This window comes from Colius striatus, chromosome 7, assembly GCF_028858725.1.
Source record: "Colius striatus isolate bColStr4 chromosome 7, bColStr4.1.hap1, whole genome shotgun sequence".
NCBI classification, from domain to species: domain Eukaryota; kingdom Metazoa; phylum Chordata; class Aves; order Coliiformes; family Coliidae; genus Colius; species Colius striatus.
Genome location: NC_084765.1, coordinates 30247143 through 30380435, shown reverse-complemented (window position 1 = coordinate 30380435; position 133293 = coordinate 30247143). Strand labels below are relative to the sequence as shown.

General features: G+C 52.7%; 10 protein-coding genes across 14 annotated transcripts; 5 read left to right on the top strand and 5 right to left on the bottom strand.

Annotated features, from left to right (window-relative positions):
• Positions 1-25219: 25219 nt before the first annotated feature.
• Positions 25220-41547, bottom strand: PPCDC (phosphopantothenoylcysteine decarboxylase). Its single transcript, XM_010202685.2, has 5 exons — positions 41395-41547; positions 36150-36245; positions 33150-33278; positions 30562-30730; positions 25220-25826 (listed from the first exon to the last, which is right to left on the bottom strand). Exons 1-5 carry the CDS (start codon positions 41545-41547, stop codon positions 25741-25743), a joined length of 633 nt encoding a protein of 210 aa, XP_010200987.1. The 3' UTR covers positions 25220-25740.
• SCAMP5 (secretory carrier membrane protein 5) lies at positions 41478-52885 on the bottom strand. Its single transcript, XM_061999026.1, has 8 exons — positions 52796-52885; positions 51061-51137; positions 50629-50757; positions 48179-48335; positions 47300-47401; positions 46958-47075; positions 46655-46845; positions 41478-41561 (listed from the first exon to the last, which is right to left on the bottom strand). Exons 2-8 carry the CDS (start codon positions 51065-51067, stop codon positions 41555-41557), a joined length of 711 nt encoding a protein of 236 aa, XP_061855010.1. The 5' UTR covers positions 51068-51137; positions 52796-52885; the 3' UTR covers positions 41478-41554.
• A 6906-nt stretch (positions 52886-59791) lies between these two features.
• RPP25 (ribonuclease P and MRP subunit p25) lies at positions 59792-60442 on the top strand. The gene has a single exon (XM_010195915.2). The coding sequence runs from the start codon at positions 59792-59794 to the stop codon at positions 60440-60442; it is 651 nt and encodes a 216-aa protein (XP_010194217.2).
• Positions 60443-64161: 3719 nt separating this feature from the next.
• Positions 64162-72349, top strand: LOC104552839 (cytochrome c oxidase subunit 5A, mitochondrial). Its single transcript, XM_010195248.2, is given in 6 exon segments — positions 64162-64375; positions 64377-64486; positions 68127-68243; positions 69880-70001; positions 70804-70926; positions 72182-72349. Coding segments are annotated over 5 exon segments (675 nt in total). The 5' UTR covers positions 64162-64163; the 3' UTR covers positions 70918-70926; positions 72182-72349.
• A 675-nt stretch (positions 72350-73024) lies between these two features.
• On the top strand, positions 73025-79341 carry FAM219B (family with sequence similarity 219 member B). Its single transcript, XM_061999028.1, has 6 exons — positions 73025-73093; positions 76226-76328; positions 76608-76698; positions 77064-77141; positions 77421-77469; positions 78043-79341. Exons 1-6 carry the CDS (start codon positions 73025-73027, stop codon positions 78196-78198), a joined length of 546 nt encoding a protein of 181 aa, XP_061855012.1. The 3' UTR covers positions 78199-79341.
• A 261-nt stretch (positions 79342-79602) lies between these two features.
• On the bottom strand, positions 79603-83119 carry MPI (mannose phosphate isomerase). The gene is made up of 8 exons (XM_061999014.1): positions 83021-83119; positions 82529-82656; positions 82024-82224; positions 81799-81940; positions 81455-81637; positions 81161-81334; positions 80814-81022; positions 79603-80379 (listed from the first exon to the last, which is right to left on the bottom strand). Exons 1-8 carry the CDS (start codon positions 83034-83036, stop codon positions 80161-80163), a joined length of 1272 nt encoding a protein of 423 aa, XP_061854998.1. The 5' UTR covers positions 83037-83119; the 3' UTR covers positions 79603-80160.
• Positions 83120-83213: 94 nt separating this feature from the next.
• Positions 83214-96915, top strand: SCAMP2 (secretory carrier membrane protein 2). Its single transcript, XM_061999015.1, has 9 exons — positions 83214-83582; positions 88656-88736; positions 90145-90234; positions 91221-91338; positions 92088-92216; positions 92745-92904; positions 93405-93506; positions 95155-95272; positions 96507-96915. Exons 1-9 carry the CDS (start codon positions 83310-83312, stop codon positions 96651-96653), a joined length of 1218 nt encoding a protein of 405 aa, XP_061854999.1. The 5' UTR covers positions 83214-83309; the 3' UTR covers positions 96654-96915.
• Positions 96916-98363: 1448 nt separating this feature from the next.
• Positions 98364-102520, top strand: ULK3 (unc-51 like kinase 3). Of its 5 annotated transcripts, XM_061999006.1 has the most exons (16): positions 98364-98482; positions 98663-98803; positions 98959-99079; positions 99201-99305; positions 99395-99538; positions 99639-99721; positions 99822-99977; positions 100055-100160; positions 100250-100290; positions 100414-100516; positions 100597-100661; positions 100765-100843; positions 100934-100974; positions 101052-101099; positions 101178-101232; positions 101485-102520. In XM_061999006.1, the coding sequence occupies exons 1-16, from the start codon at positions 98381-98383 to the stop codon at positions 101499-101501; spliced, it is 1407 nt and encodes a 468-aa protein (XP_061854990.1). In that variant the 5' UTR covers positions 98364-98380; the 3' UTR covers positions 101502-102520. The 5 variants fall into 5 exon arrangements, 4 of the variants coding, with proteins under 4 accessions (XP_061854990.1, XP_061854991.1, XP_061854992.1 ...); XM_061999007.1 differs by lacking the exon at positions 99201-99305; XM_061999008.1 differs by lacking the exon at positions 99822-99977.
• A 4444-nt stretch (positions 102521-106964) lies between these two features.
• CPLX3 (complexin 3) lies at positions 106965-109126 on the bottom strand. The gene is made up of 3 exons (XM_061999029.1): positions 108966-109126; positions 108544-108631; positions 106965-107189 (listed from the first exon to the last, which is right to left on the bottom strand). Exons 1-3 carry the CDS (start codon positions 109124-109126, stop codon positions 106965-106967), a joined length of 474 nt encoding a protein of 157 aa, XP_061855013.1.
• An 8597-nt stretch (positions 109127-117723) lies between these two features.
• On the bottom strand, positions 117724-128782 carry CSK (C-terminal Src kinase). The gene is made up of 13 exons (XM_061999012.1): positions 128423-128782; positions 122709-122784; positions 122341-122454; positions 121656-121768; positions 120956-121175; positions 120425-120518; positions 120280-120345; positions 120040-120139; positions 119798-119888; positions 119433-119506; positions 119126-119321; positions 118815-118901; positions 117724-118724 (listed from the first exon to the last, which is right to left on the bottom strand). Exons 2-13 carry the CDS (start codon positions 122721-122723, stop codon positions 118542-118544), a joined length of 1353 nt encoding a protein of 450 aa, XP_061854996.1. The 5' UTR covers positions 122724-122784; positions 128423-128782; the 3' UTR covers positions 117724-118541.
• Between the last annotated feature and the right edge of the window lie 4511 nt (positions 128783-133293).

Below are 133293 nucleotides of genomic sequence, written 5' to 3'. Positions count from 1 at the left end.
TGCAAGGAGAAGAGATGAGAGATCCACTGCTGGGCTGGGGATGGGGTTGGGGGTGGTTTCTTAGCCCCCCCCTCACAGTCACCCCCCACCCCAAAGACAAGACTCTCCTGCTGGATTTATCCCCTCACTGCAGTACAAAGGGTTGAGTCCCGCATCTATTTGCTATCATTAACATTTAACATTTATCCGAGGAGTTACGTCTGAAAAGACCCACGCAAACATTCCCCAACTAATAATTAACCCTCATAAAAGGCCCGTAAATATTATTAACCCAGTGACATAGATCCTGCAAGATTAAGTGTGTTGCCCAAGGCCACAGAGTACAGCGTTAGCAAAGGCTCAGCTTCCACGGGGAGAGAGAACTAAAAATCTCAAAGTGAGAAATAAAGATTTCTGCTTTCTGAATATCTTTCTCTTCCGATAGAGTCCAAGCTGGTCCTTATGCAGTACGGAGGTGCCTCAAAACACCATCATTTGAGCACAGTTTTATTGGAAACTGAAACCTCTAAGCATCTTCAGATGGCAGGTGGCAGGAGGAAGGGGAGAAAAATGGTTCCCGTGGAGGTTTCCCAAGAGAATGAGCTTTACATTTACTAAACATAAAGGCGATGCAATGATTATTGATAAGGAGCGGGCTCTATGGATTATCTCAGGAAGAGGCCTCCACCAGCCCCAGCTCACCCCGATGCTGAAGGTGCTCAAAGCGGTTTTGGCCCCAATTCAGCAGGAGGCTTAGGAATGTGCCTTATAATGCAGGTAATTAAGAACCTTACTGAACAAAGCCTTGGAAGTTGGTGTTGGAATTCTCCTCTCCTTGGCCTCCCAACCATTATTTTTGCCTTATGGCTTTATTTAATGTAGAGCAGTTCTGTGGCAGCAGCATTTGACTCCTGCAAAGAAAATAAGTAACTTACAGTCCCTTAGCTCTGATGTTTACATGTGATCACTCCGTCTGGAGTTCATCCATCGTGTGCTGCCGTAATATTCTCTTTGGTCAGATTGTAATGCAATTATGTAACAATCATATTCAATTATTACACACTGTATATTAGTATGCAATACCGAATAGTTATTATATATTAAAATGAGCAGATGGGAGCATAGTAAAGATTATTATTGGGGTTACAGACGTAAAAAGAAACCAGTGTTAAGTTTTACCTGTCTGGACAGAATTGCAGTTCACTCGAGGTGGCAGGTAATGACTGCCTTTAAGCTTGAACACCCTTCCTCATCTGCATTTGGACCCCTCTCTGCTGCCAGTCATTCATCTGGACTCTTAAATCTCACCAAAATCCTCTCCCTGGTTTTTGGTCTGATGGGGTGGTTTTGGCTTGTTGAGGTTTTTTTTTAATCTGTAATATCTTCTTCCTCCTAAGCAGACATTTAAACACTGTGATGCGTGGCACGAGGCTTTCGTGGCAGTCTCCTGATTTCTAGAGGATGTTTTGATTTTGTGATGACTTGCTAAAACACACCTTCCCTGTATCATCTCGCTCTTGAAATAACAGAGTTATTCTAGAGCAGATTGGGGGGGAGGTTCTACCTGTCCTCTGAGCAAACACCTGTTCTGTTTTCTTCCTTTTGCTGTGAATTTCCTTTTCTCCTCACTTCCTGCGTGATTCATCTCTTCATTAGCAACTGAAATCGGCTGAGTGGCAACAAACCTGCTCCTTGCTGAGGCATCAAACCTGCCAGCACCACCAGCAATTAATGTTTCTATTTTTTTAATTGTAATTAAAAAAACCCCAAAGAACATTTTTTTTAAGACATGGAAAATGGCTTTTGGGGAAAAGTGGAAGTGATTCCCAGCTCTGATGTGCCCAGGGCATGGCTGGAGCTGCCCTTTAGCCACCAGCCTCCTCTATGGGGACTTGGGGAGGAGCACAGGCAGCCCTGTGGGGCTGATGTGAGCCCAGGGAGGTGCGGCTTTGACTGAATTAGTCACATTTTGGCTGTGTGGTTTTCAGTTTTCTTTTTGAGGCTTCTCAGCCTCGGCAGCAATGGCATCTATCTTCAGGTTCATCGCTTGGGCGATTTGAACTGTGGTTTGTCATGCTGGGGCTCAGGAAACCTGCAGGCCTCAGATTGCCACTGCCTCCCGTGAGCCAGGGCCCCGAACGCTGCACCCACTCCCAGGGCTCACACCTTGCAGGCACAGGAACACAGGGCTCAGGGTAGGCGCTTGGGAATCCTCTGGGCAGCATTTTGACTCCCAAGTCATCACTGCTCCTCAGCTCTGTCATACATCTTCTCCTATAACCTGAAAAGGGCCAGTTCATGTCCCACTCTGCACTTCCCACTTTGTCCTGGTGCTAATAACGTCCCTCAGAGTTAAAGCTCTCTAGGAGGGCAGTACCCAGAGTGATGCAGGCCAGGGGTCCAAGAGATGGGGATGGGGAGATGGCTCTGGGTTACCCAGCTCCCAGACACAGCAAAGAGCTGGCCAAGGGACAGATCCCTCCTCACTTACTCTTTCAGTGGCCCATCAGTCCAGGCGCATCTTGCCTTTATCCTTTTCTCTTTGATTTGCTTCACTGTGAAGTTGTGCTCCAGCTTCTGGAGAGCTGGTAAGCTTTAGCTGATCTCTTGGCGACAAGAAGAGGTGAGATTAAAGGTCATCCACTGCCCTCAAACACCACAGCTACCAGGTTTGTTAGTAATGGATTATTCCAAAAAGGCCTCAGGTTTACTCCTAGTACCTGGACAGGCTTTGGAGTAGACTCAGCTGCTTACATAGTGATGAAAAAAATCCCCCTTGCCTCCTCAAATCATCTAGCAACCCCCAAATTATCCAAACAAAGCTGAAATAGAGAATAAGAGATGCCTGCTGGACTGCTGTCCCTGTGAATGCTGTCATGGGGGACAGCAGGACGCAGCTGTGGGTTCTGCAGAGGAGCTCACCACCATCTAAGGGTCTCCTAAAAGCATCAGTTGTCCCTGGTTTCCTCAAGAGCCTGCAGAGGTTTCCTGGAAATGTCTTTGATTTCTACTCAGTGTCAACCAAAGCGAGTGTGGAAGGCAGCAGGTGCTTCGCCGCCAGCCAGGGTCCTCCCACCAGCAGTTCCCCACCAGCCGCCCCGGCCCGGGAGCAGGGCCATTGTGGCTTGGGAGGCTGCAGCAGCTCAGGGGGCCGCAGCAGCTCAGGGGGCTGCAGCAGTTCAGGAGGCTGCAGCAGCTCGGCAGGCTGCAGGCTGCCACTGCATTTGGTGCAGCTGCATGGCCTCCCCCACCGCAGGACACGATGGCTTTTGTGGCTCCTGAGCCGTTTTGAAGGGGAGTGGATGATGGGTGCATCTGCAGCACATCCCACATGGACTGAAGGCAAACCCCTTGGGTACTGTGGGAAATTTGGGACACCAACACCCATCACTTTGTCCAAGAGGATAAACCATGTCTTTAACTGCATCTAACCATCCCCAGGGCTCCCACTGGGGACTTCCCAGCCCTGTTAGCAGCTCTTGCCTTGAAGATGTCCTTGGAAGCTGCAACTTCCTTGATGCAGCTTTAATTATTGAGCTAATTGGAGTAAAAGAACTACACAGATGGTTTTAATTTCCACTTTGCCCGTTCCCCACGCTCAGCCTGGCTGGAGGAGAGGGGCCAAGTCTTGCATCACTGTTGCAAGCAAAGGAAAACAGGGATGGAAGTCAAGGGGAGGAGAATGAAGGCTTGTAAGGGAGGGTTCCAAGAGCTTCCAGGACACTCAGTTTAAAATGCGCCTACCAAGGTCAGAGTTTCCTCCTCCAGTACATTTCTTTCCGTGCCAAGATGGGATTGAAAGCCTGGGAGCTGTGGGCTCCCTCCCTGAGGGAGCACTGGCGGTGCAGTGAGGAGACCCAAGCATCCTCTGAGACACCGGGTCCCACATCTCTCAGCCCTGGAAGTCAGACCATGTGCTCTGAGGGCAGAGATTTCTTTGCAAATGCCCTAGGAAGGTTGTTTGGTGTCACAGAACAGCTTCACGGGCTTCTCCCATCCCTCCTTGCTCTGGAGCACCTTCTTCCCAGGATGAGGTAATCTTTTGCGGTGAATTAGGAGAAAATAAGGCAGAGGCAAGTCTGGTTGGTTGTTCAACATTGCACCAGCTTTGTGTCTTTCAAAATGGATTTACATCACATTGGGGCCTTTATTTGTAAATACATAAAACCCCAACCTGAGCAACTCATTGCCCCAGGAAAGCAATAAAGACAAGAATCAGCAAACCATAGATGCAGGTATCTCATTATCTCTAGATAATTAGCTGCAGATAATGAGACAACCAACCCCTAGCAACAGTATAAATTCCAGAGGGACACAAAACCTCATCTTCACACGCAGAAGATGGGCACCTCTGCCACGGCAGCGCAAGTGCCATTGCTTCTCTGACCCAGACAGGGTGGGAGCAAACCCAAACAGCCAAGAGTGTTTTTCTCTGCTAAACCATATCCTCAGCAAGCTGCTCTCAATGGGACATTGAAAACAAAACGAATCCTGTTCTCCCGGGGAGGAGAGGAAGAGGAAAGCAAAAATAACCCTACGGTTGAGTGAGCACCACAAAGCAAACTGCTGAGTCTTGGGTAGAGTTTGAGAGCTGAAAGCTCTCCAGCTCCATGTTCCTACTTGAATTACTGCTTCTGCATTCATATGCCCTTCTCTACTGTTTTTGTTTGTTTATTGCTTTTCTTTTCAGTTTCCCAGCAAGGAAGCTCCTGACAGAGGTTTTGCCCTTTAAACCCCTTGGAGACGACATGGAAAGGGAGAAGCCGAGCAGCCCCTGGTCCTGCCACTTCCACCTTTCCCTGGGTACTGCGGCTTGCCATGGGATTATTTTATAGTCCTGCAAAACACAGCCTCTCCCTTCCTTTATTTTCTTTCTCAAGTGCAAAAACAAAGCCACCATTTGGCAGTTGGGGAGGCGATGAATTAGAGCTCTTGACAGCTCCCCGCACCCTCAGCAGAGGGGAGGCTTCCTGGGGCAGGGCTGGCAAGAGCCCAGCTGCATCTGTGATGGGGTGAGGCTGCCAAGCGCCAAGATCCAAGATCATGCCCAAAATCCTCCTGCTGGGTTGTTCCCAGGCGAGTCCCAGGAAGTGGCCGGAGCAGCTGAGCCAGCACTCACCCCTTGGGGAGGCTCAGGGGCTGATGAAATCCATCCAAAGCTGAGGAAAATCACTCTTGCATCATGATGTGGGCTGGAAAGCCCGTGGCTGTGGTGCTGAAGCCTGGCAGCCAGATCCTCTCAGCCTCAGCGGGTTTAGTCCTGGGGCTGGGGCAGCCTATAGGATGCTCCAGACACACTCTCTGCTCTTTTGGTGGGCAGCACACCGGCAACAGGACCACCCACTCCCTGCACACAGGAAGAAAACAACCCCAAGACCAGTGATCCATTAAATATCCAAAGCAGCCCCATGGCACAGCTTCTCCCCACACCAAGGCGTGTATGGGAGCAGAGGAATGCCCCTAGGTCACAAGAAAGGGGCTCTGGGAGGAATCCCATTCCTAGGAGCAGAGATACCTGGGCCAGGGTTTCCCTGTGAGCTTCCCCTCCTTTTGCTATCTCCATGTCTTGCCCTTCTAGCCCAGAGGTATGAGCCCTCAGCCTGGGGTTTGTTCCCTGGGCATGTGCTCCTCTCACCTCCAGAGGCACCCCCAGCATTCCCCAGAGCCTGTTTTGGAGGAAGAGGATAGCAGGCAGGGCACGGAAACTTTTTCAGTGCATTGCAATGGGGAATAGACCTGTGGTCTTGAAAAAGTCATGGATGAGGCAACATGTAAGCCCAGGAAGCAGGCAAGCTGCCCTCTGCTCTGGCACCACTCACCACTCATCATACCCGAGCACCCCTCACTAGCCTGGACTGTAAAATCAAGCCAGGTCACTCTGTGGGACCCACTCCCACTAGCATGGTGTCTCTCCAAGGATGGCACCAGAGCTTGTCCCTCAAAAGCTCCCAGAGAGCATGAAACCTCTCTTCCCATCGTGCAGGAGTGAGCAGCCTGGCCAGCACAGCCCACCAGAGCCCCAGGGCCCCTTCACAGCTCAGTCCATGCCCCTGGCCCTCCTCTGCTGCATGCTGCAAATCAATGGAGCTGCCTCCATGCTACACCAGTACCCTCCAGTCTTCTCACCCTCGTTTGGCCTCAGTTCCTAACATCAGGAAAGTGGCACAGTGCAGGGCTCCTCAGCAGTCCTTCATTAGCTGACATGGTGGCTGGCTGCTCCTGTGCTCAAGCCAGGCTGCTTTGGGCAGCCTGGGGCCAGGAAGGGGCAAGAAGTTCCAGGCTTGCCAGCTTTTTGGGTAGCTGCCCCCACTGGCGTGGCTGCAATGGCTGTTTGCTTGCAGGAGCCTGCTGAGATTGGGGTACCATCCCCTCCCAGCCTGGCTGCTGGCCAGGGGGGCCCCACAGCCTGGAGCTGGCAGGGAGGCTGGAAGCGAGCTAAGAAACTCTCTCATTTGAAGGCTTTTCCAGCCACCACTCCTTACCCCACAGCGGTCTCCAGGTCAGTGTTTTAGGGTGACACTGCTTGACTGCAGCCCCCCAGGTAGGGGAAGCACCTGGGAGGCTAGGAGGTCATGGGAGGGTGCTGCCGGAGCCAGCTGGGCTGCAGGCTCCCACTGCCAGCACCTAATGAGCACCATGATGTAACTCCTGGTAAGCCTTGCAAGAGATCAGCCTGAGGAAGTCGCAGTTTCATTGTCAGCTTTGTTTACCTTTTTTTTTTCCACTCTGGTTGAGGTCACTCGGGTTGAACTTCAGCAACACACTGACCTTCCTCCACGTCTCCCTCCCGTCAGCTCGCTCCCAAAGAGAAACCTTCGACCTCTGGCGTTTTGTGCACTCTCAAGAGCAACTGGGGGTTGCATTTCTTGCTAAGCTTGTGGTTTGGCTGCCTCGGAAATGCCACCTATAGCCACAAATTGAACTTGCCGCGATGACTAAGGAGGCAGCTCTGGCTTGCACAGCCCCTGGGCTTTGTTGGCTGTCAAAGGAGCTGAGAGAGGACAGGTAGACCAAAGTGGCCAGCCTCTCAGTGGAGCTGAACATCCTCCCTGTACCTGGAGCAGACCTGAGGCAGTAGCACAAGGCAGCACAAAGCACCCTCATGGGGAAGGAAAGCTCTGCCACCCCGGGCAGGACCACTGCTTGGCATGGGGGGAAGGGGCTCGCAGGGGCACCGGGACCCTCCGACTGGGACTCATGCAATGGGTCTGGTTCAGGAGTGCTTTCCAGCATGCTGAGGACATCGAGTTGTGCCTGAGCCACAGCAGTTGTTAGGAATTAAAAAGAACCTGATTGTGAAATATTATAATGAATTGTGTAAAATTGAGATAAACCGAGCCTTGCTGAGGCTGAACAACTGTGTGAATGCTGAGGCCTCAGGCCACAGACTTCGGAGGACAAAGCACTGGGACTTGTCATGCAAAATAAAGAGATAAACTAGACCTATACTGAAATTCAATTCAAATTCAAGGGGATTCTCATAAGAAGGGGGAGGAAATAACTCTGCCTGAGGTTAACATGGGACTGGCAACACTGAGGACACCCAAGTGCAGATAAGAAGACTATAAATCTGCAGGAGTAAAAGCTGCAGCTTCCATGATAAGAACAGGAACCACCTGGAGACATCTGGAGAGAGGAATAAGACCACCTCAGACTCAAATATTACTGCTGGACTGAGCTGTCACAAGAAGGGGGGAGAACTTAGACTGTCCCTGGGTATGATAACCCAGGGATTTCTTGGTTTGAACCACTCTCGTAATAGGGGGTCCAGCTTGAGCTGCAGTAAAGCAAATCTGTGCCAGAACAGAACCTGGAGACTGAACTCTTCACAGTCAGGGGGTGTGAATGGATCCAGCCGCTCCCAGACTCCTCTCAGGAGTAGTTTAGGATGCAAGGGGGTCCAGTCAGAGCCTCATGACTTGGTGGGAGAAGCCTGACTGGAAACTGCTGCAGCAGAGGTAGCACAAGTGGTGCTGCACGTACCAAATGCTCAGAAAGGATTAATTTATTTCTGTGTGATTCTCAATGTGAGAATGACTGAGACTGTAACCTCTGGGCTTTGTTTTTCACCAGTTCTATCTGATATCTATGTGCTCTGGTGCTCATTCAGGCCAGCCTGCAGCTATTGACCTGTGAGCTGCCTCCCACCCATCCATCCAGCCTGCACAGGCATCCCCATCACTGCACCCACTGAGATGCTCCCAAAGCCTTAAAACCCATTTCATGTTGTCTCCTGGCTGGGGTCAGAGGTGGGTTCACCTTGCTGGGGTGTTGCATAGCATTGCTGCCCTGCCTCCAGTCCTCCTTTACCCAGTGTGGGAGGAGAGGCAGTTGCATGGCTCTGCGGGCAGTTTGGTCATTTTATCCTCCTGCCTGCAGATCAGCTGTCTCAGGAGAGCTGGAAACCCTTCAAAGTCTACTGCAAGGCTCTGGGCTGGCTGCAGCCCCACATCAGAGCTTGCCTTCTTCCCTCTAGGATGGTCCAGGATGGTTTCTTTGACAGGGAAGAGGACATCAAGAAGGATGAAGGTCTTCCCTAGAAGAGCCAAGCTCAGCTGCTACCAGCAGAACTGAGCCACAGAGCTGGAAGCGTCCCGTGATCTCCTGTGGGAACCCGAAGGAGCAGGGTGGAAGGTCTCAGGGCACAACATCCCATGGGACTGGTCACAAAGCCCCCAGAGCTCAATAGGTTTTTGCAGTGCTAGCAAGGAGATCCCACTCTTGCAGAGATCATCTCTTCCTCCTCCTGGCTGGTGCTGGGTCTCTCCAACAGAGCAAGTAACGGGCATCGCCATTGCTGGGCCAGCAAAACTGAGTGTGATACAGGCAACATACAGCATCAGAAAGGGCTGCCCTCCTCCCAGTGACACATCATCAAGGAGCTCCACGCAGCAGCAGGTGTCACAGGAGACTAACTGGAGCTGTGTGTTTCCCCTCTCCTGGGTGGTTTGACTCGAGGTGTCACCAGAGAGAGCAAAAGCATCCCCTTCATCTGCCAGGGTGGATTAAGGCTCATCTCCTCCATCCTGCAGAAATGCAGCTTAATTGCCAAGGTGGGACCAAGAAGAGGAAGGAGACTTCTCTGTTTACTCACATAGTTTCAAGGTGAATAACGCACATATAGCCTGGCTCTGGCTTGACTTTGGTAGGGCTATCGGAGAACAAGATCTCCATCGCTCATCTCACCCAGCCCTTGGGATGTCAGAATGAGCAGCTCTGAAGTGAGAGGACATGGGGCTTTCAACCCCCTTCTGCATCATCCCAGCTGGGGCCTGGTGGCCACAAAATCCTCCTCACATGGCACAGCAGTTCTTTGTCCTCTTTTCCTCCCCCCTCCTTCCCGCTTCATTTTGGCATACGAGGAGCTGCTTTGATGCCCTCACAGCATAGATTTTCCACTGATAACTGATCCTTGTGGTTGCTCCTATGATTCCTCCAACTGAGTCATTTCTTCTGTGGCGTGAAATCCCAGTGGCTCCATCTCCCTCTGGCTACTTTGGGAATGGGGTTGTCTTCTTTCCCTCACCTCCACCAGCAGTATATAACCCTCCCCTGCTCCCAACACCACTCAGAGCTGCAGGCCTGACTCAGGATCACCTGAGTCACCTTGCCCTTGGCCGACCTGCCCGCAGGGAGTAACTGCTGCTCTGTCATGGGCCATGGGATCAGCATGGGTGAGCAGATATCACACACCTCTACGGTGGGTTTTTTTTGCTCCCCAGCCATCAGCCAGAGCAGGTAACCAAGGGAAAACATAAGACCTCAGGGAACAGAACTTACTTTTACACCCTTTGTAGCATCCAGCAGAGTGAGCTGGCAATGGTCCTCATGTCCTGGGTGGTTTTCTCTTCCAGGAATTGCTTTTTTTGAAGCCACTCTCAGCCTTCTGCATCATGGTGCCCCATGGCAGAGGGCTCCACAGCTTAATCATATAATGATCTCCTTTGGGTTGCCTTGAACCTGCCAGCTGCTGGATGGCCCTAGTTTTTACACAACAAAAGGCAGTGAGTAATCACCTCCTCATTTATCTCCTCTGGACTAGTGGTGATGCAACAGGTCTCAGTCACGCCTGCCCCAGTGGCTCTTTCACCGCCCATTTCATTGCCCTTTGCCCAGAAGCCCCAGTTTTCATGGCAGCAGGTAGGGGACAGTGGCTCTCTGAGGGCATTTGCCACAGGGAGCTGCCAGGGGAAGGATGCTGGTGGGATTTGGGAAGGCTCCCTTGTTTGCCAGGGCCATGGAGGGTGTGGGGAGGCTCATCTGAGAACATTTTGTGCTCTCCAGCTGCTGTCAACAGGAGGAGGTGGGGATGGCTCCTGCTGGTTACACGGTACTGGTGAGGTAAGCCGGATTAGTGCAGGGAGGTTAGGAAACAGTCTGGACGCCTTTGCCTGGGCTGTATTGCAGCAGGAGCATGAGCAGCTCCTTGCAGAGCCCCAGGCCCACAGGCAGGCAATTACCACCCCAGGGCACTGGAACATCTTACTGCCCTCATAAAAACCTCATTTCACTCATCAAGCTCAGGCATTTTTTGGCTGGGGCAGGCCCAGTCTCATAAAGCAATCACTCGCCTCCTCCCTCCCACTGCCATGGCCTTGCTGCCCCAAGCTTTCTGCACGCTCTGCCCTCGCCACAGCAGCCCCTTTGGAGGGCCCTTTGCCTCTTTGGAGCCCCTTTGCCTCTCCTTCCCGAGGCAGTCTTCAAGCTCATTTGCTCTGCAGCAAAAGTGACGGTAAAAAACTCAAACCCACCAAAAGGGCATTTTATACCCTTTTTTGCCCTGCACTGAAACCACAGGCACAGGGAGCTGTTTGAGCAGGGGTGCCTGGGGTTTGGGCACTGCCCACCCCATACAGAGAGCATGGCGGGTGTTGCAGGATGCGGCCCCAGGGCACTGCGGCCCACACAGAGCCAAGGCAGCCCGGCCCACCAAGCTGCCAGCAAGCTGCACATCAACCTGAAGCCATTCCTTGGCTTGGGAGTCAGCCAGGCTGTATTGGCCAAGTGTCTTCTTTATTCCCTCCCAGGTCTTTTCCAGGCCTGGGTGTATTTCCAGAGTGTGGAGTGGGGTGGAAAATTACTGACAATGCTCCGGTGCCAGGTCCCTGCTGTGGCAGACATGAGCTGAGGCTGCTCGCTGCTCATCCAGCTGGGGAACTCCTCACGAGGGGATGCTGCTGGGGTTGAAATGCCTTGAAGAAGCAGCTGGATCATTTAAGTCACGAAACAAAAAGCTATTAAAACCAAATATATCTTTTTCCTTTTTTTTCTTTTTTCTTCAAAATGCTTCTTTGGAGAAATCTGTACATCATAGGCCATGGGAGAGGGGTTTTCTTGCAGCCCCACAGCTGCCTGGGGTTTGTTCCTCAGTAGTACCACAAGAAATTACAAATACATCCCAAATGGCACCAAGAAGCAGATAAATGGAGATAAATGATGTACACCAACTTCAACAGTCCAAAACCCCAACAGATAGCCTTGCAAACAGCTACAGTAAAGGAACGCTTCAAAGCAAACAAGTCATCAAGTTCTGACCTATGACCTCAGGTTTTGCAGGAGGCTTTCCAAGCAAGCACATGACTGGTGGTGCTGCAGGGAAGGGGGGATTAGGCTGGGAAATAAATACCCCATCCAGAGAAAGGAAGGCAACATGGGCTTAGAGCTTGAGGTGACAGTGACCACCCAGGTTTGGTGTAGTGACTTGAGGGGAGGAAGGTGTGTGTGGGGGTGGATGGAGGGATGAGTGGATTGATGGTTATGGGAGCAGCAAGCAAGCCCTGAAATCTCCTTTTTAGACCATAAGGCCAGCCAGCCAAGACACTGCTCTTCCAAGGATGCAGAACAGAATATTGCAATCTTCCTGTTGTGGGAAACTCCACAATATACAAACTGAAGAGCTGAGACCTGGGTGCTGCTCTCAGCTCAGGGGCAGTATCTCTATGAGCTATGAGGATCCATCCCCGTGCAGTTCCCCATGGGACTTGCCCACACATCCCTTGATGCCTCCCAATGCCTCTCTGTGGGCATTCTCCTCAGCAGAAGGTGCATCATGGAAGGTGTGGGACCTGCCTTGGGTTCTTTGCAAAGGCTGAGTGGATGCCTCCAGGCTCAGGGATGCTCACCCAACCCAGTTCCCATGCCACAGGGCTCCAGGGCAGCTGAGCTAGGACCAACAAGAGGGATGGAGCTTGCCCTGCTTCTATCCAGGTCACTGGAAAATCCCCTTGGCCAGGAGAGAAGCAGCACACTGACATCACATACCTCAGAGGCTGGAGCCTGGCCTCTCCCCTCTTGCTTCCATGGCTCTGCACCTCCAGCCTTCCTAAACTACTTCCTTGTAAAACTACCAGTTTTGCTAGTATTTGTGAACAGGCTTTGAGAAGTTCACTGTTTCAGCCAGGAAGGGCAAACCCAGGTGTCTGGTGCCCACAAAAAGAAAACATTTGTTTGGCAAACACAGCAAAGCCATTCATCACCTCCAAATCCCCTTCCTCCCACGCAGCAATTTTCAGTGCCTGTAAAAGGAAAAAAATTACAATAAATGAGTGAAGCTCTTGGCTGTGCCTGCCACAGCGTTTCTGGATGCAGGCCTGAAGCTGGGGCTGCAGGACCTTCTCCAGGCAGGTACAGGAGAGAAGGTCCCACCAGCAAACTGCTTTGAAGTTCAAGCTCTCTTTTTCCGTCCCTCCGTCACGGGGTTGGTGACTTGTTGTTCCCCAGCTTCCCTCAGCAGAGGTTTTATTGCCAAAACCCTCAGTGAAAATGGTTGGAAATTAGATGGTAGTGGGATGGCTGTGCTCCTGGTGTCAGGATGGTTTTTCCACCCCAGGCAGTGGAGAGGGATGGCTGCTCAGGGCTGAAATAACCCTCTGTCCTGCATCTCCTCCTCCCAGTACCCATGTCCTCATCATCTTACAGGTCATGGAAACCTGTAGCAAGGAGGCTTACACCTGGCTGAGCCCTCTCTCATGAATAACCACTGCCATCCAATCTCCAGCTGCTGGATCAGCCTTTCCATCTGATACCTTCAGAGAATCATAGCTCTCCCCGCAGGCTGGGGGACTTCCCAGCCCCAGCTGGCCTCAGTGCCACCACAGGCTTCAGGGACTTCCCAGTGATGGCCCAGCTCACATTGCATCAGCTTGGAAAATCTCCTCCTCCTTCTCTTGCTTCCTTATGAGCTTTTTGTGCTTTGCCTGTTCTCCTTTAGTCCCATTCAACTGGCAAAACCAAAAGAGAGACCATCCCAAAGCTGTGTCCTCTGGAGTGCAGCAGGGCAAAGGACATAAGTACACCTGTAAAACCTGGAATGGCCTGAGATGTTCCCACCAGCAAGGTGAGATCCACATGTTAAAAACACCCAGTAACCCCTGCTCTTTAATTACCTCCCTTCTGTAGTTACTCTCTTTGCCATTGCACATCACATGCAGTGACACTTTCCTTTTGATTTTTTCTGCAATAAAACTAACTTATCGGGTATTTTCTTGGTGAAATACTTTGATTGTCCCACCCCAATGACTATTGGGATTGAAAAGCTGCTGGAAAAATGTACTGGAGAGGATAAGATTTGACCAGCCCTGCTTCACTGTCCATTTCTGCCATTATATGCCTGACACACTTAGTGTCCCCATGGATGCACCCATGTGCTGATTAGCAAAAATCCCCATAGCCTTTGGTCCTCCCATCCTGCCTCAGGGCAGCACTACCTGGGAGGCTTCCTGGGTGGTTGGTCTGACCTCCTCACTGATCCCAACATCTCCTCCATATGTGCCAAGCCAAGTGGGTCAATGAGTGGCCTGAGGCTGGGTCAACGTGCCCTGCTTGGAGACTTTGCCTCCAAGGGTCTGGGACCAGGCTGGGGAGGCAACACAGGACACCTTGTAGCCAATCTCATGGCCATTTGGACCAAAGCTTGGACACATCATCATGGCCTACATGCTTGGCACAGTACAGTCATAAGATGGTGCCATCCCCAATATCCCCATCATCTTCCTCCCCCCTAAAGAATGTGGGCAGCACCCAGGGTGATCCTCCTCCATGTCACCTGGAAACAAATCTTGGTACCACCTGTGAGAAGCAGTACAGACATCCAGGAGAAAAAAGAAATCCCAGGGGATATATCAATAAACTGCTCCCAAACACGGTTTCAGTGATCATTACTAATGCAGACTCTGATGGGAGGAAGGAGGAAAAGGGAGCTGGCCACATGTGGTGGGTGAGGTCACAGGAGCAGAGGTAGCTCCAAGTTACCCACCTCTGTCTGCAGTGGATTAACCATGCAAAAGACATGTGAACACATTTGTAACCCTGAAAACATGAAGGAAAAGAAAAAACAAACCAAACCCCCACATTCCTACAGTGACACCCATCAGCTCCTCCCATACACAAGTGGCCACAGTTGACATGGGTTCAGTGAGCACAGGCAGATGCTGCAGAGGAGCGGGCAAGCTGCCCTGCTGGGAAATGGCCATCAGCCACTGAAGCTGGGAGGTTTCCTGAAGCAAGCCTGCCCTCCATGGCAATGCTCACCTTGGCCTTCTGAATTGCAAGAGGATCTTGTCGATGCCAGTTCATCTTGGGTGTGATCCCCTCCTTATCTTTGGCTTCCCCATCACCCCCAAGGCTGCTCCTTCCAAGCTCACCCCAGCTGGTGGTGATTTGGCTGGGCAACAGCTCCTTATCATCACGGCCAGGGAGCACTTCTTCCCTTCTCCCCTCCAGGGACGCATTCTGAGCCAGATAAGGGTCCACTGTCTCCAATGCTGGGGTGGAGAGGGAAAGAGGCTCCCCAAACCCTGCCAGTGCCCCCCAAGGATGAGGTGGGGGGGATCATCTGCCAGCAGCCACTCGCTGTGCCAAAGAGCCCGAGGGCAGCTCGCAGTGCAGCCATCCATCTGCCTCCATGGCTGCCAGGCGCCTGAGCACGCCTGCGAAGGCAGCCCCTGAGCAACAGCTGAAGGAACAGAACGTGAGACCAAACCGAGAGGAGGCACGAGAGAAGTGTTGCACTTGGCTGGTTGTTTCCAAAACCCTCTCCTCCAGAGATGAAGAAAACTGACTTTTCTCCAAGGCTCTGTGCAGATCTAGACCAACAGAGAACGGAGACTTTACCACGAGCTTGGCAAGAAACACACCCATAACCATGGTGTTTCGGATCTCTGCTGGGCCTGGCAGGATGCTCATGAGAGGGGGAATCCCAAGGCCAAGTTGAGGGGTCCACTTTCACCAGTCCACAGCCAGGAAGGACCTTGCTCCTGTTTTCCATCAGCCTGCCCACAGGGGAAGGGAAGGCTAGATGTTGGAGTGGTGGATCCCCAGCTGGAGCATCCCACTGAGCTCCAGGGGGATTTGGGAAGGGCTCAGCAGGCAAAGCTGAGGAGGCAGACCCAAAAGGCAGCCTTCCCCCTGCACGCCAGCCGGGCTGAGAAGCGGCCAGCCGGCATTTTCAGCAGCTGAGTGAGCCAGCAAAGCAAACATTAGCAAAGAGCTCCCGAGTCGTGTAAACAACCAACCAATTAAAAGATGAAATAAATCTCCCAGGTACATAACCTTTCTATTTGAACACTGGCTGGGCCTGGAAAAGCTCCAGAGCATCTGACCCAGCAATGCCTGTGATCTATCTGCCGAGCTCCCACAGGATGAACGCGGTTGAGTTTCAGGGAGTGGCTTTAACTTTTCTGCCATCTTCTCCTCCCCTTATTATATTTTTCTTTCTTTCTTGTGTGGTTTAATTTAGGGAAAGCCCCCAGCCCCTTTCCTTCTGTAGCCCCTTGTCCACGTACAGCAGGACCGGGCAAGTCACTGCCTCCTTCTGTGCCCCAGTTCTTCTGCCTCTGGAATAGGACTGACTGCATTGACAGGCCAATTATGGAACATAAGGCTGGTGTATAGGAAATGTAGGGGCTAAATTAACCCAGCAGCTTTAATGGAGTGGGAAGAGAAAAGCAAGTCTTTAGATGGAGGGCAAACAGCCCTGGGGAGAGCTCAGCATGAGGTTTGGCAGGGACGGGGATGTTCCTTCTGTGGCAGGACAGGCCCTGGGTGTTTTAAAGTAAGAAACCCTGAAGTATGCTAAAACCAACAAATGTATGTGGAAAGGATGTCAAGTTTTTCTTCCTGAGCCCCGTGTTGCCTGACTCAGGGCAGTTTGGCCTTCACGCCTTATACTCACAGGAAGGAGCAAGCAAGGAGCCATTGCACAAAATGGGAGCCAGAAGGACCAAGGAAAAGCATTTTGCAAAACTCAGCTCCAGGCAGGACAAGGTGGGAGCCCAGCTGTGCCATCTCAGAGCACCCTCACCATGTCTGGGCTGGTGGGAGCAGCCTGCAAACAGCTCTTGTCACAGCAGGGCCAAATAAGCACCATCCACTTAGTTGGTAGCCACTGGCAATGCTCACTAGCCATGTGCTGAGAGGTGAGGGTTAGAGTCCAGGCTCAAGGCTCCTGACCCATTTCAAGGCATTTATCCTGATGATTAAGAGGGTTTTAATAATAAATACCCAATCATTCCCCAGCACCAGGGGAGAAAACAAACCCACCTGCCTGGAGGGCTGCATCCTTCATCACCAAGGTCTCACTCCAGTCCCCTGCCAATGGTGACACCATCCTAAACATTTACCCTAAAGATTCTACGGTGGTTTCTGTTCCCTACAGCTCCACTGACAGATGCAGGAGACCAGCTCCCTCTTTTCAGCACCCAACCCACAAGCTGCCAGACCTCTGTCCCAGTCTCGGCTTTCCCCAGCGAGTGGCTGCTGTGCTGATTCAGGCCAGCGGGGCTGGCCCCAGCCCCTGTCAGCACAGCCTCTCATCCCAGGCTTAACTTTAAGCCCCATTTTGGGTCCTGTAGAGGACAGCCAGCTTCATCCCAGGCGAAGAGCAGTCAACTCCCCCAGCTGAGGTCATGGCCGAGTCACACTGACCCTTTCCAAGGCTGATAGAGGGGATAATGTGCTGTTTCGATTAAGGTTGCTAAAGGGGCTTAAATCCATGCACCTGCAGGCTTTTGCTGCCCAAAACTGAGGGTGGAGACTGCAACAATAAGGACTGCTAAGAGGGAGCATTACTTCTTTCCATAGCTGAACACTTATTTTCCACAGCAGCGTGATGCCAGAGCCTCTTCACTCTGCCAGCACGTCGGGTCTTGGCCATCCTTCGCCTCTTTTTTTGGAGAAAGAAAACACTTGCTGGACACCAGCTCTCCAAACCCTCAGTGATGGTGTTCCATCTTTAACAAAAATGGCTTTTACTGAAGTTCCTGATGTATTGAAGCATTCTGCCTGGCTGTTACCAAGCCTCCAGTCCTGTGCAAAACATCTGGGGGCAGGGACCAAGGGGAAATGCAGTCTGCCTCAAACACTAAAAAACCTTCGTATATGGGGGCAAAATATGCAGATGCAGCCTGTGGGGACTGTTGGTGTGGGTGTCCCCCTCTGCAGAGAGGTGGAGGTGGGTGATGTAGTTTGGATGTGCCTGGAGCAGGAGTGGGTTATCCCCACACCCCCTGCAGCAGGGATGCTCGGTGCTACCCTAAAATCCCAGTGCAGCAGGGATGCTCCGTGGTACCCCACAGCCCACTGCAGCAGGGATGACTGGTGGTACCTCACAGTCCACTGCAGCAGGGATGGCCGGTGGTACGCCAAACTCCACTGCAGCAGGGATGCTCAGTGATACCCTAAACTCCACTGCAGCAGGGATGCTCAGTGATACCCTAAACTCCACTGCAGCAGGGATGCTCAGTGATACCCTAAACTCCACTGCAGCAGGGATGCTCGGCGCTCCTTGGCATCAGCCCTGAGTCCCCGCAGCAGATGGGGCACCCACCTCCAGCACCACCAACACCACCCGCCCCAGGGACGAATTTATGAGCAGAGACAAGGGAGGGGTAAAACAGACCGAAGCCAAGAAAACCTGCCCAGACAGGGAAGTGAAAGCCCCAAAGATAGTGCTCCCATTCTGTCATATCAGGGCTTTCAGTAATCACAGCTGCTTTCACTTCTCCTTAGCCTCTCTGCCTGTTCCTACGCCGGTGGGTTTTGGTTCCTCTTCACTCCCCCACCACCTTCCTCCTTTCAAGGCTGAGCCTTCAAACCGCTTCAGCTTTTCTTTCCAGTTTCTAAACCACGGGGTGGCTGCCGGTTCCCATGTCCCGTGCTGGTCTCTGCCCAGCTCCTGAGCCACAGTCCCCTCTGAGGGGCTGAGGGCGAAGCTGCAGCCCAGCCAGGTAGTCCACCCCGCATGGATGCTCTGGGGAAAGATGTATGCTGAGTGAGGGGTGGAAGAGAAGGCTGAGAAATAATAAGCAGAGCAGAAGGTACAGCTCTCTGTCTCATGGCTTCTCCCAGATCTTTGACTTCCAATAAAGCCCCAATAAACACAACTTCTTTTTTCAAATCCTCATTGGCCCGCAGCAGCGCTGGAGGGACGCACGGGGCTTTGTTCTGCTCTGGGTAATTGCAGTGCCGACATGCACATGCTAGCCAAGGGTCAATATTGACTTTTTGCTGAAGCAACCAGTGACTAGAGGCATACAGGCACTCCAGCTGCACCAGCCTCTTGCCAGGCCACTCCCTGCCTTCTCCCTGCCCACATCCTACCCGCTCCATGTCCACATGGCTGGGGCTTTTCCCCTCACTGCAAACACCCTTCCAGCTAAGAGCAATTTTGGATCAATGCAAAAATACTGCTGTGAACAATACCCACCCAAGGTGGCCCTGGGGGCGTGCAGGATGCAAGGGTTCTCCAAGGATGCTGCAGAGCTCCTTCCCTCAGGCAGAGCCTGGAGTTATCCCAGAGCAGAGCAAGAGGCAGAGGGTCTGCCAGTGCCTCAGCACCCCCAGCCTGGGGCTGGAGGTCTCTCTGGTACACAAACCCACTTGGCAAGCCTGTGGCTTTATCAGTGCTGTTGCCCCTTGCAGTGCTGGGTTTGCACAGGGGCTGATATGGGTGAGGGCAACAGGAACATCTCCACAGGTAGCCACTGGGTTTGGGCTTTCCCCACCATCATCACTGGAGGAAGCCTTAGCAGAGTCTCAGCTTCCCTGTTCACACATCCACCAGGCGGGAGCTTCCCTCACAGGCATCAGGGGCTGCTTCCCCACAAGGTGGGGTGACTCCCAATCCCACACCAGCTCCCCATCCTCAGGGATGGCTACTGACTCCACTCCAGCTCTTTGTCCTCAGGGATGGCTCCTGATCCCATGCCAGCTCCTCATCCTCAGGGATAGCACCCCATCCTACATCAGCTCCTCATTCCCAGAGAAGCTGTGTGGTGGGCGGGAGCGTGGCTGCAGCCCCAGGAGGGTCTGTGGAGCACAGACTGCACCATGCAAACACAACAGCTCGGGGCAGAAATTATTTCTAGTTGCAAAGCTTAGCTGACCAGTGCCTGTGGAGTCAGCCATCCTCCTCAGAGCTGCAGCAGATCTGGGAGACAAGGGCCCTGTGCTTTCCTGCAGCAGGGATGGGCAGTTGCCAGCTATTTTTTCTGGGCATATATTACTGTTTTGTGCCTTTTCATGCCTGATCCCCCCTCCCAGGTTTTCTGCCAGCTGCAGGCTGGGCTCTCTACTGGCTGCATTCCTTCGAGTTGACGTGGCTTTTCTTTCTTCTCTCATCCTCATCATGCTGGAGTTTGTGAATTGCATTTCTCCAAAGCTATAAACCACCCATGTGACCTGTGTAAATCAAGTGAGACAGAAAGCAGAGCCAGGCATGGGAGTTCGGGCCGCTCTGGGGGCACAATGTTCCTGGGGAAAAGCTCTTCCAGCCATGCAAAAATAAATCCCTTTTATAAAGCTTTCATCACTGTGCTTGGTCCCCCCAGGGCCACAAATTCAGCTTTCCCTCCTCTCAGCAGCGGGAAGACGCACGGCACGCTGCCTGTCCTGGCACGCTTGCCCGCCGTGCCAGTGGCACCAGAGGGAGGATGTGGGGAGATTTTCTGTCTGCCTCTGCTGTGGGCAGGGCTGGTGTGGGGGGGGGCTGGGTGAATTCTTGGGCTGCTTCCCCTCAGCTCCATGCAGCCTGGAGCTGGCACCAGCCCTCAATAACTTGCTGGAGGCTGCACGCCATCAGTGCAGGGAGCACATTGGGTTCTCCTGCCCTGCAGACTGAGGTGTCTTCACAAGCACACTTGATGGAGCATGACTGTGTGAGTCCCCACAGCACAGTCCATCCATTTGTACTGCCTCCAGAGAGCCCAGCAGCTTGTGCTCAGGAGCAGATTGAATTATCTTAACTGTGATGACTGCAAAGTCACCTTTAGTCTTCATCTCCCTGGCCAGCAGCTCCAAAACCAGGATTCTCAGAGAAACAAATCCCGGTCTCCATCCAAAGGACAATGCATCTCATGAACAAAAACCCAAACAGAGCGAGACTGAGCAGGGAACTTCCTCAGTTGGATTGTTCCACACATCTCTGAGAACCTTCAGCCCCTGCATGACTCCCAACAAGCACAGAAAGCCTAAGCAGCACAGACCTGGGGAATTCGAGCTTCTAATTAAGCTCAATTACTCCTGGAAACAATTTTTTAAACTATCCATCAAGGCTGCTGGCCAGGACAAGAACACTGCACCTGCAAGTTTTAATTGCAAGGCTGTCACCACCAAAGCCAGCTATCAGTGTAGCTGGTGCCAAAGAGTCTGTGCTGAGTGGTGCTGGGTCCTTCAGCACTGGTTTTATCTCCAGCCAGGGCAGCTGGGCTGTTTTCTAATGTCTCTTGAGCCAGGAGGGCTGGCGAGGCAGGAAAACTGATGCAGACAGAAAGCGAAACCTCAAGGGCAGAGACTGGGACCACCACAATCCCTTTGGATCTCTTCCTCCAGCTCTGCTTGCAGCAGAAACACCCAATGCCCATGGGGAAACAGAGCTGGAGCCTCAATCAGACAGCCAAAAAGAGACCAAAGCCAAATATCCCAAACCATCTCCCTGGCAGAGCTACCACAGAACCCCTCAGAGAGCCCAGGAGATTCTCAGGGCTGACAATGGCACCCTCTGGGCCATGGAACCTGCTGAACATGACCAGAGGCTTGCAGTGAGCAGGATTTGCAGCTGTCCCAGGTTTAGTCCAGGAAGAGATCTGTCAGGGAGATGGGACTCTCCTCTCCTGTTCCATACGAGCAGCTGTCCACACACCACCACCCTGTCGGTATTCAGACACCCACTGCCATATGTCTGAAGCAAAGGAGGGTTACAGTGGGGAAGCAAGACACTGTGAAAGGCTCTGCAAAGGCACCTGCTCACCAGTGCAAGGGTTACAATCAAACGTATATGATTTTAGAGTGACCTCTCCCACACTCAGTACTCACCCTGCATCTCCTTCAGACACAGGCATAAAGAGGTGACTTTGAAAGGACATGCTGTGAGCTTGGGGTGGACAGGAGAAAACCCCAAGCCAGCTTTCTACAGCACGATGCGTTACAAACACGTGCAGCAGCAGTTCCTTTGCTACCAGCAGCACTCTGGAGCCCAAGACATAGCAACCACCTTCCCTTTCCACTAAAGAAAAGTACTTGCTCATCATTCTGAGGTTACAAGTCGCTGGGCTGGGGATGGGGAGTTGGGCAGGACGGGGGGGCTGCAGCAGCGGCAAGCCCCGTGGCTGGCTGAGCTAACCAGGGTTCAGCTTTACAAGCTATCCTGATCTGCCACTCTTGCAACCTCTGCAGAATCAATAACTAGGCTTGCAATTACCATACAGAAGCAAGAGTCACTTCTCAGGGCCTTATTTGGGTATTTTTCATTCTGCCAGAGCAGGGAAGCCCACCTATACGACCACCTCCACCTTCTCACTTGTCCCTAGCCTTCATCCTCTCCCAGCAGCCGGCCCAGCGGCGGGTGGGGAGAGCAAACGCGCTTCCTGCAGCGCTGTGCTTTCGAAGACATGCAGCGGGCTGCGAACCGGCTGGGGGCAGGGAGAGGCAGGCGGCGGACAGGCCGGGGCGGGGCGGAGGGGAAGCGGGCGGCGGACTGGCCGGGGAGGCGGAGGCGGGCGGCGGCCCGGGCTGCAGCGGCTCTCGAAGCCGGAGCCTCGGCGTGCGAAGCGCTGCCGGCAGCCTCCCCAAAGCAGGCGTGCCAACAGCCTGAGGTTTTATCACCTTTTTTTTTTTCTATTTAAGGGTTTTTTTCCTATTCATGTGCGCGTGCTGCAGGCTCCCAGGGCACAGGCAGGGGATGATGCACCTCCTGTCCCAGGGACTTGACAGCTGGGGAGCCAGCTCCCGACTGAAGTACCTCCAGATGCACCACAGCGTCTCCATCCTCCTCCAGCGCCCCACAAATCCAAGTGGCATGGGGATCACACTGAGTTTGGGATGGCGGGAGGCAGCTGCTCAGGAGCAATGGATGCTCACAGGCACGGCTGAGCCCAGATGAGGCTGGGTCTAAGTGCAGGAAAGGAGCGGCGATGCTGCCATAGCTCAGCTTTTGTCCTAGCTGTTCATCACTCCCAAGCCAGTGCTGAGAGAAAGAGTTTTAAGCAGCATGAATGGAATTGCAACACAGCAAGTTTCACAGGGGTGCTGCCTCAGTCATCAGAGTGTCACAGGAAAGCAAAACAAAAAGAATATAGTCAGCCTGAGGCTTAAAAAGAAGAGCTGAAGAAAGAGCATTTAGGCAGCATCTCAGGCCTCCCTGCAAACCTGAAACACACAAAACTGCAAGGGATGGAGCTGTCAACTGCCTGCCTCGAGGAATTCAATCCGAGGACACATCTTGGCCACCTCGGTGGCTCCGCAGAGCCCAGCCCAGTACCAGTGATGCTGGCAGTGCCTAGTTACAAAGCCCTGGTTTTGAATCGGGTCTTTTGCTCACTGCCCCAAGCCTTGTCCTAGAAAGGCACTGTCCCAAAGTCTCCCCTTTAAGCCAAACTCCCCTTTAAGCCCATCAGGTGGGCTTCCCCGGGCTCCTCCTGCCCGCAGGCTGCCGGCACCTGCCTGCCAGTGCCTGCACCCAGGCTGGAAGCTGCTCTTGCTTCAGCACTCTGCCTCCCAAGAGGAACATAACTGTTTCTTCTTTTTGCCCTGAAGGAGAGGCGGTTTGGTTTTATCCCAACCCTTAACACTATCATGACCCGCCTCCAATTAGAAATCACAGCAGTTATGCAGAGGATCGTTTAATGGCCTTGGAACTCGTCCTAGTGTCAACCAGTTGTGAAACAAAAGGAGTGATTGTCTCAAGCACCTATCCTGAAAGCCACCAGTTAAAAGAACAAAGGCAGCAGATGGACCTGTGCCCTCCCCACTCCTGTGGTGGTGGTTGTCAGACTGATATACTTTACAAGGAGCCAAGTATCTTCAGAAACAAAGCTCTGGCCATCAGGAGGGTTTAACACTAAAGCTTTAGGATGGCCATTGATCAGCAGCTTAAAGAATTAAGAGAATGAGAATGGGACTGGCAACATTGTCTCAAACACTGGGCTTATCTAGGGAGGATGGGGGCCTCTCTGTTCCTATGATTGAAACCTTTGTCTCGGGTCCAGCTAAACTTGCTAGGTGAGTTGCAACTGTCATTCCCTTATCTGGGCAAGGCTTTACAACAGTAGGTCTTGCCATAAGATTTTCCACTCCCTCTCCCCTCTAATGCAAATATGGTGATGAGACTGGAACAAACCTTGCCCAGACACCAGCAGACTCTCACTTGCAGACTCCCACCACCCAGAAACAAGGCACAAGGCAACAAAGGACGAATGGAGGCTGCTGGATCCACGGGCGGTGAAACTTTTGCTTCTATCACTCCCTCTTTCTCCTCTTCCTGTGAATGGGGCCATGACATTACAGTGGCTTGGGGGACAGAGTATTATCCTGCTGACTACACCATCGTCTCATTACAAGTGGCACAATTTCTGTTTCTGCTGCTGATGTGAGTCCTCTACAGAGAAGTTTTCTCTGTGGGTTTTTGGCCACTGTGAAGTGTTCCCTCATTTCCCCAGGCTCTGCTCACCTATATGTTTCTATTACTGCCCTATATATTTGCAGGACAAAGAAATAGCTCCCTTTCTTTGAAGATCTCTAAGCACTTTGCAAACCTGAATTTAAGCCTGAGAGGCGACTCTGTAGTCTTAGCAGTTTCTTTCTGCCTAACAGATCAGCCTAAGCCTGGTGTCAGCTCTGTGTGTGACCCAGCACAGGTTCTGGATCTAAAAATGCCCCATTACCCCCTTTCTGTGGAATACCCAGAGCTCATGATCTACATGTACATCATACACCACCTTGCCTGCTCTCTGGCACCAGAAGAAGCCAGATGATACTTGACAACATTTCTAGAGCAGCTTAAGCCAGCAAACCAGACTTGTGACAGATGAACACTCTTCCCAAGGACATGGTGTTTTGACCTGGCATGAGGAACCTGACTGTTAGATTTTCTGCGTTGCCAAGTCACAGACTAGGAGCAGGAAGGATAAGCAACTCCAACCACATAAGATATCCACAAGAGCCAGAGCAGACCCCCAAGGTCGAGTTGCAGTTGCAACTGCCAGAACACATATTTCTCTGTAAGTAGGAGAAACAATTCATGGAAACCAACCACCACCTTGTCTATTGCCTTTGATAAGCTTAAGACTCGCCGTGCTAAGGCAGCAAGCACATGATGCAGGCAACACCACAAAGCTCTGCTCGCATCAGGATCCAGCTGACTGGATCTCCAGAAGCTCTGAATCCCTGGATGTCTGCCAGTGGAAGAGCCAAAACTGGGAAAGTTCAGAGGTTTTCATTTCAGTGGAATAGATAAGGAAAGCAAACATAGTCCGATAACCTCTTCCCTCATGCACAGCAGTCTGAAGGTTGCCTCCATTGGCAAGATGCACATTCTGTACTGAAAACCTTACATTTGACTGGGTCTAGTTAAAAATAAACTCTCTGGGTCAGCAGTGCTCTTGCCACAGCAATGTGTTTAACAGTTTGCTCCCCTTCTCCTCAGGAGGGGGATCATGTTTCCAAGGAAAGGCTGGACTCGGGGAGCCCTGGCTGGTGTAGCCCACAGGGTCACAGGATTTCCCAATTTTGTCATGACAATCAGTTAATTTTCAAGCTGAAAAGGAATCCCACAGGTGAAGTTTGAATTCACTCTCTTGGGAAACACTCACCCTGGTTTTCCGTGAGGGCCCAGCCTGTTTATTTCCTGACTGGAGCATCCAGAGGGACAGACATCATTTTGGTTCACAGTTAACATCTGCAACCCTATCCAGTCAACAGACTCAAAAGGGGCAAAGGAGACTAGAGAACTCTAGATAACTTTGGGGACTAGATGGCTTCTTCTGGTCAGGTTTTTTTTCCTCACCTCTGATCAAAACTTCATGCAGACACGATAATTTAGTAATGATGTTAGGTGCAAACCTCCCCTAGAGCAGCTACAAGAGGCATTTTTTTCAGAGGCAGTGTTGAAAACTCTCTTTTATTAAGTTCCCACGGGCAAAATGCTCTTGGGGAAACCACTGCACTCAAAATGCATTTGCAATTCCCTCTGCAGCCTCCCAGAAAGGGGCACACGTGCAATATGAGGGGGCAAGCAGCCTCGTGGAACGTTACTTCCTCTCTGTGAGATATCGCAGTTTTCCCACACTGAAGAAACACGTTCTTGGCTTTGGTTTCTGAAAGCCTGCAGTGACGTACCACATTTCAGTTTCGCACCAGCTGGAAGACAACTGTTTCCCTCCTTTGGTTGAAGAGCCTGCTACAGGTATACATGCCATCTTGACTCAGCTTCCTGTTGGTTTTATCTCCAGATCACTAGGGAGGCACAAATACAGTTTTCACGCCAAACCGTCATCTCCGTGGTGGCAATTCCTGTTCTTCCAAGATCCTTTTCACACTCTCCACAATGGTCAACACTTCTGCCATGGCACCTTGACCTGCAAAACCACACTGTGAAACACAGCACGAGGCAGGTGCTTCCTCTGTCCCTCCACCTCTCTTCTCCACAAGCCACACTGCTGAGAAAATCAGATGCACAATGGTGGCACAGCACAGCAAGGCTCACCAAGAATCTCCACGTGTTTCCTCATGACTCGCCCAACACAAAGCAACTGTGGAGGCCAGAGGACCTGTTCAGTCTATGTGGTTCAGCAGGGTTTTTATGGCACAGTTGAATGCCATCAGGGAAAAGAGTAGGAGTTATGTTCACAGTAATGTAGTTTGGCTCATAACTCAGAGCCTAAGCAGGAGCACAAGCTCCTCAGTGGAGAGGCAGGAAGCCTCAAAGGCAACTCATATGACATTAAAAAGTACCTCACATTCTGGATCATCTCCAGAGGTGTCTGCAGTTAATCCTTGACTGCACAGGGAGTTACTATCTTAGCTCACGCTGCCTTGAGGGCAAGGAGGCAAAAGCACCTCCAAAAACTGTGTGAGTAGCAAAACACCTTTCTCACAGAATCACAGAATCTCAAGGGCTGGAAGGGACCTTGAAAGATCATCTCGACCAACCTCCAGTGTCTAAGTTGTGTGTGTTCAGTGTCTTTGAAATGGCCTTTGCCTACAGAAGAGACTTGTTGAATTCATACCATCCCCATGACTCTGCAGTTAGACCCACATAAGAGAAAACTGTCCTGGATTTGCACCAGCTTGAATCTTGTGAGTAATGCTTAGAGAAGACCGAGTGCTGGACAGAACTAAATGTAAAAGCTTTTCCTTTCAGACTGGCCAGTCACCAGATGAACATCTAATCTGCACTGTGCTGTTGTTTCCCTTTGAAATACTTTTTAAACTTAGGTTCAGAATTTTAAGGCCAGAGATCATTAAATCATCTTGTCCAACCTCATCTACTGAAGCCAGCACTCAGAACTCCATTCCCTCCTGTAATTTGCTTGGGGCTGAGGAAAGATACTTCTCTATCAGCATTTGTCTCCATTGGAAGATTGAAAAGATAGAGTTCTTTATTGATCTTTTGGCTTGCTGGCTAATTGCTCTAATAATTGGAAACACCTGCCTTATCTGTCATTGGAAATCCGTTCTGGGAGGTTTTTGTTTTCCTCTTATCTTTCTGGTCTGCTGCCAGGCAGGTTAGGAGCACAAAGATGAACTGTGAAACCAGCAGCCTCCAAAGAACAGTAACAACTTGAGGGCAGTCAAGAGACAGAGGGGAAGGGGACAGAGGTGCTCTCTGAGGGTAGATCACAGCCCTGAATCTGCCCAGACCCTCAGTTTTCCAGTACATAAGCCTTGCCTGGGACAGGGGTGTCATTGGATAGAACTGAGGATTTGCAATGAAGAATTACAGTTTTGTAAGGTCAAGGAAAATGGGTTTCCCTGCAAAGTAAGACCAGTTCTCCACTACACCTTTTTCAGGCCTATAAATCTCAGGAGATCTGACACATCCCTGTGGACAAGCTGCAGGCCCTTCTCATCTCCTCACCTCAAGAACAGCTGCAGCTGATACGTCCTGCTAAATAAAAGAAATTCCCTGCCTCCTCTGCATGGTTTGGCAAAGCTACACCCTTGCAGAACATTTCCAAAGCCTGCTTTTGTCCTTTCACCACCCACTTTCTCAACATCATTGGCAGTTCACAGCTGGATTTTTAGATTTAGCGGAGCAAAATCTCGCTAAGCACCTTGTCCTACAGCACACCTCATGCCTACAGGTAGACAGTGTGCCAGGCTCTAGAAATCCAGCCAAGGATGATGAATATCCTAGCAGTTTGGAAATGTTTTTGGAAAGGCAAATTGCTGCAGGCCCACATGTGGTACAGCACCTCTCAAAGCTCCCTTTATATCACGACACATGGATATCAAGGCCAATAGCTGGTATCTTGAATTCAACTATCCAATCAAGGAGATATTTCAATTGTCAGATCCATTTAATACATTATTTTAACCCTCTTTTAGCTGGACTCTAAAAACACTTGTTTCCTAAGGAAGAAAAATTAATATGGTAAAGCTTGTAATGCAGAAACTTGGTGGCAGACAGGATCTGGCCCATTTCAGGTGAGCCCAGCCACAGGAGCTGAGGAAGATAAGCCTCTCTTACAGCAAGACAAACCACAATGTCAACAGACAAAACTGGTGCAAACTGAATCTCTTTTCTTCTGCACCAGATGTGTGAGCTCCTGCTGCAAGGGTGGGAGTTGGGCTTCATCCCTTTGTGGATGAAACCCACAAAACTGAACTTAGCGTGGAAGGAGAGGCCTCGGGGTGAGAGGCCTGAAAAAAGAGGGAGAAAGAGGAGAAAGTTCTTTGTGGAGATAGTCTTTGAACAACAGAATTGTTAGAGTTGGAAAAGACCTTTAAGATCGTAAACAGGCTGCCCAGGGAGGTTGCAGAGTCTACTCCAGAGATTTTCAAGATCCACCTGGACATGTTCCTATGCAATCTGATCTAGGTGAACCTGCTTCTGAGGGGGGTTGGACTAGATGATCTCTAAAGGTCCCTTCCACCCCCTACCATTCTGTGACTCTGCGATCATGAAGTCCAACCACTCACCTCACACTGCCAAGCCCATCACTAAACCAAACCACATACCTCAGCGTTTAATCTATTCTATACTTGTAGAAACTTTTCTTATTGGTTTCTTATTTGGTTTTCATTTGCTTTACTTATCTATCTTGGGTTTTATTTCTCTCTGTTATTTTCATTTTCATTACAAATTATTATTATTTTATTTAAATTACTCTTTTTTTTTTATCTCAAGCCATGAGCTTTCTCACTTTTACCCTTTTGATTCTCTGCCCCCACCGCACTGAGGGGGAGCAAGTGAGGACTGCATGGTGCTTAGCTGCTGGCCAGGATTAATCCACAACAACTGCTTTGCCATAATTTTCCCACATACTACCAGGAAATTCCTGGTGTTTGCCAACAGGAAAATCCTGTTGTGAATTGGCTCACAAAGACAACTGGAGTCCAGTCAGATGTGGCTACTACTGCCCCAGCTGTCCATGCTGTCCCTCTCCTGCAGGAACAAGCTCCTTCAGCAGTTTGTTCTCCCAGCAGAGACAAACCAAATCGGAAGCAGCTCCCAAATGGCTGCTGGTGGAATGAGGTAACTCCTGGGCAGCGCCCATTCACTTGGCTGTTCTAGAGCTAAAAACCACAGCAGTTCACATGCTGTGGCTCACTTGTCCCTGTTCCAAGGAGGGCAGCGACCCTCAGGAAAGGTGCAGGGCAGAGCAGCGGAAGATGGAAATCACCTTCACCATCCAACTCTAATCCACTTCTGCCGGTGAGTCAACTCACATGCCCCCTTTGCACCTCAAGAGCCCTGTCTAGGAAACTGGGATGACAACAACATAGCTGTGCCCCAGGTGCATGAACCTGCCAGAAGTAGTGTGTGACCCATTTCAGGAGGCACTTGGCTGCCGACTCGAGGAGTAGAGATTCTATTATAGGTACTAAAAAGATGAAGGGGAAAAAAGAAAGGACAAAGAAGCAATGCCAGACGGCCTTTCCACTTCTGCCAAAATGTCTGTGCAGAATGATCTCTTTTGGGCGTTTTCACTTAACATCATTACAAAATTTGATGTAATTTGGTTTAAAATCCCAGTGGAAGTGTAAGTGTTCAGGATATTTCAACTGATGCCTGAGTTACTTGACTACACTTACCTAACTGTAAATATTTCTTAGTCTTCAGCTCCAAAAAAACATTCTCCAGAAGCATTGCACCTACCTAAGAATTCAAAAACTGAGCCAGGCCTAGAATTTAACCACGAAGAACATTTTAATATCCTGTCTTTTCTACAGACTGTTTACTGAATTGACAGAGCAGTTAAAATCCTGTTACTGTTGGGGTTGTTAAACAATAGTATGAGTGTACTACTGTGCAGGTAAGAGCACATTTGCTATTATGGCCAGAACCAAGCGGCATTTTACAGTTTATTTGTCCAATGAAATTTTGATTAAGAAAACCTAAGCCATTCATTCAAGTTGCTTGTATAAAAATCCTTCTCAAAACCTCCTAAAAGACAAAATATTTCCATTTAAAGCAGCTCCTAAAATACAACTGAGAGCCTTTTACTAGTATTTCTTAGAACTGCAAGTTAATTCTTTTGAAACTGAGCACGACAACTGTCCCTGCTCCCCCTTTCACTTCACAGATAAGCCTGATGTCAAAACACCAAATCAAAACTCGATTGGGAAGCTGAAAAGTAACCCAGGCAACAAACAATAACAAATGTTAAATGTACATCCAGCTACACCCTCAGCCACGTCTGCAAAGTGCTTATTCTGACTGGCTGCTCTTGGGGATAAGATATTATCCCTGTGTCAGAGATGAGGAATTGAAGCATGATGAAAACAGCCCACAGTCGAGGTAGAGGGCAAAGTCAGGACATCCAAATCCCAGGCTGATAATGCTCACCACAAAGCTTTCCTTCTCTTTGATCTTCTTTCTTGAATGAGTATTTCTTTTAAACATCAGCCTATCTAAAGGCTCATTTGAAAGTCTGCCTTGGATAGTCTCTTAAGACTACTTAAAAATGAATGAACAAGAATAACAGGTATCAGCTAGCACAGAGCAAAGCTTCAGTTTGTATAAACCCTGCGGTGAGCACCTGCTCCCCACACCTTGAAGGCTACATGGTAAAAGAATGCACACTGCTTTGGGATAAGAGCAGCACTCGTGAAGGAAAGAGTCAGAAGACATGCAAAAGGACTGACCTTTATCACCACACACCAGCTTCTTCACTACACAGGGGATCTCTCTGTAGCCAAAGCCTTTCAGCTGCTCCACCTGCCGAGCTGTGATGGGATGTTCCCACATGGCTGTATTCATAGCTGGGCAGAAGAGCAGAGGTTTGCTCAGATCCCATGCACGGATGACACAAGTCTGCAAAAGAAGCCAAGAGGTTCAGCTCTGAGATGGGTTGTCTTTCCTCATTCCTTCCCATCATGTTGCTGCACAGAAGTGCTTTCCCAGCCTGGGTGGTGTTAGACGGCCAAAAGCCTCAATTTTTCAGTGCAGTTGGACTAACCCACCGGCAGATCCACAGAGCTGCTACTAGTTTGTACTGCATTCCAGTGAAGCTCATCTCTGACAGGCAAGAAAGATGAGGGAGGCTACAAAGAGGATATATTCCATCCTACTCAGCTCTGGGCCAAGCAAGCAGCCCAATTGCTGGAGCAAATCAAGCTGGAAGACGATGCATGCAGACTGCCAGCCCATGTGGGAGACAGACGGAAGCTGAGGGGTGGCCACAGATCCTGTCAGCTACAGAAAGATCCCTAGGCAGTGCTTCAGATAAGCCAACTTGTCCTGGTTTGGGCTAGGACAGGGTTAACTTCATGAGGCAGTAGCAAGAGGTACAGCATGGGCAGCTGACCCAGGCTGGCCAACAGGTATTTGATACCATACTGACTGTCATGCCCAGTACATTTAGGCAGGGAGCTGGTCAGGAGGGTCGCTGCAGAACTGTGGGTTCAGCTGCCGGTTGGGAGCGGTTGTGTCGGGTCCCGGGTGGTGAGCAACTGCAGCACACACCATTTCTTTTGTATATCCCCTCATTCACTGTTATAACTGTTTTTTCCTGAACTTGCTGCTGCTTCTTGTTGTTCTATTAAACTGTTCTTATTTCAACCTAAGTGGATTTTTCCCCTTTTTTCTCTGGTTCCCCTCCCCATTCCATCGGGAGGGGGAGAAGCGAGCGAGCACCCTCGTGGCTCTTTGTCCCCAGCTGGACAAAATCACGACACAGCTGTAGAGCTAAACACAAAAAGTTGGCAAGGGAGTCTTTCTTAAAGGATATGCCAAGTGGATCTGTAACTCCTCAGAAGGGAAACACTACTGCTTCCAGGGTACAAATAGGATAACATGAATACAATTGGGCTGCTGCAGAAGACGCTGGCAGATTACAAACCATCCAGCATGTCCTGCGTGCTACAGGGAATCCTATCTGACTCCTCAGTAACACAGAACTTTCAGATAACCCAGGATCACCCCATCTCCTTCAAAAGATGGTTGCTCTTAAAATGTCCATCAGTCTCCCTAGGCCTAGTAGCATTTTAGCCAGGTAGCAGTAGTCCCTGGTGAAAGGTCTCTGCTCAGATTCACAGTGTTTAGGAGAACCCTGCCCTTCGTTTTTTATGTTCTGTGATTTGAACCCTTCCCAGCACAGGAAAGTCTGATAGAATCTGTTTTAACTTGCCAACCAGCACCTCCAGTACTTGTCTTCCTTTGCTAAAGCTACTTCTTCCCTCCACACAGTTCTTCAAAAAGACTGACAGGAGTTTGTGAAGCCATGCTTTCCCAATACCTTTCCTGAGCTCTTCTCTCAGGTACAACATCTGCAGTACTACGTGGACACTGAGGACAAGACATTGCAGAAGCCACAGAGAGCTAGGGGAGAAACAAGCAATCTCCAGCGTCCTGCTCATACAACTAAGGGCTGTTACTCAGATATATTTTATTCATTCATCTGCACTTCTTACTTGAACAGCTAAGTTGGTCATGAAGGGCTCTCAGCCAGAGCTGATGTGCTGCCCTCCATTCCTAGCTCTAGCCTCCTTCCATTACTGAAGGGTGATGTACCACAGCAATATTTGCAGATCTGCACCTTTCTGATAGATAGGTGGTTAATGCTTATGACTCCTAATGCCTGGACACAAAGCATTCATCCCTGCTTATGGTCCCCATCACCTAATAGAAGCACAGTCTCTTTTAATACACTTTCTGATCAGCATTTGAGTCGGAGAAAAACGCGCCTGAACAAGTAAAATCCCCTTTAGCTGAAACTTGAAGGTATGTAAGTTCAGAGCCTGTCTGAATTTCTGTGCTATGCAGTTAGGTAAGAGGAGATGAGGTAGCAGGAAGTAAACAATTTTATCTGATCTCACAGGTGTCTTTCCAGATCCCATCTAAAAATGCAGAGAGGAACTCAAAAGTGATCACAAGCACGTGTTACACGCAGGTGTGTGTACATGAGTGACAGAGAGAGAGTGGGGGCAGAAAGGGAGAAATACCACCCGTCAGAAAAAGCAGGAAGGGCACAAAGCAGGGACTGGGAAATGACAGAAGACACTGACAAAGCTGAGGAGTGGAAAGAGATATAGGTCTGGGAAGGAACTTCTGTTTGAGAAGCAATGGGGGAACCATGCTGGAGGAAGAGAGACAAAAGGGTATGAAGTAGGAGCAGAACATGAAAATCTTACTGTTCTCAAGGCTGCAGAAGCACAAGAGTTTCCACAAAATAAAGGTCAGACAGTCTAACACCAGGAGGTGAGAACTCTCAGGCAGAGCTCTGGTTACTCACCAGCAGGTTGTCACAGATGCCGTTGGCAAGCTTTGCCAGCGTGTTTGCATCCAGAGGTGCCACCACCATGAGGTCAGCCCAGCGCCGGAGCTCAATGTGCAGGACTGGGTCTGAACGACCCTTCCACATCTGCAGAGGAGACAGGACATAGGTCACCAAACCCTTGCAATGAATGCAGGGAGTGACAGGCACTGTGGCAATCCCACATCAGTAACCACCATCTAAACTTAAGATCAAGCAAGATCTGACAGTGTGGGGAACGAGGGACTGCAGACTGAGTGCTCATTTTTATGATTCTCCCCCCTCCTCCAGTAAAGGCCACATTGCAGTCTAGGAAGAATGGATTGCACTGATCCTCTCCAAATGAGTATCCTTTTCCCACAAAGACAATTTAGACATTGAAGTACTGAGGCCTGAACAGTAGGTCCTGAACCAAAGTTGACCTCTAGGTGAAGCTCCCAACCAAACATTATTTAATATTAGTATCTGATCATTAATGAAACATGTAAGATGTAGCTCAGATAAAGTATAATCATTAGTGAAGATAAAATGTCATGAGAATGTATTTATCTTTCCTTGTTCAGAGGCACAGTCAAGTCCATGAAACCAGGTGTCTGTCCTTGTTTGGAAACATGTGGTCAAAGCCAAATAGATAAAGAAACTCCTTTGGTTCCTCCTTGAGCCTTGGCCAGGCTTTGGGTGGAATCTCAAAGGAGAGTGAAACCAGATGTTCCTGCATTTGAGGTTACGTAAGCTTGTTTATTCAACAATATAAAAGCTGGACCCTCTTGCAGTGACTTTGGAGACCTCCCCTAGGAGTGGGTGCACTGTGCAGGAGCTCCCAATGGCCAGGACAGGCTCTCCAAAACCTTGCTGCAACTGGGGCTCCCCAGTCACTGCACATCTGGAAGATTGCAATTGGTGATGTATCTCTCAATCACTATGAATTCTTCTGTATAGTAACGATTAAGTGCATTACCTTATTCTCTCTGCTGCTTTAAATTAAAGTAAAATAAGCCCATTTCCTTTTAACTTGGTATCTATGTCCTTTGTGCTGACCCCACACACTGGCAAAACACACATCCAACAAGCACACATTCTAACTCACGGGAAACAGTGAGTTCTCATTCACATCATCCCTCTGCCTCTAAATTGTTCACAAGAGCTCCCTTGACACAGAGCATATCTGAGCAAAGTGCTCCATCCTATCAGGTAACTGAAGTCAGACAGGACCAAGCCAGGGGCCACATTTCCTGAGGAACCCATGGGATTTATAAGCTTCACATTTCTTTGAAGCTGTCCACTGGCCTTTAATGAGGCATAGAGCCCTAACTGCACAAGTCACTTTCAATTAGGATGCATATCCCTCTGCATACTCACAGCAGCAAACTAAACCCTCCTAAGTGCAGTAGAGAACAGTCCTGGTAGCATTCTCTAGGGTAGACAAGGTCAGACAGCTGGGAAAGTGTCAAGAGATGCAGCAAAAAGCATCAGGTGCTTAATTCCCAGAGGATACATACAACCACAGGCCAGCAAGAAGTGCATCAGAGCCCCAAACTGCTGCTTCTTTGAGTCACTGGAAACCACAACAGAAAAACAGAATCCAGAAAGCTGGTGCTTCCCAACACCCTTCCCAGCTCCTCTATTTCCAGCTTTTCTAGAAGCACTGAAAACTACATAGTCTTATCTTCAGAATAAACACAACAAAGAGAGGCTGAAAATGTTTATTTCTCACCCTTCTGTCAGAAAGGCTTACAAAGGCTTCATGCCTCCTTTCTAGTGTGCCAGCAGACTTCAAAGACTGACCTGCACATCTTGTATCTCCACACCAAGGGTTCCTCAGAAATAATTTCCTAGAGCTGCAGCACCCTGGGACCCAGCAGATCCACACCAAGCTCCTAGACCAGTCAGAAAGCTTTCTGTCCATTGCCATTAGTACACCTCTCTCCATGTAAAAGCCAAGGCACTCATACGTGAGCATTGCAAGGGCAATGGTAAAGAGTAGATCACCTTGTACTCAGATTGGTACTGCAAAGCAGAAGTAAAATGTAGAGAAAATTAAATATTGATATCTATATAATGAAACTTTTCATACCCAGGGACTCTCAAAACATATCAGCAAAACTGTAGTCAAGAGAAATGCCATTACAGGGTCTAGAGTTGTTTGCAGCCCTGACAAATGGGCTATACCTTACTGGAATGGCTATTCTATGTATGCATATCAGCACAGATGCTGACTCCTCCGACATAAATACTACTTCCACCAGGAGGACTTCTTTAACTTCCAGCCACCTATCATACTGGTGCACATCATCTCCAGATACCAGCTTTCTTCTGCATCATGACCAGCACAGACACCAAGCTGAGCTTTAAAGAAGCGTGGGTAATTTTGTGAATGTCAGCGATGTCCATAGATGCAAAATATGTAGCGTTAAAGAGAATTAAGGTACTGCCTTCGTGACAAGTATGACTCACGACAAGCACCAACACCCTCACCACCACTCTGCAGTGGCTTTCTTGACATTTCCTGATACTCCTCTCAGAGCTGCAGAGAGAGGCTCAGCGCAGGATTGCAGGAGAGCACTTCTACCCTCATTGTCTGCTGCAGGTTTGCTAGGGTGGTACAAAATCCTTCAGTACAGTCAGGGCAGCCTTTCTTTTCTTCCTCATTTACAGCGTGCTTGGCACCATGCTCTTTGAAAGTCCTATTCCAAAGCACACACTACTAGAACAAAGAGATGAGTCCTGACTCAGGATTTAAAAATAAACAATTGTGGTCTTTTGCAAAGAAGCTTTGAGGAACACTTCTGTTTGCTGTTCAGCACTTGAACAAACAGTGAATCCTCACAGAGCATCTGCTTTTTTTCTGAATGGTGAACCACTGGCCTTCTGGAAGTGGAAGGCACGAGTGCATGACAAAACTATTTGAATCATAAAACAGTTGGCTTGTGTGGACAGGACAGAAGCCCTTGCAGTCACCAAAGGAAGAAAACAGCTTACCTGCCATTCATCTTCATCGCTGTAGAGGGTGACTGGAATATCCTGGGCATTGTAGAAATGCTTTGCTCGCTCAGTAGTGACCACTTGCACTTCGACCTAATCAGAAAAGAAAGACAGACCAATGGTTAGATTTGAAGGCAACCCAGTAAAGCTGTGTAGAGGAGGAGGAGGGCTTGAGCCGCAAAGATTTTGAAAGCTATGATGACCTTCCCCTATTCACAGTTCAAAGGCCAGGCCACCACAGGTATTCACAGGAGCCAAAGATTCCTTTCATGTCACCCTCAAATGGGTAGGTGATTAGTCATCACTTGCCATACATCTTCGCATGGCCAGTTCACAGCAGGGAAAGCAGAGAGGACAGAGCAGGTCAGAATGAGATGCAGTTCTGCACACAACTTCAAAGAGACAGTAAGAAGCAGCAAACGAAAGCTCTGTGAAAGACATCCTTCAATTTCAAAATATGCCTGGCCAAAGGGAGCAGGAGAGTATCTTTCCTCAGTGGATTCTCTTAACCACAGCACAGAGGACTGCTGAGGGGTGGCATGCCTACACTGCACCTGCAGGATCACTCTTCCCACGCCCAGAGCCAAAAGGAAGCTCTGTGCCAACAGAAAGCACGATGCTGAGCAACAAAAAGGACTGCAGAGGGACAAGTTGCTTATCTGGGACTCAGTACCACCAGCACACAGCAAGTCCACTTCTGCTGCACAAGGCTTCACAAGAAAGAGTGGCTTTAGAAGAGATAGTATGATTTCTTGGTCAAATGGACCACATTTCTTTAAGCCTCTTTCTCCCTCTCTCAATGACCTCTTGGTGACAAAGGTGGGAATACAGCTAGAGACTACTGATTATCAGTTTTTAAAATCATGTTAATCAGACTTGCTCCAGCTAGGGGTAAAAATACCACAACAAGGAGCTGTGACTTCCTTTCTTTTAAGGTAAGATGCTGGAAAGAGGAAAACCTCTGTGTAGGTATGTTGATAGCACAGGGTTTCTCTGCAGCCAAAACACCAAATCAGCAACTTACATGAAGCAAAGAGCGACTGGGTGAAAGCATACAAAGGTGCTCTCTGATACCTTTGATAAATCTCCCCACATTGCTGAAAGCCAGAGGAACTTTCAGTTATAAAGGGGAAACCCTATCATGGTCTTTGGATATTTATTTGATATGCACTCTTACAAAGAGCTAAGGTGCCCTTGAACACAAGATCCTTTCATTTCCTCCTGCAGAAATCCTCACAAGTGGAAAAAGTTTCTTCATGTTGCATGACCTGCTCAAAACTAGAACTCTGACCAATGCTGCCAACAGCTGCCCGCAGCAAACCAGAGGTGCTCAGCACAGCCCAGGTCAGCCGCAACACGGAGCCACTGCTAGAGAGGCCCTGCACGTGCCATCACCTGTGCAGGACATGCAGCTCCATTTCCATCTACAACTCCTCCCAAGGATGTGCCTTCAAAACAGTCAGGCAGGCCAAAACGTGGAGGAAATACTCTGAGAAGAGTGATAATGTATAAGATGCACCTGATTAGAGTGGAAAAAAACCCAAACCTTTTACTTGATCTCTGCCACTTTCAATCCGCATCTGCTCCTGGCAATTCAGTGCAACCCTCTGCATGGTTCTGTTAGCCCAAGAGGGAGACAGGGAAAAAACAGTCTCACCAACAACTCCTTCCCACTAGAAAATTGTGGCCTGAGGTACAAAACTGACAAAGCACTCGGTCTGCACACTCTTAGCAAAACAGACTGCTCAAAACCCCCAACTCCCAAGCAGCCAATTTAAACAGCAGTGATTGAAATGACAAAACATCTTAACCTATCTTCCTAACACTATCTCCTTCTACTGGGAATGGAGCTGTGTCGATTATCTGCACCCTACACGACTAGAATATCAGCTAAGAGCAGTGGAAAAACCCAGACTTAGCATATTGTGGGCTCTGGGATTTTTTCCTGTTTCCTGAAGAAAAAGTAATTGGAAAATCAGCTGCACATAACACCATCATTTTGTTCTTTGCCTCTTCAAAGTGTCTGCACTTTTTCAAGTGACCTTACTTTGGAATCACTGCTGCACTTTTAGTGCTTTTGAGCATGAAAATCATGTTCACAGTAACCAACCGTATTGCCTCCAGATGAACCTCACCTTACAGGAAGCTCCTTGGAGCCGAGCAGTGACATGCAGAAAGGTGTGAACACTGCTTTCTGCTCTGCCATGGGTTTCAGGGAGGTGTTAACCTCCTGCTCTGCATGATATGATTTATCTGGTGATTTTAAAGAGCAATGCATAGTTTCAAGAGGCAAGTCTGTTCTCTGAAATGACACCAGTAGGTCAGGTCAGCACTTAAGTTTTCAGCTAGTGGCATTCTATTTTACAGGAAGCTCTAACAGTATACAGATTTTTAGGTGATACAACTCAAGCTACCACATAATATCTTTTATCACTTTCTGCTTCAGTTGCATCATTATTCAAAATTTTCAAATCCAGACCAGAAATATCCCTCAAAGGCTAGGACATGGAAAAACACCCAAAAGATACATTGCTTTTTCTTTTTTTATTTTTTTTAAGACAATTTCGTAAGTATCTCTGGTCTTAAAAAAATACATATTTCCTCAAAGCATAAGCCCAGGAATAGGGAATAGCTGGCTATCAAGTACTGCATCAAACCCACTACAAGCTAGAGCATACCAGAAGGATGTTCAAGGCCTCTTTGGTGACTCCACCACTCCCCCAAGAAAGCTGGGCTATTAGTTAAATATTCTCCCTAATTGAGGTTTTCTGCTGAGGTGGGGTCCTGGTTCCCTTGTTCTGAACAAGTCGTTCAAGTCCCTCCACTTGGAAGGAGATTAGTGCTCTCAAAATCGCTTTAGTCTACATAGTTTTTCCTTTCTATTTACCTGGCACGCCCTTTGTTTGCCTGTGGACATATCTCTGCTTAAACAGTAAAGGTAGTTTAGCGACACTCAGAAACTCCTTTACGGGAGATAGTTTAGTTAGAGTCCTTTTACTTGGAGCACTTGAGTCAATTCTCCAGAATAAACTTCACTGCAAAATTGCTCTCGTGTGTCCACGCCATACTGTTGGTCTCTGTTAGACACTTGTCTGGTCACAGCTGTTTCTCCATGGGGTAACAAGGTGTGTAGGTTCTTTTTTTTTCATAACTTTAGTTTTGACAGCAAAATCTTTACAGACAGACTGAGCTTTGGTACCAGCTGCTGGAGAAGAGAAGGAGTAGCTCCTCTGTTAAAAGGCACCTAAAACTGATGCGGAAGCTACCTGGTAGGAGAGCAATGAAATGACATGACGTAATTTAAACCTCCAAGTTCAGATGGCATCCATTCAAAAATTCTAGGAATCTACTTGAGACAATGTGTGTGAGCGTGGCACAGCCATGAGAGTCACCCACAGTGTACCCACACCCCACAACACCAGCTGCAAGGGTAATAACCGAAAAAGTGTAAGCTGATGCTGATCTTCAAAGTGGTTAAAGAAAAGGCAGTATGATGTACTCACATCCATTATTACCCTTAAGGACATATCAAAGTTTAATGAGTGCAAAATCACACTGCCAAGTTGTTCATCATGGGTCATTTTAGACAAAACATCAATTTAAACTAACCGCTCAGGTTTCAAGTCTCTGACCACGTGTCCTTTGGTATCAATCCCTTCCTCTGCTCCTGCCTTGCTTCCAGTGATTGCTTTTTAAAGTTCTGCTCCTTCAGTTCAGAAACTGATTCAACAGGCTTGTACTGGATTTAAACTCAATGAAGAAGTTACACTTACTCAAGAGGCTTTAGACTGGGCCTTGAAATCACACCAGAAATCAGCAAATAAAGGATTTTCACTAATAAACTGAGTACCAGAAGCTCCTGAACTGGATGCACTTCCATTTCTTACGCCACCAAAGCCTAAAACCAGTGGCAACAAAGCCTGCAAGGAGTGTGATAGAACCTAAGGGCCTTCACAGACAGTTTAGGCCCTGCTGTCTCCAGTTTTTAATTACGAATCACAGAGGAGGAAGGCATTTGACCTTGACTCCTACAGTAGATCATTTGCAGTCTTCCTGTCACCTGCAGAGATGGATGTTCCAGGCACCAAGGCCAAAGGAAAAGAGACAAGAGCAAAGTGAATCCAAGAGACAGAGGATCAGAAGTTCCCTGGCTCTGGTACAGTCACTCCCCTTCCTGGGTATCATTATTTTTTGACCCTCTTACTTCAGGCTGGGACCTTTGGCCTCACTAATAATTTCAGGTCACGCAATAAATTTACTGAGGCCCCTCTGCAATCCACAACACCAACCCAATGGCAGAAGCAATGTCCCACACCTCACACATTTTCAGAACCCTTTCCAGCTTGGATATCAACAGCAACCAGACACCTCAGAGTTACCTGGGGATTGCAGCTCTTCTGACTCTACACAGCTACCAGGTGAAGCCTTCCAAATCATCCAAAAGAATATTCGATTAAGCAATATAACCAACATATCTGTATATTTAAGGGTACCCTCTTGCTCCTGCCATGCTTTCATTTTACTACTTCAAAAAGTTTGTTCCATTTCTTAAAAGCTAAAGGTTTTCTGTTTTCCCCTAACGTCACAGCAGAAGTTAGCATGGTTCCCTCCCTGATCCTAGTCTCTAGTGGCCTCTGCTGGCACCTTTGTTACTCCAGACAAACTAGTGAAAAACAAAATGCACAGGCACATGTAGCAGCTTTTATTTTCTGTTTCTGTTTGTACAAGATCTGTATTCCCTCTGTTGGATGGACAGAAGTCCCTGCCTTGGCAAACTCCTCTTCTCACCTATGGAAAACTGCAATATCCTAATCAGAGAGCTTGAGTTCCAGAAAGCATCACCTGTGTCTGTAGAGCTGACAATTTAACTGACAAGGACAGATACCAGAAAAACCACCACAAAGCAAGGACCTCTTTGATCAATTTTTGAGATAATTAAGCAAGCAGAGATGAACTTTCATATCGCAAAATCTAAATATCTGTCCATGAAAACAGCCAGGAAGAGTTCTTCCTCTTTAAGGCTGATGTAAAGTTAACTCTGTGTAGAGAAGTACCAAAGAATAGGAAATGGTATTAAGTGATTTTCTGAAAGTAAGGGGAATCCTCCCCCAGCAGACCTCCAAACTAAAGGGCTTCAAGCCAGAAGGAACTTTTCATTTCCACAGAAGCCATGTCATCTCTCCTCCAAAAGAGAAATGAGGTAACACCAACTTTACTAGACTCTACTCCCAGATTTACTCACCGTAGTAATTTTCAGCAACTCAGTGATGAGAAGAGGTAGTTTCAGGGCAGCGACACTTCCTGTCACACCCACCAGCACATGGTGTTTTTTCTGCAGCCCAGATGAGCTCTCCTCTGCAGGAGCCCCTGGCTCTGGTGAGGAGAAGGGTTCCATGCTCCCATCAAACTCTGCAAGCACAGGAAAACAGACACTTGAGTGAATACTGGTGCTTCTGAGCCAGACTGGCACTGCAAGGCGTCAACGCTGGCCTGTTCCTGAAGGCACAGATCTATGCCTGGACTATGTAGGATCCAGAGTCAGTCAGGCTGAGGACAAACAACCCAGACATCAATCCACAAAGTTTTCAAGCATCAGCAGACCTCTGAACATAGCAGTAGCCTTCTCTTCCCATCTAATTACCAAATTCTCTCAGGTACTAGTAAATAGAATGCTAAAACCTGCCCAGGCAGGTCACAGGGATCAGTCATCTGGTAAAGCCCACAGCCCCCAAACCAAAGATACACCCTCATACATTAAATATGGTCTACAACGACTGTACCTCTGACACCAAGTGCTGGGCAGACACAACTTCCAGATGAGTTGGTTTCCCTTCATGCTCTCCGGTGAGTAATACATGCAAGGAGGAGGTCATTTAAAAATTAAAACTTCAGGGGCCCTAAAGCAAGCATTATCATTTTACTTCCTATTGTATCACCACGTATTTACAGCAACACGAGAAATTACTCCCTAATAGACAGCAAAAAGATCAAAGCAGTGAAGAAGAGGTAAAATACAAGAGCCCACCAAGTGAACACAGCTTCTTAGAGAGGCGAAGCACTGCTTACTCCCTCATCATCACCAAGCAAAGCAAGTCAGATGGCAAGCTGAGCAAGCAGCTGGAACCCAGGTCTCCTGCCTCCTCACAGCTTCCCCACATCACTGCTATGCCAAGAGACTATTCTGGTGGGGAATTTCCTGAAAAATATGCTCCTATTGCTAGCAAAGACATTACACTGGGACTCAGTAAAGTTTGCTCCCTTTTAGTGAGATCCTTGTCATTAAGTTACTTGGGAGTGTTTCAGGTAGGACGAAAAGGAGAAAGAGACAGCACCACTTCAGATGTGGGAGCGGGGGGACTGGAGTCGCCCCTTCACTCACTCCCTGGGATGATTCAAGCAGGTTTAACCCAGAATCTTTTACAGGGTGACAGTGCAGGAGTTACATGGAAAACTGACCTCCACACCCACCGAGATGCACAAGCACAAACACCCTTTCTAACCTCCACAAACATCCTTCCTAGCCTCCTCACACCCATCTGCTGCACAACAGCAGCAAGACATTCCTTTTCTACACTCTTGCTTGGAATTGGTTGTTAACGTTGGCCTTTGAGGTTTCTCACTGTGTTTATAAAACAAAACAGCAGGGATAAAGGCACAATTTCAGCTTGAGCTGCCAGGCACTGACTAGTATGACTGCATTAGGGCAAGGAAACGCAACATGGCTATCAGCTGGGACATTCCAACACTACAGCAGCACTTCACGTGTTTGTATCTAAGTGAACGCTGTCACAGCATGGAAAACATACCCTTCCCTTATGATTACTAAGTGACAATTAACTCACCACAGCATTTGCAACTCAAAGCCTAGGGAATAAGATATCATTTTTTAATAGGCAGCTTTCAAAAGGGCTATTAGCAATAAAACAAAAGCCCTCTGCGTTGGGCCGCGCTTCTCCTCTTACCCGAGGACAGCTCTGGGGAAGCAGCTAAGAAGCCACGACAAGCCAAGCGGCCTTCGGGACGGCATCGACATTTATCAGCTTTTTAATGGTGCTTTAACTGAAAGTAGCTTCGCTGGGACAAGAAACAGAACCGAGAAACGCTGGGGATTGCCCAGAGGGCGCCAGACACCGTTCCTGTACCGACAGAGGAGCGGAGGCCACCCGAGGCCAGGCCCCGGCGCCGCACGGCCCAGGCAGCACTCACCCGCCCGCCCGGCTCCGGAGCGACGGCCCAGCGCGCCCAGGGCATGCTGGGAAATGCTGCCGCCCCGCGCCCTCATTGGCGACGGGCGGGAGGCGGGACGGGGCCGGGCCACGGCGGAGCCTCGCTCCAGCCCAGCACGGCACGGCACGGCACAGCCTCCCTCGCAGCGCCGTCTTCGGCCCGGTCCGGCACGGCACGGCACTGCACGGCACAGCCTCCCTCGCAGCGCCGTCTTCGGCCCAGCGCGGCACGGCACGGCACGGCACGGCCCGGCACAGCCGCCCTCGCAGCGCCGTCTTCGGCACGGCACGGCACGGCACGGCACGGCACGGCACGGCACGGCACGGCCGCCCTCGCAGCGCCAGCTTCAGCAGCCCCGGCGGCTCAGGCACTTTCAAGCAGCCCGAGAGCAGCTTTCCGGCCTTCCTTCCCTCGCCCCCACCACTGACACCCACTCCCAGCGACGGGGCTCGAGAGCTCAGGCCAGGGATGGCAGCAAGTGGTTTCAGGCTCATCAGGAGGCTGTTTGAAGGAGGGCTTGAGCTCAAACTTGTGGCTAGGGGATATCAAGCAAGGGGGTTGAAGAAACAGGGTTGAGGAGTGTCTGAAGGGTGCATGGCCATCAGCTACTCCTGAATCCTCATCATGAATGCCCAGGGCAGGCTGCTCCCTGTGACAGACAGGCAAAACCTTCCCTGCAGGAGCCCAGGCAGCTGCAGAGAGATGGCTGGGCACACAGAGGGGCTGGCAGAGGACTGCTCACTTACTGTCTGAAGCAGAGGCACAGCAGATCTAGTTCATGGTGGGTAGTCCCCAGCCTTTCCCAGGATGCTCTCTGGGCATCCTCCCAGTAGTGTTGGCTACAAATAAGCAGCAAGAAAGGCAACAGGCAGAGGATCACTGACTCTAGGACGTGAAAAGCAATAACAGGACCTTACTGAAGCAGCAAAGGCCAGTGGTAAAAACCTCACGCATGCCCTAGCCCAGAGCTGCCTCCTCACCCAGCCATGGAAACGCCCAGCATCAGCTCTTACCCAAGGCAGTCCTCACCTACAGCGGTCAGAGATTACAAATAAGCATGGGGAGAGCAGGAATACGGTATCCTGCTTTCACTGGCTGAGCAGAAGTAAGAGCAGGGATGTGGTACCCTGCCCAGCTTCCACTGGCAGGGCGGGAAGGCTGGAGCCACAGCATGTTTCATCAGTCAGCACTCAGACACACACACACGCGCGTTCAGGAGACACACCGGCGAGGAGGGTTAGATGCTGAAGCAATGTCTGTTAGTTATAGCTTGTTACAGTTATTTATGCATCTCATTGTAAATGCAAAAGGTCAAGTCACTTAATCCATCATTTCTTGGACATGGATGACAGAGCACGTGATTTGGCATACTAAGTTTTAGGCTAGCTAGAAATCAATTACACAATATTTAAACCTGATTAAGTACATAACAGGCTCAGCAAAGGATTACTTTTCTTCTTACATTTTATATATATATATACACACACACAGAGATAGGCATTTTATCATTAGCTGTGTTTTAGTCTTGTAAAGAGACAACTGCCTACTGCAAAACAATTGAAGTGATACCCTTCAGAAGAAAACTATTCATGGTTCACATTGCTGGGAAAGAGAAATTCTGGTTTGGGGTGACTCTTGGGGGTAGGAGTCACATACAAGCATCACCAGAGAGCTGGAGGGGACGAGGGGTGAGGGGCTGGGGACTGGCACAGCCCTGGCTGGCTGCGGGCACAAGCAGTGGCACATGCCCGATCACGTTCTGGTTGGGCTGCTTTTCTAGGGCTTGGAGAAAATATTGGCTTATTTAAAGTGCATTTAGAGTATTTTGAAAAGCATCTCTGAACAGCAGCTTTCTCTACTCCTGCCCTGCAGCATCCATCAGCTCTCATTTACCATCTTTTCCAGGGTGTGCCAGTTACCTCCCCTGGCTGCCACAGCCCGTGAGGTGCTGGCCTGAGCTCTGCTGCCTCCTGCTGAGGCAAAAGAGCATTATTTAAAGCCCAAGCTCCCCAAACTGGGCAGGGATACAGTGCTGACAGGTTTGGGGATTTCTGCACCAGGAAAATACATGGCTGCATTGCACTGTACTTTTTAGAAGCGTAAGGGAGTAGGAACCTTTCACCAGCAGCCTGAAGGTTTCCTTACATCACTACACGCCTCAAAAGCCACAAGGGACAAATCTTGGCCTAGCTATTTACATAGTGAGAGTGGTTATATGTGCTTGCATACAGGGCAGCAAGATTTGACCCAGAACCTTACCCAAGAATAGGTCCTCTGAGAAATGCTCTGCCAATTTTATGGCCACTTTTCAAAATAGAAGCCTTTAAAAAACAACAGACTCAGGATGCAGAATCTGGAGCAGGGCAGTTGTATCCCACAGGGAAAGCCTGTTCTCTCTCCCCAACACACGCACACGCGCACACACACACACACACACACACAGAGTGTGCCTGGGCTCCTGCCCACAGGCATGAACAAATACTGGTCTTTCACGTCCAAATGTAAACTACTCATATATACCACCACACACTGAGAGAAGGTGTAGATCCTGAGCCAGGGTGTAGGTTAGGAATCTCTTGGCTTCCAGCATATCAACTGCAGGATTGAGGGTTTCTCTTTGTTTTCTTTTTTCCCCTCCTTATATATATATTTTTATCTTCTTTTTTTTTTTTGAATGCTAAATCAGCCAGCCACCTCCCAGTTAAAAATCAAAAGAATAGGGAAAACTCCCAGGATTGCTTGCCCTTGCTGAGACAGTGGAAAGTGGCTGGAAATTACCAACTGAAAGGGAAAACACACACGTCGGAAACCTGTAGTTCAGGGCTTATTCCTAGAGGGAAGATGGGTGCTGGTTGCTTTCCCTTTTGGGGATGCTGGGGGAGCTTTTGGCCAATGTAGTTCTAACATACACCTATCACCACAGTAATTAAAAAAACACCACCATACACTGTTTTCACAGGGAAAAAGAAGACACGTGAATGTACAGTTACTACCACGCACAACAAGAGCCCTGCAGGTCAACTCACGGCCTCTTCAAAATTAAAAATAAAGGAGAAAAGAAGAGCTGAAGACAGTAAGTAATGGGAGGAGGGACAGGAAAAAAGAAAAATCCAAACCAATCTCGTTAGAAAGAATGGGAAAAGAAGAACCATTATGGTACACTCTGACTTTTTGAAATAGCTGCAGAAACCCGTCTCAGCCTTCCTTCTCCTCCTCCTCCTCCTCCTCCCTTCCCCCCTCGATCTTTCGCCTGAGGACAGAGTCCCGCTGCTCACATCTCGTTGGAGTAGGTGTAGTTCGGGGTGGCTGAGTACTGCGTGTCATGCTGCATCATGGCCCCCTGTGCCGCCCCCATGGCTGCGCTCTGTGCTGCCTGCTGCACGTGAGGGTTCTTCCATGCCCCTGTGGTCCACTCCTCCTGCGCTTTGCTGAAGCTCCCGCCACTCCCTCGGTAAAACTTATGCACCTGTAGAAGGTTGAAAAGAGAAAATCAAGAGGCACTGAGAGGCTGTAGCTCACGCTGAGCTGCCAGGGCAGTGGCAGCAGCTCCCTGGAACACCCACTCTCTCTTCCCATACCATAGTGAGAGCGATGAATGAAAACACTGCCATTCCCGTGAACAAGATGGTGGGGATCAGCATCACCACGGCCGACCCCACGTTGGTCCCGAAGAAGGAAATTGCTGCAATCCAGCCACTGTGAGGAGATCAAACACAAGCCATCTGTTCAGCAGCCTGGAGCCTTCCTGGCTCTGCACACCCCAGCCTGTCTGCATCTCCTCCCATACAGCTCTCCCAGCTCCTCAAACCATCCTCCCCAAGGAAGGAAGCTACCAAAGCCCTGAGGATGTTAAAACACTAAGAGCACCAGCGCAATGGTGACTGTCTGCACACCCAACACAAGAGCAGCATCCTCCTTACCAGACACCCCAGCCAGGGATTCCCACCGCCTGGATGATGCTGATCACCAGCTGGGCCATGAAAGTGAAGAAGAAGGCCATGAAGCTGAAGGAACTGTCTGTCCTGCAAGAGAAGGCTCAGTCACTCCCTATGCCTCCATGCCAGCTGCACTGCAAGGGAAGGGAGATGTTCCCATGTCTCAGACCCTTTCGGGGCAGACGCAGCTGTGGTTTAGCAAGAGGGTGGTGAGAAGCAGAGCTGCCTGCAGACAGCAGGTGCTGGAGCAAAGCTATAGGCGAGGGAGAAATTGCCAAGAGGATGAAGGTGGTGAAGGGGCATGGCGAAGAGCCCTGGGGCATAAGCTCCCCCTCACCATGGCTTGGCCAGCTCAGCACATCAGGCCAGAGGGCATCCATGTTCAGATGTGGCTCTTGGCTCACACCACCCCACCAAACTCAACTTTCCCTCACAGGCAAGAAATGCAGCCCAAATTTTCTAGATTTAGTGATACTGCATGGGAGAGTGACCTCAGCAGCAAGGATAATCGATACAAGCACCTCGAGGATTCATAAAAAATATAAAAGGAGCCTCAAGGATGGGCAAGAGGGGAGGGAAAGCTGGCACCCAACTGCATCCTCACTGCCCTCTCTTACACTGCACAGAGCCACAAGCAGGGTGTCTATATATTGCATGATTGGGGTTTGGCTCTCAGGAAATTCCAAAAACCTTTGTTTTGAAGGTTAGAAAGTAAAGCTAAAAAAAAAGCAGAACATCCCCCCCCCCCCCCCCCCCCCCAGATAGTCAGACAGTGCCCCAAGCTAAGCACTAACCATTTCAAGGAAGGAACACAAACCAACAAAAAGAGACCACGAGAAGCCAGACTTGAGTGTAACCACTTACTTGAAAGCTTTGTAAATAGGTCTAAACCAGCAGACATAGGAGCAGGGTGTAAAGAGAATGAGCCAGAGAATTGCCAGTCCAAAATTAACAGCTCCACCGCCTCCAATCAGCCATGCGAGGCAGCCAACGAGATTCACCGCCAAGGTGATGCTGTTCACTGCAAACACACACACACACACACACACAGAAGGAGCACAGTAGCAAGTATGCAAGGACCTCAGTGTGACGTGAGAGACCTCAACCCCAGGGACACCTGTTTGGGGCTGGCCCTCGGCGGGTTTGGCCAGCACTGTGTCACCCCAGCTGGATTTCTCTTAATTTAAATGACGTTAATGGCCTCAAGTTGTGACAGGGGAGGTTTAGATTGGAGAACAGGAAGAACTTTTTCCCTGAGAGGGTTGTTAGACAATGGCACCACCTGCTCAGGGTGGTGGTAGAGTCATTATCCCTGGGGATATCTAAAGGACTCATGGCTTAGGTGCTGAGGGATGTGGTTTGGTGGTGGGCTTGGCAGTGTGAGGTGAGTGGTTGGACTTAATGATCTTAAAGATCTTTTCCAAATGAAATGATTCTATGATTAAATTGTCTGAGTCTGGGGAGCATCCCCAGGCTGGCTCAGACAAAAAAAAGTCTAACCTCATCTGAAAAGCAGGAGGGAAAAAACAAATACACTGCCCCGAACTGTAATATCTTCAGCAGGTCCAGACCTCAGGGGGCTCTGGGGACCCTGAAGAGCTGTATCTTCCTGCTGCTGGCAAGCTGGGGCACATTGCCACCAACAGAAGGAAACTGGAGGGATGGACATAAAGCGTTTTTGCTTCCCTCTAGCTATAGTTCTGCTGAAGGAGCTTGTGTGGGAGTTCCCCGAGCTAACAGCCAAATTCTTGAACTCCCGGCCTTGGCCTCACCAATTACGAGGGTGGCACGCTTGCTTCTGCCACCCCTGCTCGGGGTTAAGCAATACAAGAGCTCTTACTACAAAGCCCAGCTTAGCAGACACAGGACAAAGCAGAGAAGTCTCATCTGCATTCTGACGTCTGCAATTTTTGAGAATGATTCATTATTTCACCGAGAATTAAAGCCCTCCCACCACCACCCGCAAGAGAGCTGCAGCTGGTGAGAAAGGGAGCTCAGTGGGCTGGGCTGAGCGGGCGCTCAGTGCTTCCCAAAGCCCCCAAGGACACTGAGGGCACCCTTCAGCCTCTCTGTGCTTGCACCTGGCTGGGTGTATGCGGGGGAGTTGTGGAGAAAATGATCCACAGAGGAGCTCCCAAGACAGAAGGCAACAGACAGGCAACCGGCTCAGAAAGCTGGTGCTCATGCTCTGAGAGAGGCTGGGGCAAGAACCAAGCTTTGTTAAATGAAGCAGAGTAAGAAAGACCAGATTGAGATGGGGAGGGTACTCAACATCCCCAAGGCAGCTTCTCCAGGAAAGCACAACTTTTTCCTTCCTCTTCATAGAAAAGGGATGCTAACCCTGGGATGCTGTGGCCCCAAATGCTGGAGTGAAGCAGTGCCCCAGGGGTGCCAGCTGGGCACTGTGCCAAAAGCAGGAGCGCCCAACCTCTCCAGTGACAGCTCAGCTCCTTATAACCTGCCTCCAAAGCACAAGGCACTCCCTGGGCATGGTTATGATTCCAAAGTTCAGAGAAAACGACTGATTAAAAACTTTTCCTCTAAAAAGACAAAACAAATCCCCCCAATGGTGGCAGCTTGCTCCAAGGCACACACAGCAACTGGCATCGTCTTCAGGAACGCTGCTATGTGTGTCAGGGTGCAATCTGTCCCTCCAGCTCTTCTCCATACCCAGGGGTGGTAAGGAAGAGAGATCCAGGTGAGTTCAAAGAGCTAGAAGATGGTGACAGCTCTGTTAGAACAGCACAGCACACAGAGGCATGCAAGAGGTATGGGCAAGACCCAGCTTTGGCCCAGCCTCGGGCTCCCCTGTTTTGGGGATCAGGCACTCTGGCCCTCCAGTCCAACCAGCATCTCAGGCTCAGGCCTTTGCCAAAGGGATCATAAGGAGCTCAGGGTGCCAAAGAAAGCCCTTCCCCTGCCTGGCTGCCAAAGAAAGAAGGCTTGGCAGCTCTCAGGTGGGTTGAGGCTGGCAGCTGAGCAAGACAAACGGGAGTAAATCCTTCAGTAGGAGGACATATACAAGTCCTGAGCAGTTTCCTCCTTGGAGCAGGCTCCATCAAGGTCACCAATGGCCCTCAGGTGCCAAGCCAGCGCCACACCTCCATCCTTGAGGCTGGAAGGGCTGAAGCCCATGGGATGCTGCAGCCCCCATCCCACCCTCAACAAGTTTTACTGGAGACACCAAGGCCTGGAGGGGCAGAAAGATTTCTCCTGACCTTTTTCTGTTCTTTCAACCAATAACTACCAGAGGAGCAGCCTCTGTAGAAGGCAAACACCAACCCACTCGAGCCCTTCCACAACCAGAGACTCACACATCCAGAGGTAGTAAAGCCGCTTGGCCATGGTGCGGTGCTGCGGCGGGATCTCTGCGTCAAAGTCCTGGTAGAAACATGGCTTCAAGGGGATGAACTTCGGCAGGGGAGGGAAGTTGTTCACTTTCTCTGCAATAAAAAGTTTCATCAGCACAGAGATGAACATACATCAACATGTTTCCTAATTAGTCTTGTTCAGCTCCACAAATTGAAAAGTTTCATGCAAGAATTAAGGATTTCCCCTCGTAGCCACCAACCACCCATCCACCCACAGGCATCAAGACAAATTTAGCCCGCACTGGCCACGTGGATCCTGCAAGCCTGCACACCCACAACCCCTTAGTGGGGACTAACATAATGACATTACAGCCAGTAAAGCCCCAGATGGGCTGCAGAAGTGAGAGGCAGCCCCACCAGAGATCTCCCCCATACCTGCCATGGTGGCACACACTCAGCCTCGCTGTTCCGTGGGAAAAGTAGGGGAAAAATATCTGGGAGCTTTATCTAATCTGGAGGAAAATGAGAGAAAAAGTGATGCGGTCAGGCACCTCCCTTGAGAGCCTTCACTTTCCCCCTACAGCTCCAAAATAGCTCAAGGACATTGCTGTAAGAAAGCAGTTCGCTTCATTTATGTGGACACTCGACAACATTCAAACATCCAGGCTTACCACCAGCACCTGGCAGAATAAATCCCGGATCCTATCGCTCAAGGCTTATGCACCAGTTAAGGCAGAAGATTAAGAGAAGATTCAGTGATGTAGAGCAGGGCATACGCGTAACCTCCCACTCCCAACTGACCTACATGCAGCCCCGGGACAGGGGCCAGGCTGAGTGGCAGGGGAAGACATGATCCCATGAGTGTGGAGGCAGCTCTAGGCAGTTTGAAATCCTCAAGTTCATTATGTGGCCCCAAACCAACTTCTTGCTCATCTTCCTTCTTGCAAAGAGTTCTAGCACAGGGAACTACCTGGCTGCCTCCTGACAGCATTGCAACTCCCATCTCTGTAAGCCCATGCCAGAAACCAGGCCAAAAGAGAGCAGGGAACTTAGCTGAAAATATCAGCTGGAAAAAAAAATTAATCAATGGTGACTGTCATTAATGAGCCACTTGAGTGCAATTACTCATGTCATTTGGCACCTTGTGCTGCAACTTGCAGGTTGGAGAGGGGAGGAAGTCAGCATCCTAGGATGGTCCCAGACCATGCCCTTGCTCAGCCCTGCCCCAGCAGAAAAATCAAGCAAATTTAAAACAAAAAATGAAAATATGAGGTTTTAAATGTAAGCATGAAGACAGCCACTTTATGTACTCCCACCTCAGCCTGGGAGTGGACAAAACTGACAGCCAAACAGGCAGAGGAACAGCAGCAGCAAACATTTCTCATGACACAGGGACACAGTGGTCGGTGCTTTGGACTCTCCAGGGGGTCTGGGGGTATCTGTCCCAGGGCAGCCCCCCATCACAACCACCAGCCAGAGCCAAAGCCACCAGCTAGACAAAGCAAACCTCTCTGAAGTGCCATCTCTAAGCATCCGACAGCGGCCCACGGCTGCCTCCATCCATCCTCGTGCTATAAATGCGAGCTGCCTGCCTGCCAGCACGGCTGACGTCTGCCCGGGCAGCGGCGCGGCGCAGCATCCCCCGCGCACGGGCGCTGCGAACGCGGACACGCGGCCCCAGGGCTCCCGGCCCGACGCCCGCGAGGGCCTCGCCAAAACTGGGGGCAGTGGGGGTGGCAAAAGTGAGGGAGGAGCTGCAAAATGGAGAGGGGGCTGCAAAATAAGGGTGGCGGGTAAGGAGGGCTTTTGCAATGTGCCACAGTGGCGGTAACACGGGAGAGAAACCCCCGTGTCCCCAGCGGGGGTGCCAACCCCCCGGGGACCCACTCGCGGAGGGCAGGCGGGGCTCGGCCCCAGCGGGAGTTGTGCCCGTGGGCTTCCACGGGTGAAGGCGGGTCGCGTACCGCTGGCATCGGGCCACAACCAAACAGCACCGGCTCGTCCAGAGGAGAGCAGAGGCTCGTCCCACGCTCGGGGATTACACCCACGCGGATGCGGGCAGCCCAGAGGACGCCTCGACGCCACGCACCCCCCTACCCAGTGGGGTGCAGAAGGTGATCGTCTGCCTCGAGGGAAGCACCCGGGAGCTCCCCCCAGCCCCGGGACTCACCCGCGTGGTGCGGAGTGGCGTGACCCGTCCCGTCCCGCGGCGGGTGGCGGCGGCCGGCCACCCGCCCGGCCTTGCTCCTGTCGCAGCGGCCGTGCTCTCGCGAGACTGCGGCGCCGCCGCCGCCGCCGGCCTATGGGAAGCCCCGAGATCTCGCGAGAGCGGACGGCACCGCTGTCCAGGGTCCTGGCGCCGGCGTCGGGAGGGGCGGGGCCTCCAGAGGCTCTGGGGCGCCGTGGGGCGGTGAGAGTCGCCCGTGGGGCAGAGGCCCTGGGGTGTGACCTGATGAGAAGGTCACCGGAGACAGACTGAAGTATTCGGTAATAGGTCCAGATGCGCAGATGACAGCGTGAAGCAAGGTCTACGCGCCATTAACTGAACTGCCTTACAAATACACTGCCTAAGGTGAAGACACCATCATCAACAGCTTGATGGGGTGAGCCTGGCTACTTTGCATGCACGACTTGGTAATGACTGTATTCTTGAAGAAGGACCACAGACTGATGAGGATGGAACCCCCTGCCTGCCCTGACAGATGCCAGAGGAAGAATGATCACTCACTCAATCGACATACCAGGCAAAGTACCCTCTAAAAAGAATAATAAGATGTATTAAATAAGATTTTGTATAAATACAGCACAGGATGTACTGTTGGGTGTGATGCTTTTTGGAGCTACCCTGCAGCACCTGTCTCTGCACAAGCATGAAATGAATCACAGAATCTCGAGTGTTGGAAGCGACTTCAAAAGATCATCTAGTCCAACGCCCCTGCCAGAGCAGGGCCACCTAGAGTAGGTCACATAGGAACTCATCCAGGTGGGTTTTGAATGTCTCCAAAGAAGGGGACTCCACAACCCAATACTTACAGACTCTGCTGTTCAGTGATTCTGTGTAACCACCTTGACTCCGTAGATTGGCTTATTGGACAAATCCGCTTTTTGGACAACACAGGTAGAGGCCCAGTCTGAGGGGCAGACAAGGTCAGCACAGGCTGTCTGTACCCAGGAGGCTGCCTGTACCCACCTGCAGGTATGAATTTAGGGGCCCTCACATTCACACCCTGCTGTACTTCAGTCCCAGATCCCACAGGGCCAGCACTTGCCCACATTGTCCTGCTCTTAGCTCTGTGTCCCTCCTCTCAGACTGTCCAGCATTCTTGGGACTATTACTACTTTTAAAGCCACCTTATTCATTCTTTAACCAAGCACAACAGAGCTGCAGCAGCAGCTAATGCATGTGCCTCCCCAAGGCTTTGCAGACTGCACCCTGCAAAATATGCATGAGCTGCTCTTGCAGGGCACGGGCTGTTTGCCATCACCTGCAAGGGTAGTCAAGAAGTTGCTATTTTAATGGGAAAAAAGTCTAAAAAAACCCAGGCACTGCAGTGAGCATATTGGTGATACAACAGGAGTTATTTCTCCCTCTTGGTCAACACTCAGGGCTGCTTGGAGCAGCTGACATACTGCTGTTTTTCCCATCCCTCAGATCACCTGTGCATCAAAAAAATTCCATGCCACTTATCCCGAGGGCAGGAAGTTCCAACCCCCATCCTCATCACACTGCTGGGTTCCCATGGTGGTCTGCTTCCCACCCACTGCCACTACGGACAGTCATTAACTATTGGCTTGAGGATATTTTGATAACTTTCGCCAACAATGCCAAGGTTGGGAGGCAAAGGGCAGGGGAAAAGACTGGGTTGACTCAGAGTTGGGCTAGGACAGGGACAAAAGGCTCCTAAAAGGGGCATAAATCCCAAATCAGCCTGAGGACTTCAAGCAACAGGAGGAGGACAGTGTCCCTTGTCCTCAGTGTTATCATAAGGAGCCCTGTGCAGACCAATCTCAGTTGTCAGTGCCACGTCATGAAACTAGCTTTGACAATTAAATTGTCCTCCCTTGCTGGGATCCAGCCTCAAGCTTCAGCATATTCTCTTGCTTTACTGGGCATGGAGGGTGAGTGAGGACAACCTCCAGTCGTGGGAAGGTATGAAGAAAACAGGGAAGCAGTGAAACCTGCCTTTACACCAGCAAGCTCTGGTCACCAGCCACGCTCAGCAAATGAACAGCATTGCTCTGTGGCAATGCTATGAAGGAAACCCAGCAGAAGCAGAGAAAATACCTATTTCACAGATGGCAAAATAGAAGGGAGCAGGAAAATAAGTATGCCACAGATGACCCTCTATCTGAGGGCCCAGCTGTCCACTCTAAGCACTCTCTGCATCTTGGACCCAGAATTGTGGTTCCCTGCTGAGAGCAGGATCCCGGTGCATCCAGCTCTGCCCTCTGCACGGCAACAGGAGAGCAAGGGGCGTAATAACGAGCAGCAAAGTGAGAAGGGGACATGGCTGTTGATCCCTACCTTTGCCAAACACCGCAGCTTGCCCACGTGTGAGACCTCACGGGGGTGCTCTGAGACCTGGAGTGCCGCAGTGGCTCTGCCTGCAGGCATCAGCATTCTACAGGCAGCAGCACCCAGGGACTCAGCTCCCTGAGGAGGATTTCCTGGCAGACACAGCTCAGTTCCAATGGCCATGGCAACTGCTTTGTGCCCTTTATTTCTTGTCTCTTGAGCTTTCTCTCATCTAGATTTGCTCCCTATCTGCTTCTTTGCCTGCCTTAGGTCCCCCAGCACCTTCACATTTCATTGAGGCTGCAGATGGGATGGCCAGCTGCAGAGCTGTTCCTTGCTCTCAGCACCACCACATTTCCATCTGCCTGCAAACTTTATGAGAAGAGATATTCATAAGTCAGATGGATGTGTGCTCCCCTTGCTCAAGTGGATGGCTGTGGAGACAAGGGATAACAGAGGGGCACGATAAGAGCCTGGCTGCCCAGCACCCAACCCACAGTACCTGAACAAGGCAGGCTGAGGAAGGATGCTCAGGCTCAACCAGCAAGTTCATAGCAAGCAGATAGTTTCAAAGCCAAGCTGTAAAGTCAATGTGCAGGTCAGGTCCAGGGTCAATCCATGGCTTGGAGTCCAAACCAGACATAAAGATAGCTGCAGCTGACCTAGAGAACAAACACAACACAGCTCAGACTAGGACTAAGATCGCCGGGCTGTGTTTAAATGGAGTTCCTGGGCCATGGGCAACATGGAGAGGCATGTCCCAGGTGAGGCTGGTCAGAACCAATGGGGTTTATTAATGCCTTTACATTATCCCCCTCCTCATTGTGCCGGAGCTTTGCAAAGGGACTTGTCCCATAAAAAGACTGAGGGTTTTTTTCACTTTCTTTTACTGCTTGCCCTCTCCTTTGCTAGTGAGAAGCGCTGTTGCCACTCCTAAGGTTCCTCTGGCCTCTTGAGACAGTCCCTGCTCCCTGGGAAACATGGGCTTGCATCCTCTGGGGGCTGGTCCTGGGAAGCAGCAGCAGCTCTTGGCCCCTGGACTGGGCCAGGGTATCTGTGGCAGCCTAGGGGTACAGCCGCACCTGCCACCCCAGGGCTGCAATCAGCTGGGGCATCAGCCCGCCACCAAGTGCAATGTGATGAGTGCCTGAGACTTGAGCCGGGCCAATGTGACACAGAGATGGATGGTGGCACACAGACTTTCCTTGTATCGGATGCTTCGACTTTCCGACCTGCTCCCGTGAATGGCCACCTTGGATGAAAGAAAATATAGAGAGGGCAGGTGGAGGACAGAGGCTTGGGTTACAGCTGCTCTCCAGCTGCCCTGCTCTCTGTTAGGAATAGGTTTCTGCGTTTTTTTCCTCGCCTTTCCTAGGCTTGGCTGGGGCCCTGTCAACTCTGGCTCTGTGCTGTCCCCTGTGTCCCTCTCCATCCCTGCCCTTGCCAGCCCTTCTCTCTCAGCTTCTCTGCCAATGGCCTTTCCAAGCTCTCACCTCTGTCAGAGTCTGGGCCAGACAAGAGGGTCCAAGAGATGCAGACCCTGTGGGTGCTGGCAGCCCATGGCACTGCCATGTGGGATGCTCGGAGAGAAACTATGATGGGGAAAGGGAAAAGAAACCAGTCCCTGGGTGCCAGTGTGACCAGAGGGGATGCTCAGGAAGGACAGACAGACAAATGATACTCCAGGTGTAATTGCTTTATTCCTATTTTTTCTCCATTCCTGCCTTTATTATTTGGCTGTTCTCCATTTTAAATGATTCCCCATCTTGTTTCTCAGTGTTTTTTTCCCAGTCTCTGCACTGCTGGGGCTGTCTGTGCCTTTCTTCCCCCATCCCCACTCCCCTCCCTCTTCCACCACACTGTTCACCTCTGCTGAGCTCATTACAGCTATTCCTTCACTTGGAATAGCCGATCCACTCTGTTGTCCTCCAACAAATAAGCTGACAGGCTAATGAACGGCTTCAGATGGTAATTAGCAACAGAGTTGCTAATAATGAATTTCATTTACATTTTAAGCACTGCAGAGGAAAAGCAAGACCCTGTCATTTATGCCCCCCTCTCTGCTGCCTTTCCTTGGGGGAGCACACCCTCTGCAGCCCTTTGAACGAGGCAGAAAGGCTTGGCTCTGATTGCACCTCACCTGCCTCCATTTCCAAAGCTGCAATAAGCAGAGTTTAAGTAGCAATTAGAGGCTTGGGGGAGAAGCTGCTCCCGCTTCCATCATCCAATGGGTGGGGAAGGCACTCCGATGCCACGAAAAATGGGCCACAGGAGGCAGGAGCTGGACCGGGGCCAGGAAAGAAGAGAGAAGGGTTTCATCTGGCTGCAGGCTCACACTAAACAGCCCCAGCTGTCCTGGAGCCCTGCCTCACGAGGGCACTGTCCCTCCTGTGCTGCTGGTAGCTGGCTGTACACCTGAATCACTACTCAGAGGCATTTCTCAGCTCCCTTAACCACACACGCTCCGAGAATGTTTGCTAAATCCCCTTCTGATAGCTTCCCCAAGGTTTCATCATGTTTAGAAGGCAGCAATTTCCCCGAAAGGCTTCATCCATCCCTGCCTGCCTGAGGGAGGAGCCAAGCGCCTTCTGCAGGGATGCCACAGAGAGTCATCAAGTGCAAAGGCGGAAAAAATATGTTGTCTCGTCTCATAGGAGTGAGGGAGTCATGGTGGATGTGCAGCGACTGGGCACGCTCGCTAGTGCCACAGGACCTGGAGGATGCTCAAAGCCTGAACCCGGTGCTGGGGGTGAGCCTGGCAGCATTCTGTGCCCTGCCTCAGTTTCCCTCTCTGTGCCTCATGGATCAGGAAAATACGTTCTCCTTCCCTTTGGGTTTTCCAGTGCAGAAGGGCACCGCTGTCGGGTGGAGCATCCCATCTCACATTAGCGAGACACCGGTGCTGTCCTCCCATCACCTGCACACCCCTCAGACCCCAGTCTGGTGCCCAGACCAGGGAGTGTCCCTTACCTGCCCTTCATTTAGGGCAGTGGTACCCACAAGAAGTTGCTTTGGGGACCACAGAGATGCAGCAGTTTGCCCTGGCTGGGAGGGGATGGCTGCATCCTGCCTTGCCACGGCCCTCACCTCTATGGGCACGGGATCCATTGATTTATGTATGTATTTTTTCAAACCCTGCTCTAAGTAAAAGCAATACAAGGGTCTCCAGAGGCCAATAAGATTTGACTGTAAGTCAATACCCATCATATCTTTGCATTGTGCAACGATCCCCTGGTGAGTGAGGTGGGAAGCTGGGGATGCCTGGGGTGAGACAGTGATGGGCACGGGACAGGGGCAGGCAGAGGGTCAGCCTGGGGCAGGGGCATCACCTCTGCCTAGGGAAGGGATTAAGGGTGGAAAAGGGAGAACTTCTGGCCTGCAATAGATGCCTCCTGGAATGTATTGCCAAGAAACAGAGCGGTGATCCCACAGCAGGCAGCTCCACAGTGAGGATGTGGAGATGAGCAAAGGATGAGGTCTGGGAGAGCAGCAGGGAGAGGGAAGGATGGGGAAAGAGGAGGAGGGAGAGAAATCACCCATGAAAAACATCTCTGCCACAGCATCTGCGCCCTGGGGCTTTGGGACTGAGAGGTTTTCCTACGGGGAGAGCCAGTGCTGAGGCTGCAGGGTATGGGTGGTAAAGCCCTGGCACGCTCGGTGCATGCCCCAGCCCTGCAGCTGGCCAGCAAGCAACTGGGCACAGCCGTGATGCCATCTGCCTGCGCCCTCCAGGGCTGAAGGAGCTTCTCTGATGGCTTATAAGGATTGAGCTCGGACTCCCAGCTTTCCCAAAGTACCTCCTGCATCTCCACACCATCCCTGGGCACTGCGCAGCCAGGAGTCCTCACCTCTCTGGGGATAATGCTGGGGAGAGGGTGCAGCGGGTGCAGGGCAGGCAGAGAGGCAGGACACAGGGAGGCAGGGCACAGGGAGGCAGGCCGGCTGCCCATGCTCTGCTGACAGTTGCAGTTAGCAGTTGATGTCCTTGAGCAGAGCAAACACCAAAAGAAGGAACCAGGTTCTCTTTAAGGGGGCAGGACTCCGGCAGCATCATGAAGGCAAGAGTGAGCTTCTCCCTCTGCCTTCCACCTTCCCTTCCCGGACGCTTTCGGTGAGGGAGCAGGGCTCCCAGCCCACCCCTTCGATTTCCCTGGCTCCCTGTGCTGGACAAGGATGAAGGCAGGAGCCGAGTGCTGAGAAGGGAGGCTGAGCGAAAGGATGAAGGGAGGGGGAGGGGAGGAGGAGGGGAGAGAAGGAGGGAGGGAGAGGGGGAGGATCTGCTAATTACACAGAACAGCTCTGGGGGCTGCTGAAGTCCAGAATGAAGCAAAGAGCAGCAGAAGCGAGTGCTGCAGTGGGAGCGGAGGAGCCCGAGCATCACCAAGAGCCGGAGCCACTGCCGTCCCCAGCGGCAGCAACCGGGGGCACTCGGGGGATCCTGCAGCCCTGTCACCCTCCGAGGACAGCCTCTGGCACAGCCAGCAGCTCCTCCGCAGCCAGCCCCATACAGGGAGAGAGGAAGAGGCTGGTGGCCCCAGGGACACAGGTTTAAACTCCGCTTTCCTGTGGGCTGGGCTGCCAGAGGAGTCAGCCCTGCCATGGTCCTGGGGGGCTAGGAGCCCGAGCGGATCCACTGGGAAGGGGTGAGGGATGGCTGCCGAAGGAGGGAAAACCAAGCCCGTCACCCAGTCCAGGATGGAGAACTTCCGAAAGGTGAGGACGTCAGAGGAGGAGAGTCCATTGCCCTTCCCCGACCTGCCCCCAGATGTGGTGGAGATGAAAGTGAAGGAGGGCAGCAAGATCAGGAACCTGATGAACTTTGCCATGGCCCAGATGGAGCTGAAGGGCAGCCGACAGATCGTCTTCAGCGGCTGTGGCAGAGCGGTCACCAAGACCATCACCTGCGTGGAGATCATGAAGCGGAAGCTGGGAGGTCTTCACCAGGTCACCAAGGTACGCTACAAAACCTTGCTGGAGGTCTGGGAGAACCAGGACCCGCTGCCTGGTGGCCCAGCGCAGAAGCTGACCGTCCACAAGAACGTCCCCTCCATCTGCATCCTGCTCTCCCGAGACCCCCTGGATCCCAACCAGACGGGCTACCAGCCCCCGGAGCCCCGGAACGGGCTGGAGACGCCGCTCAGTGAGGCAGGAGAGGACACATTGGGCTCCTCTGCCAAGGGGCTGAAGCGGCCCCTTCCTCCTGCCCATGAGGAGCTGCTCACCAAGAAGTTGCAGGTAGAGGTGCCTGACAGCCCAAGGGGCTCGGGGACCCAGGGCTGCCAGCCAGACCACCACCACTGACCCCACTGCGCAAGCAGCCGCACGCCGAGTCCGTAGGCAGGAATATGCCCCCTGTAGAGGCAGGAGATTGTATGCTGAAGAAACTCGGGGAGGGGGGGAAACTGCTTTGCTGTGGCTAAAGTCAGCGTGAAGCCCATGTCATGGTTGCTCCGAGGTCGCTGTTGTGCTGCAAGCTCTCCCCAGCACATCCTCACTTGCTGATGCTGCTCTGGCAGGGGGTGAGCTGGCTGCTGGGGGGTACCTTGTACCCAGATTTGGGGTGAGGGTTAAAGGGTTAAACCTGACATCTCTTGGTTACTGACTGAAGCAGAGGAAGATGTGTTGGGGGGAGCTGCTGATCCCGCATTCAGCCACCCAGGGGCAATGCCACCACCAGCCACATTTCTGCAGTGACTCCCAGGGAGCCAGAGCACCCGTTGCCTTTCACCGAGGGGTGCCCGGACGGCAGAAGGTGGCTGCACATCATCCCGCTGCCATGTCTCAGACATCAGGAGTGACCGCTTTGCCCCAAGCCCGTTGGAGTGTTACCTTAATTACCAATGCTGCAGTTACGCCTGGTGAGGAGCTGTGGGGTTTATTAATGCTCTGCGCCCTGGGGTGCCTTGATTCAGCCTGAATGAAGCACCCAAACATGCAGCTGTGCCCCCGCTGTTCAGTCCCCACACCCACAGAGCTCAGTGCTGCGCTGCCTGCCTGCGGGACAGACAAAGAGAATGAAGTAACCCTTCTTCCTCGATCAGGCACTCGGGGCTCAGCTCTTCTGGAGGTGTTTGTAGGGTCTGGAGCTGGGGTGAAGTGCTGATGTCGGGAGCTGGGGGCAGCGGGAGCATTAGGTGGGTGGTTGTCTTGGCCAGATGTGATGCCCGGTGCAGAACAGGCAGGTTTTGGGGTAGTGGGCTTGACTGCAGACCCCTTGTTGAGAGCTGGCTCCCTGGGAAAGTCCTTTGGAGCAAAATCCCTGCTTTTTCCAGGGGGTTAAGGGAAACAAATGGAAAATAAAAGATCTTTATAAATAGTGGAAATGTGTCTGTGGGAAAATGGGGGGATCATCCTGTTTGCTGACTACAGCACAGAGCAGCACAATGAGGGCTGCTGACAACCCAGGACAAGGGTACAGCAAAAACAAAACCCTGTCTCTTGGTGGAATGGGATGGACCAAACCGTGTTCCTTGCCGGAATGGGATGGACAAAACCCTGTCCCTTGGTGGAATGGGATGCGATTGGCCAAACTCTGTCCCTTGGAATGGGATGGACCAAACCTTTTCTCTTGATGGAATGGGATGGACCAAACCCTGTCCCTTCTGGAAAGGGGTGAGGGCCTTCCATGTGCCCTGGCAACAGCCTGGCCCCACTAGCAGGCAGAGCCTGGCAAAGCCCCTCTGCCAGCCCCCACAGCTGGCACAGTGGGCACTGGGGCAACCTGAGGAGGGCAGGGGATGGGTTATAGGAGGCCAAGTGAGCTCTCATCCATCTGATTCCCCTTGTCCCAGCCCAAGCAGCCCCAAGGTCACTGCAGGATGAATTAAATCAGTAATAATGAGCATAGCCTTCCCCTAAACCAGCCAGGAAGGAAGCTCCAGCTACAGCCATGTTATCTCCCTGCCTTGGTCCTGCTCTCCAGGGATGGCAAGCATCTCCTCTTTCGTCAAGGTCTTGGTTGGCAAGAGCTTTCCTTGGCTGGGAGCAGGAATGAAAGGAGACCAGGGAAGCAAAGAGGAGGAGGAGGAGGAGGAGGAGGGGGAGGAAGAAGAAGTAGAGGGCTATTTTGTTTGACAATGGCTTTGTTATCTCACTCAGCAGGCAGCTGCCCCTTCAGGCCAGAGGCTCACACTTATCTGCCCTGCCACAGATTGATTCATTTCACTTATCTGCTGCCTTGTAGAATATTAATTTCCAACTGTTATATTTTTATTATTGTTTTGGGGGGTTTGGGGCTGAGAAATCTCTGGGCTCCATCCCACTCAGCAATCACTCTTCCCAGCCTCTGTCTCCACCATAGGCACCATTCAGGTTCAATCCTCCACCTCAAACATAAGCCAGAGCACTGGGTAGAGGCTCCTACCACACATGCACTAAAAATCATGCAAATAAATAAAACCCTCTGCAAATGCTCTGATCAGAGCTTAAAGGCTGTCACAGACACGCAGATGAGAACTAACAGTCCTTTACCTCCCTAACCCTGCCCCACTGCTACCGTCTCACATCGCTCCTGGCAAGGAGAGAAAGAATCACTCATTTCTCCTTATTATATTGTTAATGTGCAAATTTATTTTTAATTGATTTTATATGCAGACAATTTCCAATCTTGGAGGCAATAGGAGCCTGGGGATTTTGCACTCCTCACTTTGTTGGCTGTTGACCAAGGATTTCCTGAAAATGGTTAAGAAAAAAAGGAAAGAAAAAAAAACAACAAAAAAAAAAAAGATGACTGTAACCCAAAATGTGAAGCATTTAAAATAGCATGATGACATCTGGCTCTACAGAGTCCTAAGGGATCATGGCAAGTAAAATTATCACAATGATCCTGTGCTGCACAGACAAGGCGCAGCCCCAGCAAAGAACGATTTTGGGGGTGATTTCGTGAGCCCAGTGGTGCCCTGTGTCATGGCCCAAGAGCTGGCAGCTGGGTCAGGCCTGTCCTCCTGCCAGCACATGGGGTGACGGAGCCTGACAGTAGCACCCTCTATGAGGTCTAGAGACAGGCTTGGGGATGAGGTGCTGCAAAGGAGGGAAAGGATCTGGGGATGTTAATCAGCAGTGGCTGAACATGAGCCAGCAGTGTGCTCAGGTGGCCAAGATGACAATGGCATCCTGGCCTGTGTCAGAAAGAGTGTGACCAGCAGGACCAGGGCAGTGATTGTCCCCTGTACTGGGCACTGGTGAGGCCACAGCTCAGGTGTTCAGTGTTGCTCCCATCACTCAAAGAGTGACACTGATGTGCTGGAGTGTGTCCAGAGATGGGCACCAGAGCTACTGAAGGGTCTGGAGCACAAACATGGTAAGGAGTGGCTGAGGGAGCTGGGGGTGTTCAGCCTGGAGGAGGCTGAGGGGAGACATGATCCTTCTCTGCAACTGCCCGACAGGAGGTTGTAGTGAGATGAGGGTTGGTCCCTTCTCCCAATAACAAGAGACAGGACAAGAGGAAATGGGCTCAAATTGCACGAGAGGAGGTTTAGATTGGACATTAGGGAGAACTTTTCCCGAGACGGTTGTTAGACATTGGCACAGGCTGCTCCAGGAGGAAGACGCGTAGATGAGGTGCTGAGGGACGTGCGTGGCCATAGCAGTGTTAGGTGAGTGGCTGAACTTCAGTGAGCTTAAGCTTTTTGGTTGCCTTTTGCAACCAAAACGATTCCATGATATGGTGTAAGCTGAGTGCAGCACACTGCTGTCAGCGCTGTGAGGTACAGACACAGGGAATAGCATGGAGGTTGCCTTCTGGGGAGCCACAGAAAGCCTCCATACAGCTGCACACTGCAGGGTCCCATTTTCCCCTCACCACTAAGAGCTCGGGCCGCCTTCCCTTGCCACAACGGGCAGCACACGGCAGTACCGAGCACGGACACGCTCCCCTCCTTTCCCCGTGGCCCCGATCTGCGACCTGAGAGAGCCCACCGCCGGGGCTGCGGCCGCGTGAGCTCGGTTAAGGGGGCTGCGGCCGCGTGAGCTCGGTTAAGGGGGCTGCCCAGCCACCACTGGCGCCTCTGGCGAGGAGGAGAAGATGACGCTAACACCCTCTCCCACTGCGCTCCCCAGCGCCGCCACAAAATGGCGACGGCCCGTCCCGCCCCCGCTCGGCCGTGCCGCGCTAAGCACCGCCCCCGCGACCGTCCCGCCGCTGCAGTGTGTCCCTGCGGCGCCGCCGTCGCTGCTGTTCCCTCCGCCCTCCCTTCCGCCCGCGGTCCGGTTCCCGGAGCCAGCGGCGCGTCCGTCCGCCGCCGGTGCTGCGTCCCGCTGCCATGTTGGCCTCTGCCGCTGCCCTTCTCCACCGCACCGCCGTCTCCGGCCTCCGCGCCGCCGTCTGCCGCTCCGCTGGCCCTGCAGGTGAGAGGCCGCCCGCGTCCGTCCTTCTCTCCCGCCCTCCCTCCCTGCCGCCGCGGCCGCTGCTGTTTGCTCCAGCCTCGCCCCACCTCGGTTCGGTTCGGTTCGGCTCGGCCGAGAGGGCCCGGCACCAGTGGGTGCGAGGCGGCGGGGCCCGGCCGCTGGCGCGTCTTGTCCTTGCAATGACCCGCCAGCGTCACTCGAGGGCAGGCTCCGCCTGCGGCCTACCTCGTGCTGCCGCGCCGGGCCGCTGCGCCGCGCTCGCCGCCCCGGCCGCCGCCACCGGCCCCGCCGCCTCCCACCCGCCAGCGCCGGGCCCCTTCCCCGCGGCTGCAGCGGCGGGCGCGGCGGCTCTGTCCCTGCGCCTCCCGCGAAGGTGACATTGACGGAGGCCGGCGGTCACCTCCGCAGCGGGGCAGCTCGGCCCTGGCGCCGGGGCACCGAGCCCCACCGGGGGCGATCGGAGAGGGAAGGACAGCGTCGCTTCATCTCCTGGTTGCCTCTTGCGCTCATAATTAGCACCCCAGGTGATAGAGTGAGGAAGAAGAGCAGCCATGGCCAATGCGGCATTGAGTGCTGGTTAGGGAACCAGAGCTAAAGACAGCCCCGGTGCATCTCAGTTAATAGCTAATTAACCAGACGGTAATTGTGTTTAAAATGCTTGCGGTTCTGTGTGTGCCTGTCCTGCAGCAAGTGTGAATGAGGCTGGAGTGTATTGCTGCAGGGCTTTTTAAGTGGTGGTGATTGATCTGTTTCACTGGTGTTTCTTGGGTTCTTTTTAAAAACCTTTCGTTTTAAAAGAGGATTCATCGAGAGTCTTTGCTCAGGGTGCCGTTGTGTTCCCACTGAACCCTGGCTGCTCATGGCCCGGCCTTCTCCAGGCCCTTTTCCACGCAGCCAGCCTCATGTTCTTCTTTTCCAAGGTCTTGTATTACAAAGGCCCCACTTAACACTTCTGACCTGATTTGCCTTCACCAGTGGCCTTGAGGGCTTGTGTTTCGGTACATATAACACCTTGGGCTCATCTGCACCTGTGGGTTTAGGTTTACATTATATAATGCTGAAAAATGCAGCACGTAAGGCACTGACACCACATGGCTTCTCATGGCCAATCTTGCCTTTTTCAGTAAAGGTATGCTCCTCTTGATGCTGCTTTTTTTTTCCTGTGATCATTCACAGTGAAAGCTGTCAAATTCTGTCACTTCAGGACGCTTTAACACACCTTTGTGTAATGTTTGGTGATTTTAAGCCTCCGGGGATCTCAGAGGTTGTTGAAGTCTCTTGAAAATACGCCCTTGCAAATGGAGTTGCCCTTTACTTCTTCCTCAAGTTGGGAATTTCCACGTGGATAGGTCGCTGTGGTCTGACTGTCACACAGACGTTGTGTGTGTGACCATGACCTTGATGGACCCCACTGGGCTGGGAGGCAGCTGGCTGGTTCCCATGTTGCCAGGGTGGCTCACAGAGTCTGCTCTCCAATATATATGCATGTGGTATGGAAATACTACATATATATGTGTAGTATGGAAAACACAGGGCATTTAGGAAACATGGCAGCAGCTGAAAAATGCATCCTGCAAACCCAGATGTTAGAGTCTTGCCGTCTTTTTAACATTTTTCTTCAGGATCCCTTTAGTCTAACCAAGTCCTTCCTTTGTGTAAGACTAAAGGGAATGGGTTTGTTGACTGGTCAGTGGAAAGGGACTTCAGGTTTTTTTTTTACCTTAAAGGTGGCATTTGAGAACTTCATCCAGGCTTTTCTCAAGCAGATTTGCACTTTCTCTGTAGAGCTTGCTTTGTGTTTAGGGAAGGAAGTATTGTCCCCTCAACAGGCAGCATCTGAGGGCTTTTCAGCAGTGTCCTCTCTCTCCCTGCCTGGACATAGGAGCACTTACAGCAGAGTGCTCTTGCTGTGAGCTCGGCAGTGCATGTGATTTACTGGAGAAAGCAGGGTCAAAGGTCTGTTTTACAGCTAGGGAGAGGATGGGGAATCTCCATACAGAATGGCAAGAGAGCATTATGGTTCTGGCTTAGCCTGTCACTTGCTTTTCCATTACCTAGTTACATGGATAAAACACATGTAAAGATTTTCATGGTTTGGGAAGCATGGCATACACCAGAGTTGTAGCTGAAATGTTGGACCATGTTAAATTCAGTTAAAAATCTGGATTACTTTCTGATCCAGCTGTCATTTGTCGATACTAAAGATAGTCCTTGAAATTATTGTGGTTTATTCCGTTGTATTTTATGTGGAGTTAATACACAGCGTACTCTTCACTGTGATCTTCAAAGTAGAAAAGTATGTCTGGGAAGGATGGAAAAGTGCAATCTAGTTTGGGGCTTTCTTTACAATAAACTTTGCAGTTGGTCAGCACAAGTGGGTCATGATGAATTAGGTTAAGAGAGAAAAAGTGACTAGTTACATTTGACTTCCTCTGAAACAGAGCATCAAACTTGCAAGGTTATAGCTGGTGTATGACCTCTCTGCAAATAATTAGTGAAGTCAGCAGCAGGGAAAGGAAGCAGCTTCTAGTCAGGCTTGTGTTCTGTAAGGGATTAAGAAAAGACAAGACTTGTAAAAAAAAAAAAAGAGCAATTTGTGATCAAGAATAGTGTTGAGGGAAGAAATTAGTTCCTAGTCACGTCAGCCTTATTTGGCCATTGGAGTACCATCCCCACTTGTGCTTTATTAATTATAAGTACTAATGTACTTACAACATTGAGGTCCACAAGTCTGATCTTCGATAGATACTGAGGCAGCAGGGCTTTTTGGTTTTTGGTTTTGTTTTTTTTTTTCCTTCAGAAGCCTCTTGGAAGGAATAGCTCTGGTCCCTTTGCTTGTTAGAGCCTTTGTAGTTGGGCTGAGGTCATTCTGTGCAGATTCCTAGAACTGCTCTGAAAGAAGCCGTCACCAGCCCTGAACTCATAGTGGAATCCGAGAGCTGCATCTCATTGCTATTGAGACATCTGTCAATGGCAGGCTCTCGGCTGGGAAATCAGCTTTTCCTGGGTTATAGAGTCAGTTATGGCGCAGTGTTGGGAATGGGAAGCTACTCCAGAATAAACCAGCAAATTGATATGAGGTGGATAATGGTATGATGGGTAATAGGGAATAGAGCTTCATTCCTGGAAGGAATGGCATTGAAAAGCTGATTCATGTAGCTGAACTCACTGCACAAGTCCCGTGGTTTTGACATGGGTTGAAGCTTGGGAACAGAACTATCATGCCTGTCTGTTGAAGAAGGGCATGTATGTTATGTTTCTTTGCCTTGCTTGGCTCTGGAAGGAGGGAAAATTCATGGATCTTGCTGAAACAGGGATCCCAGAAAACTTCTTTGAAGGACTGTGTAAACAGAATAGGTTTTCTCTTGCATTTCCCCCTTCGATGAAATAATCCTGCTCTGACCAAGGGGTCTGGGAGCGCTTTGGAAGTCTGATGTAGAACAGAAAATATGCATTTTGCCACAAACCAACCAACCAACCGTTAATTATTAATCTGTGTTCCTCCAATGCTTATCCAGGCTGATCCAGCCTGGCTGTAGTGAGTGAAATGTATATTCCGTGGCTTTTAGTGCCTTGGTCATGACTAAAGTACAGTTATTTTGTGTTTGCCTGAAGTCTCTCCCTTTGTTTTTGCATCCAGCTGTACTGCGTGCCCGCTGCTACTCCCATGGCTCACAAGAATCAGATGAAGAATTTGACGCTCGTTGGGTGACCTATTTCAACAAGCCAGATATCGATGCCTGGGAGCTCAGGAAAGGTACGTTCAGCGCAAAATGGAAGAGTAATGTGGAATCAATATAGCTACTTTGGAAAGGGTTTGTGTCCAGAAGTAATCACTTATTTTTGATCCTGTGGTAGTTTTACCCTGGCTGGATGCCAGGTACCCACCACACCGCTTTATCCCCCACCTCCTCAGCAAGCCAGGGAAGGGGAGGAAATAAGATGGGAGTCTCGTGGGTTGAGATAAAAGCAGTTTAATAAAGAAGCAGCAAAGCCATGTGCACGGGAAGCGAAGCAAAAGCAGATAAAGCTGTTACTCTCTACTTCCCATCAGCAGCGATGTCCGGCCACCTCCTGGGAAGCAGGGCTTCGGGACGCATAGCGGTTGCTTTTGCAAGGCCAGAAATGAATCTTGCCCCCGCTTCCTGCTCCTCTCCCCCAGTTTATATTACTGAGCTGACGTCATATGGTATGGAATATCTCCTTGGTCAGCCTGGGTCAGCTGTTCTGGCCATAGTCCCTCCCAAGATGGTGCCCACCCACAGCTATTGGTGAAGGTGGGGGAAGGAATGCTGGAGGGACAGCCCTGATGCTGTGTGAGCAGTAGTCATAATATTGATACCAGCAGTAAGCACAGCACTGCAGGAGCTGCTGTGGAAAATCACTACCATCCCAGACCCACTGCAACTTCACCACTGGAGAACAGAAACAGTGAAAACTGGGAGTCTGATGTAGGAGAACAATGCTGTACCCAGTTGAGGCAAGGCACTGTGGGAGCTTTGTTTGTTCTGTGTGGCTGATGAATGTGTGCCAGTGCATGGCATGCTGCTGTGCACTCAGTTCTGAGCGTGTTGCAGAAGGTGATGGTACCTCACAAACCAGACAAGTGGGCTGGAAGGAACCAAGGCATGGAGAATGAGGGGAAGTGGAGATACAAGGCAGCAGGAGTCCAGGCTTTGTAAGTTTTCATGCCCCAGAAAATGGATTTTAACACCTGAGTGGGAGGGAGAGAGACGTTTGCTCTGAGGAAAGTGCCTTTGAGCTCAACTGTTGCTTAGTGTATAATTACATATATTTTTCTTTGGACTTTGATTTAATTGCTTGGCCATAACTCGCTGTATACCGTCTGGTCATCTCCAGCTTTTGTTTGCTGTGAAATTGCCAGCTGCTGTTGAGCTACCCCAATTAGGGCTTAAAAATGGGTTTGCATAACAGCCCAAAGTATCATCCCAACGTCACCTGGATGATTAGATGATGGGCCTTTCCCTTGGAAAGGAGAGGAAGGGAATGGACATCAGCCTCAGAGTTTCTTTACACCTGTAGAAATGAAGTAATTTGGTTTTTTTAATTCTATAACTGATGTGCCATGGCACATCAGATGCTGCCTCCTTTGGGGAGCATGGATGAAACTGGCCCACTGGGATTTCATGAAGTCCACTTCAAATCTGTAGTAGTGAACAACAGTGAGAGGGAGAAGAGCAAAATAAACCGCTTGGCACTGGATGCATGTGTCCCCAAAAGAGCAGTGAACATTGTAATCAGCTTCTGATGGCAATTGGTGTTGTAACACTTAATTCCTTCATGAGGTGGAGCAAAATAGCGCTCAGCAGGTTCCTTTTGATAGCATGCCGAGCTGATGTTAAGTTCCTCCTGGTGTTTCCTTGTATCCACAGGCATAAACACACTTGTGGGTTATGACTTGGTTCCGGAACCAAAAATCATCGATGCAGCTCTGAGGGCATGCAGACGGTTAAATGACTTTGCCAGTGCTGTCCGCATCTTGGAAGTCGTAAAGGTGAGTGACATGGCAGCCTAGGGTGCAACTGCTGTGTTGGCATTGCTGAGAGCCTGGCAGCAGAAGAGTTTTTCTTGCCTTGCTGTTTGTGGTGCAAAGGGAAACCACTGTTTCCTGCTGCCAGATTCAAGAGCTTCACTATGAGCATGTGTTCGGTGGCTTGAAATAATAGTTTTGAGGTAAGAGTACTCAACAGCCCAGCTTCAATACCCTTCTCACGTTCATATTTTCCTTTCCTGGTGCAGACTGGTGGGAAAGCCTTTAAGGATAAGGATTACTAGAAGTATGTGAAGCAAAGGCAGCTTACTGGCTTCTTAAAGGACTGAAACTGAGTTGGCTGGGAATAGCAACTTGGGAAGCTGCACAGGCCTGGAAAAAACCATAAACCAGCACCTTAAACCCGAGTCCAGCCTTTGCTTAACAGGGATTTGAAGCAGGTGGGAATGGAGGCAGGAGTTGTAGTTCAGTCGTAGAAGCAGCAGCTACACTCTTCCAGCTGCAAGGGAAGAGTGTAAAGAGTAATCTGCAGATCCCCCAAAGGGCAGCTGGCATTATTCTGAGGTGCTGTGCAGCTACAGTCACTTGGTGGGAGGACTTTCCAGTATAGCTGTGTGCAAGCCTTGTTTACCTGACGGTACAGGTGGGTTGTGCCCTCCTATGCTGCAGGAGTTACTCTCCTGAGCCACATGGATCATGCCATGGACCCCCTTGTGAACACACCTCTTGATTGCAAACCTGACAGGTGTACAGTGGACCTTGATGACAGCTTGCTGTCAAAATAACACCTTTCCTTTTTGTTTAGGACAAGGCGGGACCTCACAAGGAAATCTATCCTTACGTTATCCAGGAACTTAGACCAACTTTGAGTGAGCTGGGAATTTCCACTCCAGAGGAACTGGGCCTGGACAAAGCATAAACCTCATTGGTAAGGGATGCCATTGCTTCTGAGACTCCTGGCAGGGAACTCCTGTACTCTAAAACTCTCCTGCCACTAAGACAGAGTCCTCATATAGTTCAAGCTTATAATGTGATCCTTCAAATATCTTTATAACTGCAGTTCTCCTTGAAAAGGTACCTTTTCAACAAGGCTTAGAAGAGTTGCTTGAGAAGGGATAAGGTTGTTGGCAACCGTACTCAGCCTTCCAGAACTTTCTAGATAGCAGCTGCCAAGACAATGGGTCTTGCAGCACTTTGGCAGCACGTCGACCTTTGCTCCTTCTCATCTTCTCCCCCAGAAGTATTTTTAGCAAATGGCAGGGTTATTTCCACTTGAAATGCAAAAACTCTCATTTTGTTGTCACAATCTCAGTTTTCTAAACCAGCTAGACACTAATTACTAGCTTATTCTAGAGAATGGGCCCCACTGATGGCAGCCACTCAACAACACAGAAGTTTCTTCATGTTACCTTTTAGCTTTTTTTTTCTGAAATTAACTGTCTGTAATGAATTCTGTAATTATTCTTGAGGGCCCTTTGCTCCAAAATAAACAAACTGGCTCTAGCACAGCCAGAGCTTAACTAATCTGTGTGCAGAAGATCCTTTAGCTTCAGCAGATCATTTCAGTAGCAGTGCATGTAGTATCTCATCCTGACGGCAGCAGCCTCAAGTCTCAGAAAGACGCTTGTTTTCCTGTGTTTTAAGAGCTGAACTTCTGAGTGCATTCTGAACTTGAAACCAGCCTTAACTAAGACATTTAGGTCGTAAATACCAGCCTCTGACATGAGCTGCAGCGTGTGAAGTAATTGTTGCTAAACAGCAGCTCCTCTGGTTAATGAGGATCTGTCATTAAACATAGGCAAGACCTAATCCTAGACTAAAATTAAGCCCTAAAGAAAAGTCCTAATGGAAGTGACATTATGTAAAGGCAGTCTCTTAGCTGGGTTTTTTTCAGGAGATGGCCCATGTCATGTTCTTTTTATAATATTCTGCTCAGAATAGGGGTATCGGGTGTCAAACTGCAAATAGCACTTCATTCTGGATCCCAGAGTCCCTGCCCCCATCCTCGCCCTGAGTTCTGGCACAGGGAGGGTATGGAGAGAGCTGTGCTGGGGAAGCAGTGACTGCGTTTGGGGCCAAGCGTGGTTTAACTGGGCTTCGAGTGTCAAAGTGGAAGCAGCTCATTGGAGACCTGTGGGATGCTGCTTCAATGAATAGCTCTTCTGGTTCTTTTTCCGTTCCAGGTGCGTTACTCGAGCGTTTCACTGCTGCCGCCTGACTGTGCAGTCGCCTGGAGCCACGCGTGTTGAAATCTTACTTATTTGAAATAACTTCTTCCTTTATTGAGTCACAATGTATGTGATGTGAACCTGGACCTAATAAAGGAAAAACTGTTTTGACTGATGTGGTAACACTGGCTCGTGTGATTGTTTCTTTTTGTTTTTATGGGGAAAAGGAAGAAAGAAACTGTAAGAGTATGTGTAAGAGCTACTGCATTGTTACTTCCTTGGCAAAGCCTTTGTGGTGGCCTTGAACGAGCGCCGAGCTCCACCTTTGGGAAGGTAAACAAGGCCCCTGCTGGAGGGCACTCGGAGCTTTGGGGGGCAGGAGAACAAGGACTTGCAAAACTTGCAAAAACCCAAAATTGCTCTTTGGAGGAATTAATTTCCCTGTGACCAAGTCGGGCCGCAAGGAAGCCCCCGGGGCGGGGGAGGGTGTAAGCTCCAGCTCGCCCGAGGCAGGCTGGGTGCAGGGCTGGGCAGCTGCTGCAGCACAGGCGCTGCTCTCCAACGCGGCTTCCACCGCGGTTCCGGCACAGGGGGGAGTGTGGAGAAAAGCGGCGCGCGTAAGGGCAATGATGCTCTGTTTCCCCTCGGCAGGAACGTTTCAGGACCGCGGCAGTGAGCGGAGGGAAGCTGCTCCTCGTTGCTCCTCCCTGCGCACGGCGCCGCCGGCCGCACCAGGGGCCGTGCCGCCCGCGCACGCGCAGCGCACGAGCGCGCCGCCTCCCCGCCTCCCATTGGCTGAGCGCCGCGGCCGCGCGCTGCCATTGGCGGGTGCTGCGGTGAGGGGGGCGGCGGGCGGCCATGGCGACGGGCGGCGGGGCCGCGGCCGGGGCCGCTGCGAGCGGGAGCGGCGGGCGGCGGGGAGCGCGGGTACGTGCGGGGCCGCGGGAGCACGGGCAGCTGTGTGCATGGGGAGCGTGACGCAGGATGGGCTGCGCGCAGGGAAGGGCTGTGGGGCGGCAGGATGGGGTGGTGTATGCAGGGAAGAAGTATAGAGGAGGGGGAAGAAGTACGGGGTGTATGGGCCAGTACGGGGTATATAGAGCTGGCTTGTGTGCATGAGCCAGTACGGGGTATATAGGGCCAGAGTGTGGGTATGGGCCAGTACAGGGTATAGAGAGCTGGGTTGTGTGCATGAGCCAGTGTGGGGTATATATGGCCAGGGTGTGTGTATGGGCCAGTACGGGGTATATAGAGCTGGCTTGTGTGCATGAGCCAGTACGGGGTATATAGGGCCAGAGTGTGGGTATGGGCCAGTACAGGGTATAGAGAGCTGGGTTGTGTGCATGAGCCAGTGTGGGGTATATATGGCCAGGGTGTGTGTATGAGCCAGTACGGGGTATATAGGGCTGGCTTGTGTGCATGAGCCAGTACGGGGTATATAGGGCCAGAGTGTGGGTATGGGCCAGTACAGGGTATAGAGAGCTGGGTTGTGTGCATGAGCCAGTGTGGGGTATATATGGCCAGGGTGTGTGTATGGGCCAGTACAGGGTATATAGAGCTGGCTTGTGTGCATGAGCCAGTACGGGGTATATAGGGCCAGAGTGTGGGTATGGGCCAGTACAGGGTATAGAGAACTGGGTTGTGTGCATGAGCCAGTACGGGGTATATAGGGCCAGAGTGTGTGTATGGGCCAGTACAGGGTATATAGGGCTGGGTTGTGTGCATGAGCCAGTACAGGGTATATATGGCCAGAGTGTGGGTATGGGCCAGTACAGGGTATAGAGAACTGGGTTGTGTGCATGAGCCAGTGTGGGGTATATATGGCCAGGGTGTGTGTATGAGCCAGTACGGGGTATATAGGGCTGGCTTGTGTGCATGAGCCAGTACGGGGTATATAGGGCCAGAGTGTGGGTATGGGCCAGTACAGGGTATAGAGAGCTGGGTTGTGTGCATGAGCCAGTGTGGGGTATATATGGCCAGGGTGTGTGTATGGGCCAGTACAGGGTATATAGAGCTGGCTTGTGTGCATGAGCCAGTACGGGGTATATAGGGCCAGAGTGTGGGTATGGGCCAGTACAGGGTATAGAGAGCTGGGTTGTGTGCATGAGCCAGTGTGGGGTATATATGGCCAGGGTGTGTGTATGAGCCAGTACGGGGTATATAGGGCTGGCTTGTGTGCATGAGCCAGTACGGGGTATATAGGGCCAGAGTGTGGGTATGGGCCAGTACAGGGTATAGAGAGCTGGGTTGTGTGCATGAGCCAGTGTGGGGTATATATGGCCAGGGTGTGTGTATGGGCCAGTACAGGGTATATAGAGCTGGCTTGTGTGCATGAGCCAGTACGGGGTATATAGGGCCAGAGTGTGGGTATGGGCCAGTACAGGGTATAGAGAACTGGGTTGTGTGCATGAGCCAGTACGGGGTATATAGGGCCAGAGTGTGTGCATGAGCCAGTACAGGGTATATAGGGCCAGAGTGTGTGTATGGGCCAGTACAGGGTATATAGAGCTGGCTTGTGTGCATGAGCCAGTACAGGGTATATAGGGCCAGAGTGTGGGTATGGGCCAGTACAGGGTATATAGAGCTGGCTTGTATGCATGAGCCAGTACAGGGTATATAGGGCCAGAGTGTGGGTATGGGCCAGTACAGGGTATATAGGGCCAGAGTGTGTGTATGGGCCAGTACAGGGTATATAGAGCTGGCTTGTGTGCATGAGCCAGTACTGGGTATATAGGGCCAGGGTGTGTTCATGAGCCAGTACGGGGTATATAGGGCTGGGTGGTGTGCATGAGCCAGTGTGGGGTATATATGGCCAGGGTGTGTGTATGAGCCAGTACGGGTTATATAGGGCTGGGTGTGTGCATGAGCCAGTATGGGGTATATGGGACTAGGGTGTGAGCATAAGCCAGTATGGGGTTTATGCATGGGTAGTACGGGTCAGTATAGCATATATGCATGAGGGGCAGGATGGGATATGTGTGGGGGTATGGTGTAGGGCTGGGATATGTGTAGAGGGCTGGGGCATGTGCATTGTGGGTATGGGGCTGAGGTATGAGCGTGGGGCAGTGTAGGGCTGGGGCACGTGCACAGATGAGCAGTACAGGGGTAGAGTGTGTCTGTTTGGCTGCAAGTGGGTATAGGTGTAGAGGCCCAGTGTAGGGTAGGGGCAGTGTAGAAGCAGAGCATGTGCAGAGGGGCTGTATAGGGAGGGGTCGAGCATGTTGGGAGGGATCTGGGGGTGCAGGCAGAAGCTTGCTGCCTGCCTGGTTACTCTAGCTGGCTTGATGGCTCCAGCTCCTTGCAGACAGAGTCATTTCTATGGTGAAGGCTCTGCCCCACTAATTCTGGCTTAAGACACTGCTGCTATTCCTGGCTATGCTCTCTTATCACCACATCAGCTCCTCAGCATTATTTCTTCATTAACTGCTTCCCCTAATTCCTTATTCATGCACCGACTCTCCCCCTGAGTTCTGATTTTCCCTCTATTTTCTTCATTAGTAATTGTATTTGTAGAAGTTCTTTTCTGCCCATTTTTATTTAGCAGTGCTGGCTCTCCTTGAGTAGAAATGCCTAACAAAGAGTGGAGACTTTTCCTTAAAGCCCTGGTTCTCAAACCTGTTTACATGACACCAGTTTCATTTCAATGATGTGGATTTATCATTGCTTGAGGAGAAGCTTAAAGTCTCAAAACCTGTGGAGAATTAAAGCAGTGAATCTTCTTGGTTTATTTGGTGAACCTGCTAGTTAAATCTCTCTCACATCTTCTCATGCCTATTGCTGGAGTCAGGCTTGCAAAGAAACTGCTGGTCACACTGTGTGATATTAATTTAGCATTGCTGTTCCCAAATAATCCCTTCAACTGCTAATAGATCTGCTTATTCCTTTTGCTCTCCCTCCTCTGGTCACAACACAGGGCTGGGGAGAAGGAGCTGTCCCCTCACAGCTCTCCCCAGCTGACACTTGAGTTACCAAGAGCAACAAGATGCTCTGAGATGAGTCTGATTTCCTTCATCCTCCTAGAGAGATGTTAATAAATGTGCTTTTCCCCCTTTATTTTAGCTGATTTGGACTGAAAACAAGAAGCTGAACAAAGTGACTGATGCAGTGGAAAAAAGGGGACCGTACATCATGAGCAAAACCCCCTCTCTTCACGCCAAGCTCCGTAAGTGCTGCTCGGTTTCACCCCAGGGACTCTGCCGGGATTCAGGGAGACATCTGCAGCTCGTGGGTGGGAGTGGCCAAAAGCCATTTTATTCCTTGCTGGGATAAAACGATAAAATAGCCCCATAATCCCCTACCCCCACCTATGGAAACCAATGCCCCCACCCTCTCCTTAGAACCCACCTGCAATGCCTCCCCATTGAAAAAAAAAAGGCTCTTGGGGTGTCCATGGAGGTGTATTTTGGGTATTTTTAGCTGTGATCCTGTGCTTGGCTTTCAGAGAGGCAGCGTGAGCTGGCGAAGGCAGCGCTGCGACGGCAGGGGCTGCTGGGGGGACCTGTGCCACACCAACCCAACCCAACACCTAAAAGGTCTGATCCCCTTTTCCCAAGATGTATTTTCACGTTCCTTGGCGTGACTTGGGACTTCAGAGGATTAAAAAAAAAGAGTTTGGATCTTTAGTCAGCTGGCTGTGTTGTGTCCAGCAAGCATCTGCTATAATGCAAGAGGGGAGTTTCTGTCTGAGGGGCCATGCTGTTGCTTCTCTTTTTTTGCAGGGATTGTTTGGTGTTCAGCATTGATTTGGGGAGCTTAGGATTTATTCTTAGCTGGTGGTGGCCCTGGCCAGGCCATTCAAGACAGGGATTCCTGGCCTGGCTCCTCAGCTACCCAGCTCAGTGCTGGCATCTTCATGTCCCCATGGCTGTCACAGGCTCGCTCCTCTGCTTCCCAGCAGGTCAGTGAAGTTTAACAAGGGCTACACAGCACTCAGCCAGACAGTGGATGAAAACCTGGTCTCCCTTGATTCAGACAGGTGGGCACTGGGCAGACACCCCCTGATTTTGGGTGTGGGGTGTTGCAGGCTCTAAGATGGCCTTTTTGTGTGAGGGATTGTTTTTTCTTGTCACTTGTAGAGCAACCCTGATTGCACCGGGTAACTCTCAGCAGCAAAACACTCCTATTGTCCCAGATTTAACAAATCCCTTGGAGTTATGCTGCTGGCTCCCCTTTTCCCCCTTCCCTCCAAGATTCCCTTGTCTTCATCCCAAGCAAAGACACTGCTTCCCAGCTGGCTGTTTCCTCTTTCTCTTAGTGACGAGGAACTGGGATCCAGATGTTCCTCTGGCTACTCCTCTGCTGAGGCAAGTCCAGGGGTTTGACCCCAACAGCATGGTCCCTGCATCCCGAGACACCTGAGGGTCTGTGTAGGGCTGAAAGGAAGTGTCACCCTATGGAGTGTGTATGTGTGTGTCCAGCCTGCAGAGCTCTGCTTTGCAAACTCCTGCCTCTGCTGCCCCATACATTTAATTCACATACAAATCTTCCCTTTGCAAGCCCTCATCTGGCTGTCAGTGCTGCACCCTTTGCACTTAAAGCATTGGCTACCCCTGCATTGAGGCAGCTGAAATGCTGCATCGCACAAAGGTTTTACATCCCACGGGGTGTTTTGGGGCGCACAGGATGCGTGTCAGGGTGCTGTAGCCCATGGGGTATTTTGGGGTGCACAGGATGTGTGTCGGTGCTGTGGCCCAGCAAAAAAATACTTGGTCTTTTGCTTTTGTCTTCTATGCTCTGGTTGCGCTGCTTCTCCCCATGCAAAGGCACCGGAGGGTAGACATGATGCCCTTGTTGCTCACAGTCCTACCCTTTGCAAGCTCTGAGATCTAAATTGGGACTAATTTTAAGCAGCTCTGCCTCCTTTGTTTGCTCCCCAGCAGGTGAACCAGGACCTGAGCCAGCAGTTGCTGCAAGATGGCTACCACCTTGACGAGGTCCCTGATGATGAAGATCTGGATCTCATTCCCCCGAAACCCGTTGCCTCTTCTTGCCCCTGTTGTTTTGGAGTAAATCTCTCCTGTGTGATCCAGTAGCTGCTGCTCACCCAGAGCCGTGCAAGAGGTCAAAAGCCAGCACTTTCCTTGTGCTGTGGGATGGCCGTTGGTGTCCATGCCCCGTGCCGGGACAGTGACACAGGGACAGTGATGCTGCAGTGCCACTCGTGGTGAGCAGCAGCAACCAACCCACCCCAAAGGACTTTTCTTTATAGTCAGCAATACCAGGGAAAGCTGCCACGGTGCCGTTTAGGTGGCCTGGCTGGGGCCTGTCACCTGGTGGGATGGAGGAGAGGCAGAGCCTGGGCACTTCTATGGGGGTGTAAAGGGAAGAAATGGGGAGGTGCAGCAGCAAACGCTCTTCAGTTTGCCTGACTTCCTCTTTTCCTCGTTTAATTGGCCATGTCGAGGATTAGGACCTGGCCCTGGATACGGGTTGTTCTTCCCAGCCCTTCCTAATGAAGAGGTGGGTGATACTGGGATTCAACTGTCGTGATGTGGAACTGGGCTAGGAAGCCCTGAGACCCCTTTTCTGTTTAGTTTTGCTTTAGTTACCCATCCTCCCTGTCAGGCTGAGGCCAAGCCAGTGAGGCTGGGGCCAGCCCTGGCTGGCAGAGAGATGCTTCATTTACCTGTCTCAAGCTGCTTGCAATTAACTGCTGCTGAGTGCCCTCTTCCCAAAGCCTGGGCTGATCTGAACCAAAGACTGCAGCTCTGAGGGAGAAGGTAAGATGGGGGAACCCAAGGGAGCAAACCAGAACAGGCTGCTCAGCTTGAAGCATCTGCATTTCTGTTATCCACCAGCAGCTACTGCTCAGGTTTTGACCTCCCTGTGTTCTGCCTCTCAAAGAAGTCATTAAGTTCTGGATTTGGAGCAAATGGCTTGTTCCATTTCTCCCCAAAGCTGCTTTGATGCAGGCAAGGGGCAGCCCAGACCCCCTATGCCTGCTCTGCCCAGCTTTTGGGTGCGGATTTGGGGTGGTTGAGGCGTCTAACCTGCTGTGAACCTTAAAAGCTGCCTTAAATCATGGTCCAGTTCTACTACATAGAAGACAAACAGCTGCTTATAAGGAAACCTTCTTTAAATATTTCATGTCTAGAGACCTAAACTGCATTTTGTTGGTTGGTTGCTTTTTAAAATCAACTTGTTAAAGGGAGCACTCAATAAACTGGATTTCATTACTTGGAGAGTGTGCTGGTGCTCGGAGGGGCTCCTTCCCTGACCCCCAACACATTTTCGGAGTGACCTGGTTTCCCTCAGCACCTTTTCCCCAAGTGTCTTGGTTTCCTGTGGAGCTGCCGTAGGTGATGTGGGGAAGGTCCCAGCCAGTGCACTGTGTGGGTGCCAGAGCTGCCCCCAGCCTCTTCTCCAGTCCCCAGCCCTGCAAACACTGCAGCTTCCCCTTGTCCTGCTCCCTACAGCACACTGCCCTGCACCAAGGACAAAGTCACCACTTTATTCACAGCACCAGAGGGTCTCCAGCTCCATTTCCCCCCCGGCCAGGCAGCCCCCTTTTACAGCCAGGGAAGGGGTGACACAGCTCAGAAGACTGCCTGCTATTGGCCAGGCTTGGGAAGAGCCTGCCAGGCACCTGCGAGCAGCAGAAAACCTCAGCATCACATTTGCACGAGGGAGCAGCTGCTCCTAGAAGCTGGGTAGGGAAGCTCAAGACCTGGGGTGTAGACATCAGGCCTCCCTGATGCTTTTCATTGAGAAGAGGGGAGAAAAAACAAAACAAAAGGAGTTGCTATAGGGCACTGACAGGACCCAGAGGGGATGATGCTACAGGAACATGGCTGCTGAGGGAGAAGCTCTGCCTCTGCCTGCTCTGCACCACATCCAAGGAGAGGACTTGTGGAATTACTTTCTATATATTGGGTGCCAGCTGGTTTGAGGGGTTAATAGATGGAAGGAAAACTTCCAAGTGAATTGACTTTGCCCAGGACACTTTCTATCTACTCAAACATAGAGTGATGGGGGGGAAGCATCCCAGGTGCTTTTCAGAGGAGGCAGCAGGCTCGGAAGAGCAGCATCCCATCTGGTGAGGAGAGGTGGAGGGAGATGCTCTCGTTGGCAGAGATGAAGACCACAGAGCCACGGCGCAGAGTCATTTCAGAGGCTGCAGCTGTGGAGGTGCCCACCGCCATCCCTTGGATCACCAGCAAGATGCTGGCAGAGTCCATGGCAGAGACAAGGTACAGCTTGATGGAGGAGGGGATCTGCAATGGAAAGGGTGACCACACCTTGAGTCTCTTCCAGCTTTTCTTCTCTTCAGTGAGCTGGAAAGGGGGGTCAGCCCTATTCCCATTCTGCTTCAGTCTCTGCTATGCTCAAGTCACCCTGTGCCTTCAGCAGCCCAAGCCTCGGCTTAGCTGAAGACACTCAAGCTGCACCCTCGAGGCCTCTTCCTGGTCCTTTTTGTGCCTGGAGCTGTTGGAGCTCTAGGCAGGGGGAACAGGAGAGGGACAGGAGCCTGCAGGGCTGCCCGGGGGTGACACAAACATCCCCAGGAGCCCCAAGCATCTTTGCATCCCTATGAGGGCGAGCAAACCCATGCCAACACCAAGATGTCCCAGCAAGAGCTGGGACCAAGAGCCAAGCCAGGAGAAAGTTGGTGTCCCCCTCCCCATGTCCCTAAAATGTCATCACTCACCTCTATCCTCATGATAGCAAAGTCTGGCACGGGTGGGTCATAGAGGTAAACACTAGGGTCGAGCTGGCTCTGTGTTGCCGGGAAGATCTTGGAGCTGCTGGGCGCTGGCGTGTAGTTGAGCATCTCACACAAGGTGAGGACATCAATGAATTTGGGGGTGAGCCCAGCACGCACCGTGTTATCTGAGCACGCCATGCACTCCACACAGTCTGCAGGGAGGAGTCACAGCACTGTCACCCTGCCCCAATCCCTCCCACATATCTCTGGCCTTGGACAGGAGACCATGGCCACCCTGATGGACAGTTCTTATGGGGTCCCGGGTCAAGAAAGTCCACCACAATACTCACCTCCATGCAGGTAGGCATGGGGCTCATTGGCTCCCAGAAACATGGCCTCCCCTGGCTCCAGCCTCACCAGGTTGAGGAAATAAATAGTGAAGCAGCCAATGTCCCCCGGGTACTGGGAGTGTAGCCGCAGGAGCAGGTCTCCGTTGCTCCCTGAAGTGTCCTTCCCTTCTGCCGCTGCATGGGCAGAGACCGGGCATGATGCTGGGGAGGGGGCTGGGGGGCTGCCCCGTCCCCTTCCCTAAACACTGCCTCCCCCAACCCCTTCTGGGGACCTGCGGCGGGCAGAGGACCCACCTTCCTGGGAGATCCTCTTCACTAGCTTGTTCAACTGGTCGACAAAGAACTTCTTCTCGCTCTTCATCAGGCGGGTGAAGCAGACGCGGAGGGCGGCCGAGACGCCGCGGGGGTCGTCACTCCTGCTGCGCTCCAGCTGCTCCGCCGCCACCTCCCCGATCAGCGCCCGCAGCTCAGGGACGTCTGCCGGGGGGCCAGCCCAAGTCATCCCTGGCCACCATGCGGGAGGTACAGCACCCCCAGCCCAAAGCAGCACGGCCACCCTGCCCACCCCAAACCCACTGCAGGGAGGGAAGGTGGCACCAAGGTGTGACCTCATAACTGCCCTCCCTTGCCATCCTTACTCTGGAGGAAGGAGACGATCTCCTCCACTGGCCGAAAACCACACAAGCCCTCGAAGGGGGTGAGAGCAATGGCCATTTCGGGCTTGTGGTTGGCATCAGGGTAGTGCTCAGGGAACTGAGTGTGCAGCTTCGCCGCCAGCTCCTGGACAGGGGGACACAGAACCTGGGTGACCTCCCCAGGGACACGGGGTCCTGCCAGGGTGGTCCCCCCAGGGCCGTCCCTACCTTGTTGGGGTGCGCCTGGATGGAGAGGGCGGTGTTGACCGACAGCACCTTGAAGAGGAAGGGCAGGTGACCCTGGAAGGCGTCCTTCACCTTTGCCCCCAGGCAGGCAGGGTTATCAGCGATCCACTGGCCCAGGGTCTTTTGGGGGATGCGGTTATCCCGGATGATGGCATCGCCCCGGGGATGTGCGCCCATCCAGAGCTGCAGGAGACAGACAGACCCCTGAGCCAGGCAGCCAACAGGGATGACGGGCTTTTCTTGAGGCTGCTTGGCCCCGGAGGTGATTGATGCAGCCAAGGCTGCCCTTGGGGGCTGAGTCCCATTGAGCTTCTCCCTGTGGGCAGCCCCCAGGGCTATGGGGAACTGGGGACAGGCAAGGGACCTGCATCCCTCTCCAAGCCAGTCAGACCCTGGACGACAACAGCTGCAGCCAGTTGTGATGGACATGCTGATGAGATGGACACAAGGCTGGGACAAACATATGGACATACAACTGGGTGCCCACCTCTGCATAGGGCTGGTCAGGCTGGATCTGGACCAGTGAGTCACTGCTGGCCAGCAGCTTGGCCACCTCACTCTCCAGCCCCACCTTCCCCCAGGAGTAGGTCTGCACGGCGCAGGAGAGGGGGAAGACTGCGGAAAGAAAGTCAGATGTTAGAGAAGAGGCAGAAATAACCTTTTGCCCCCCACCCTAATCCTCCCCGGCACGCCGACGGTGGGACAGAACAGCCCCAAGCGCTCTGGTGCACAGCGAGAGGGGGCCAAAGCAGGCTGGGGACCGAGGGCTTTGGAAGAGAGTGTCTTAGGGGGAAGGCACTTTAGCATCATTATAGAGGGCACTTGGGGGGTCTCCGGGTTGCGAGCCGGGGTGCCTTTGCCACACTGCCTTGGGAGTCCCATCCCTAGGGACGCCCACAAGGATCCCACCCGTCTGGGGACGGCCTGAGGGCACAGAGTCCCACGGTAGGGCCCCCGCCCCGCCCCGGGCCCCGCTCACCGCGGATCTCTGCCATGGCTCGGCCGCTGCAGGAAGCCCCAGCAAGGCCGGGCCGGGCAGGACAGAGCAGGGCAGGGCAGGCCGGGAACCGTAGTCCCGAGGCAGCGGCTCCGCCTCCCGCGGGCCATGCGGGGCGGAGCGGGGCGGGGCGGAGCGGGGCGGGGCGGGGCGGGGCCGGGCGGGGCGGGCCGGGGCCCTACGCGCACCCGATGGCGGCCATAGGGGAGCGCGGTCTAGGGCTGCACAGGGCACCCTGTGCAGGGTCTGGGGCTGCTGTAGGGGCCGAGCTATGGGCGCTGTAGGGACACCCCCGCAGAGCCGCCCCGCCGCATGGGGACACACACAACCCGGCCCCGGCCCCGCGTCACGCGGCCCCGCCCGCGGGGTCAAAGCGCCTGCGCGCTGCGCAGCGGGTCACGTGCGGAAGCGGCACAGGCGCCCGGCGGCCCCGAAAGCGGCGGCGGCGGCGGGAGCGGAGCGGAGCAACGCAGCGCGGGCCGCGTCCATGTCGGGCTTCGACACCAACCCGTTCGCCGACCCGGTGGACATCAACCCCTTCCAGGTGCGCGCCGGCACCGGGACGCCCCTTGCACTCGCCGCGCGCCGCCGGCGGGACGTGGCGCTGAGTGAAGCGGCGCTGGCCAATAGCGGTGCCGCTTCTTCCGGCCGCGGCCAATCGGGGGCAGGGGGCGGGATCAGGGGGCGCGTGCTGGGCTCAGCGCCCCTCCGCCGCCCGGCGCTGGGGCTTCACGCTCCCGCTCCTCAGCGGCCCCCGGGGCCACCCGGCAGCGCTGTGACCGGCCGAGGGCCGCCCGCTGGCGCTGGGAGCCCTTCCCACCGTCGCCCGCTCGGAGCCCCGGCGTCTCTCCGTGAGAGTGCCCTCCCTTCGAGGAGGGGGTCTCATTGCCCTGTGCTCCGGGCTCCTGTAACGTCCCCACGCTTTGGCGAGGGGATTCCGCGCCAGCGGGCCTCTCCTGCCCGAACAGTTGTGAGTTCCCCCGTTGTAGAGGCATCACAAATAACTGGGCGAGGGACCACTCTTGGCAGTGCTGCGTGTTGGTCCACCAGCTGCTGGGTCTCCATGAGGTCCAGCTTTAACATGTTGTAGCATCAGCTCTTAAAACTTAAGTGTGTAAAGCAAAATGCGTTCTTTGGCAGTGTTTTTTGTGGGCCAAAGCCTTTGGTGTTCTTGGAGACTTGGTCAGCTCTCGCTGGGTTTCTTCTCTATGATATAAACATCCATGCTCTGAAACATAAGGTCATTGGTTCAGGGGGTTGGCTGGGAATGTCTTCTTGGACCTGACCTGTGTGGTGATGCTGTGGAAACAAACGTCCGGCCTTTGACTTTCATCAGTGAGCAGCTGTGGATGCTGCTGTACCTTTGCTGTTTGGCTGGGACATAATCCACAGGAAGAGGTGATTTCCTGTCCTCTGGTTTTGTGGCCAAGCTAAAGTGAAACTGTTTGTTGATGGGGCTGAGTGTTTTGAGGAATCGAAGTCGTAAGGAAAGAATCCTCTCCTTTGCCTTCATTGTAACATTCTCTCCTGTGTCTCAGGAATGAGAAGGGTTTGGATGGCTACGTTCCTGTAATATTGCTGTCGTGGGAGGGAACACAGGGTGGGCTCACACCTGCAGTTGCTGTTCGTGTAGAGATTTACTGCTTTGGCACTGAGGTAGTAACTGTTCTGCTGCTTTACACATATTGAAGCTGTCCCTGAAGCTGACCAAACAAGGCTGTGCTTGAGCTTTATTCACTATTTAAACAAAAAAGATTTGACACCATTTCTAACAGGTAGCTCTGATGTCAGGCTTACTTTTTAATGAGGACAAATGTTCATGGCACCATGGATGTCCCCACGGTTGTCTGTGCAGGTACAGCTGGTCTTTATGGCTGGTTTTACATCCCCCTCCTGGGACCATGAGGATTTGTGTTCACCTTTGTCCCTTTTGTTTAAAGAAAAACTCCCTGAGCCTTTAGCAGCTGGACAGGAGGAATCTCTGACTGCTGCTGCCCAGAGCCTCAAAGGTCCATGTCTCTGATTTGAAAAAGACATCTCAACGGTGTAGGATGGCGCTACCTCAGTCTAGTGAATCTGACAAAAGGAGCTCAGTCCTTGCCAGGGATTGGATCCACGTGCTGGCTCAGTGCTGCATGGGGCTGGGGGGATGATTTGCCTGCCCAGCAGGCACTGACATCCCCTTCCCCACACTCTGAGGATCTTGCCGAAAAACAAGAAGCACCTTCACCTATCCAGTCTTGTCATGCTGATGAGTATCTCTCTCAGACAGAGCACCAGAATAGTTTTTCCTTCTTGTGGATCCCAGTATTGTGCTTAGTACTCTGCCAGTCCTCACATAACTGAGGATCTTTGCCTTTTAAGGAGACTTTGTTCACAATGTTCAATAAGCTTGGTGTAAAATAAGCTGGTTTGGGCCCATTAAAAATATCCCTGGCTCTTATTTCTGTTACTTACTGTAACCAGATAATGAGAGATGACGTTTATTCAGTAACCTGCTGTAAGCTACAGCTATCTCCCAAATTTTGATGCAAGCTTCAGATAGCACTGGGAACCTCCATCCTTTTTAAAGATATCAATAATAAAATCCTTGAGGTTTCTCTCAATGCATCTTCCAGGCAGTAGTGATGCTGTGAGGTCCTGTGCCAGTGTCTGACTGCAGGACTGGCAATATTTGGGGCAGTTACTGTGACATTTAGACAACTATGTTAAGTTCCACGTGATTCTCATCTGAGTTTTCTTGGCTTTATCTCCTTTTAGACAGGCATCTTGTTTTGTTTTGGTTCTTTAACCTGCATGAACAGAAATAAATTGAAGAGTGTGATTTCTTGCACAAACCTGTTGTATCAAAATCTTCCAGCAGCAACGTCAACTGGCACAGTGCAAAAGCAACTTTGTGTTTGCATTAAACACTGTGTTTGAAAAGAGTTTTAATCTTTGCATCAGTGCAATTTGGTCCAAACATGAAATTGTTCTGCACTGGGGAATTTGATGTAATGAAAAAGTGTCCCTGCTGCCTGTGGAAGTGATGGCAGGAAGGACAACACATGGGGATCTGGCCGCTGCTGTTTTGCAAATCAATCCCATAACTGACTTGTGAGTGCAAAGTTTGTGGCTGGACATTCTTATTAAGCAAAACAGGATAGCTGGAGGAGCAGGAGTCTTCAGGTGCTTGGGCTATGCCTTAGTGCTGAAGCAGGAAACAAGAAGAATTGCTCAAATTTAACTAACAACTGAAGCCTCCAAAGGGAAAGGCATGAGAGGCCTTTGGAGCAGAGACTGCTGTTACTTCCCCAGAGGAGGGACACCCATGTAGCATGGCTTCAAGTGGTTCAGTGGCTGAATGAAGTCTTTGTTTCCATGTTACACAGCGTAAAGGATCAGGTGTGTGCTTGTCCTGAGAGGGTCAACTGCCTTTTGCTTTGTAGCTTGCTGAAAATGACGGTAAAATGTGAAGTTTGTGGGCAGTGCATCTCTGCTGTGTTTCTCATGCATGGTCACTCTTCACACCATGGGAGCCAAGCTTGCAGAAGCTGGAGCCTTCATATCAACTTCTGTTTCACAGCTGCTCTTTCCCTTCCTACCCTGTCCAGGGCACAGAGACACATATCCAAACACTCTTCAGCTTTGTTGCAAATTCCCTGCTCTTTGTATATCTATTTTAGACAGGCTTGCACAACAGGCAGCTGAGCTGCCTGGCCTTGGTCATACCACCTAACTCATCCTTTTCAAAGTTCTGCAATAAAATGAGAGGTCGCCTCCCTTTGAAATCAAACGGTTCTGCACCTGGAAGCAGTGAAGCAGCGGAGCTGCTCTCCCTGCCCTGCTCAGGCCACTGGCAGCCTGCCCTTTTGATGGCAGTGCTGGTGAGCCTCCATTTAACTCAGGGGCTTTCTTTTTGAACGGAGGTTAGCAACAGGAAGAAACAAATGTGTTTCACTTCAGTGTTCTATTGTTTCTCCTTATTTCAGAACACTTTCCTCGCAGCCTGACCATTCAAGTTCTTAAAGTGGTTATGCAGCTTTTGCTTTCTTTTTCCCATACCTTTAAGGGAGTTTCTCTTCCTTGTCCTGGACTTCTATTGGACTTTAGTCAGACTGGGACCTCGCCTGGTCTGGATTAAAGGGTATCGTGCCAGCAGGCGGTAGCTATCACACATTAAATGACTTGTGTCAACAGCCCATGCATCTGCAAAACTGGTTCAGCTAATGACTCCAAGAGGAGTAGGCAGTGAAATGAAACCCATGCCTTTACTCCTTGCAGCCCTTATTCCCAGCATGGCAGTTCTGCTGATGTTCCTCATTTTTTACAGCCTTTCCTGGCTGGGAAGTTGTACTTCATCAAGCATCCTCAAGTATTCTCATCTGAGATACCTCAGCCCTGGGGTGATTCATAAACTAGTGCAACCTGTTGCATAGGGAGTGCCTGCTATCGAGGAGGTGTGTGAAGTTACTCATTAACTGCTCTGTACCTCTTGCTCGCAGAAGGATGTGTGAAAACCCCAGGGAATGGCTCCAGCCAAATGCATTTTCTGCAGTGCACTGCCTCTGTTAGCCCCTTCATGCCTCTTGCTCACCCTCACCTTGTTGCAGCCTCAATTGCTTCTCACCCCATTAACCACAAAATTGAAATGACTGATATTGAGACACAAGTTACTGGGGGAGGGATAAAAAGCCACTTTTTAATTCTCTTTTGCCCACACTCACCTATCAGGTTGCCAGACTGTCCTCACAGTAGGATTCCTGAGTTCAGAAAGTACCTGGTTTCTCTATTAGAGGCAAACACTTCAGAGGTCTGGGTTGGGCTATTAAAGAGGAATCTTTTATGAAACTAGTGTGTATAAAAGAAGAAATAAAAATAGCTAAGTGCATTGCAGGTGAAGAAGAAAGGGTGTTTTTTGGCAATGAGGTGCTAAAAACCTCTTTTTAAACAATCAGACTGTGATGGAGACAAGCAGGCAATGCTATGAGTACAGGTGAATGTGGCTGTAATGCTGGCAGAATTAAAACATCCAGAAGTAATTGGTACCATGCCTCCAGCTCAACTTTCTGGGGTGTTTTGCCTTTTCAGCGTGTTTTTATACTTTCAGATCAATCTTCAACACTTTATCTTGCTGATCCAAATGTGCTGGGTGGCAGCTGGCCCTGGTCAGCCAGGACCAGCTGTACCTGGCAACTGCTGTTGTGAGGCTCTGTGGTTCTTTGCCGGTCCTCACTCACTTTATGGTGCAAATGAGGTTTGGGGGGTGGTCCTAGGTGTCCAGCAGTATTCTGACTGTGAATGAATGAATCCCTGTCCTGCTTTGAATCCTTGGGAATTAGGAATAACCCACTGTAGGTAAGTGGCAGTAATCTGCTAAACGGGCTCCTGTGCCGAAAGCATGTTGTAGTTCTTCAGATGTACCTCTTAGCTAAACAGGAGATTACTTCTGCCCACAAATCTTGCATTGCTGATAGTCTCATTGGTTATTGATACCTGTTGCCAGCCAAGGCTTATCTGCCTTTCAACTCGTCCTGTCCCCAGTTAACAAGTGGATGGAAGGCAGACAGTGTGGATAACATATAAGCTAATGACAACCCATGTTTGATGCTGATTTGTCTTTACTCTCTCCTTTCAGGATCCCTCAGTGACACAGCTCACAAACACTAGCCAAAGTGGCTTGGATGAATTCAACCCCTTTTCTGAGAGTTCCCAGCTGGTATGTACCATGTGGCTTTATGATAGGTATCTTGATGGTGAGTTTAGCTATGTGGAAGGTCCCTCAGTAGGTGCAGCTTAAAAGAAATGGGGTGAGGCGTTCCCAGCTGATTTCCTCAGGGACAGCATAGCTCATTGTATGCATGGCAAGCTGAGAGCAATTGCTCCTGCACTGGAGCACTAATAAACTCCCAGCTGGAAATCACCACTCACATGGAACAGCTTCTCTCAAAGTCACTGCTGCCTTGAAGTAAAGCCATATGGAGTTGTCATAGTTTAGGCCCATCAGGGAACAAAAGGCCACAATTAGCCTCAAGTACCAAAGACCTGAGGATTGCCAAAGGGCAGGGAGAGCTTAATTGCCACTTAAGGTCCAGGACAAAACAGACCAGGCTACTGGGCTTGGGGAAGAAAACAGAAAATAATTGAATGTAATACCAACTAAAGCATAACCATAAAACCCCAAAACATAACCAAAACAAAACAACACAGAGTGGTACAACAATGAAGAGTCCGACCAGCCCTTTAAGACCACCTTCTCCCCACTCCTCCCCTCTTCCCAGGCTCAGAATTGCTCTGGGGCCCGCAGGCTCTCCAGCACGGCCTGGGCCATGGCTGCCTCCCCACACAGTCCTCTCACTGAGAGCTGCTGGTGGCTCTCAGTCCTGCCATGGCCCTGCATGGCTTGCAGGGGTACAGCTGCATTCTCACCACGGCTTGCAGAGGGGTCTCTGGTCTGGTGCTCCTCCTTCCTTCCTCCTGCTCTGACTGTGGGGTCTGTGCGGTCGCCTCCATCTTGTGTCACTCTTACATCTCCTACCAGCAGTTCAAATTCCTGTCCCTAAATAGCGACAGCAGAGGCGCCAGATTGGCCCAGCCAGGCTGGAGGTGGGTCTGAACCCAGGAGCCCGGGGCTGTGGCGGGGGAGAGTCCAAAAACTCTTTACTGGGTCTTCACTGCAACCCCCTCCCCCTGTTACCAAGCAAAAGCTGCTCCTTGCTAAACCATGACAGAATTGTGAATGGTTAAGATGTTTTGTGGCAGGACACATCAATGTTTATTTGGTCTCTGGCTGGGAGCTGAACTGCTGCACCAAGACCATTGATGGATTGCTGCAAGAACTTCCTTCTGCCTCCTGGCTGCTGCTGCATGTGAGATGGGAAAAGAGGAACCTGAAACCAGGATAAAGCAATATTTGCAGCTCAAGCAACTGACCAGAGTCCCTCTCTGTTTCTCCTTTGCCATACTCTTCAGGTGCCACTCCCCCAATGCATTAAGGAGCTAATAGGTTTTCAGAAACGCAGAGTTACTTCCCCATAGTCCTTTCTGTTTGACTAGTGATAAAAGTAGAACTGTTCCTTGTCAGAAACAGCAATATGTAATGGTTCTGCCCTGTGACCTCCATACAGACCAATGCAGCACGGACGACGCCAGCCACGCAGCCCTCTGGCCACTCGCAGCCTGCTGTCCTGCAGACCTCCGCAGAGCCCACCTCCCAGGTATGGCAACCCCTTGCTGCTACCCCCTGCCCCCCACCTCCTCCCCCCGCCACAGCTGGGCTGGAAGGCCTGAGGAGCTCCCATGAGCCTCTGCAGCCGTGTGGCAATAAGGGGCTGGGATGCTGTGGGCCTGGGAGTGGGAAGCTGTAGGTGATCTTTTAGCCTCGTGACTGTACCTGCCCTGCAAAGCAGATCTCTGGAGGGAATACATGCACACAATTCTTTTTAGGCCCTTTCCCTTTGTCTCTGGTGGCAGAGCTCACTTCAACTGGTATCCTGTTTGTTTTAGCTTCCGTCTGCAAATGCTGAAATGTATCTTGCTAATGCCTCTGGCTGTTATTCTGGTGACTGGTCAGACATGCTCGATTCCAGGAGTGTGTATGCAATTTAGCTGTACGTTGCTGCTGTTGCTTACACACTCTGGTAAGTACCTGACTGCCAGGACCACCTCATCCAAACAGCAGAGAAGCTGAGGCTGCAGGACACAGAGACAGTTCTCGGAATAGCAAACAGGTAGAAGAGATGCTTAAGAGATGTGATGGGCAGCTATCCTGCCTTTTCTTTGAACCTCCTCTCCTAGCTGGGAAGGGGATTGTCCCGGTCAACTCAAGAGTTCTGCTCACTGCTTTGTTGTAAGAGCACTTAGAGCAATGAGGCTAACTAGGAGGTAGAAGAAGATGCAGAAAAAGCACAGCTTTGCTGAAAAGGAAGGGCACAGAGGGTGGGCAACAGACTGGAGGGCTCTTCCAGCCCTGTCTTCCCGTGGAAAAAGAGGGGAACATCTCAGCATTGATCTTGATTTCATCTTCCAACAGATAAGGCAGAAAAGATGTTTTCAGATCAGCCATGGTTGCTCAACTTTCAAACTATCCTCAACCCTTGCTGTTGAATTGCCTTTGCTTCCAGTTTGGCATCTGGTGTGTTTGCTGGTGGTATTGCCACTGCTCACTTAGGGAAAGACTTGCTATTTTCTTCCCCTGCTTTAGGCCCTGGCTGCAGCAGCACAGGCTGGGCTCCTCCAGCAGCAGGCAGAGTTAGAGAGGAAGGCAGCTGAGTTGGAGAAGAAGGAAAGGGAATTGCAGAGTAATGCAGCCAGCATTAATCGTGAGTACTACCTCCTGCAATGCACTGCCTGCCATCAGTCCCATGCCTGGGGATGCCTGGGCCGTGCTCTTGGTCAGGATTTGATGAAGGCTTAGCCCTTCCAAGGGTATTTAGTATTTTTGGAAGCCATGTGTCATTCCTCTAGTCCTTCACAGCTATGACAGCCCTCTTAGGACTGTACCTCTCATCCTATATCTGAAAAGTGGGAAGAGGTGAGATGCTGGAGGGCAACTCTGGTGGGTCCCTGCTCTCGAGTGTGCTCTCAGCATCTGCATTTGGCCACATCATTTTCTTCAAACATCAATTTTGTACCTGTGTCTGAGCTGTTCTGTGATGCTGCCACATCAAGACTTTTCCCTGAGAGTATTAAAGCTTTTTTTAAAGTCTCTTAACCAGAGCAAACCAGTACTTTCCTGTAAGCTTGATTATTTTTTTTTTAACTGGCTGAAACTGGACTCTCAGTGCTGAGTGGTGACAGTTGTGATGGTCCTTTGACCGTTGCAGGTGAATGCTGCCTCGCAGAGAGGAAGCCCTCAAACCAGGCTGACCTGCCTCACTGCTGCCGATAGTTAACAGAGCCCTTCTATGCTGCCTGTGCAAACCCCATTACTTACTAGGACCTAGCCTTCCCCAAGGCTTAATGTCATTTGCTGCTTGCAAATTATGGAATCTTTCCATAGTTTCTGTGCAATGGGATCTTTCAGTGAGAGAAGAGCAAGTGAAGAACTGCTCCTTTCCTCTTTCCACAGCAAGGCAAAACAACTGGCCACCTCTTCCCAAAAAGTGCCCAATCAAGCCATGTTTTTATCAGGATTTTTCTGCAGACATCCCAGCTGACTACCAGCGGATATGCAAGATGCTCTATTACTTGTGGATGTGTGAGTAATAGCTTGAACTGCAATAAAAATTCTTCCCTAGAAGATTCTGTATCAGGGGCTGAGCTTTGACCTACAGTAAGTTCTGTAGGCGTTGTCTGCAAGAGTGAAATTATATCTCACTTCCACTTTTGGGAAGATAGATGTAAAGGACTCCAAGTTGGTGCTTTGGGAATACCCAGTTCATGACAGAATTTTGATCAATGTTTAATGGAGACTTTGACAACTCTCCTGATATTCTGAAAGACAGCAGATAGCACAGTTCAGAGATGGAGTGCAAAACAGTCTTGACCATACTAGTCAATTTTGTTCCACTTAAAAGTCTGAAGATTTGGTTGTAAGCAGCAGGATCAGATGAGGTTCTTAGGTTAAGCTCTGCTTTCCTTTCAAGAGAGGGAAGGAAATTAGACAGCCCAAGGGCTCCTTAATTGCTGCAAAGCTCCATGTGTTTAAGAGATTAGGGATGCTTGGAGAGACTTCTGAGTTTTCCAAGGACCTACTGATGTATTTTCTCTCTCCCATTCTGAACAGTGCATTCAATTACCCTGCTCCTAAACCTGCTTGCTTGCCTGGCATGGTTCACAGTCGCGATGGAAAGAGGAGTAGACTTTGGTCTCTCCATCCTGTGGTTTGTTTTATTCACCCCTTGTGCCTTTCTGTGTTGGTACCGACCAATTTACAAGGCTTTCAGGCAAGTACTATTTCTATCTGTGATGTTCATGTGTCTTTTAGTGGGAGGAATGTTGGTTTTATCTGTTCTGATTGTATATTGCCTGCAGGATTTTTCCAGTTCTTTGCATCGTTGAGTAGATCAGACCCACTAAACATATTACAAGTGTCTGATAGAACTTGATTATGGTGGTCTCTTTTAATTGTCTGGAAATCCAAGCCTAGCCAATTTAGAGTCCTACTTTTTGTTACTTACTGAGAAACCATTTGGTACATGAAAGTGTTGAGCACACTAAGGAAGTTGCCTTCACCCCATCTTGGCCTGGACAGAGCTGAGGTTTTGTGATAGGCAGTAGATGTGCTCTGAGTTGCATTGCTAAATGAGCTCCTTCTGAAATCACATCCCCATAGCAGCTCTTCCCCAGAGGAAGGAGTTCACTGAATTTGTTTTCCTCCTCTTAGAGGAGGGATTTAGTACAGGAATCATGTCCCTGGGTTTCACTCCTGCCATCTCTCCTGCAGGTCTGACAGCTCCTTCAGCTTCTTCGTCTTCTTTTTCATCTTCTTCTGCCAAATTGCAATCTACATCATCCAGGCTGTTGGCATTCCTGGCTGGGGAGACAGGTAAGCTTGGTTCCATGGGCTGCCACGTGTCACAGCCTACCATTGATGCTTTTTCTCACCAGGGCTGTGACTGTCAGAAGCTTTGGGGTCTGACAGCTGTCTGTTCTTTTTCCCATGGCTTTCCTCTCTTGCATGATACAAGGCTTTGGCAGGCCCCAGCTGGGCTGCCTCTCTCCTCCGCTCTCCCCTCCCTAGTCTCAGCAAAGACATGTACCTCTCCTGCCTTGCAGAGTGTGAAGTCTCTCACTCCTCCTCTGCTGCCTTCCTCCCCACTTGAGACATAGAGTACATATCCCTTCTTGATGCCAAGCCTCAGCATTGATTGCATGGACCTCATGTTAAAATGGAGCCTTCCCTAATGGAGGCTGTGCCGTGGGGATGAGGGATCTCTGACCCTGCTACAGCTGAACTTGATGCTTCCTGCACTTCTCTCAAGTGTGTTTTCAGAAGACCATGCTTCAAAAACAGAAGCAGAGAGGGTTTTACCGTCCCCCTTTCTGGATGGCATGGTGCAGGAGGATGAGACTGGGCTGCTGGAGCAGCAGCTCCAACAGGCCTCTCATCAGCAGTTTAATGCTGCAGGGAAAGCACAGCCTTTCTTTTTGCTTTCTTGGGTTGACCACAGCTCAGATTCCCCAGTTTCTGTGTGCACTGAAAAGGTTAACAGTTAGTGGTTGTTCTTCCTGAGGGGATGCCTTTGGGTCATGAGTGCAGTGAAACTGCTGTTTATTTTTGCCTGCTGCCTGTGGAAGGGCTCATGGGCAAAGCTGTCCTCGTGCTCCCTCCCCTGCTCTCTGGTGCTGCCTTAGTCATGAGGAACTTGGGGTGGGGGGAGGCACTCTGTTCTCAGTCTGACTTTGGAGAGCGTGCGTTGAGCTTTCTGCTGCATTTCCTCGAGCCAGACAGCACATTTATTTCTGGCTGGAGTGCATGGTGTGCCTTTCTGCTTCCTCATGACGAGCAAGAAGTGCAGCAGTACATCAAATGGGACAGTTTGGCTCACTCCTAGTGGCACATGGCTGGCTTGGTTTAGCAGTTGCAAGGAGTCCTTTCTTCAGCACCCAGGAGGGTGTTTTGAGTGAGGCATCTTGGTATTTTTGCCGACAGCCAAGCGCTGATAACTCCCAGAATACTCCTTGCCACTTCCCTTCAACAACTGCCAGTTTCCTTTTTTTCTGCAGCTCACCCCTTCCTTCATCTTCCTTCCCCTCCACCACTTAAATTCCTGGCCACGCAGAGCTGTCACGGTCACATGTAGGCCTTGGCTCCAGATCTACCAGCTGATCCCTTCTGATTTAGATGTACCAGCCTATCTTTACATGGCTTGGATGAATTCTGAAAAGGTGCTTGTGGAAGGGACTTGCTTTATGACAAGGGGATCGATTCTGCTGCTTAAGGGGGTGATTCGGGGCTGTAACGTGGGCAAGCGTGTGTAGAGGTGGATTGCTTCTAAAAATGATAACAGAAACTGTCCTCAAAACCAGTGCCTGGATGAGCCCTGCAGCTGTTGGGTTTGCTTTTGCACTTCCCTGTAACCTTCCCCCAAAGGCCCCTGTGCAGCTGTCGATGCCTCTTGCCCCATGCCCCGTCTCGGGCCAGGGGTGCAGCGCTTGCCGTGCTGCCCCTTCTCTCTCCCTGTCTCCCACAGCGGGTGGATCGCGGCGCTGTCAGAGCTGCACGGGAACGTGGCCGTGGCTGTGATCATGATGGTGGTGGCAGGATTCTTCACACTCTGTGCCGTTCTCTCGCTCTTCCTTCTGAAGCAGGTGAGTGACTCAGAGGCGAGGCTTGGCCTCGGCTGACTCACAGAGCCACGGGTCAGGCTGCTCCCAGGCTGCCCTGGGCTTGCCATCTCCTCTTGTCTCTGGAGATTAGTGATAGGACAAGAGGAAATGGGCTCAAGGTGCACCAGAAGTTTACATTGGAGATGATGAAGAACTTTTTCCCCTGAGAGGGTTGTTAAGCACTGGAATGGGCTGTCCAGGGAGGTGGTGGAGGTGCTGGTGCTGAGGGACATAGTTTAGCGGTGGACTTGGCAATGTTAGGTTAGTGGTTGAACGTAATAATCTTAAAGGTCTTTTCCAACCAAAACGATCCTATGATGATGTAATCAGGGCACTTCTAAATGAAAGTGTGTTTGCTTGTGCTTCCTGCATCAATGCCAAGTTGCTGGAACAGCAAGGGGACTTACAGGGGAGAAAGTAGCCTTTGGGGAAGGAACAAGAGGCACAGATGCTTCAGTAAGGCATGCTATAAACTGTGCATGTTGACACCAAAGGGGATGCAGGAAAGCTTGCAGCATTGGCTGCTGGCCAGAGAAGATGGTCAGCAAGGTCCCAAACGTTACCCTTGAGATTGCTTGCACCGCCCTTTAGCTTGAAGTCTGGGCAGAGTTGGCTGGGCAGAGGAGGCATTGCTTTGTTTGGGTATCCAGGGCTTCACAGTCATTGCTACTGCAACACTGGGACTTTCCAAAGCCTGGTGGGATCCCAGCAAGGACCTTCCCGCTGGCTCCCAAACAAGCCCCCTTCCTCCTCGTGATCAGCACAGGAGGGTTCTACTTCTGCAATTACCAGTACAAATGTAGCTTTGGGGAAGGCAAGGACAGACTGAATTGGTCATGTTTCTATTGCTTCCTCCTCCTTTTCTCCAAAATGGTATCTTGAAGGAAATACCTGGTGTCTGTAGTTGCAGGTACCTTCAGGTCCTGCCCTTCAAGCATCTGTAAATGCAAGGGTTAAGTGGCCACACCATCACACTGCAGGGAGAGGAGTTCTTGGTCCAGTACCCATCATTTCTACAAGGGCTCCACATTTTACAACAAATGAGGTTCTCCTGGAACCTGCAGCATCATGTGCTGGGTCAGATGGACACAATAGCTCCAGCCCAGCCCTTTTACCAATGAAGCCAAGGAAAAGCAAGCTGGCAAGCAAGGTGTATGCAGCATGCCATCCATGCTGATTGCTTTTTATTCTCCCTCCCTTTCCTTCTGTTTCCCAGGTGCACTCGCTGTATCGGCGCACAGGAGCCAGTTTCCAAAGGGCCCAGGAAGAGTTTTCCCAAGGCATCCTCACCAACAGGAGCTTCCAGCATGCGGCGGCGGGAGCGACCTCCTCAGCTGTAGAGAGTGCTTTCCGGGGAAACTGACCCTTCCCGGGGCTGCCCTTCCTTCCTCTGCTTCCTCTGCCACTGTCACCCCGCCCTTCTCGGGGTTTGGGGTTTTGTGTTTTCTGAAGATGCACTTTTTGGGGGTACTGTTAGTTGTGATTCTGACGCCAGATGAGGTCTGCGTTTTTAGCTTCAGTTGCCCTATGTTCACAACGATTATTTTCCTTCCCTGTCTTGTTCTGGGGTATGGGGAGATAGGGGAGACATTCTCTGAAGAAAATATATTTCTCTATCCATAACATACCAAGTGTTTGTCTCTTCCTCTCCGTGCCCTGTCTGTAGCAGGAAGGCGAGGGGAAGCAGCTTTCTGATTTTCTCAGTCTTCTATTGGCCTTTACTATGAAGAATGTGATTATCTGTCGTTTTGGAGTGGGGTGGGAGGGGTGGCTGTCTTGTATGTAGTTGCATGTAGTTTATTTTGTTGATTTTTAAGAACAGAAACTGTACTTTCAGTTTATTACGCTTACACAATGCTACATTTTCACCTGTTAACTGCTCAGCTGCCTCAGACTTGGGGTAACAGGAAAACCAGTGAGCAGGGTGGGGGTTTAGAGAAAAGGGGAAACATCTTTCTCCTTGCCCTCCTATGGCAAATATTGTCTCTCCACTTCTACCACGATGATGGCCCTTGGGGCTCCTGTGCTCTTTGTGCCTGTTCCTTAGCACCCACTGCCCCAGGCATGGAGAGGGAGAGAAAGGATCAGTGCAGGCCGAGTCTTCACTGTGGCGTTAAGCCAGGGGAGCGAGGGGAGAAAGGATTTTTGTGGAGCAGCAGCACTGAAGTCGATGTCACCCACCCCGTGGTGCCTGCTCTGGGCGGACAGATCCCTGCCTGGCCCCGGGGTGTGCGGGGGCAGATCCCTGCCTGGCCCCGGGGTGTGCGGGGGCAGATCCCTGCCTGGCCACGGGGTGTGGGGGGCAGATCCCTGCCTGGCTCCGGGGTGTGTGGGGGGCAGATCCCTGCCTGGCTCCGGGGTGTGTGGGGGGCAGATCCCTGCCTGGCTCCGGGGTGTGTGGGGGGCAGATCCCTGCCTGGCCACGAGGTGTGTGGGGCAGATCCCTGCCTGGCTCCGGGGTGTGTGGGGGGCAGATCCCTGCCTGGCCCCGGGGTGTGTGGGGGCAGATCCCTGCCTGGCCACGGGGTGTGTGGGGGCAGATCCCTGCTTGGCCCCGGGGTTGGGGGGGAGCGGATCCCTGCTTAGCCACGGGGTGTGGGGGGCAGATTCCTGCCTGGCCCCGGGGTTGGGGGGGAGCGGATCCCTGCTTGGCCCCGGGATGGGGGGGAGCGGATCCCTGCTTGGCCCCGGGGTTGGGGGGAGCGGATCCCTGCCTCGCCTCTCCCACGCAGTTCTGTCTTTTTCCAGCCGGGAAATAACTGTTTTGAGGCGTTTGGCTTGGGAGGCTGCGTTCCGCCCTGGGCTAGCCCTTGGGGCTTGTACGAGGGGCGATGGGGACGGTTCGCCCTCCCCTATCCCCGCGGGAGGCGCTTTTCTGGCACATTTACCTCCGGGCTCCTGTCCAGCTCAGGACGGGGGTTGCGTTTCGTGCCCGCCGTGTGCCGGGCGGGGGCTCTGCCCGGCAGCCCCTCGGCTGTTTGCCACCCCGTACTGTTTTCCTCCGCCTCGTCCGGCCGATTCACGTTAGAAACGGGGCCGGCCCCTGGGCTGCCGGGGCGGGGCGGGAAGGCGGAAGCGGCGCGGGGCGGCATGGCCGCGGCCGGCTGGGCCCCGCCGCGCCTGCCCGGCTTCATCCTCACCGAGCGCCTCGGCACCGGCACCTACGCCACCGTCTACAAGGCCTACAGGAAGGTAGGGCCGCGTGTGTGCGCGTCCCCAGCCCCCGTGGGACAGCCTCTTTGTCACAGCCCTCCGTAAGGGTGACCAGCCGCTACCCGCGACCTGGCGCCTGGCGTCCCCGGGCTGGGGATCCTGCCCGCGCGGAGGCGGTTTGAGGGGCTCCGGGGGTTCAGGGCTGCTCGCCCTTGGCAGACGGACACGCGAGAGGTGGTGGCCATCAAGTGCGTGAGCAAAAGGAGCCTCAACCGGGCGTCGGTGGAGAATCTGCTGACTGAGATCGAGATCCTGAAGACCATCCGTCACCCGCATATCGTGGAACTCAAGGACTTCCAGGTCCTGGAAGGAGATTTAGCCAGCACCCTTCTGGCTCGGGTCCTGGGGTCCGTCCTGGCTCCCCACGGGTATCTCCGTGCCAGGTGGACTGTGCGTGGGTGAGATAGGTGGTGGGACCGGCCGGGGTGGAATGACAGGATCCTCTTGCCTCACAGTGGGACAGCGACCACATCTACCTGATCATGGAGTTCTGTGCCGGGGGAGACCTCTCCCGCTTCATCCGGATGCGCAGGATCCTCCCGGAGAAGGTGGCACGCATCTTCCTGCAGCAGCTCGGTAAGGCCACCCTGCCTAGTACCTGTGCCAGCTCCATCCGGCAGTCTTCATGGGAATTTGGGGTGTAGGGGGACAGGGCTGCAACGATGTCCCCCTGCCACACACCTGTCTGCCCACACAGCCTGCGCCCTGAAGTTCCTCCACGACCACAACATCTCTCACCTGGACCTCAAGCCACAGAACATCCTCCTGAGCACCCCAGAGAACCCCCAGCTGAAGCTGGCAGGTCAGGGCAGGTGCCCAGGGAAGGGTTCAGGATGGCAGTTCCTTCCCCCTGCCCCCCTCAGGAGCTCTCCTCGCCCTCTTTCCCTGCAGATTTCGGGTTTGCGCAGTACATGTCACCATGGGATGAGAAGCACGTCCTGCGGGGTTCCCCGCTCTACATGGCCCCCGAGATGGTGTGCTGCCAGCAGTACGATGCCCGTGTGGACCTCTGGTCGGTGGGCGTCATCCTTTACGGTGGGCTTTTGCTTTTATTCCCCCCCTTCTCGGGGCATGGCTTGCAGCTGGTTTCCCCTCTCTCCACCTCCCCCTGCCTCTCCCTTTCCCCTCACTGCAGAAGCACTTTTTGGGAGGCCACCCTTTGCCTCCCGCTCCTTCGCCGAACTGGAGGAGAAGATCCGCAGTGACCGGGCTATCGAGGTAACGTGGGATGGGCTGGAGCTATGGGGGGGTACCCACAGCCCACCCCCGTGCCAAAGCTGCCACAGGGCTGGTGGTCTCAGCCCCCTGCCCTCCCCAGCTGCCCAGCCGGCCCCTGCTCTCGCTGGAGTGCCGGGACCTCTTAGGACAGCTCTTGGAGAGGGACCCTTTGAAACGCATCTCCTTTGAGGGCTTCTTTGCCCACCCCTTTGTAGACATGGAGCATGTCCCCAGCGCTGAGAGCCTCTGCAAGGCGGTGAGCAGGGTGCTGGGGTGCTGGTCCTTGGGCATGTCAGGGGGGCTGAGCCCTGAGCCCCACCTCGTCTCCCCTAGACTGACCTGGTGGTGGAGGCGGTGAAGAAGGATCAGGAGGGGGATGCCTCTGCTGCCCTTTCCCTTTACTGCAAAGCCCTGGAGTATTTTGTTCCAGCTCTGTACTGTAAGTTCACCTTTGGAGGGCTGTGAAGGGCAATGCTGGGTGCATTTGGGAGTGGGGGGCAGTGTTCAGTCGTTCTCCTCCCTCCCCAGATGAAAGCGATGCTCGCCGGAAGGAAGCCATCCGGGCCAAGGTGAGCAACAGATCCCCTGGGAAGGTGGGGGACAGCTTACCTCTGGGTTTAGCTTGGCAAGATGCCCCTCCCTCCTCTGTCCCCCGTGGTGGGGGCCCCCTCACCCACCCTGGCTGTGGGCAGGTGGGACAGTACATCTCCCGAGCAGAGGAGCTGAAGGCGTTGGTCACCTCCAGCAGCAAGAGCCTCCTGCAGCAAGGGAACCCAGCCAGAGAGCTCCTTAGAGGTAAGCAGTGTTTGTTTTGGGCACTCCCACCAGTGTCACCCCCTCCCCAGAGTGCTCCCGTTTGCAACGTCCCCTTGCAGAGATGGCCAAGGACAAGCCTCGGCTCTGTGCTGCGCTGGACGTGGCTTCAGCTGCCATCGCCAAGGTAAGTGGGGGACTTGGGGGTCCCTCTCTCCATGAGCAATCCCGGGAGGGAGGAGGCTGGCGTATCCCCCTCAGCCACAGCCTGGCCCCGGGGACTCTTGCAGGAGGAGGAAGGCAAAGATGACAATGACACCCTGAAGCTCTACCAGCATAGCCTGGGCGAGCTGCTGCTGCTCCTGGCTGGTGAGTGGTGGCTGTGGCTGGCACGGTGGAGCAGGGGACACATCCTGCACCCGGGGCTGATCCCAGGGCACATCACTGTTTCCTCTACAGCGGAGCCTGCGGGGAGGCGCCGGGAGCTGCTGCATGCTGAGGTGAGTGCCAGCCGCGGGACAGCGGCGTGGCCCTGCTGCCATGCCTTTGAAGGGACTTTCCTCTCTCTCTCCAATAGATCCAGGCCCTGATGGCCCGAGCTGAGTACCTGAAAGACCAGATGAAGGTATGACTGCTTGGGGGTGTGTCTGGAGCATGCTGAGGGAGGTTTTTCAGGCTAGAGAACTATCCTCTCCCCTGGCAGATGCGGGAGGCACAGTCCATGGGCAAGGAGGCACTGGCGGAGCCTGTCCGGAGCAGTGAGTCCCCATCCCTCTCCCCTGTTGTCCTATGGGGGCCTGGGGAAGCATTCCTCTGTCCTGGCTGTTGTCCTGTCAGGGAAAATACGCCTACAGCTGCCTCAGCCCTGGGGATATTGCTGCTGTGGGATAACCCCAACCCCGCATGCCCTCCTCTGCCTGCAGCGTGTCACCTCTGCCCAGGAGCCCACGTGGGCTGGGGAACACTGGGGTGTGCAGCCAAGTGAGTGCCCTGTGTGCCCCTGGGCACAGCCTGTACCTTGCAGTGATGCCTCGGAGCTGCCCTGGCGCTGCCTCACGAAGATGCCATGGAGGGACATGGAGGAGAGATGCAGGTTTCATCCCAGCCCCCTTGGGGTGACCACCTGCAAGGCTCGCCCTGGGGCCCTCACCCCCCAGGGCTCCACATGGTTGTCATTTGCCGACAGGCCCAGTCCCCTCCCAGCCCTGTCTCAACCGTCTGCTGCTGCTGCAGCCTCTGCTGACTGTGGCGGGCGGGTTATTCCACTCTAATTCCTTCTGCTGCAATAGGCTGGATATTTTTATCCTGGCACGGGGCTCCAGCAGAATACCCCCCCCCCACCAGTCACATACATCTCGTGCCTTTTCGGCTGGATGTTTCTTCCACCTCCCAAACTCTTGAAGGGGAGCCCAGAGCGTAGGCACAGCCCAGAGCCATCTCACCCCACCAGCCTCTCCGGGCTGTTGGTGCCGGCAGCAGGCAGGGCCTCGGAAGCTGACCACTCTCTGCTGTGCCTTTCTTACCAGGCAACTACCTCTCTGTGCCCACCACCGCTCCTCCAGCCCCAAGCAGCCCCACTGCACTGTCCCAGCCCTACCTCCCTCTCACTGCTGGAGTACGGCAGGTCAAGACTGCTGCTTCTTAAGCACTGGAGTCTGGCAGGTGCTGACTGCAGAGCTGTCATTTTTGTCATGAGGTGCTGGCAGTGCTCAGCAGGGATGAAGTGATTGCACTGCTCCTCTTTGGGTACATAGTCACACGAGCAGAAATCAGTCACCTTCAGGGACGGAGTTGGATGGCCGCAAACAGCGGTACCTCCCTGAAGGCAGAGCCTCAGCCTGCTGCTGCTGTGCTCCTGGGGGCTCTAACAACTCCAGCATTCAAATTATATTCCCAGGAGTGCCGCCAGCCCTGCACGAGTCACTTACCAGAGTCATGAGGTCCATCTGTCCTGCAGAGCAAGGGACTTCTCTTAACAGCTACTGTATTTCAAGATAATATAAATTACTGTCTTTAATAAACACTTACTTAGGTTTCTCCACCTCCTCCAGTCTCAGCTTTCCACTTTAAGACTTATGAGGGGTTCCCAGCCATGCCTAGGGCCAAGAGTGTGTGCAGTGTGCCCAGAGCCAGTGAGGGGGGCTGGCGTCCGCTTGTCCCCCTGGCCACAACCAGAGCATGGGAGTTCCCTCCGGTCCTGCCAGTGCTGCCCGAGTGTGCCTCACCTCCCCTGGGAACACAGGGAAACCAAAGCAAGGTTTGACCTTGTTTTTATTTCAGCTCTTTCTCTTTTTTTTTTTCATATGTGCATGTAAAACATCAAGTGGAACAACATGGAAGGTTATGTAAAATCACATTTGCTCCAATGGGTTTGTGTGGTGGGTGAGGAACAGCAGGGCTGGCAGGGAGGGGTGGGGGAAAGGCAGAGGGGCTGGAGCAAAGGATGGGGTGACTTTTGGGGAGACCTCAGCAAAGCTCCTCCTGAGCCAGCCTTCACCCCATAAAGTGATTTCTTCCCCCTTCAGCCCCAGCCATTAGTCCTTTCCTGGCTGCTCCCTGCCCAGGCTGTTGGAGAGCTTCCCAGGCAGATGGGGCATTTTTATGGCTTTTTTTCTGTACTATTATTATTCTGAGTAGAGATTATATCCTGAGGCTTTAAAGAGCTTTGCAGGCCCCTGCCCTCCGCTGGCCCGTGGCGGGCGCAGAGCCGGCAGGGCTGCACCGGCTGGCACACGTAATCGCATCTGCCTTTACGCTCTGCCGAAGATGTGGCTGGATCTGGAGCCTTTGGAAGCGGGGAGAGGCTCCAGCCAGTTCCCCAGGGCAGAAGGGGGCCAGCTTTGCAGCGAGGTGGCTGCCAATCTTTTCTGCATCAAAGGGCCTGCAAAGCACCGCCCAAATGTCACCGTGCAGGCTCAAGGGAAGGTGGCACGAAGTGAGCAGTCCTCTACCCTTCTCGGGCCACTTTCCCCGTGGGTGTCGTGGCAAAGCCTTGCGGGGATGTGTGCCAAAGCAGTCTGGCCTCCTCTAACCATCCAGCCCTTGCAAAGCAACTCTGAGCCTCCCCACCATCACTTGTGGGGTGGCTCTTGGCCTTGGATTGTGACCCAGGAATGGCAGATGTGTTTATCAGCCTCCTTGTCCCGACCCGTGGGTTACTGGGTGATGTGAGTTCAGACACTCAATGGGCTTTAAAGAAAGAGAGGGTTGGGGAAGGCTGGGTCAGCATGTGGAGCCAATCCTGGGTTCTCCCCTGGGCTCTTTAATCTGGATTAATCCCAATGTGTGGCCCAGCAGCACAGCCATGCTGCAGTGAGATAGACGGGGCCATCCCTTCTTGCTGCAGCTCACAGGGAGGTTTAATTGCCTGCAAAGAGCAAAAGGAAGTATTCAGCAGGGATCCCTCATCCTTCTGTGGCGGTTCATTTGTTTCAGCCCCGTGGCTGCTCATTTAATGCTGTCAGGGAAAGCACCACCGTCATCCCATACCCAGCAGCAGCGAGGAGGCCCAATCTTGCAGCCACCCCGTGAGGGGCTGCTCTGTGTGTGGAGCAGCAGGGGAGGACCTCTGCCCACCCATGGGGCATTCATTGATTTTTAAGTGCCACTGAGAACCTCCAGCACCCAGCAAGGACTTGCTTGGACAAATCCACCTCAAACTTGGCCCCACAGATGAGGGAACAATATAGAAGTCTGTAGCATAGAAGAGAGAGAAAAATGCAGGTTTTCTGCTTTGATCCACACTAATTCTTACTTTAAGGGGTTTTTTAGCCCGTGTGTTGATGCCCAGAGCAGTTGTATGGCATGCAGGCAGCTGGGATGCTCAGCTGCAGGGATGCTTGGGAACCCAACAGCAGGGCATGCTGGCAAAGGGTAGGAAGAGCAGGGCAGGAAGGCTGCCTGACCGTGCTCACCCCATCCCACCCTTTCCTCCCTGCTCCAAGCACCAAGCCAGCGATGGAGAGCAGGGCTGAGGGCTCGGAGCATCCTTGGAGCTCACAATGCTTTAGCGGGAGTGCTTTGCTGAGGCTTAACACATTGCAGAGCCAAGCGGGGAGAGTGTGTGCTGCATGCTTTTCACATGCCTGGGGGTCATGGTGCCTCCTAAAATAAACCCGCCGAGCTTCACGCAGCCTTTGCATGGCGGCACGTGGGCCGGGAGCGAGCACGGGGCAGAGCCAAAGGTCTGTGGCTGGGGGAATGGGGAAAGGAGGCAGAACAAACGGTGGAGGAGAGGGTCCAGGCTGTGTCCCGGTGGAGTTGCATTGGTTACTGGTGGGGATGAGCCACAGGGCTGCAACCCCCAGCCCCATGTCCCTCCCTCTGCCCCAGATGGGATCCTGCTCCTCCCTGCTCACCCGCGGGATGTGTTATTGATCAAGCCTTGCCATCAGCTGCGGATTTAAAAGCCAAGCCGGGCCGGAGGGCTTGGCTTGGTCAGTGCCTGCTCTCTGCTATCCCTTTCCTGGTGGGGGATTAGATGAGCTTGGGCTGATCCTCATCAGGTATGATCTCCTTTCAGAGCTGAAGCTGCTTCTGCCAATCTTCCTCCTCCTTTCTTGCTGGCCTCTGTCTCCATGTGGGGCAGGGTTCGGGCTCTGCCTGGTGCAGATGACCCCGTAGCTGCTGGTGGTTCCCTGTGGGGCTAGAAAGCATCCAGGGCCCTGGGGTGGGAGGGTTGTGATGGGTGTCCCTATGGGCAGAGCACCACACCTGAGCTGTGGCCAGGAGGCTGAGCTGCCTCTGTCTGCCTGTCCTGCCAGACAAAGTGGGGGCTGGTTTTCTCTCTGAGGTGAAAAAACCTCTGCCTTCAGAGGGTATCAGGGAGTTTCTCAGGACTACCTGGCCCCAGCACAGTATTACCAGGGGACTAGTGGTAAAAACCAATCTCCTGGCCCTAGCGGGGAGCTTTGCTCAGCCCACCAGCCCCAGGCGTGGCCTGATCCAGACCCTTGCTGTAAAATTAATAATGCCACCTGCGTCTTCCTGGATGACCCAACTCCCCTGCAAAGACAAATCACAGTTTATCAGCTCACTTGGGATTTTGAGCAGGAAATTCCCAGCCTATGCCAAGTTTTTCCAGGAATCCTCACTGCTGGGATGCTTGCAGGCTGGAGCTGTTCCAGGTTGAAGTCATACCTTCAGAGATATGTCCTTGCTCAGAGCAGGGCCACAGACACCCTGTGGTACCCATGAGACTGAGGCAGGGAGCCATGAGACACCTGAAGGCTTTTTTACTAAAAATAAGGGGGAAAAAAATACCCTCTGTGAAATGTCAGGTTTTTTTTTATTTTAAACCTAGCTGCTGATAAAGGGCCACTCAAAGCATCCCTTCAGTGTGAAACACAGCAAACCACCTGACTACAGCCAGGCATGATGCTTCCTTCTGGTGGTGCTGCAAGAGAATTCTCCCTTGAGCCCCACTTCTGCCCTGTAAAGGGTGATCTCTCCACACCCCTTGTAACTTGGGACAGCTCAAAACCTTTACCAGGAAAATACTGCTTGAGGAGAGAAAGAAATGCATAGACATCTCCTGGTATTTATTCCACCGGTTTTAACAGTACCATGGCACGGGGACAGCATAGGGGGTGGGGAGACACTCAACTGAGCACAGCACACGACCACAGCACAACAGGGGAGGAGATCTGGGGTTTTTTCCTTATCACTTTGTTATTCTTCTAGAAGGAACAAGATGAAGAGTTGCTCCCTCTCTGGGAGAGGGAGGGTGTGCCACCACGGCGCCGGGGAAGGGCTGCTGCAGGTTCTGAGCAGCACTGGGGAGGGAGTTTGTTCCTCTCCGGTGTGAATTCAGCCTTCAGCCTTCTGGTCCTCAACACCTCCTTTCCTGCTGGGCTAAGTGGGATCACGTAGCAGGTCTCGCTGGGCTGGCTCCATCGAGAGGGCCCTCAAGGACAAAGAGGCTGGTATTTCTTGCATGGATGGGATGTTACTTCTCCAGTGATGGGATGTGGGGATGGGCAGGGGGGGACATTTCTCATTGGGCCTTGTCCTTGCAGAGCAAATTGGAGCTTCCCTGGCATTTCTAGGAGGCTCAGTCAAAATGTGTAGTCAGAGACGCGGCATATGGCCACCACTCTGCTGGAAAGCCTTTGCCTTCTCGCGCTGACGTGCTTCAGTAACACTCCAAGGTCACCCGGGGCTTTCCTTCCCTGTAACCCACCTGTCTCTCGCTAAAGACATCATCTACTGCCACAGGCACAGGAGGAGGTATTGGGGTACAGGGGGACATGCTGGCTCTTAGCTCTAACCTTAGACCAGAGAACAAAACAAAAAAACCACACATCGGGCACATCTAGGTCAGGGACTTGAGGCTTCACATGGCTCAGAAGGAGGACCCGACTCACACAAGGCAAGGGTGACAACATCAGTGGGATCCCTGCTGCAGGCAACAGCCACTGCCAGACCCTTGGCTGCATCTTCTCCCTTCTCCTCCACCGTCACGTTGACGGGAAGGGGGAGTTCAGCCAGATCACATCAAGGCGCATTTCTCAGCCGATTGCTTCAGGTCCTCTAGCGTGGCCGAAGCTTTGTCTTTCAAGGAATCAAGGTCCAGGTTCTGGATGTTGCTGAGCTGGCCGATAACGGAGTTCTTCTCTTCCTCCTCCTCGTTGTCCTGCTCAATCATCTTGGCCAGCTCTTTGGGCAGCTCCACGTCACCTCCTACCAGCTGGATCTGGTTGTCATCCGTTTCATTCTGAAATGGGCCAGGAGAAGGTCAGGCGGGGGACGCTGCAGCGGGGGAGGGGGGCTTCTGGAGACACGTGCAAGCTTCACAGTGGTATCTGTGTAGGCTTTGGACTGTCTTCTCATTTTAAGGACAGAATGGGTTGGTCCCTGGTGCTCACAGCCGTGTTTGTGCTGTGGGTTAGGATGCTGACCCAGAGGGGACACAACCAAGCAAGACCCTGGGCACACACTAATGGCCACAGCAAGAGCTGAGATGAAAAGCCTGAGTGTTGCCAGCATCCATATAAATTGGCTTCCAGCAGGTTTAGGGAGGTTTAGGCACCCAATTCAGCTACACGTATAGTAAACAACTGCACTCACCGGCAATCAGGGTCAGCTCTCCACTGGAGAGCCAACAGGAGACTTGGCAAGAGGCAGCCTGGCTGCCAAGTGGGATCAGGAAAGAGCAGAGGAAACTTGTTGGAAGATTAGAAGGGACATGTCCAGCATGAAAGAGCAGCAAAAGGATTGGGGGCCAGATCGGAACAAATCCCCATTTCCCCTGGAGAAAAAAAAAGCATCTCCAGCTCTTCTTTTTCTGCCTTTTCTCACTTTTGGCAGGGGAAAAAGAAATTCTCCAGCTGTTTATTTCTGGGCAATGAAAGGGTGTGAGAAGCACTGGGGTGTGCATCCAGGCTGGCTGAAAAGTACCAAACAATCTGAACAATATCTCTTGGCTTAGCTGACCTTCCTGCACTAATATTAGCTTGGCTCCAATTTAGAGTATTCACCGCTGAGAGACTCTTGCTGAATAAAGGGTGGGTTTAGGGGGAGAAGAGCTTGTGTCAATTCCAAGAATGGCTGAATTATCCCTTGATTAAATTATGAATCATTCATTGGGCAGAAATTCCAAAAGAGGAGTTTAGGTAGGGAATGTTTGCCAGATAATCCAGGGAGAGGAGCTGGCTAATTCAGCCAGGAAAGTGTGACTCCAGCTCCTCTCCCAGCTACAGGGCTGAGCATCTGGGCTGAGGGTGCCTTCCTCTCATCCAGATAGATTTAGGGGGCAAAAGAGAGGAAGAGGGGGATCAGACAAGGCAGAGGGTGTGTCAGGGGTCCAGTTTTTTGGGGCTTGTGGTGCTCAGGGCTGACAGGGAGGTGCCAAGATTTGAGAGGGAGGATGTTTTTTTAGGGGAACTGATTTGCATTTGGGCTTTGTAGCCTAAAAATCCACCCAGTCGAGAGGGTCTGGCACCCCTTCCCCTGCCTGCAGAGCAGGACTGCTTTCCATCCCTCCATAGCCTCATCCACCAAGCCCCTCACGAGGGCTACACCGAGGCTTGGATGCCTGTGTATCCCCTCCACGCCCAGCACGGCCATACCTTGGGGAGCCTGTACTTGTCTCTGAAGTGAGACCTGAACGTGGCTCTCTCTGCCTTGCGCTGGGCAAACTGGGCATCTCTCTCCATCCTGTGAACCACACAGTCCAGTTATTGGCAGGTCCTGCCTCCAGTCCCTGCGTTCAAGCATCGCTATACCCCCACACACAACCCGAGTACCCCCCATTTCCACTGCAAAGCCCCAGTTTCCCACAGTTTCCTCCCCCCAATGCAGCCTGAGAGGAGAAAACAATCCCATCTCCCGGGTGAGGAAGCGGATTAAGGGATTAGGGGGTTCATTAAACTCATTCATGACCCCACTGCCCCCAGCACTGTCTCCCTCCACCCTCTCCTGTGCGGGATGAGGGGCTGTGGAGTGAGCACCCCATCTCCTACCAGCCTGCCCCGGTGCCGCTTTCACTTACTTCTCCTCTACCAGCTGTCGCTGATATTCCTCATACTCTTCACGGGTCATGCCCTGAGCTTCGGCTGGAGACTTCTCTCCCTCACTTTTTTCCTCGCCACCCAGGCCGCCTGTCAGGTTCTTCAGTTGTCCCCCGACCATGCTCTTCACCATGAACGCCATGGTTGCGGTGCCCGGGGTCCGGGGAGCCCGGGGGCAGGGTCAGCGCGGGTGCTAGGAAGCCGGGATGCAGAGCTGGAGTGCTGGGAGACCTGGGGTTAATGGGGAGAAGGGATCCCGGGATCCAGAAGAGCGGGGAAGACGGGGATGCTGAGTTACGGGAAAGCCGGGGGAACGGGTCTGAGAGGGAGCTGGCGTGCCGGGGAGCAGAGGTGCCGGAGTGCCTGGAGCAGGCTGTTGCCGCGAAGCTGGGATGCTGTGGGTGGGAGAGCACCAGGTTATCGAGGAACTGAGGTCAGCGGAGCGGAGTTCTCGGGATGCCGGAGCACTGGGCTTTCCAGGAGCCGGGGTGCAGCGGAGCAAAGCTCCCGGGACAGCGGAGTACCGAGTTCCCGGCGAGCCGGAACGCGCGGAGCCGAGTTCCCGGGACGCCGGAGTGACCGGGTTGTGGAGGAGGCAGGGAGCGGAGGAGCCGAGCTGGCGCGCTGCCGTGGCCGCGCCGCCCCGCCGCGCGTTGCGGGGCCGGTGTGCGCGGGGCCGGCGGCGCGGCGCGGAGCAGCACCGGGGCGCGGACAGCTCCGCCGAGTGTCGGGGGGCGGCTCCGCCCCCGCCCGCCTCCCGGCGCCCCCCCACCCCGCCCGGTAGAGGGGCGGAGCCGACCCACGGCGCGGGAGGCACAGGGGGTCCCGCCACCCCCTCCAACCCCACCGGCGAACTTGCTCGGCGAAGGAGCCCCCGAGAGACCCCAGTCCCGCAGGCATCCCGGGGCCTCGGGGATGCACGAAGACGTGGAGGAGGGGAGCGTGCGGGCAGCCGTGAGCCCTACTCGTTCCCGCGGACACCGCGGCCTCGGCTTCTCCCGTCCAGGGGCAGCAAGCGCTGGAGCCCGGCTTCAGCGGCATCGCTGCAGCAGACCTACTGAAATACTTCCCCCCACCCCCTCTTCCCCTTCCTTTAGAGGAAAAGCACCTGGAGAAGCCATATGGACCACACCTGAGTCACAATCGTTGTTTGCTTGGAGATCTAAGAGCTGGCGTGCCCAAAAGCTTCTTCCTGTCTTTCCTAGCAATATTCACCATATTAATTAACCGTAACACTGCTCTCCATCCTCACAAGCACCGACGTACCAGCGCCAGCCCAGTGACCCATGCCTTCATCGGTCACCCAAACCAGGAGGCTGTGGCCATTGCAGGCATCGATTTCATTGCGTCATTCCCTCAGCTCCCCTGGCTCCCATCCTACCCCGACTCCCACTCCTGCTCCTTCCTTGGCCTGCAGCCGTAGTGCGAGCCTTGGGGAGAGAGCAATTAATGGCATCAGAAGCACAGCTCCTTTCCAGATGGCCAGCCTGGCTTTAACAGACATTTCTCCCTTTTCTCTTCTCTACTCATGAAAAATAAGTGCGGCTCCAAACCCCAATCCCAGCTTGTGGGAAATCATTTTCGAAATTTAAAGGCAATCTCCACAGATTAAAATGATGGAACAGCTGTGAAGTGATAAAGTGAAACAGGACAACCCATCTTCTCTCTTTCCTCTTTATCCAAGGTAAAACCAGGCAAAAATTTGTCTTAAAAGGAAAAGGAATAAACAACAGGTGTATTTTTTCTTGGATACCAGTTCAGTGAGCAGTTAAGTAGTGACCAGTGCCGTTAGGGATCAGAGACCACCTTTGGAAGTGAAAAAAGGGGATTGTTTTTTCCCAGTGAAGGCTCTCTAGCTACATCCCAGTGGAGCAGATCCACTTGAATGATGCCAGCAGCTCCCCTGAGTCCCTCCGGACTGTGCAGATTGCCTCTCCCCACAGCCCTTGGCCTGAGGGACACCCATCTGGGGCACAGCTTGGCCCATCTCCAGCATCACCCACAGCATCTTCCCACCCCGTGCCCCTGTGGTTGCTGCTCACCTGGAGTCAATACTGAGCTGGCAGCTCTGGAGTGCTTCCAACCTTGTGAAGCAATGCTTTTCACTTGTCACGCTGATCTGCAGCCCCTCTCAGCATTTTCCCATGATTTTTAGCCCATGGTGAGCTTTCTCAGCCTGCTTAGAAATAGCCAGAGAGCCCTAGGCACTCTGCAGATGTCTAATGGCCAATAGTGTGTTCAGGTTCTGGCCGTCGGTCAGAAAAGGACTGGATGAAAAGAGGGGCAGAGAGAAGGAAAAGCATCCTTGCTTATGTCTCCAATGCCTAGGATGCTGGTCAGGTTCGAGCCTTGGGTCAGTTCAGAGCAGGCTTTTGATGTGACTAGTTCTAGGAGCTTTGCTCAGTCCAGATTTCTATCTAAGCACTTGCTAACAGTATGAGACTTGAAGTCAGGACTGATTTTTTCCAGCTGGATTAGATGGGTCAGTTATCATGTAGCCTCCCTGTCTGAGAAACTAAGAGCAAACAGCTCTTGATGAGCAGAAACACTTGGCCAAAGCTGCTAGGTGAAAATTAGCACACGATTACCAGCAGCGGCTGGAACCCAGTGGCTCGTGGCAGGGATGTTCACTCACCGGGAGACAGACGTGTCCCACAGAGGGGGAAGCACAGCATTGCTCTTTGTGGCCTTTTGCAGCCCTGGCTGGCTGCAGAACTGGTTTTATAGGGATGAAGCAAAAGGCAAAGGACCTCCAATGAGGTCTGGCAGCTGCTGGTAGCTCTCCTACCTCTCAGGCTCTTTGACCTGTGCTGATTCCAGAGGGGCCAGGGTACCATCTGGAGGTAGAGGAGATGGCAATCAGAAAGAGGGAGAAGCTGGTGATAGCCTACAGCAGTGATTCAAGGTGGTTGATTTCCCATTTGCTTTTCTTTGGGCAGCTGAACTGTTCCTTATCCCTGAAATATATTCAAGTAAGAATGACTCATCCTTCCTCCCAGGACTCTAACCTGCAGTAATGAGATGTAAATCCTTGCATGACCTATTATATTAGCTTATGCTACATCACACATCTCCGTGGATTAGACAGGAGTGAGATGAAACGTCCCCCACTAGCAGCCAGCTTCAGACAAGCTGGTGGAAGTTAAGAGGATCCTCTCTCAGCATTGACACCTGATTTAAATAGGGTGCAAGTATGTTGAATAGGATGCTAGGCTGAGAGGGATCATTTCAGCTCTTCTTTCCAGGTACTGGGAGAAGTGAGTCCAAAGCCACAGCTAGAAGCTCTCTCCTCAACCGGGGTTTCATATGATGCTCCAGAGATCCCTGAAGGAGACCAGAATGGCCAGGACTTCCTGAAGCCATTGGTTCTTGGAGTTATCCTATAGATTGTAGAGGGTGGGAGAATGGTCTGTGACCTTGAGTTGCAATGCAAAGCCACAAGGTCATCCAAGGTCATCCATCTGATCCTTGTCAGCCCGAAAGCCAGGGGAACACAAAGGTTTAAACCTTTGAAGACCCTGAGTTGATCCAGGAAAGATGTGTGCAGTGTTTCTAAAGCAAGCAGGCAGGCTCTCTGCTGGGAGAAGTCATGCTTGCACTTGGCAGTTGATTGTCACTTCTTGTGATGGGGACAGGCACTGCAAACAGAGGCACTTCTGCACTCAGCCCTGACTGGCCACAGAGGAGCAGAGTCACCTTTGTTCTCCCACCTGCAGATGGGGATGCTCCAAGGGGATAGGGACGGGGATACCCTGCTGTGCCCATTGCTGCCACCTGCCCCAGGCACAGAGCTAAGGCACAGTAACATCCATCCCATGATGGTGGCATCTGGAACGGACCCAGAAGCTGAGCATCCCTTGGGCAGGAAGCTATGGCCAGTGGTGGGGTGGCTCTCACCTTGGAAGATACCTGCCCTCATTCTTCAGGATCTCCACAGGCAAAAAAAAAGCAGTAGAGCAGCCACTGATTAAACTTCAATACTAATTAGTCTCTCCTGAAACATCTCTCTTTTTTTACATACAGCAGCCGATGGAGGGATGTTGTGTATCCTCACTGGCACAATCAGCTTCTCCATGTAAACCACTTATCTGTAAGAAGGCAAGTGTTGCCTCTGTGACAGCTATTAAGAAGTTATTAAGAAATTCCTCCTTTCTTCCCGGGCCCAGCTCACTGCTCCCAATATCTCTACCTCCTCCCTCCTCAACAGCTCAGGGGGGCAGGGAGTGGGGGATGTGGTCAGTCTCTCACAGATGTGCTCTGCCGCTTCTCTCAGATGAGGATGACTCCTGGCATTCTTCCATTCTTTATATTCTGCCGATACAGGGTCCCTCACACAGGACACAGTCCTTGGTGACTATCTCTGGTGTGGATTCTTTGCCCCAGTTGCAGTTTCTGCATTTACAGGGTCCCTCTCTCAGGACAAGGCCCCTCTGGGCATAAGTTTAATGAGCTGCTTTGTAGTGGGTTCCTCCCCACAGTTACAGCTGTGGATATTGGGTCCCCCCCACGGGACACGGTCTCCTCCAGCCATAGTCACTGTCCCTGGCTCGGGGCCTTTAATGAAGTGAATCGCTGCCCCTGGTCTGGGGTCAGCTTTAGCAAAATGAATCTCTACCATTGATGTGGAGTCTTTAAAGAAATGAAAACAAATCTCAGCTTCACCAGTCCTCTCCAGAGAATGCAGGGGAGTCTCTGCTCCAGCACACCTCCTCTCCTCTTTCCTCACTGACCTTGGAGTCCGCATGGTTGTTTCTCTCACTGTTCCTACTCCTTGCACCCCCACCATCCAGCAGAAGAAGAAGGGACAGAAGGAGCAAGAAATAGGAGGAATAAGCCTCCTCTTCCGACTTCTTCTTAAAAAGTAATCTTGGAGGCATCTAACTGGCTGAGCCCCAGCAGTGGGCCTGGCTCAGAGCTGGGGAGAGTTCTGAGCAACTACTCACAGGAGCCATCATTGCAGCCCCTTCTCCCTTACCAGAAACGGCTGTCATGTCAAACCATGACAGTGCCAGCATATCATTAACACCAGGAATGATGAAGATTAGGGTAAGAGTGTTGTAAATTATGAAATAAAATTACTTCATTTTATGTTGTTTGAATATAACAAAATAAAGCTAGACCTGTTGGAGTTCATTTTGGTTGGGGAAGATGAAATGCAAGGCAGCAGTCAGATTTGCATGGAGATGAAACCAAAGCTGCCTTTCTGTGACCTAGGGAGGTCATTTCAATGTAAAGCCTTCCTGCTCCTATAGAACCAAGCCCAAGTGCAAAGCAGTCCCCAAAGTGAGTGGGTTATTACTCCAAGCTGAATCTCATTAAAACCCCCTCTGCCCAATGAGATTTAATGCCAGCCCACTAGAAGGATTGGGCCCTCCCCATTTCTTTTTAGGCAGGAGGAGATGTGATAAACCTGGTGGCTCCAGCTCCCTCCTCACCCTGGGGCAGCTTCCAGAGCATCCCCTGGGAGACCCCGAGCAGTGTCTGAAAGGGAAGCCAGGACCCCTTGTCACAGTGTCTGACCGTAGGGCTGCACAGATTCATAACTTCCGAGCAGAGGATTTTGGGGGTGTTGGGGTGAGTGGGATAGGAATGGTCCTGCCAGAGCTGTGTGCAGGGGGGTGTACAGGCTCTGTCCCAAGTGGAGGTTGTGGGTGCCACGGGTGTATTGTCAGAAGAAGAGGCTAACCAGGCAAGAGAGCAGACCACAGCATGGAGCAGGGTGGTTGTAATCTGCCACACGCGTGCCGAGAGGAGAGATGCTGTTGGGGGAGTGAGTAAGGAGAGTGGTTGCAGTGGGGGTGGAGGTCTCCTATGGCAGTGTCTGCACCCGAGCAGTGACACAAATGTACATGGACAGACACACAGAGCATGTAAACAGGCACATGGGGAGACCATGTGCTGCTCCGCTGCCGGTGGTGAAGAGCGAGCCCCGGAGCAAAGGCACACGCCAGCCGGAACACACACACACACACACACACACACACACGCAGCTTTCCCACGGGGGATCTTTCCAGCCTTGCTTTCATTTCCTGGAGTGCTCAGAAGCAAAAGGCGGAGAGTGGAGCCGGAGAGGTGAACGGCACGCCACGGTGACGGGAATAGCTTTGTATCCCGCGCTAAAAATAGCCCTTGTGATAAAGTGAGCGGCGGAGCGGGAGGAGGCGCAGGCAGCACACAGATGCCAGCGAGGTCTGCCGGGGGGCCCGGAGCCCGCGCCGCAGGAGTGCAGCACAAGGAGCCTTGTCGGGCCGTAATTAGAGCTGGTAATTTACTCCAAGCAGCGCTGAGGGAATTAAGCAGTGGGCAGCTTGGGAGGGGGCCTGCCCGGCGCATTCCGTTCCCTCCTCTTGGGACGGATGCTCTGCAGCCCTGGGAAATGGGAAGCAGGGAGCAATTGCTGCAGCTGGAATTGCGCTGGGAACAGATGGGCGCGCTGGTTTCGTTTGAAGTGAGTCTGGGATTTGGTTTGTTTAGGGCCAGGCTGCAGCAAGAGGGAGCTGGAACGGGGGCTGGAGAAGATGCTCTGGCCAGGGTGACCCCACGGAACCCACGTGGGGTGAGGGGCAGGTGGAGAGGAGCTAGCGAGGTGGCTGACAGGAAAGGAGAAGCGAAGCAGGCACGACTTCAGAGATCATCCTTTCACCTCCTGCAGCTTCTGCACACCAAGTCAATACCCCGAGTGCTGCTCACCTCGCTGGTCCCTGCCAGCAGGTACCCTGAGCCAGCTGGGGATGCTGAGCTCTGGTCCCAGCCGGGATGCAGAGCCGCCGTGCAGAGGGGAGAGGCACAAGGGCTGCCGGAACTAGAGGCTGCTCTCGGGAGCTTTTTAAACCCTCTGTCTCCGTCCTCCATATGGCAAAGGCGTGGGGAGAGGCAAAGTCCACGCGTGCCGATGCCTGAGCACCCTGGCGCCAGGCAGTGCTGGCCCCGCAGGCAGCAGAAAGAGCTCCCTGCCCACCGCTGCCCACGATGATTCACGCTGCGAACTCGAGGCAGGATGGGAGCTGACACAACTGGGCCCAGTGCCCATCTCCTTGTTGCCAGTGGGAGGAGGAGTGGTGGGGGGAAACAGCATGTTGTGAGCCAGCACCCAAGAGCCATGGTAGGCCCTGGGTGTCACAGAGGAGACATTAGCTTGTCCTCTCTGCCTGCTGCACGACTCGCAGATGATGGTAACAGCCCCCAAATCCCCAGGCAGAAATCCCTGGGCAGGGCCCAGAGAGAGCGGGCGGGAGCAAATAGCTCTGTATGGGGGAAATTGAGGCACGGCTACTGGCAGCAGGAGTATCTTGGTAGGGTTAAGGTCCCCTGCTCACAGTGAAGAATGGGAGGAATGTGATTTCTGACAACAGTCCTCTCTCAGCATCTTCCAACTACAGCCTGGAGGATGCTGTGGATGTCGGTATAGCACCGTGTTCAGCCCCTCAAAGCCCCATCCTGCCCATTGGGCCAGGCACAGATCAGCAGTATCATGCCATTTAGAGGAAAAACAAAGGTCTAAATGAGTTTCAGATTAGGTTTCTCCCTTGTTTTTGATGGCTGGCAGGGGTCCATTGGGCAGTGGTAACCCAGTGCAAGGGGACCAGAGGGGATGTGATGGGGGACAGGACCAAACCTCCTCACTGCTCGCTGATGTCACTGTCATGTGAAGTTGCTGTGTATTTCTCACCATCTCAAAAGCCATGTTTCTTGCAGGCTTTGCCTGTAAATGACTTTAATCTTCATAAGCCCAAAAAGTAAAGCTGCTTACATGGCTGGGGCCTCCTGGGGCACTAGGAGGAACAGGGGGCATGTGGACAGGGGGAGCAAAGGGTTAGTCCAGGGGAAACAAAACCCTGTGGTGGATCAAGCCCCCTGGGATTCCTGTCCTAGCCCCTGTGGCCATGGCAGTCTGAAGTTTCAGGGGAAGGGGTCAGGAGTACTCAACTTCTACAGTTACTGCCATCTCTCCTCTGCACCAGCAGACTCTCCAAGGCTGTGTGGCTCCATCCTCCACCCGACTCATCCCAACTAGACCCAAGCTGTGCCTGTTCTCCCAACGCTCCCTCTTTTCCCCATTAACTCCCCATCAGGAGGAGCCTCAGTCCCAATCCTGACCCCAACCAGATCGAGAACTCCCAGCTCTGGTGTGTGAACCAGGGCAACCAGTAAAGCTGATGCCTCACACATCATTTAATACTGAATAATTCTCCAGGGATGAAGGGAACCATTTTAAACCTGCTGAGGGCCTGCATGCCAGACACTACCTCCACCCAGCACCCTTCAGGAGAGCAGGGACACTGTGGGCACACCTTCTTTGGGGTTGGGGGTCCAGGACATGGGCAGGGGGAAGGGTGTCCCACTCAACAGATGCTTTTGGCCCCTTGGCTGAGACAAACGAGACATGGAAAGAGGTCCGTAAGGTCCAGCAATCAGCCCCAAAATGCCTCCCCAGATCTTCCCCCACCTGGTCTGAGCATCTCCAAGGGTGAAAGGCAAGGCCCAGCTTCAAGGGGAGTTTGGCCATCACTTGCAGCCTCATCCCTGTCACAACCTCACCAGTTCTCATGAGTGGGATGGAGCCAAGTGATGCCCTGCTTCCTCACTCCAGCGCTGGGGGAAACCCAGGCAGAGATGGAGGGACTGTCTCCCTGCTTGTACCCTGCCAAGCGATCCCAAGGTCCCCAGGGTGCTGTGTGCCCCCAGAGGGCTGCACCCCACAGGAGCAGAGCTGGAAAGAGAGGAGCTCTGAGGCAGGGCTGTGCCGCGTCCGTATGGAATGGTTTCTTTTTATTACAGTTTTAATCTCACAGTCGGTAGCATTACATGAGAATAAAGCACTGGACAGGACTGGAAAAAAAGGCCTCTGGAGACAGCATGCAAACATTGCAACGAGTTTAAAGCAAAACAACCCAAAAAAAACCGCGTCTTGCGGGGATGCGGCTGCGCTCTCCTGACCGGGCGGCGAGTCCAGCGTCTCCCCTTGAACCATCACTTCTGTCGTTGGGGTTTCCTTCTCGTGTGTCCATTGCATTGGCTTATTTATTTTATTATTATTCCTTTTTTATTAACTTTCTTCTTTCTCTCTTTTTTTTTTTCCTTTTTTTTTTTCTTCTTTTAATTACATTAAAAAATAAGATTCGTACTTTAGTAAAACACCCAGTGCTCAGCTGAGCCCTGCTTCAAATAATAAAAAACAACCAAAAAAAACCCAACCCCAACCAAAACCACCATAATCAATCCCAACAACCCTCCTCCCACCCCCTACACTGAGAAAATGGGAAAAAAAACCCCAACCCCAAAAAACAACCCCCACTCAAAATTCAAAACAAACAAAAAAAAGGGCCTGGGAGACCAAAAAAAAATACCCCAACCAAAACCTGAAAAAAAACCAAACCGAAACAAAAAAAGATTTGGAAGTTTGGAAGTAACTGGGAGAACTGGGCGGGGGTGGGAAGGTAACACCCCTGGGGCTCCCTCCCAGTCACTCCTGGTGCTGGGGCCGAGCAGGGGGCTGCCCACAGCCCGGGCCCCCCCAGCGTGGGTCCCCTCTGGCTCTGGGGGGGCTGAGCCCCGCCTCACAGGTAGAGCTCCTTCTCTTTGATATGCACTAGCTGTTCGCGGAGCTGGTGGAAGGACGGCCGGTGCCCGGGGTCCAGGGTCCAGCACTTCTTCATCACCTCGTAGACAACGGCGGGGCAACCGTCAGGAGCATCCATCTTATAGCCCTTCTCCACACGGGGTACCACGTCCTTCAGGGGCTGGGGACATGGAGGGGGGCGTTGAGGATGTGGGTTTGCCCCCTCCCCACCCCAAGACCAGCTCTGAGGGAGAGGGTGGTCCTCACTTACGATTCTCGGATAAGGCACTCGCCCGAAGGAGTAGATTTCCCAGAGGAGGATCCCGAAGCTCCACACATCTGACTTGGTGGAGAATTTCTGGAGGGAGGGGAGAGAAGGCCCGTGAGCAGGCTCAGGCAGGGATGGGGGATAGTAAGTCTTCCCCACCCTTGGGACAGCTGGCTTTGGGGGTCAGACAGCAGGAACTGGGGCTCAAGCACCACCTCTGCATGGAAAATTTGTGGCAAGCCAGGCTGTGTCCCCTTCCTCCAGCCTCCACCACGTCCTTGCAGCCCAGGGACCCCCTCCCTCTACTCATCCACCTTTTCTCTAAGTGCTTCTGGTGCTGTCCACTTCACAGGCAGCTTCCCCGTGTCCTGTGTGCAGGAGGCTTCCTTGGTCAGCCCGAAGTCGCTGACCTTCGCGATGTTGTCCTCCGAGACCAGGACATTCCTCGCCGCCAGGTCCCGGTGGACAAAGTTGTTGGCTTCCAGGTACTCCATGGCTTCACAGACATCTCTGGTTGGGGCGGGACGGAGAAGGGGGTTAGCAAAGAGGCCCCAGAAGGCTGGTGAGTGCAGGTCAGGGTGGTGGGCATGGCCAAGCCTTGGTGCTTCACCCCGTACTTACAAGGAGAACTTCAGCAGGCAGTCTGCACCAAGGACTGACCGCCCACGTGACCGCAGGTAGTCTACTAGGCTGCCCTGGAGGGATGGAGAGATGAGGCCATCTGGGTCAACATCCCACCCAATGCCCCCTCCTCCGTGGAGCAGGACCTCGGATGATGTCCCTCCCTGGTGGGGCAGGACCTGGGGACAACGTTCCTCCCCTCGGAGCCAGCAATGCCACCCTCAAACACTGTAGTGGCCCCAAGGAGATGTCACCTGAGCTGGGGCCATCCAGCTGGGTCTGCCAGGGTGAAGCCCTGGGACCCTGGAGGAGGGCAAAGGGGACAGCACTGGGGGGCAGGTGCCCGGGATGGGGGGGGGTCTCACCTTGGCCATGTACTCAGTGACGATGTAAAGGCCACTCTTCTCCTCCACAATCACCCCCAGGAGCTGCACCAGGTTGCTGTGTCGGAGCTGCCTGTGTGGCGCAGAAGGGCTCAGGGCAGGGTTTTGGGGAGAAAGAGAGGCTTCCATGGCCCCCATAGGGCACTGAGGACCACCCACTTCCACTCCACCATACAGAGAGAGGTGCCTCCTTCCCTCGTGTTGTCCCCCCGTGTAACACTCACGTCATCACGGACGCCTCTGCCAGAAAGGCTTGTGCTGTGGCATCATTTTTAATGCACTTCACGGCGACTTTGTTCCCCCGGTAATCCCCCAGCATCACGTCTGTGGGCCAGGAAAGACGGGCACGGGAGGCACCAGGAAGCACCCTGGCCTCCTGGGACCCCACCATCACCCTGGGAGGGCTACAGAGGAGCCCCCCAACCTTAGTGCCACCGCCGTGGCTTCGGGGACATGGGGCTCACCTCCAAACTCCCCTTTGCCAATGATCTGCAGCAACTTGAGGTCCTTCATGTTGAGGGCCCAGCCGCCTGTGCGGGGGGAAGAAGGGAGATTGAGGGGGTGGTGGGGGGAGTGCCCAGGAGCTGGGGAAGGGGCACGGCCACTCACTGCGGGAGAACTCATCCTGCGCTGCCACCGTTCCCTCCATCACCTTCGGTTTGATGAGGCGGGTGCAGAGCCCGTCCGCGTCCGTGGTGTAATGCTGCGGAGGGGAGACAGGGGTGTCACGGCCACAGGGGACAGGGGGGTGCTGTGGGTGACGCCCTGGGGTCGGGGGTCCCTGCCCAGGTGATGTTGGGCTCTGGGATCCCACCAGGTGGCAGCACGGGGCCACGGATGGGCCTGGGGACGCTGTGGAGGTCGCAGTCCCTCCTTCCCAGTCCCTCCTCCCGGGACCCTTGCCCTGGCACATCCAGCCACCTCCTCCATCCTGTCCCCAGCCCCTCTTCCTTGCCTCAGGAGGCAGCCTCCAGCAGCCCCAATTCACGAGGTCAGCAGAGAAGGTCTCACTATCTCCTGGGCTCCAGACCTGCAGCCCCACAAGCTCCAACCAATATGTTCCCTGCCTCCCCAATCTCAAACCCATGGTTCCCAGGCCAGCTGAGGGGACAGGAGCGGTGGAAGCTCCTGAGACCTCACCTCCACCAGCTGCATGAGGTTTTCAAAGTAGACCTCCTCATCGATGCTCAGCTTGCTGGAGGAGTAAATGATGCGGTAGTGCTCCACTTTGCCCTCGCAGCTGACACAGAGGGTGTAGTCCCCAGGGTAATTGGTGCTCTCCCGCACCAGGAACAGCCCCGTCTCGGGGGGATACAGCAGCCGCTCTGCCTGCTCCCGCGTGATCTTCCCGTGAAACCACCTGCAACGGGGCACATGGGGCAGCTCAAGGACTGAGGGCTGGACCCCTGTGAGGCTGTTTGGGGATGATGGGGATGTGGAGCAGCCTTCCTCCCTGCATGCGTGGGGCTGGCTTGCCTGCACTCCTCGCTACCCCTATCTGTCCCATGACACAGCTCCTGCCACGCCATCCTGATTCTCTCCTCCTGGTTGCCAACCCAGGACAACCCCTCCACACACCCTTGGGGGCTTCCTCCCCACAGCAGCCCCAGCTCCTTCAAACTAGAGGATACTAGTGGCTTTGAGACGTAGCAGAGACATCAAAACCATCTATCCATCCATCCGTCTGTCCATCTGCCTGATTCTCTCTTATTCCTCCCATACAGACCCTGTTACAACCCCACTTCTTTCTCTCAGGTCTTTGTTGTGACACCACAGGAATGCTCCGGAGCATGCCAGCTCCCCAAAACTTCACCTCAGCTGAGTCCCCAGCAATACTCACGGCATGAGGCTGAGCTTGATCCCAGCTTTCACCCCTTCCCGCTTCTGCACGTAGTTAGCGGGGATGATGCCCTCCCGTCCCACCTTGTTCTTTGCCTTGTACCAGTTGGGATCCTGGGGGCATAGCAGAGATGTCATGATGAGCCTGTGGCCTTTGGAGAGGGCACAGCAGCCCACCAAACGAGTGCAGGGAGGTCTCAGCGCTGCCTCTCCTTCTCCAGGCAGCTGCCTGCCTATCACCAAGCACCCCGGCACCTCCTGCCTAGCTGCAGGCAGGACGGGGTGGGCAGGGCACAGCCGCAAAGGCTGGGGTCAGTGCTGGGGCCAGCAAACCCCAATGCTGGCGGTCCCATGGAGAGGTCACTGTGATTCACCTCCCAGGCAGTCGGGCATCCCAGAGTCCCCCGACCCACAGCTTTTCCTGCCCTGGTGCCAAGCATCAGCACAGCTCCCTGCCTGTAAGCCTCTCCCCTCCCTCCCTCCCTCCCCCAGCTCCCGGGAGGCCCGAGAGAGAGGCTTACATTACATTTCACAGAAACTTTAACTAACGAGGCCACGAATTAATTAAGCACCGTGTGGCCCCGATTGCTGCCCTGCTGCCTCCACGGGGCACGCCAGCGCCGCGTGCGGGATGCCCACACGGCCCTGGCCCCAGGGGCAGGCCTGCGGGGAGGCACCGGCCTTACCTTAGTGACAGCCACAATGGTAAGCACGTCTCCTTTGCTGAAGGGCAGGTCCTGCTCAGCGGTACCGTGGAAGTTGTACTTGGCGATACATTCTGTACCGGAGGGCCAAACGGCCTGGCCGGGGAAGGGGGGGCAGCGTCAGGGCCCGGATGGGGACAGCTCCCACCCGAGGCCCCCCCCCAGCCCACAGGGACCCCCACCACAGGCACATGGGGCTCCCACTGCTCTGATGCAAACCCAAATGGGATCTGGGCTTCTGCAGGGGCATGGAGACAAGTGGCCCTGTGTCCCTCCAGAGCCCTGGGGCCACCTCTGAGTATCTGGAGAGCCTGCTCTGTTCCTGCCTCTCCTCCCTGCCTGGCGCTCACCTGCATCCCCGACATCTTCTCCGGAGACTGGGGCACAAATCTCACAGAGGGGACACGCCACTTGGTACCATGAGACCTGCAGGGAGAAAGGACGACTGAGAACTGGGCATGGATGATGCACAGGGAGCAGCCCCTCCACAAAGGATGTTCCTTGGGCTGTGCCAATATCTCTCCTATCACCACGAAGGGAACAGGCCCTGTCCAAGGCACTGCTTCCAAACTGTCCCCAAATCGATGGGGAAGTTGGAGCTGTGGGTCTGTTCAGTCCCCTGCACCAGGGATCGGCGTGGAGCTGCTCACTCGGATTAGAAGGTATTTGCACGGATACAGCTTCTGAAGTGCAGAGGTTTTACATGCTGTGAGGCCATCACAGCATCTGCAGCAATGATCCGAGGGGAAAAACCAGCAGGGTACAGGGGGATGGAGATGCTGGGAGCTGGGAAGGGAGCAGAGATAGCCCCCAGGAGCAGATGAAGCCCGTTCCCCAGTGCAGGCTGGTTGATGCGCTGTGGTGGACAGCTGGGAACCAGCAGTGAGAAGCTTCAGATCCTCTGCAGGGCACACGTAAGACTGCCTCTGCCTTACGGCCTCCTCCATCCATCTGCAGGGGCTGCCAGACAACAGTTCAACAGGTCCTGAAGCATCAAGGGCAAAACTGAGGCAGGAGGTGGCAAGGGGCTCCAGCCAGCGAGGGGCAGTTCCCCCCAGCCCCAGTTCACGCCTCAACGAGCATCCCAGGCCCCTTCCCAGCAGCACCAGGGGCTCCGCAGCCACAGCCCCGCTCTGCCTGCTGACCCACATGTGGAAACATCCAGCCCTGGGAGCTTCCTAGGTCCGGGATCCGAAAGAAATAAAGTTGTTCCCTGCAGGGTATACGCATCGTCTGTCACTCCAGGACGCAGGAGCTCCCAGCACCTCTTAAATCCCAGGGGGATGCAGTGACTGGGGGTGCTGTGCTCGCCCCAGGCGGTGCCCCGAGGCCTCAGGCTGGGTCGCATCCTGCCCCAGCGCGTGGGAGGCGAACAAACCCGGCCTTATTCTGGCTGCTTTGACCCCTGGGAAGAGATGAAGTCACCGGCCCCAGCATTAAACCCGCCTTTCTTGGGCTGAGGCCCTAGGGGCACATCAGGCGGTGGGGGCATGGGGTGGGATGGGGAGAGGGCATCATCCTTGACCACACACCCCAAAACCCACCCGAGTATTTATCGATTCATTGCGTCGATTCGGGGCCACCAGTGATCACCACTCCCAGCCCTGCTGTCAGCAGCTCAAAATATTTTGGGAAGGAGGAACTGAAACGAGGGGCACGGCCAGCAGAGACAGGAGGGAGGAAGAAGATGATAAGGGGCAGAGCCATGGGGAGGAAGAGAGCGGGTGTGAACGCGGCCCTGTTTGCACCGCAGCACTGCCAGGACCCTTCCGGAAAAGGTGTCACGCTGCCACCACCTCCCTCACCTTCCGCCAGAGCACTGACACGTCACAAGTTGCTTTATTTTTGGCATCAGAGAGGAGAAACTGAGGCCCAGATGCTCACTCTGAGGACAGAGTTTGGGGACCTGAAGCTGAATGCTGGGGTTTCCAGCGAAGCCCATCAGCACAGCATCTAGGCCTCACGCGTTGGGTCGGTTTTCTCCTCAGGCCTGGGGCTGTTGATAAAGAAAAGATTCTCGAGATGGCACCCAAATGCAACCTGATAGTATCTATGAGCGTGGGGACACTGCCATGGAAGGCAGCGCTGGATGACCTGAGAGCATCAGCTGGGAATGCGGTCCTCCAAAACGGCCCCACCTCCAACTCTCTGCTTTCAAAGTGATTTTTAGTTAAATTCCGAATTTACACCTAGTGTGGAGCAAAAATTTCAGCAAAGGGTACAGTTACCAATAGTCCAAAACACAGCCAAAGAAAAACAGAATAAACTACATCCCTGCATCAGTCCGTGGAGGGATTTGGCTGAAGTCTGGAAGGAGCTGGTTTAAGAAGAGGTGCCCCCGTACCCATGTGGAGGGAATTTCCCATCACTGAGGCTTTACAGCCATGTTCCCCGTCCGACACCCTGTGAGGATGGCGAGCAGAAGCTGCCCTGGGGTGTTACTCAAGGAGCAGCTCATCCCCAAAGCGTCGACTCAGCGCTTCCCACCAGCTCTTGCTATTTTAAAACAATCAAAGGAGAAAAAGCAGCAGGGGAGAGGTTTCATCTGATTTGTGACTCTGGTTGGAAATGCCTGGCCCAGCTTTGCCCATCAGAGCCAGCTCTGGTGCCGGGGAGCATCACGGGGAAGAGATACTCAGGGCCTAGCCCATCTAGAACATGGAAAAGCCGCTTCCCACTCCATGCAAGAGCTGGACCTTTCCAGTCCCGACAGCCAGTTGTTTGGGCTTTCAACTCACGAATGTCACCAGCATTTATATTTTATAAATGCAGAGAGGATACAAAATTTATAGCCTGCCTTCAGGCTTTTGAGCCTTTATAAAGAGAACTTTTTTTTTCTCTTTTAAAGATTAAACTCTCCCAGCAAACCCCGCTGAGAGGAACATGCTACAGCAGTCCTGGCATTTTTACCTTTGCTGACCAGGGACGCTCACGGCATCAGACAGTGACACTGTTATAAATATAGCACAAGAAATTCACTTATCAGTTTTATATAGGGAGGCAGTTAACGGCACCAGGAACTGCCGTTTGCAGAGCTGCCGATGCCCCCTTCTGTACTTTGGTGCACTCTCTTCCTCCCGAGGGTCACTTTTAAGCAGCAGTTTGATTTTGCTTTGTGGGTTTTTTTTTTCCAATTTTCACCCAATTTCTGCCTCAAAGCCGAGGCTTCCCGAAGAGGAGGAAACCACTTGCCCCTAAGAGCATGGAGCTGCGCGGCCGCTGCCGAGCAGCCCCCGAAAGCGCAGTTGCCTGCGGTGGCCTCATGTGACAGCCAGTGGTTCCTGCCGGACGCAGCATCCGTCAGCACCCAGGCCGGCCCCGACCTCCTCCCCACGCTGCCTTCCACCATCTCAGCTCATCCCGACGGGATGCCGGGTTGGGAGAAGGTTGCAGAAATCCAGAGCCTAAAGGCAGCACCTCCTGCCTTCCCCGCCATCCGGCTCCAGGAAAACACCGCCAAGCCTCATCCCTTCTCTCCTAATGTAGAGGTGTTTCCCCAAGGAGGATGAGTAGCAGCAGAAATCAGCTTAGAAAAAAACCAGATAGTAATTTAAAAAAATATAGCCAGGGAGCAACTCAAGTGGAGTGCCAGGCTTGCCTGTGAGCGCTTGTCTCCCCAGGGACACTCCTCATCCCCTAATAAAGGCTCACAGGGGAACTCAACAGTCTTTTCTCTACCCCAAACCACATCTCTTTCTTCCTCACCTCTGACAGAGCATCCTTTGAGCCATTCTGCCCAGACACCGCAGTGAGGAACCTCAGTCCAACACCGCACCCTGAGAAGGGCTGAGGTTAGTGCTCATCCCCTCTGTTTTCCTCCCAGGCCTGGTCCTGGATTTCCCTCTGGCAAGCCCCACTCAGCAGCCAGGGAAGGTGGGCAGGGCAGGTACAGTGAATACCTTTGCCACCTTGATAATCCGAAGGGCACCAGGGAAACCTTTCCTCTTGTTAATCACCAGCCAAAACTGTGCTGTGCCAAAACCACAGACAGGTTGGGACCAGTGCTTGAGGTGGGGAGAAGGGCAGAATTTGGGACCCCTGACCAAATACCACCCGATGAGGACAAACAACATGGGATGAGTTGGGGAAAAGATGCTGCAGTACCATTTCAAACCCAATTAGCCGGAGGGAAACGGGGAGCAGACCCAGCTCAGCACCAGCTAAGGATGAGGCTATTTTAAACAAAGTTTAGTTGTAGGTGGCAAGAAAGCTTAATTCCTGTCAGAAATAAGCATTACAGGAGCCATCCACATCCACCCTGCTCTGCTCATCCATCCTCACCAAAACATCTCCCAGTGCTCAACAACCTGAGCTTCTTTAAACTTCATAAAAAAAAAAAAGTAACACAACCCCAAACCAGACAACATCCTCACTCTCTCCAAAAGATCTTATCGCCTGTTATTACAAGTAACACCTACAATCACTATAATCGAAAGAAAAAACGTTCCTCCTTTATCTCATCAGCGAGCTGGCTGCTCTCACAGGGAGGGTTTCGCTGCTGCTCCCCCAGCCCAGCCTCCACTGCCTGCCCCCCTCGGGGAAAGGGTTGGGGGGGTTCTTTTGGTTTGGGGTTTTTATTTCTTTTAAAGAGACAAAGAGATGTTGCTGCTGAGACCACAGAAAGAGCCTGGGGGATTGTCAGAGGCAGGTGAGGGCCCAGAGAGATGCTGTTCACAGCGTCTCCATCACAAAGGAGTTTTCCTGGTCCTCCTCTTTCCTATGAAAAACCTCACTGGGGAGATTTTTTGGCCCAACAAACCACTTCAGCATCTCCTTCCCAGGGCCCCGAGGGTGTCAGGGTGTCCCTGGGAATGGGCACACGGTGCAGAGCGGCCGCCAGTGAAGCTGCCCCGGCACAGGCTCGGGGCACGCTGGGATATGGTTCAAAGGGGTGTTTGCAAACACCCACCCAAACCCCAAAAGACAGGGGAGAGGCAGTGGTTGCAGGGTGAAGCGCATTCCAAAGCTCCCGGAGTTCACAAAGACAGCATCCCAGAGGCCTTGTGCTAGTGTCACTCTCCATCAGGAGGCTTCCTCACCACCCTGCAGATGCTCAGTGAAGGGTGCTCAGTGATGGGGATCCCTTTCTCCCAGGGATGCTCCTGAAACATCCTGCATCCCTCCGCCAGGCTTCCATGGACCTCTCTGGCCACTCTCTCTTATCAGGATGGGACAGGCTCCTGCACACTTCTGCTGGGAACCAACCCTATGGGCGCGTGAGGGGCAAGATCCCCTTCAGTCCTGGGAGGAAGGCAGTCATTCTCCTCCTCCTCCCACTCCCTGGCCCCTTGCACCTTTGATTTTAATTAATTTTTCTATACACTTACTTTTTATTTCCATACGCAGGCACAGCCCCTTTGCCTCTTAATCAACCTACAAGCAACGGTCAGGGCTATAAATAACCCATCACTACCTTATTGACCAAAAAAAAACCCACCCCAAAACCAATTTAAAAATAAACCAATTTAAAAAACCTGCTGCTAACCCCTTCTGACGCCCAGACCAAGCTCCTTCCTTCTGCCTCAACCGCTCTCAAAAGCCCCGCCAGCAGCGCAGGGCTCGGCCTCACGGTACCTAAACCGGCCCCGGCCTTTGTATGGGATGGGGATGGAGCGAGAGGAAGAGGTGGCAGCCCTGTCGGCGGCGGGTAGCGGGTTTGGGGGTAAGGCGACAGCTTCCCCGTGGAGAAGGAGATGCTGCCGGGGTCCCTCGCCTTTCTCTGTCTCCCGGGAGGGAAGGATGCGGCCTCTCGCCTGGGGGATGCCGGGGTCCCCGGGGACGGGCGCTGAGCGGGAGGAGAAGCGGCCCGTGATGGGGTCACCCAGCAGGTCAAGCGGCGCGGAGGCGGTGGCGGCGGCGGGACCCCTCCCCGCCTCTCCTGGCGCGCCCCGCAGGCCCCATTGTCTGCGCTTCGCGGACACCGCGCTCCGGCCCCGCGCCCCCCCAAACACCGGGGGATGCGGGGGGGGGGGGGGGGCGGAGAGCACCCCACGACGTCCCTCACCCCACCCCTCCCCGGGCAGCGGGGTCTCCGGTCCGGCGCGGGGCCGGGAGCGGTACTCACCTCCGTGCGGGCCGGGGCTCAGCCCGCCGCCGGCTGCTCCATGCGGCGCTGCCGGGGGCCTCCGGGCTCGGCTGGGACGGCGGGGGGGGGGGGGCGCGGGGGGGCGGAAGGGGCGGAGGAAGCCGGAGCCGCGGAGCAGGCGCCGCCGCCGCCCGGAGGGGCCGAGCCCGGTGCGGCGGAAAGGCGGTGCGGCGGGGCTCGGGGCTTCGGGGCTGGGGGGAGGCGGGGTACAGGGAGGGGAGCGTGAGACGGAGCGGCGCGTCCGCCGCCCACCTCGGGCCGGGCGAGGGGCGCGGGGTCCGCCCGGGGCGGCGGGGCCTGCTGGGAGGAAGCGGCGCCCGGAATCGGAGCGCCCTGACCAGCGCGCCTGCGCCGGAGCGGCACCGCACCGCACGGAGCGGAGGGGAACGGCACGGCACGGCGCGGCAGCGCGCAGCACGGCACCGCTCGGAACGGCACCGAACGCGAGGCGCGGCGCGGCACCGAACGCGCGGCTCAGAACCGAACGGCGGGGCGCGGCGCGAGGCCGCCACCTGCCGGGGCCACCTGCGCTGGGCCCCGGGCCACGGGACGGGACGGGTCTGCCGGCTCGGTGGTTGCTCGCAACACAGTACTGAAACAGCACTAAAATGGTGCTGGAATAGTACTGAAACACTACTGAGATGCTAATACATCAATAGTAACGAACCCCTGACAAATAAAGGTAACGTTCAAATAGCAAAATAATATAATAACTTTATAATGCATCACATAGAGTAACATGCCATAATCTAAAATATAACATAATATATACTATAGTACAGTATCATGTGCTGTAATAAATGTATATAAGCAATATATGTCATGCATAATAAGAATATATAATACATATGTAATATGTAATAAATGTAATATCACAATACAGTGCAATATAGCACAATGCAATGCAATAGAATAGAATTAATGTAATGTAGAATCTATAACAATGTAATACAACAGCATATCTAGATCTTTAAGGTCCTCTCCAACCCAAACTATTACATGGTTCTATAACGTGCAATATTGACAACAATGACAATAGCAATAATAAAGATGATGCTAATGATGGAGGGTGAGGCCGCAGCAAGGTGGACAGGGAGCAGGGGGAGCCTTGGGTTGGGCCTTCCCCCTTCATCTGCCTCCCTGGCTGGCTGCAGCATCAACGCATCTTGAGGCGGCCACGAGTGTTGGAGGTAGGGAGCATCCCAGCACAGGCAGTGGCATGGGCCCCGACCTGCCCACAAACATGCTGTTGGTGCTGCAGACTCTTCCTGGGAAGAGAAATGGGAGAGAAGAAATGATGTTTGGGCATCCTGGCATCTTTCCTTATCCACCACCTTGCTGGTCCCTTGGGACAGGCATCCACCCCTTGGGGAAGGACACAGACTCGTGGGTGCTGGCCCAGGCAGGGACCAGAGACTCCCTTCTTCCCACCGAGAGGCCTTACAGTGCCTTACCGACACTGAGCTGGTTATCACTTCCTGCACCAGCACTGCTGCAGCCATGTATGGTGAAGCAGGAAGCCCAGGCACCACGCTCCCTCTTCTCTTTGGCTACTCCTCACTTCTCCCTGTGCTTCAGCATCCCCCTGCTGAGACAGGTGTGAGCAAGAACTAGCCCAGCCCGCAGCGATAACAATGCCAGCAGCTCCACTGGCCCAGGGAGGCTGTTAACAATGTCATTGTGTGGGGTGAGACGAGCCAACTTACCCACATCAAGGCTGTTGGGGGCAGGCAGGAACTCTTCCCACCGACCTGCACCCTTCTTCTGCTTGATAAGAGATAAAAGCTCAAAAAATAAGCCCTGAGCCATGGCCTTGAGTGGGTGGGAGAGGAGGATACACTCCCTGGGATGAGGGGACCAGGAAGAGATGGACATGTCTGTGAAGAGGATCACAGGGGATGGCGAAACTTGGGGGACAGAGGCAGGGAGGTCCCAAGTTGGCCAAGGGAATGAGTTGCAAAGCCCAGCTCATTTTTAGGGAGCGCATCCTTGCTCCTACAACACTTGGGAAAGATCCTAGGACCTGCTGCTTGAGTCGGGCACACCAGGGCTTTTGCAGCCCCAGGCTTCCCCCAATGCCTGGCAGGTTTGTTCATGGGGAGGTGGGGAACAAGCTCATCCTCACACAGCCCCCAAGCAGGGAGGAAATGAAACCAGATCATGCATCTGTTTGCATCAGAAATGCACCCACAGATGCAAGTCCAAACCCACCCACCCATGCATCAATGCTCCCACCTGGGCTTGCACACACATCAGCATACCCATGCTCACTCACAACACAGGTGAGTGTGCAGGCATGCATGCATGCAGGAGCTATGTGTGCACACCCCAGCACCCAGTTGCAGGCCTGAACCCAGTATCACTGTTCTCTCCTTGGGGTAAAGATGCAGCGCACAGGCCAAACTGCAGCTCAGGCCAGAGCACTGTCTGCTCCTGCCTGACCTCTCCCTGCCAGATCTCACCCACCAACACCACGATGCAGCCCCAAGGCTGTTCCTTCACTGCTGCACAGACCCCTACCCGGGTGGGCTGCACCCAGGGGTGACATAACCATGGGGACCAGTGGTCATGGAGGAGGGGGGGCAAGACTCGGATTTTTTGCTCCAAGTGTTTCCATCAGTGGGTAGGAATCTCAAGTGTGTTTTCTTGTGTGACAGTAAGTCTAGAAATATCTCTCCTCACAGTGCCTCTGGATCTGAGAGTGCCCTCTCCCTGGGCTGGGGAGCAGCACAGGGCTGATGGGTCCCAGCTCTTAGACGAAAAGACCCAACGCAGTGGGGAATCATGCCCGGTCCCAGGTTTATCCAGTCCATCAGACACAGGATAAGGGAAATACCCCAATGACTGCACAGCTACAAGTGCTCAGAGCTGCTGTTAGGGTGTTTTTTTCCTCCCTTCCAAAGGCCCATTACTCAAGCAGTCCATCCTGGGGACCAGCAATGTCCCCAGGGAGAGCTGGAAGGGTATTGCATTGTAAGTGATGATGGCTGAGAGACCTGGAGGAGATTCCTGCAGAAGCTACTCACTGCAATATCCAGGCTGGGATTTCTCCTGGGAAGGGTCTTGGCTGTCGAGTGGGTGATATCCTGGCTACAGGGCTGGGAAGAGTGGGTTTGGCCAGCCGGGATGAGACGCGGGCAGTCGTCTCCTTGCCTTCCACCAGGAGAGGGGGCCCTTCAGCTGATTCGAATCGGCAGGAAAAGGGACAGTAACGGGGAAAAAACTGCAACAGTGGGGTACCTGCGAATGAAATCGTGCCTTGTCGATCTGCCTCTGGTTTATTCCCTGTTGAGCAGCAAGTTTGATGCCTCCGAGGGATTCAGGCAGCGCTGGCTGGACGAGAATTGATAGGCAGGGGAAGGTGAGAGTTGCTGCCTCGGATATACTAGACAGTGGAGAATCTGCAGGCAGTGACTGGGAGCGTCAGAGGAAAGTCGGCATGAAAACTCAGCTCATTCGACACTGTAGAACCCACCTTCGAGCTGAAAAAGCCCCGAATGGAAGCAGGTTCGGCTGGTTCTGCAACTGCCAGAGCTACAGGGGTGATGAGTGATGCAGGATGCTCTGCAGAGGGGTCGGTACCCTATAGATCTCTCACCCTAAGTGTGCCTCACCCCAAAAACTCCGTGCAGTGATAAAACCAGGTGCTCGCCGCAGAAGGGCACTCGTGAGGCTGGTGTGACCGCCGCCACGGGAGGGCGTTCACGTCCCAAACCCCAGCGACAGGGGATAAAAGTGCTTTGTGAGCGCCAAAGCGAATTAGGATCCTGCCGACTCCCAGCACTGACTGTCAAACCTGGCTTCTCCCTTCCGTGCCGGCCCCAAAACCCGTCGTTTCAAAGGTTCTCCTCGGGACCTCATGTTTCCAGGATGGTCTTCATTAAAACAGATGGGGAGCAAGTTAGAGACTGTCTCTTGCCAGGTGCCTTTTCACCTCCAGCACGGGATCAGACTGGACCCTAGCACTTGGGGGTCAGCACCAGCCCTGATGGGATTCAGGGAGATGATTTTAGGGGCACAAGGGCAGAGTGATCAGCTAAGACCCCTTATTACAGGGCCAATAAGTGAGGTGGTCTATGGGAGAAGATGACAGTCTGTCACCCTGTGTGACCACTCCTTGCTCTGTGCTAGCCACTGCCACCCTGACAGTGAAAGACCCAGCCCCAGGTTTGGGGGTATAGAGGTAACTCCCAGCCCTGAATTCATCCTGGCTGCCCAGCCTGCATCCTGCTGCCCAGGCTGGGCTTGAGGAGCATCTGAAATCCCAGAGGCATAGGCTTATGCTGCCAGTGCTTGTGGGACCTGGTGGCCCTTGGCTCCATGGGGATGTCTCTGGGGCTGCTCCCCATCTCTCCCCTCTTTCCTTTCCACCCACGGAAAACCATGGACAGCCAGGTTTGAGGTCATTCCTAGAAACCTGGAGCTTTTCTCCAGTGGCACTTGGCCTGCGTAGAGTAGTTATCTCTGCGTATCTGTTCTTCCCTTCTTAACCCGGGGGACAAATTCCATCCTTACTCACTTTCATGTGCTCTGATTAACAGTTACCTTGTACCTGTAGTAACACAGGGCAATTGATCAGCCAAAATGATGTCTCTTTACCAAAGAGGGACATGAGCTGTGGAAGGAGGACAAAGGGCTTATACTGATTTGGGAGCCCTCACAGCACATGGGCAGGGCCACGTGCCAGGCTTAAAGTGCCCAGCTCTGTTGGCTTAATCTTTCCTCCATCCACAGGTGCAGAGGATGAGTGTCTTCTCCAACCCACCATAGAAGGAAACTTCACCAGGGGAAGGTCCCACCAGCTCCAGTACCCCAGAAACTACTTAGTCTTGGAGGCTGAACTGAGATTT

Coding starts and splice junctions, on each gene's coding strand:
- PPCDC (XM_010202685.2), bottom strand. CDS start 41,547: ATGGAACCCTTCTCCTCACCAGAGCCAGGGGCTCCTGCAGAGGAGAGC. Junction 36,246..41,394: donor AGTTGCTGAAAATTACTACG/GTGAGTAAATCT, acceptor TTTTCTGATTAG/GTCGAAGTGCAAGTGGTCAC. Junction 25,827..30,561: donor GCTGGTGTGTGGTGATAAAG/GTCAGTCCTTTT, acceptor GTGGTTTTGCAG/GTCAAGGTGCCATGGCAGAA.
- SCAMP5 (XM_061999026.1), bottom strand. Junction 48,336..50,628: donor GCTTTACTACCTCTGGATGT/GTGAGTCTCTGG, acceptor GTGTGTTTGCAG/TGAACAGCATCACCTTGGCG. Junction 47,076..47,299: donor ATCCCTGGCTGGGGTGTCTG/GTAAGGAGGATG, acceptor ATCTCCTCACAG/TGGCTGGATTGCAGCAATTT.
- RPP25 (XM_010195915.2), top strand. CDS start 59,792: ATGGCTGCCGAAGGAGGGAAAACCAAGCCCGTCACCCAGTCCAGGATG.
- FAM219B (XM_061999028.1), top strand. CDS start 73,025: ATGGCGACGGGCGGCGGGGCCGCGGCCGGGGCCGCTGCGAGCGGGAGC. Junction 76,329..76,607: donor CTCTCTTCACGCCAAGCTCC/GTAAGTGCTGCT, acceptor CTTGGCTTTCAG/AGAGGCAGCGTGAGCTGGCG. Junction 76,699..77,063: donor CCCAACCCAACACCTAAAAG/GTCTGATCCCCT, acceptor GCTTCCCAGCAG/GTCAGTGAAGTTTAACAAGG.
- MPI (XM_061999014.1), bottom strand. Junction 82,225..82,528: donor CTGACCAGCCCTATGCAGAG/GTGGGCACCCAG, acceptor TGTCTCCTGCAG/CTCTGGATGGGCGCACATCC. Junction 81,023..81,160: donor CCATGCCTACCTGCATGGAG/GTGAGTATTGTG, acceptor TCCTCCCTGCAG/ACTGTGTGGAGTGCATGGCG.
- SCAMP2 (XM_061999015.1), top strand. CDS start 83,310: ATGGGCGCTGTAGGGACACCCCCGCAGAGCCGCCCCGCCGCATGGGGA. Junction 92,217..92,744: donor GCTCTATTACTTGTGGATGT/GTGAGTAATAGC, acceptor CATTCTGAACAG/TGCATTCAATTACCCTGCTC. Junction 93,507..95,154: donor ATTCCTGGCTGGGGAGACAG/GTAAGCTTGGTT, acceptor TGTCTCCCACAG/CGGGTGGATCGCGGCGCTGT.
- ULK3 (XM_061999006.1), top strand. CDS start 98,381: ATGGCCGCGGCCGGCTGGGCCCCGCCGCGCCTGCCCGGCTTCATCCTC. Junction 99,539..99,638: donor GGTGGGCGTCATCCTTTACG/GTGGGCTTTTGC, acceptor CCCTCACTGCAG/AAGCACTTTTTGGGAGGCCA. Junction 100,844..100,933: donor GCTGCTGCTGCTCCTGGCTG/GTGAGTGGTGGC, acceptor TTTCCTCTACAG/CGGAGCCTGCGGGGAGGCGC.
- CPLX3 (XM_061999029.1), bottom strand. CDS start 109,126: ATGGCGTTCATGGTGAAGAGCATGGTCGGGGGACAACTGAAGAACCTG. Junction 108,632..108,965: donor CGACAGCTGGTAGAGGAGAA/GTAAGTGAAAGC, acceptor TGTGGTTCACAG/GATGGAGAGAGATGCCCAGT. Junction 107,190..108,543: donor ACAAGTACAGGCTCCCCAAG/GTATGGCCGTGC, acceptor GGCCCATTTCAG/AATGAAACGGATGACAACCA.
- CSK (XM_061999012.1), bottom strand. Junction 121,176..121,655: donor ATCAAGCTCAGCCTCATGCC/GTGAGTATTGCT, acceptor GCCCCGTTGCAG/GTGGTTTCACGGGAAGATCA. Junction 120,519..120,955: donor ACCTCATGCAGCTGGTGGAG/GTGAGGTCTCAG, acceptor TCCCCTCCGCAG/CATTACACCACGGACGCGGA.